Source organism: Oncorhynchus mykiss, chromosome 3 (assembly GCF_013265735.2).
Source record: "Oncorhynchus mykiss isolate Arlee chromosome 3, USDA_OmykA_1.1, whole genome shotgun sequence".
In the NCBI taxonomy this organism is placed as follows: Eukaryota; Metazoa; Chordata; class Actinopteri; order Salmoniformes; family Salmonidae; genus Oncorhynchus; species Oncorhynchus mykiss.
The window spans coordinates 17,834,395-17,955,094 of NC_048567.1; the positions used below are offsets into that span (position 1 = coordinate 17,834,395).

At 44.2% G+C, this 120,700-nt stretch overlaps 2 protein-coding genes across 2 annotated transcripts; one reads left to right on the top strand and one right to left on the bottom strand.

The window, feature by feature from the left end:
• The first annotated feature begins 23,881 nt into the window (after positions 1-23,881).
• LOC110511937 (E3 ubiquitin-protein ligase znrf2) lies at positions 23,882-103,036 on the top strand. Its single transcript, XM_021592615.2, has 5 exons — positions 23,882-24,917; positions 67,457-67,552; positions 90,742-90,847; positions 100,046-100,128; positions 100,450-103,036. Exons 1-4 carry the CDS (start codon positions 24,506-24,508, stop codon positions 100,101-100,103), a joined length of 672 nt encoding a protein of 223 aa, XP_021448290.2. The 5' UTR covers positions 23,882-24,505; the 3' UTR covers positions 100,104-100,128; positions 100,450-103,036.
• Positions 103,037-106,123: 3,087 nt separating this feature from the next.
• On the bottom strand, positions 106,124-113,042 carry LOC110511923 (nucleotide-binding oligomerization domain-containing protein 1). The gene is made up of 12 exons (XM_021592611.2): positions 112,620-113,042; positions 112,260-112,487; positions 111,692-111,866; positions 109,676-111,497; positions 109,425-109,508; positions 109,231-109,314; positions 109,060-109,143; positions 108,900-108,983; positions 108,495-108,578; positions 108,297-108,380; positions 108,089-108,172; positions 106,124-107,886 (listed from the first exon to the last, which is right to left on the bottom strand). The coding sequence occupies exons 2-12, from the start codon at positions 112,464-112,466 to the stop codon at positions 107,814-107,816; spliced, it is 2,865 nt and encodes a 954-aa protein (XP_021448286.2). The 5' UTR covers positions 112,467-112,487; positions 112,620-113,042; the 3' UTR covers positions 106,124-107,813.
• Between the last annotated feature and the right edge of the window lie 7,658 nt (positions 113,043-120,700).

Genomic DNA, 120,700 nt, shown 5'->3' on the forward strand with positions numbered 1-120,700 from the left:
ATGGTCACCTGTGATCTGTACTCACAGCTTACCTCTGTAGGCTATAGCTTAACTACAGTATACACACTGTACGTATCAGTTCTGGATCATTATGATACTTCTGATACAGTACTGTATATAGAGCACTACAGGGATCACTTTCTGCCTCAGAATGTAGCAGGGAAACATAGGACACCGCACACACACACAGATTCATTATGCTAGCTTGCTCATGAGACAGGACTTGAACCAGGCTCATGTTTCCGCATTAATAAGGTTGTCAGGGGTCATCAGTGTTTTAATTGAACTTTAGTCCCCTCTTACATTTCACACACACTCACACGCACACTCACACGTGCGCACACACACACACAAACACACACACACACACACACACACACACACACACACACACACACACACACGCACACACACACACACACACACACACACATCCAACCTCACATACCTGAGCAGAGTGTAATGCTGTCAGTCCATCATCACAGCTGGTTCCTTAAATGGGAAAGGACTTAGTTATCAGCTGACCCCTAAAGACGCATCCATCCACACCCTAATGTAAAGGTCACAGTAACAGGGGCAGGTGTGTGTGGGAAATAGGAGAGAGGATTCAAATAAAGCACTCCAAACATCGTTTATATGATGATGAGAACAACTTCTGGAGTGTTCAGCTGGCAGCTCAGTAAATAGAGTTATAGATAGTTATAAATAGAGTTATGTTGTTGGGTTTTGTTTATGAAGTTTTGGATGAGTTGCTGCAGGTGTTTTGGAGCGTTTGGGGCAGACAGCAGACGCAGGTCAGAGACAAACAGAGGGTTGGCATCAGAGCCTGCAGGCTGCAGCACACTAAGAGTGTAGTAGGGCTGACTGCTCTCTGTTCATCTTCTCTTCTCTTCTCTCCTCTCCTATCTTACTTTTCAGCTCTACCCCACATAGCACACAAACCTCTGCCAAACATAGGCACGATGGATCCCGGGAAGATGCAGTTTAGACATTGTTTTCTAATTGGCAAGAAGTCTTGTAGATGTATTTAGAACGTCAACAGCGCTACATCGTTTATATTGTACGTTGGCTTTTGGCACAGACCAAACTAACCAGAAGCATCGAATGAGAGTATAGAATGGATATGTAGAACCAACAAAGAGAGGATAGACACAGTGGAGACAATGTAAACAAAGAGAGATTCTGTGAACACTCGCCTGAATCCAGTGGAGGCTCCTCAGAGGAGGAAGGGGAGGACCATCCTCCTCAGTGAATTTCATAAAAATAAAAATAGTGAAACATTAAAATCCTTTTTAGATTAAACTATACTAAATATATTCACGTCACCAAATAATTGATTAAAACATACTGTTTCGCTATGAAGGTCTACAGTAGCCTCAGCAGCACTCTGTAGTGCACCATGTGTAGCCGGAGGACAGCTAGCTTCCGTCCTCCTCTGGGTACATTGACTTCAATACAAGCACTAGGAGGCTCATGGTTTTCACTCCCTTCCATAGACTTAAACAGTAATTGTGACAACTTTTGGAGGACGTCTTCTAACCTATCAGAGCTCTTGCTGCATGTACTGACATAAAATTTGGTGAGTAGTTGATTCAAATAGATAGAAAGACAATAGTTGAACAGTTTTGATCAAATTAATTTCTTCCAAAATTAAGGGGAAGCAAGAGCGAGAGAGAGAGCCAGCTATAAAGTATTTAGTCAGCCACCAATTGTGCAAGTTCTCCCACTTAAAAAGATGAGAGAGGCCTGTAATTTTCATCATAGGTACACTTCAACTATGACAGACAAAATTAGAAAATAAATCCAGAAAATCACATTGTAGGATTTTTTATGAATTTATTTGCAAATTATGGTGGAAAATAAGTATTTGGTCAATATCAAAAGTGTATCTCTATACTTTGTTATATACCCTTTGTTGGCAATGACAGAGGTCAATTGTTTTCTGTAAGTCTTCACAAGGTTTTCACACACTGTTGCTGGTATTTTGGCCCATTCCTCCATGCAGATCTCCTCTAGAGCAGTGATGTTTTGGGGCTGTTGCTGGGCAACACGGACTTTCAACTCCCTCCAAAGATTTTCTATGGGGTTGAGATCTGGAGGCTGGCTAGGCCACTCTAGGACCTTGAAATGCTTCTTACGAAGCCACTCCTTCGTTGCCCGGGCAGTGTGTTTGGGATCATTGTCATGCTGAAAGACCCAGCCACGTTTCATCTTCAATGCCCTTGCTGATGGAAGGAGGTTTTCACTCAAAATCTCACGATACATGGCCCCATTCATTCTTTCCTTTACACGGATCAGTCGTCCTGGTCCCTTTGCAGAAAAACAGCCCCAAAGCATGATGTTTCCACCCCCATGCTTCACAGCAGGTATGGTGTTCTTTGGATGCAACTCAGCACTCTTTGTTCTCCAAACACGACGAGTTGAGTTTTTACCAAAAAGTTATATTTTGGTTTCATCTGACCATATGACATTCTCCCAATCTTCTTCTGGATCATCCAAATGCTCTCTAGCAAACTTCAGACGGGCCTGGACATGTACTGGCTTAAGCAGGGGGACACGTCTGGCACTGCAGGATTTGTGTCCCTGGTGGCGTAGTATGTTACCGATGGTGAGCTTTGTTACTTTGGTCCCAGCTCTCTGCAGGTCATTCACTAGGTCCCCCCGTGTGGTTCTGGGATTTTGCTCACCGTTCTTGTGATCATTTTGACCCCACGGGTGAGACCTTGCGTGGAGCCCTAAGTCGAGGAAGATTATCAGTGGTCTTGTATGTCTTCCATTTCCTAATAATTGCTCCCACAGTTGATTTCTTCAAACCAAGCTGCTTACCTATTGCAGATTGTCTTCCCAGCCTGGTGCAGGTCTACAATTTTGTTTCTGGTGTCCTTTGACAGCTCTTTGGTCTTGGCCATAGTGGAGTTTGGAGTGTGACTGTTTGAGGTTGTGGACAGGTGTCTTTTATACTGATAACAAGTTCAAACAGGTGCCATTAATACAGGTAATGAGTGGAGGACAGAGGAGCCTCTTAAAGAAGAAGTTACAGGTCTGTGAGAGCCAGAAATCTTGCTTGTTTGTAGGTGACCAAATACTTATTTTCCATCATAATTTGCAAATAAATTCATTAAAAATCCTACAATGTGATTTTCTGGATTTTTTTTCTCATTTTGTCTGTCATAGTTTAAGTGTACCTATGATGAAAATTACAGGCCTCTCTCATCTTTTTAAGTGGGAGAACTTGCACAATTGGTGGCTGACTAAATACTTTTTTGCCCCACTGTACTACCTCAATTGGGCTGACCAACCAGTGGTCCCGCACATTGGCTAACCGGGCTGTCTGCATTGTGTCCTGCCACCCGCCACCTGCCAACCCCTCTTTTACGCTACTTCTACTCTCTGTTCATCATATATGCATAGTCACTTTAACCATATCTACACGTACATACTACCTCAATCAGCCTGACTAACCGGCGTCTGTATGTAGCCTCACTACTTTTATAGCCTCGCTACTGTATATAGCCTGTCTTTTTACTGTTGTTTTATTTCTTTACTTTCCTATTGTTCACCTAACACCTTTTTTGCACTATTGGTTAGAGCCTGTAAGTATTTCACTGTAAGGTCTACAGCTGTTGTATTCGGCGCACGTGACAAATAAACTTTGATTTGATTTGATTTGACTTGTGGAGGTCCACAATTTTCTTCTGATTTCTTTAGATTTTCCCATGATGTCAAGCAAAGAGGCATTGAGTTTGAAGGTAGGCCTTCAAATACATCCACAGGTACACCTCCAATTGACTCAAATGATGTCAATTAGCCTATCAGAAGCTTCTAAAGCCATGACATCATTTTCTGGAATGTTCCAAGCAGTTTAAAGGCACAGTCAATTTAGTGTATGTAAACTCTTGACCCACTGGAATTGTGATACAGTGAATTATAAGTGAAATAATCTGTCTGTAAACAATTGTTGGAAAAAGTCCTTGTGTCATGCACAAAGCAGATGTCCTAACCGACTTGCCAAAACTATAGTTTGTTAACAAGAATTTTGTGGAGTGGTTGAAAAATGAGTTTTAATGACTCCAACTTAAGTGTTTGTAAACTTCCGACTTCAACTGTATATATGTACATATTATAAAGTATGAAAATACTAATTCAGGCACATTACATTTATCATATCATATTTGCATATGTTTTATTATATTGTTATTGTGTACTAGATCAATGGGTTGAAAATAGTTTTTTTCTCAGACATAAATAAACAATTCCAGGTGAAAGCCTGGTTTTTAAACGGCACATACCGCCACTGCCTGAATCACACTACTGTGTACTCATAACCTTCTCTGACAGTCTAATGTTAATCTCATTTGTGGTAATTGCTCCAGTCATATCTCTTTATCTTCCTTCAGCAGTAGATAACAAAACAATGGCTCTAGGCTAAGTATATCATTTAGTGCGGAATATTAAAGACTGGCACCCTATTCTCTATCACCATAGGGCCCACATGGGGCTCTGGCCAAAATTAGTGCACTATAGGGTGCCAGTATATCTTGAACTTACGTGACTAGCGTGTAGAGGAAGTTTTCTCCATCTGTTGCTATGGGTACCCGTGGAGAATGATGATCCACTGTGTTGTATGGATGTGACTGGGTTACTTTCATTTATCCAGCGCCGCCATCTAGTGGACTAACTTGAGCATGGCATGCAATCGCTTTACCAACCATTGGACACTTTTGATTCCTAACCTCTTTGTGTATGGAAACACAGTAAAGAAATGACCCTAACAGAGGTTGATTTTGGAAAGACCCCTAGGCATGGTATACCAGGGTTGAGATGAATTCCAGTCATTTCAGGAAGTGTAACTGACATACCAATTCTAATTCTCTTCTATTCTTTTCAATGAGGAACATCTGGAATTAGAATTGGAATTTGGCTTACTTTCTGAATTGACTGGAATGAAAATGGAATTGAACCCAACCCTGCTGTATACTGTATGTCTTAATAGGTCATAGGAACAATGCTCTTTCTCTCAGTGAGTCCTAGGTGTAAGCTATACCTGAACCTCATAGGGGCCTTTATGTGTTATTAATGTGATATTCTCTGCTCCTGAGGGGATTTGTTTATTCATTAACTGCCTTTGCTGGAAGGGAGGGGGAGGGGGGGGGGGGATGTAACTGAAGCCCTGAAACAGATCTCCCCGGCCCCCACCCCAATCCTGCTCCTCACTGTATTACAATTCTAGTTGTTTCAGCTAATTATTATTAAGTAACTTGTTCCACAGCCTTTTTTAGTTTACTCAACTTTTTGGTTCAAGTTGGCCCAAACTTCTGTTAACATAAAATGATGTATTTGCTCAACTTGTTTCATATGTTCCTTCAACTATTATTTGGGCATCTTAACTGAAAAAGGCTGTACAACTGGTTACATTCACACTGCTTTTAACATACAATGTTTTCAACCTGGATTTTTTTACACAGGTTGATATACATGATTACAGTAATTGTTATTCAACATGTCCTCACCTGAGATTTGAACTCACAACCTATTGGTTCATGGCATTCCGATCTTCCTGCTACACCACCATTACTGTGTCAATTATCAGTTAATCTGACTCTTCTCTCATCATTGGTTTGATGTACTTAGTTGTTTTGTCATTTTAGGGTTTTCTGTGAAGTTGTCTGATGTTGGAGGGGAATATTCATCTGTTTTAATGTAACTCCTTAATCACCATGATAAATAGGATATATTTACTTGAGTGTACTTTCAACAGAGCTGGTATTTACTTTGAAGTGCAAAGTGTAGCAATCTACTGTAGGTGAAACCAATCATTACATTTTAGTGGGCACTCTTATCTAGAGCGATTGTAGTGAGTACACACCTTTCTGTACTGGTCCCCTGTGGGAATCAAACCCATAACCCTGGCATTGCATGCGTCATGCTCTACCAACCTTACAAGGCTCAGTTGACACAGACATGGGGGCATAGCAGGAAAATCAGTATGCTGTGAACCAAGAGATTGTGAGTTTAAATCCCAGGTGAGGTTAGTTCAAATCTCAGGTGAGGAAATGTTCAATAATAATGACTTTATAAATGAACATGCATGTGTGTCAAAAAGGTAAATTGAAAACATTGTATGTTAAAAGCAGATTAACTAGTATGTAACTAGTTCCACAACAGTTTATTTTTGTGAAGATGCCCAAATAATAATATTTACTTGAATGAACATATGAGACAAGTTGATCAAACATATCATTTTAAGTTGACTGAAGTTTTCTCAAGTTTGGGCCAACTAAATATGTTAAGTTTAGGTAACACTGATCGAAAAGTTCAGTAAACTAAAAAAAGGCTGTGGAACCACTTATTAGTTGAAACAACTGAATTTTGTTACAGTGCTTCTGTGTCTCCAGGTAGGCTCACCTCAGAGAGTCTGGACCTCCAACCTCTACACACTGTTTGATCTGATTGTTAGATACACACACACACATATGCATCCGTGCACACACACTCACACAGACACACACGCACACACTGATGGTGATCGTGGCTGATAGTTCTGCTGAAAATGTACAATATATTCCTGCTCCCTTTGTAAACATGAAGACTCAATATAAAGAAGGTGATGATAGCTATTTATTACCTGTTTTCATTTTTTTTCACACACATTCAGCTTATGATCTGTTTTACATACATGTTTTGAAGAAGTGAACATTTTCCTTTCCCTAGATTCATCCCCCATCTCCTCCTCCCACTTCCCCAATGTCCCCCTCCTCCCCCACTTCTTCTGCCATATTCTCCTTTTTAAATGTGTACACATTGCCCTCTGGCTGTGCAGGAGTGACAGATTTGGGCGACGACATCAGAAAAAACTTTCCCCACATCCTTAAGAGTACCAGACACTTCTTCCTCAGTACTAACGGGACAACGATATAATATCCTCTACTTTGACCTCTATCAAATCAATACTGTTTCCTCTGTCTGGTTAGATATGATTTTACTCTGTGTGCTGGGTTGTTGCAGATGCCCCATGCAGTGGCAACCCGTCATTCAGGGCTTTTTGGGGGGGGGCTTGCCGGTTTTGCATGTTATTTTGGCATTAATACGTGTCACATATCAGTGGGCAAACAATGTAAAAAATAATTTATATCATTGAATTAATAAAGCCACATACAAACATTCTCTTTTTTTGTTTTCTTGAGTAAGGCAGCTCCAAAATGCAGGTGTTTCAGCCTTGTTCAGTGCTTTCTGTGGTGGTGGGGCGAGCCAGCAGAAAATACAGAGCGTTGCGCCGTGATTGGCTCAGTGTTCTGTCACTCATGGGGACACTATGTCACCGCAAAGTCTAAGAGGAGACCTCGGAAATTCAAGCCTTTTGGGTGCTGCCATAGAGTTACATTAGAAGTGGCCATCCAAGAAGGCTCAAGGTCATTGGTCACAGATAAAATGACGTCAAATAACATTATATGTACAGAAGCTTTGATTGGACTGATCATGTCAACATCATACTTTCAAAATCTTAGCTAGCAAGCTAGATAAGCAGTCTTCATCATTAATCAAGTCGACAATCTACTGGCAAATACTTTTTAATCCTTGTCATATGAAATTCAACAACTGGTTTGGAAGGAATCAGTGACAGTGTCTGTGTCGGTGTGGTCTCAAATCTGGGATTAAGGGTCTCTTGTCAAGTTTAAAATGATAAACATTCAACATTGGCCATGCTGTCAATGAAGCATGATTTGTGCTGCGCTCAAAACAACTGTCAACTCGGAACTGCAAAAACGTTACTTCAGTGAGATCAAAACAACTGGTGAATCAGGAATAAACAAGCTCCAACTGGGAAAATACGTTTTGAGCGGTCATCCAACTCTGAATTGTAAATCCGTCCTTCTGGTGTTTTGAAAGCACCATACATCCAGAGAATGCCAGACTTTGATGACAAAATTTGCCCACGAAGGCCCGAAGCTCCACCTTCCTGTTCAAGTAAATTATGTAATATACCAGGGTGTCACGACTTCCGCTGAAGTTGGTCCCTCTCCTTGAAGTTGATCCCTCGTCACCCGTTTTCTAGCTACCACCGATCCACTTTTCATTTTCCATTTGTTTTGTCTTCATTGTACACACCTGGTTTCCATTCCCATAATTATTGTTCCTTATTTAACCCTCTGTTTCCCCCATGGTTTTGTGCGTGTTTGTTCTTTGTAAGATAGTCTCATTTGTGAGCTTGTTTATTTTCCTTCTTGGAATATTTGTTGTTATGAGTAAAGTTACGTTTATTACTCATCTCTGTGTCCTGCGCCTGACTTCACCTTACCTGCTACACCTAGACGCCTTACACAGGAAGACATGTATACTGTAGCTGAGAAAGTAATACTAAGTGTATGTTGTGTAGTAAGATGTTAGTAGCCCATGTGCCTCACCCAAATAATTTGGTCTATTTATCCCTCTTAATTTCACCTACTGTTCTGGCTGAATGGTGTACATGTAGCCTTCGACCTGTTTTAGAGAAATGTAATCATCGAAAATTGTAAGAGCTTTCATTGTCTGCTTATATGCCCCCTTTATTTATCCTAAGATTCAGACTTGGTGTACAGGGAGAAGACTGTAAGAACGGCCCATGTTCTGAATTCTATAACTGTACAGTACCAGTCAAAAGTTTGGACACACTTACTTATTCAAGGGGTTTTCTTTATTTGTACTATTTTCTACATTGTAGAAAATTTGCGAAGACATCAGAACTATGGATTAACACATATGGTATCATGTAGTAACCAAAAAAGTGTTAAACAAATCTAAATATATTTTATATTTCATATTATTTACAGTAGCCACCCTTTGCCTTGATGACAGCTTTGCACACTCTTGGCATTCTCTTAACCAGCTTAATGAGGAATGCTTTTCTAAAACTCTTGAAGGAGTTCCCACATATGCTGAGCACTCATTGGCTGCTTTTCCTTCACTGTGCGGTCCAACTCATCCCACACCATCTCAATTTGGTTGAGGTCAGGTGATTGTGGAGGCCAAGTCATCTGATGCAGAACTCCATCACTCTCCTTCTTGGTCAAATAGCCCTTACACAGCCTGGAGGTGTGTTGGTGCTTTGTCCTGTTGAAAAACAAATGATAGTCCCACTAAGCGCAAACCATATGGGATGGCATATCGCTGCAGAATGCTGTGGTGGCCACACTGGTTAAGTGTGGCTTGAATTCTAAATAAATCACAGACAGTGTCACCAGCAAAGCAGCCCTACACCATCATACCTCCTCCTCCATGCTTCACGGTGGGACCACACATGCAGAGACCATCCGTGGGGTCTCTTGATCTTGGGCTTGATCTTTTACCAAATCCTTTGTATACCACCCCTACCTTGTCACAACACAACTGATTAGCTCAAACGCATTAAGAAGGAAAGAAGTTCCACAAATGAACTTTTAAGAAGGCACACCTGTTAATTTAAATGTATTACAGGTGACTTACTCATGAAGCTTGTTGAGAGAATGCCAAGAGTGTGCAAAGCTGTCATCAAGGCAAAGGGTGGCTACTGTAAATAATATGAAATATAAAATATATTTAGATTTGTTTAACACTTCTTTGGTTACTACATGATTCCATATGTGATATTTTATAGTTTTGATATATTCACTATTATTATACAATATTGAAAATAGTAAAAATAAAGAAAAACCTTTGAATGAGTAGGTGTGTCCAAACTATTGACTGGTACTGTACATTTCAAAGTGCTTAACAAATAGTTATATTGACTAACTGACTTCCCTAGTTAAATAAAAAAATAAAAACATCTGTCCAAGCTCACTCATGAATGTCTTAATTGAAATTACGGATTGCCTCTTATCCGCATGTCGTCCCCTTGTGCTCTAGTTTGTACATCTCAAATGTCATTAGAAACCACATTTGTTAAGCAAGTCAGCCATATCAGCTATGTTTTATTAAAGGCAGTACATGAGGCTGAATGAACTGTTTCACTGCCAGACTGCCAGCTCCGCTGATAGCCAGTGGTAAGATGTTGGGACTGCTGTTGGGACAGCTTTATGTAGGCCCTAACAGTTTGTGGGCACCGTTTGTCACGTTTTATAGTGCAATTACTGTATTGTGTTGTGTTGTGTAGTGGCTTTGCTGGCATGCATCCCACTTGTTTATGTTTTGCCCCACCAAGATGTACATGCTAAAATCTCCACTGGCTCCATGTACTAACTAATTACATTCAGATAGATCAGGTCATGGTGTTGCCTAGTTGTAGTTCTTACACTGGCCAGCAGGGGAAGGTAGCGTGGTAGATTTATCTAAGAACTGTTACAAGTTGTCATTGGATTCCTCTGCTTCCCATGCAGCATATGATCTCCATATGTTCCCCTGATTGTCCCCATTACTCCCACCAATTACTTTATTGTAATAGACTCACAGCACAGTGGAAATATGTCAAGACTGACTTAAACAATCTGGTGCGTAACTGGATCTGCTAGATATAACTACAGTACAACAAGGGCTTTTCATGAAGTCATATATGAGCTTTAATCAATTTCAGAAATAAAGGCAGCAGCCAGGAGAAATTTGACCCATGCTTGACATGCCAAACAGATCCAGCCCTCAGTCCACAATACCCTCTCTATTATGCAAGATTTGACCTATGGGTTAACAGAGATGACCTCTCATTAAAACCATAATAAACAGTGGATGAACAGATCCAGGTCTATTTCTGATTTACGTCTTTATCTTTGAAGACAGCCAGGGCCATTCGGATAGAGAGTGGAGGGTGGGGTGAGGAGAGCAGAACAGCCAGGACTGTTCTAACGAAGGCAGGGGCGAGGAGGGCGAGGGAAGGCCGAGGAGGGAAGAACAGCCAGGGCCGTTCTGACAGAGGGAGGGTGGGGGTGGATCTACACAGTTCTGATCAAACTTCCGTATACGGTGTGTCTCTAAATATATATATATGGTTCTGATGTGTCTCTGAATAGATTTATATGGTTCTGATGTGTCTCTAAATAGATACAGTGCCTTGCGAAAGTATTCGGCCCCCTTGAACTTTGCGACCTTTTGCCACATTTCAGGCTTCAAACATAAAGATATAAAACTGTATTTTTTTGTGAAGAATCAACAACAAGTGGGACACAATCATGAAGTGGAACGACATTTATTGGATATTTCAAACTTTTTTAACAAATCAAAAACTGAAAAATTGGGCGTGCAAAATTATTCAGCCCCTTTACTTTCAGTGCAGCAAACTCTCTCCAGAAGTTCAGTGAGGATCTCTGAATGATCCAATGTTGACCTAAATGACTAATGGTGATAAATACAATCCACCTGTGTGTAATCAAGTCTCCGTATAAATGCACCTGCACTGTGATAGTCTCAGAGGTCCGTTAAAAGCGCAGAGAGCATCATTAAGAACAAGGAACACACCAGGCAGGTCCGAGATAATGTTGTGAAGAAGTTTAAAGCCGGATTTGGATACAAAAAGATTTCCCAAGCTTTAAACATCCCAATGAGCACTGTGCAAGCGATAATATTGAAATGGAAGGAGTATCAGACCACTGCAAATCTACCAAGACCTGGCCGTCCCTCTAAACTTTCAGCTCATACAAGGAGAAGACTGATCAGAGATGCAGCCAAGAGGCCCATGATCACTCTGGATGAACTGCAGAGATCTACAGCTGAGGTGGGAGACTCTGTCCATAGGACAACAATCAGTCGTATATTGCACAAATCTGGCCTTTATGGAAGAGTGGCAAGAAGAAAGCCATTTCTTAAAGATATCCATAAGAAGTGTTGTTTAAAGTTTGCCACAAGCCACCTGGGAGACACACCAAACATGTGGAAGAAGGTGCTCTGGTCAGATGAAACCAAAATTGAACTTTTTGGCAACAATGCAAAACGTTATGTTTGGCGTAAAAGCAACACAGCTGAACACACCATCCCCACTGTCAAACATGGTGGTGGCAGCATCATGGTTTGGGCCTGCTTTTCTTCAGCAGGGACAGGGAAGATGGTTAAAATTGATGGGAAGATGGATGGAGCCAAATACAGGACCATTCTGGAAGAAAACCTGATGGAGTCTGCAAAAGACCTGAGACTGGGACGGAGATTTGTCTTCCAACAAGACAATGATCCAAAACATAAAGCAAAATCTACAATTTAATGGTTCAAAAATAAACATATCCAGGTGTTAGAATGGTCAAGTCAAAGTCCAGACCTGAATCCAATCGAGAATCTGTGGAAAGAACTGAAAACTGCTCTTCACAAATGCTCTCCATCCAACCTCACTGAGCTCGAGCTGTTTTGCAAGGAGGAATGGGAAAACATTTCAGCCTCTCGATGTGCAAAACTGATAGAGACATACCCCAAGCGACTTACAGCTGTAATCGCAGCAAAAGGTGGCGCTACAAAGTATTAACTTAAGGGGGCTGAATAATTTTGCACGCCCAATTTTTCAGTTTTTGATTTGTTAAAAAAGTTTGAAATATCCAATAAATGTCGTTCCACTTCATGATTGTGTCCCACTTGTTGTTGATTCTTCACAAAGAAATACAGTTTTATATCTTTATGTTTGAAGCCTGAAATGTGGCAAAAGGTTCCAAAGTTCAAGGGGGCCGAATACTTTCGCAAGGCACTGTACAACAACACATAGTTACACATGGAATAAACAAAACATAGTCAATAATACAGTAGAACAAAAGAAAACAAAAAGTCTATACATAGTGAGTGCTAATGAGGTAAGATAAGGGAGTTAAGGCAATAAATGGTCCCTGGTGGAGAAGTAATTACTATATAGTAATTATACACTGGAATGGTAGATGTGCAGAAGATGAATGTGCAAGTAGAGATACTGGGGTGCAAAGGAGCAAGATAAATAAATAAATACTGTATGGGGATGAGGTAGGTAGAGATGGGCTATGTACAGGTGCAGTGATCTGTGAGCTGCTCTGACAGCTGGTGCTTAAAGCTAATGAGGGAGATATGAGTCTCCAGCTTCAGAGATTTTTGCAGTTCGTTCCAGTCATTGGCAGCAGAGAACTGGAAGGAAAGACGACCAAAGGAGGCTTTGGGGGTGACCAGAGAGATATACCTGCTGGAGCGTGTGCTACAGGTGGGTGCTGCTATGGTGACCAGTGAGCTGAGATAAGGTGGGGCTTTACCTAGCAGAGACTTGTAGATAACCTGTAGCCAGTGGGTTTGGCGACGAGTATGAAGCGAGGGCCAACCAACGAGGCGTACAGGTCGCAATGGTGGGTAGTGTATGGGGCTTTGGTGACAAAACGGATGGCACTGTGATAGACTGCATCCAGTTTGTTGAGTAGGGTGTTGGAGGCTATTTTATAGATGACATCCCCGAAGTCGAGGATCGGTAGGATGGTCAGTGTTGAGGGTATGTTAAGCAGCATGAGTGAAGGATGCTTTGTTGAGATATAGGAAGCCAATTCTAGATTTAATTTTGGATTGGAGATGCTTAATGTGAGTCTGGAAGGAGAGTTTACAGTCTAACCAGACACCTAGGTATTTGTAGTTGTCCACGTATTCTAAGTCAGAGCCGTCCAGAGCAGTGATGCTGGACGGGCGAGCAGGTGCAGGCAGTGATCGGTGGAAAAGCATGCATCTAGTTTTACTTGCGTTTAAGAGCAGTTGGAGGCCATGGAAGGAGAGTTGTATGGCATTGAAGCTCGTCTGGAGGTTAGTTAACACAGTGTCCAAAGAGTGTCCAAACACAGGGCCAGAAGTATACAGAATGGTGTCGTCTGCATAGAGGTGTACCAGAGAATCAGCAGCAGCAAGAGCAACATCATTGATGTATACAGAGAAGAGAGTCTGCCCGAGGATTGAACCCTGTGGCACCCCCATAGAGATTGCCAGAGGTCCGGACAACAGGCCCTCCGATTTGACACACTTAACTCTATCAGAGAAGTAGTTGGTAAACCAGGCTAGGCAATCATTTGAGAAACCAAGGCTGTCGAGTCTGCCAATAAGAATGCGGTGATTGTCAGAGTCGAAAGCCTTGGCCAGGTCGATGAATACGGCTGCACAGTAATGTCTCTAATCGATGGTGGTTATATCGTTTAGGACCTTGAGCGTGGCTGAGGTGCACCCATGACCAGCTCTGAAACCAGATTGCATAGCGGAGAAGGTATGGTGGGATTCGAAATAGTTGGTAATCTGTTTGTTAACTTGGCTTTCGAAGACTTTAGAAAGACAGGGTAGGATAGATATAGGTCTGTAGCAGTTTGGGTCTAGAGTGTCACCCCCTTTGAAGGGTGGGATGACCGCGGCAGCTTTCCAATCTTTGGGAATCTCAGACGATACAAAAGAGAGGTTGAACAGGCTAGTAATAGGGGTTGCAACAATTTCGGCAGATCATTTTAGAAAGAGAGGGTCCAGATTGTCTAGCCCGACTGATTGGTAGGGGTCCAGATTTTGCCGCTCTTTCAGAACATCAGCTATCTGGATTTGGGTAAAGGAGAAATGGTGGGGGCTTTGGCGGGTTGCTGTGGAGGGTGCCGGGCAGTTGACCGGGGTAGGGATAGCCAGGTGGAAAGCATGGCCAGCCGTAGAGAAATGCTTGTTGAAATTCTCAATTATAGTGGATTTATTGGTGGTGACAGTGTTTCCTAGCCTCAGAGCAGTGGGCAGCTGGGAGGAGGTGCTCTTATTCTCCATGGACTTTACAGTGTCCCAGAACGTTTTTGAGTTAGTACTACAGGATGCAAATTTCTGTTTGAAAAAGCTAGCCTTAGCTTTCCTAAGTGCCTGTGTATATTTGTTCCTAACTTCCCTGAAAAGTTGCATATCACGGGGGCTATTCGATGCTAATACAGAACGCCACAGGATGTTTTTGTGCTGGACACAGGGCAGACAGGTCTGGAATGAACCAAGGACTATATCTATTCCTAGTTCTACATTTCTTTGAATGCTTATTTAAGATGGTGAGGAAGGCACTTCTAAAGAATAGCCAGGCATCATCTGCTGACGGGATGAGGTCAATAAGGGTTCTGATGTGTCTCAGAATGAATCTGTAGGGTTATTTTGTGTCTCAGAATGGATCTGTATGCTCTGATGTATGTCTCAGAATGGTTCTATATGGCTGTGATGTATGTCTCAGAATGGATCTATATGGCTCTGATGTATGTCTCATAATGGTTCTATATAGCTGTGATGTATGTCTCAGAATGGTTCTATATGGCTGTGATGTACTGTATGTCTCAGAATGGATCTATATGGCTCTGATGTATGTCTCATAATGGTTCTATTTGGCTCTGATGTATGTCTCAGAATGGATCTATATGCTCTGATGTATGTTTCAGAATGGTTCTATATGGCTCTGATGTATGTCTCAGAATGGTTCTATATGGCTCTGATGTATGTCTCAGAATGGTTCCATATGCTCTGATGTATGTCTCAGAATGGATCTATATGGCTCTGATGTATGTCTCAGAATGGTTCTATATGGCTCTAATGTATGTCTCAGAATGGTTCTATATGGCTCTGATCTATGTCTCAGAATGGTTCTATATGGCTCTGATGTATGTCTCAGAATGGTTCTATATGGCTCTAATGTATGTCTCAGAATGGTTCTATATGGCTCTGATGTATGTCTCAGAATGGTTCCATATGCTCTGATGTATGTCTCAGAATGGATCTATATGGCTCTGATGTATGTCTCAGAATGGTTCTATATGGCTCTGATGTATGTCTCAGTATGGTTCTATATGGCTCTGATGTATGTCTCAGAATGGTTCTATATGGCTCTGATGTATGTCTCAGAATGGTTCTATATGGCTCTGATGTATGTCTCAGAATGGTTCTATATGGCTCTGATGCAACTTCTGCTGCATGTCTCTCAGACAAAACAGCCTTATGGAGGTTTTCTTGTGAAACTAGATTGTCTGTCATGCATTCTGTATGCCCATGAACTTTATCCATGCATACACGTACATGAGTATACACTATATTCATAAAGTAACAATATTTGAAGTGATACTGATTTGGATCTCACTATTCAAAACCCAGTAAGAGTTGTTGACTTTGCTACTTTGAGATTCTGAATATCAATGAGCTGATTGTCTGGGTAACTGAACTCTGAGTGACCTCCCTCCCTCTCGCTCTGATCACAACATCACATTGAACATAATGACAGAGGGTTGCTGTGGAAATCCTGCAGCATGACCATCGATTGATTGACAGGTAAACAGGGCTATTCTGGGAGGGGAAGAGGCGGTATAAAAATGAGCATTTCCGTTAGCTAGCCAACTGCTCACCTTCCACTCTGTGTGTTAACCTCTATCTCACCATGCTGTACTTAGGTCAGAACATCATTTCTATTGGTTTTTATAAAGTCAGAGACTTTGCGGAATGAGATCTCTCTCTCTCTCTCTCTCTCTCTCTCTCTCTCTCTCTCTCTCTCTCTCTCTCTCTCTCTCTCTCTGCAATTCAAGGGGCTTCATTGGCATGGGAAACATATGTTACAGTTTTTCTCAATTGCTAAAACACAATTTCTGAAACCTTGCTCCATTTCCTGAAAACATTAAACACAAAACCTAATCTTCAAGCAGTATTTACATAACCTCTGACTCCTCTCGCAAAATGAAAATCAACCACTGCTCTCAAATCATAAACAAAGTGATCAAAATGATATGCACTCTCAAGCAGTCAGTTAACAATACACCGAAAAATAGAAAACACATTGTTCAAAACATAGAATTCTGAGGGAGAAGTACATTTTGAATCTAAAAAAATATTCATATTTTTCCGTCATTGTCTTTTGAAGGGAAACATGTTCTATCATAATAGCTCAAAATTGATCAGATATTACTACTCTGCTTTGTTCTCTGCAATTTTGTTTTTTGTTCTTCCTCCTCCTTGTACCCCTATTTTTACAGTACTGTACCCTGCATCTCACAAACTTGTCCTTTGTCTCTGTGATACTGTAATTCTTGTTCTTTGTTGATATGAACCTGCCACCAGTCAAAATCTATTGAGCAGTCAGAACTGTTAATAAATGGAAAGCACAATGTTCAGGGCCATACAATTCATCCATTGTACAGTATACAGCCTACAATGCACTGTCCCTTAGTATACAATACTAAAAGGGACAAAAATCAAAGGAGTAAACGTGATCAATGTGCTTCTTCTTGTCTTTGGGCTCGGTCAGGACAGAGCACTTCGTCGACATCACAAGTAATATTGTCCCTCCTGAGGCAACGGGGGAAGAAGCCTTTTGTGTCCTGTATACAGCCCTGACATGATTCCTCACCTATATCACCACAGGCTAAATCCATGGCTTGCAGCAGATTTACTCTGGTGTAGGGTTGTCTATCATACACTTTCTATCTCCAAGAGGAGAAAAACTCCTCAATCGGATTCAGGAAAGGCGAGTTTGGAGGGAGGTACAACTTCATAAACTGCCCATTGATGTTAAACCATTCCCTTACCTGAGCAGCTCGGTGGAAACTGACACCGTCCCACACTATCACATAGGTGGGAATGGGATTCTCATTTAGCTCTTGACCCTGCTGCTCTTGAACCTGCTGCTCAAATAAAATATCTCTTAGATTGGCAATAAATCTTAGAAGGTGCTGGGTGTTATATGGCCCAAGTGTAACATGGTGATGTAGAACACCATGGTTGCTGATAGCAGCACAGATTGTGACATTGCCACCTCGTTGACCAGGGACTTCAACAATGGTCCGCTGTCCAATCATGTTTCGGCCTCTCCTTCTCCTCTTTGTTAGATTGAAGCTTGCTTCATCGACAAAGATGAACACATGGGGTCTGTCCAAGGATTCCAAGTCAAATATTGTCTGTGTAGAAATACAATATACTGTATGTAGGATTTTGTAAGTCGTACAGAGATAGTGCTATACTGTAGAGTACAATTAGGCTTCTGATTCACATACATTGTATGTACTGAAGAGTAAAGTCATTCACATAGTATGTGTTAGTACTGTAGACAATCTGGATTACAGTAAATGTTTCTTAATGTACACTTACTTGCACATACTGAGCTCGCAGTTCTTTCACCCTTGGTGAGTTGCTCTCAAAAGGTACTCTGTATACGTGTTTCATTCGCATCCTGTTACGATGGAGGACACGGTCAATTGTGGAAATGCTCACACTGTCGATTCCCTGGAAGTGTGTGTTGTCTTGTATCACTCGTTCCTGGATTTCTCTGAGTCGTATTACATTATCTTGAAGGACCATGCCAACTATAACGGCCTCTTGCTCCTGAGTGAATATAGCTGTCCTTCCACCTGCATATGGCAGCCTTGCAAATCTACAAAAAGTAGTTGTGCAGTTACAAAACATATTCATGCAGTACAATACATACAGTAATTAACTTTACAAATGTCAATTGAAACAGCTGCATCTAGTGTAGTACAGTAAATTTGCCATTACAAAAATACAGTGGTATACTGTACCTGTTCTCTTCTCTGAATGTCCTTAATATGGTGGACACAGAAAATTGGCTCAAATTGGGTTGCACTCTAAGTCCTGCTTCCCTCATTGTCAGTCCATGGACAAGAACATTGTCTATAACTGTTGCTCAAATTTAATCAGATATTTCCACTCTTTGTCTTCCTCTTCCTCTTCATCCTCCTCTTCCTCTTTCTTGCCATCCTCCTCCTCTTCCTCCTCGTCGCCCACCTCGCATACGCACTCGTGCTCTCACATTGTTTCTTCTATCCATTCCCAGACTTTCTCCTTCCCACCTTCAACAATCTGTTTGCTCTCTGAACTGGCGTATATTGGTTGTGTCGCATCATTTGAAACAGGTTAAATCAATTTTGAATGTTTGTGTTCAATCAATGACATATGTTCTCTATTTGTATTTGATTGTTGCCACTTGTGTTTACCAGTATGGATGACATGTGCATTAGAGTGCAGAATGTGTTTTGAGAATGAGAATGTGTTTAGAGTTTTGCTGAAAAGTCTAAGTGAGATCTGCAAATTGTGTTTTACCATGTGAAATGGTTTAAGGTACTGACAACAGACTGCATAATTAGCTAAATGAGTCCAGTCAACTGAGAACTTTGTTCAGCCAATGGGTTTTAGTGTTTTAGCAATTGAGAGAAACTGTAACATTGCCAAAGCAAGTGAAGTAGATAATATGCAAAAGGGGAAATAAACAATAAATATGAACAGTAAACATTACACTCACAGAAGCTCCCAAAGAATAGACATTACAAATGTCATATTATGTATATATACAGTGTTGTAATGATGTACAAATGATTAAAGTACATGAGGGAAAATAAATAAGCATAAATATGGGCTGTATTTACAATGCTGTTTGTTCTTCACTAGTCTCTGTCTCTCTCTCTCTCTCTCTCTCTCTCTAAGGCAGGCAGAATATTCTCCTGTGAAGACGTTTGATTGCTGAATGATGGAATGCAACTGCTGCAATTCAAGGAATTTCCTCCACAACAGCTAAGAGGAATGCGCCTTCAGCTCGGAGAGAGGGAGAAGGAGACAATCAGCCTGTCTTAGATACGGAAATGTGAGGACTTACAGTAAAGTTAGTTCATGGTTGAGTGCCAATGCTGAGGAGAGGTTCTACTTCAATGTATGTAATGTTTGTGTCCCAAATGGCATTCTATTCCCTACATAGTGCACTAGGGCCCTGGTAAAAAGTAGTGTACTATATAGGGTGCCATTCGGGATGCAGATATTCCTTTGCAAAAATGTCCACTTATAATCTACATTAAATCTGTGTCAGTCAATATCTAACTATACATCAAACTCATCAGTAACTGTTACCGTGACTGCAGCGGTACAGTGCATTCGGAAAGTATTCAGACCCCTTGACTTTTTCCACATTTTGTTACATTTCAGCCTTATTGTAAAATTGATTCAATTGTTATTTTCTATCATAAATCTACACACAATACCCCATAATGACAAAACTAAAACAGGTTTTGTGACATTTTTGCAAATGTATGAAAAAAAAAAAAAAAAGCTGAAATATTACATTTACATAAGTATTCAGACCCTTTACTCAGTACTTTGTTGAAGCACCTTTGGCAGCGATTACAGCACCAAGTCTTCTTGGGTATGACACTACAAGCTTGGCACACCTGTATTTGTGGAGTTTCTCCCATTCTTCTCCGCAGATTCTCTCAAGCTCTGTCAGGTTGGATGGAGAGCATCACTGCACAGATATTTTCATGTCAGGTTTTCATCAAGGATCTCTCTGTACTTTGCTTTGTTCATCTGTCCCTCGATCCTGACTAGTCTCCCTGTCCCTGCTGCTGAAAAACATCCCCACAGCATGATGCTGCCAATACCATGCTTCATCGTAGGGATGGTGCCAGGCTTCCTCCAGATGTGATGCTTGGCATTCAGGCCAAAGAGTTCAAACTTGGTTTTATCAGACTAGATAATCTTGCTTCTCATGGTCTCAGAGTCCTTTAGGTGCCTTTTAGCAAACTCCAAGCGGGCTGTCATGTGCCTTTTACTGAGGAGTGGCTTCCGTCTGGCCACTCTACCATAAAGGCCCGATTGGTGGAGTGCTGCAGAGATGGTTGTCCTTCTGGAAAGTTCTCCGATCTCCACAGAGGAACTCTGGTGCTCAGTCAGAGTGACCATCGGGTTCTTGGTCACCTCCCTGACCAAGGCCCTTCTCCCCCGATTGCCCAATTTGGCTGGGCGGCCAGCTCTAAGAAGAGTCTTGGTGGTTTCAAACTTCTTCCATTTAAGAATGATGGAGGCCACTGTGTTCTTGGGGACCTTCAATGCTGCAGATTTTTTGTAGTACTTTTCCTCAAATCTGTACCTCGACACAATCCTGTCTCGGAGCTCTATGGACAATTCTCTCGACCTAATGGCTTTGTTTTTCTCTGACATGCACTGTCAACTGTGGGACCTTATATAGACATGTGTGTGCCTTTACAAATCATGTCCAATCAATTTAGTTTACCACAGGTGGACTCCATCAAGTTGTAGAAAAATCTAATGGAAAATCTCAGGATGCACCTGAGCTTAATTTTGAGTCTCATAGCAAAGGGTCTGAATACTTATGTAAATAAAGTATTTGTTTATGTAATGTATTTGCAAAAATGTCTAAAAACCTGTTTTCAATTTGTCATTATGGGGTATTGTGTAGATTGATGAAAATGTTGTATTTATTTAATCCATTTTATAATAAGACTGTAACATAACAAAATGTGTAAAAAGTCAAGGGGTCTGAATAATTTCCAAATGCACTGTATGTGTCTAGCCGTACATGTAGTCAGTCGGCTCAACCAAGGCATACAGCCACTGTAGCCTACATGTACAATACCCTTACTAGCTCCAAATTTGCTGATAGCTACTTTGAGGAAAAATGTTCTTACTATGACTGTAAGTCGATCTTGATAAGAGTTTCTGCTAAATATCTCAAATGTAAATGTCTTATTACCATCATACATCGGTGTTGTTGGTCGCCATAATGGCATCAGACTGGGGATCAGGGTTGAGCAGGCTTCCAACCCAACCAGGCCCAGAGTCAGAGGCCAGCAGACCAGCAAGCCAGCAGGCCAGCAGGTCATACAGCTGGGTTAAGCAGAGGGAGAAAATGTGGTCGAAGACTAACCACACTGTAATGTACTTCAATGCACAAACTCAAACATGCTTGCACACACAAACAAAAAGGCACACATGCATGCATTCAAGCACACGCACAAACGAAAGCACACTAACTGTTACGATGATCGAAGGGGGGGGGGGGGGGGACACAAGAGCGGACTCAGAAGAGGAAGCAGGGATAATGCACAAAAAGGTTTATTGATCACAGAGAAATGGGGAGTGCAGAACCGGGGTAGCTCAGATGAGTTGCAAAAACCAGGAGTGTAGAGTGAGGTTGGAGTTGGCTGAGTAGAACAGGGGAACAGGTCCTGAGGGGAATCCAAGGTAATGGTGGTGAGTGATATCCAGAGCAAGGTGGTTGGTGGTGAGATGTGGAACAGGAGACAGGAGCCAGAGGCAGAGCGGTAACTGCAAGGAGAGGACAAAAATGGTGTAAGGCAGGAAAACGAGCGCAGCACAGCAGAGCAACAGGATCTTGAGAATAGACAAAAGGCTAGAATGATAACTGACTGAGCAGAGATTACGATCTGGCAGAGTGGAGGTGGCAGGAATGAGTATATGTAGAGGTCTTGATTTATGGGATGATTTGTAGCTGGTAGGGATCTGCTCTGACTCCAGCACACCTGTCTCCAACCACACAATCACACCGAGAGAGAGAGAGAGTGTGTATACAGGGGGAGAGCTGCAGGTTAGGACAACACCAGATGAACACCAGAGGGCGTAGTGGGCGCAGATGTGACACTCACAAACACATACATGCTCCGTCTGTGAGCGAGAGATAGGCTGAGGCTGTCTTAATCCCCAGCCATCGATGTCTGAAGATGTCTGAAGATTATGTGGAAACTGGCCACTAGAGGCAACAGTGAGGGATGTTACCTTCAAGTAGATTCGGTTTTGCCAGGGCGTTGTGGACAGGGATGGTCAATGGGCGTAAGAAAGCCATAGAAAGTGGTTTTTGAGATTTGTTTTAAGCCTATCCTTAACCTTAAGCCTTACCTTAACCCTTCGATGTTAAAAAATGTAAATTAAGATTTCAGAGTAAATGGCTGAACTTAACCTTAAACACTTTGAAATTTGACATTTGCAACAACTTCGAAATTTGACGTTTGAGAAACATGGAGGAATGTCTAATTCTGACTGTGAGAGCTAGTTTCAGCATCCATGGCATGTTCCATAGGTATAAGCTCTCCATTCAAATGTGATTGATTGAATGATGAGCACAAGAGTATGTTCAATACCCTGTCTCTAGCATAAGATCATGTAGTCCAATTTCAAACAATTTGAGAAAGAAAAGTACGATGTTTCTATGTCGAGAATGTCACAAATAATGTCTCATAATATTTATTTTATCAAATCGAAAGGTAATTTCATAGTTTTGATATCTTCACTATTATTCTACAATGTATAAAATAGTCAAAATAAAGAAAAGCCCTTGACTGGTAATGTACATGGGCCAAAACAATTATTTACGTTTTAGTAGACGCTCTCATCCAGCAAATAGGGTTAAGCACATCGACAAATTTTTCACATAGTCGGCTTGGGGATTCGAACCAGCAAAACATATCAGTGTGCTCTCTCTCTCTCTGTCAGTATTCTCTCCATATTACCAGCAATAGCAGCATTCAGTTAGCAATACAGTCAGTGATACATTTGAATAAAGCAGAGACAATTAGCATATTGCACCATTCTCTATGCATGTAGACAATGGGATTTTAGTTTTCAAAATATGTGCATGCAATAATGTTGATTATGTGTAATGTTTTGTTTTAAATGGCTGCGAGTGTACTTAATTGAATAGACCCAAATATGAATCAACAAGAAATATGTGACATCATCAACAAATTGAAACATTGTGTAATGTTTTACATGTTCCAGACAATGATATGCAAAATGTTGGGTAATAGGTTATTTTGATCTTGGATTAACCCTTTGTAGTTTAAATGAGAGTCGTGTCTTAACTGGGTTACATCTGACCTACTATTCTAGGTGAGTATGGCTGTAGGCCTATGCAATAAATGTCACCAAAAATTATTTAACGTCCTGCATGTGAATGGATTCTTGAAACTGTATTTTATCATTTTATTCCTAGAGGCTATGGTTTATTATGCTCTGTAAGAGGGGCTAGAACCATAACTGAGTTTCCCTTCGTTGTATTTGTCGCTCGTTTCCAGCAACAAATGCATATCATTTAACAGGTACTGAAAGTGGCCTCAGTCCTTTCCCACCGTCCTTGATCCTATTGCCCAGACTTGCCACTACTGAGTGAGGTTTGCTCTTGTTATTGATGTCGCTTGGCTTGTGCACTGCTGGTGCTGACGTAACCTGACGCACAAAGACAGAAGATCCGCCTCCAAACTCGACTCACTCCGCAACCAAGTCAGTGCTCAGTGCTGTGCGCACGTAGCCCCGTCCCGGCTATTGTCGTTTCTGCTCTGCTGTTTCTGTCATCCCCTTCCCTCTATCACTTCCTCCTACATTATAATACTTTCACTGTGACTGCCTGCGGTCGGCTAACAAGGAAGCGTGGGGAGCGTGGCTCTTCACTTTCGTAGAGAGGGCGTATGGCGGACAGTCATTATTCAGACATCAACAGCCAAAGCATATTAATCCAAAAAAAAAAAAACGGGACGAGGAAAGATTCGAACTGCAAAATGGCAACAACTACTTATTCTGGATTATGGTCGTGACATGTTGTGAACTCTTCGCAAAGTTTTAATGTCATGCGTATTTACTTTGTTTTTAGCGCACCATAAAGACAGCTTTCCAACCCTCCGTTTTGTATCGCTGTCAGTTACTTTTATTTATTGAAATTGTAATCACTGTCCTGGACTGGGTGGTCGTGTACGTGTCGCTTTGCGTTTTAAATGTGGTACACTCACTGACCGCCGCCGTGCTGCACGAGCCCTTTAATAATTCAGGGTAAATCTGTGGACGTGTGTTGGCACCAGCGACCGACATGGGGGCTAAACAGAGCAGCCCAGCCGCTAACGGACGGACCAGGGCTTACTCGGGCTCGGATCTACCTTCTAGCACCTCTACTACCAGCAATGGGAACGGTAGGACTGCAGCCATGGCAATGAGCTATCACTCGTACGGCCAGTCGGCTCACGGGGCCTCGGGAACCACAGCGACCTCCAGTCAACATATTGGCCCCAGGACGAGGTCCGTGGGAGGCAGTTCTGCAGGGTCAGGGCCAAGACCCCAGTCAGGCATCAACATCCCCAACAGCAGTGGAGCCTACAGCTCACAGGAGTCTGGCAGCAGCACCCCGGAGGAGGCAGAGAGGGACAGGTCCAGCTGGGGGCAAGGGGGTCCCCGGTTGTTGATTGGATCATTACCAGCACACCTTTCGCCTCACCTTTTTGGAGGTAAGAGACTGGCTGACAATAAGGTAGCAACATGCAGCTAGCAACTTGTGCCTGTGTAGTGTTGAATCTCAGTTTTATTCACGGAAATGTCACCTTCTCTGTCAATGTGTTTTACACCTGTTACTCACCAGTGTGGACCAAATGTGTTCTAACCTCAGTTTTACAGCTACTTGCACCTTGATGACATGTTTGTAGTTTTAACTGTGTAACAATAGTGTTGTAACATTTTAGATGATCATAGTTTACAGTCAGAATGGATAGGCTACGATTCAATAACCCCCGCCTCATCCTCTTCCTCCTCCTCCTCATCACCATCATTTACTTTTACAGTGCACACCATAGTAAGGAGTGTTCATTATCAGCAGTGAATGTGATACCAAACAGCCTTTTTTGGAACGATGGAGAGCATTCATCTGATCTCTGCAACCACAACCCACATCATGTCCACTTCAGTACGATACATCCCCGTCAATGATCATCCCACATGACATATAGTTGTCGGGGAGACAGACTAGACTAACTCTCACCAGCATGTAGCTAACAGAGTGACATTGACATCTGCTTGAAGAAGCAAAGGTATAATAGTTGGTTAAAAATCAGTTACAGCCTACTACTGTAGTTGTTGAGCAAGCTAGTCAGTGATATGAGAATCCCGCCTCCTAAAGGAGGCTACTGTCTGTGTCCAGTCTAAGGTGAGACCGCCTTGTCCAGATCAGACTGTCAACTCAGTATCCGCAGGTCTTGTTTGCCTTTCTCTTCCCGACATGCTGTTGGAGGATTAGCTCGGTCTAGGAATTTTACAGATTAGGTCCAGAAAACCACACAAAAGATTGTGGTTACTTTGCAGTGAGCTGCTAAATATGCAGACATGCTGGATAGAGAGAGACAGAGAGATTACTTTAGAGAGAAGTCATTTCACTCTGCTTTCTCCATATCTCTGAGGGGAATTATCATAAAACAGAGAGAAAGAGAGGGAGAAATTACATGGATTATCTGGGTCTGGGGAATATTTGCTCAGCAATTCTCATGGCTCTGAATGTTCACTTGCCACTGACACTAAATCCATTAGCTGGATTCTCCTTCTTTAACTTTCAGAAAGGGAAGCTTCGACATGCCTCGTCTAACATGCCTCAAGTAATGAATCAAATCCAACACGGGATGTATCTCGATAGCCACCCTATTCCCTATATAGTGCACTACTTTTGACAATAGGAATAGGTTGCCAGTTGGGACGTACCATGATGTTTGTAAGGTTACATGGCCATCTTTGGAACGTGTAATTGACCAGTGATGGACCATGCAGGTCAAAGAGGCATGTATTCTCCCATTAGAATGTAGACCTAAACAATCGAGCACCGACTGATTGAGCCATTCAATCATCAACTCAACCCATTGAATTTCTCTCCACATTCTGCAGCCCTGCTCGTTCAGACGCTGCTTCTCTCTCCCTTGTGCCTTCTTTGATGCACTCATCCTGATCTCAAGCTGCAATTAAATTAAAACTAATTGGATTTGTCCTCCACTCACCTCAGCTGCACTGTTCACTCTCACATAATATACACAGCCTGCAGAACCCCTGCTATCGTTTCATAGGAAAAAACCAGGTTCAGACTTCACAGAAGTATTCACCTCAGCTGCACTGTTCACTCTCACAATAGAATAGACAACCCAGCCTCCAGAGTCCCTGATGTCACTTAATAAGCTTAATGCACCACAGGCCAGCTATTCACTCTCACACAATATAGCCTACAGACAGTATATGCCTTGCGTATTATGGTCTGGTGTAAGTTATTAGCTGGAGCACCTGTGGTGAAAACAGAGCAGCCGTGTCGTTGAGTCGTTGGTTGCTCAGATGGAATTTCCCCGGCAGCTCTTGGGTTCTGTGTTGAGAGGCCAGCCTGTTCTCTGCTCTCGACCGTCTTCCTGCACCCGGGTCGTGGCGTGTCATGTCAGGGTGAGCCTCAACCACATCAGATCCACTCAGATGTAAACACAGTTAGAATTTAGACTCCTGTGTATCTGAGAGCAGAGGGGGAATATGGTTTTACACACAGACACATACACACATACACATGCACACACACACATACATACACACACACACACATAGACATTATTTTGACTGGCTGGGATCTACTTCTGCTTTTTGAGATTCAACAACAGTGCATTTTATTTATTCATGTCAATGTGTATTTCATGTTTTATGAGTTGAAGACACAGTTTTGTAAACCATGTTTATTTCAGGCATCGTTCCATGAATGCTATGAGTGTTTATATTTGGTTCTATTGCCCTTTTGACTGGTGGTAGTGAGTGAGAGAATGTTGTTGTCCTTGGAAGGGATAAATAGGCACAGTGTACCAAGCTTTCTGTCTACTGTGTTGGACTCTTTCTCTATGGCTGTTTGAGCACGTCTCTCTCTCTCTCACTCGCTCGCTCTCGCTCATTCTCTTGCTTTCTCTCTCACACCTCCCCTCTCTCTCCCTCTCTCCCGTCATCTCGCTCTCTCTAATGATAATGAAATAATAGTTTAGTGGCTGAGTCAGGGTCATGTTAATACAGTATTATCATGAAAGAATAACCTGACCCTGTTCATTCCCCGCATCTTGCAGCCAGGTGAGGTGTGTCTTGGGTACAGGTGTTCTGTAACTTCTTTTGTTATTTATACAGTTAGTAGGCGCTTTTCCCACTGAAAGCTGCTTGGCAACTCTTCTGTTTAACCTTACCACACATTTTAACTTACCCAGGGGAGCAGTGCTGCTGGTCATTTCTTTGAATGGGCTCTTCTACACCACAGATACACCTACTTTACCTATGACATGGCTGCCTAGAGCAATAATAGATGTGCTTCCACCTCTTTTCAGAAATCAAATAAACACAACTTACCTTGTGAGACTATGCTTGGGGGCAGTTTTGACCACTGAGTAAGAGGGAAGCTTAAAAAGGCACATTAGGCGGAAATAAGACCAGTACACACAAGTGTGTCCACAACACTCTCCCTTTCAGCCACCTGTTTGTGTCTGAAACAATCGCTCAATTACTGTACATGTGTTTGTCTGAAAGCAGGATGATCCTAATTCTGGAACAGAGAAAGAACAGGAAATATACCATTTTGTCTTTTTTGTGAATTAAAAAAAAATACTAGCTAGTTGTAGTATTGTGTTTATGTTGTCAGGGACAACCTGTAGTACAAAGTGTGTCAGGTGGTGTCATGTATCACATCATTTTATCAGTCACACCTTTCCTGCCCCCACTAAGACATTGAGGGGCCTGGAGCAGATGAACAGGTCCACACACCTGCTGTAATAAAGGGGTCAACCGTCCGACCTGATCCAACGTCTAGCCCAGACACCCAGAAACAAAACGTCTGCTTTGAAATATCTCCTTCCCATTTCATCAGATTGAAATCCCAATGTATATATTTGTTCTCTACCCCTTAAAACACAGTGACGTCTGAGTAAATAACATGAATGGTGGGAGGGAACACAAGCTTCAGAAGACTCAGTAGGCTGTAATTTTAGTGTCCTGCCAATGAAACTCGACTCAGGGGAATCCTCATGGCGCTACCTACAGTCTTCCTTTGTGTGGTGAATGACTGACTGCTGGGAGACAGACAGTGGTTATAGACAGCTAATAGTAAATAACTTGAAATAGATGTTTCATGGAGTAGCAGTTTCATGGAGAAGTTTTGTTTGAAAGCTGGAGCCGAGCTGGCTTGATTTACAGGCTGAAACGAAGGAAGAATGTCTCCCTGTGAGTATTCATTAAGATTGCACTACTGAAGGTATAGTGCTATACCACCGCTATTGGCTGGCTGCTGCCAATGGCCCCCAGCTATAAGCCCAGTCAGATGGAAGGACAGGAGAGCATTAGAGAGAGTTGTCTCCTGGGTGAAATATTAAACTGTAGGTTCCTGTTCCTTCCTCAGTGATGGAATATCCCCAAGGCAAGACAAAAGTGTCAGGGAATCCATATTTTCTTGGTGATAGAAGTAGAAAGAATTATAAAATATTTTCCATCTACAATAAGATGTATTTTTCTGAGTCCAAAATGGCACACTTTTCGCTATGTAGTGCACTACTTTTGACAAGAGCCTTATGGGGTGGCAGGCTAGCCTAGTGCTTAGAGTGTTGGACTAGCAACTGAAAGGTTGAGAGTTCAAATGCCCGAGCTGACAAGGTACAAATCTGTCATTCTGCCCCTGAACAGGCAGTTAACCCACTGTTCCTAGGCCATCATTGAAAGTAAGATTTTGTTCTTAACTGACTTGCCTAGTTAAATAAAGGTAAAATATAACAATAAATGGTAACAGGGAGCCATTTGGGATGTTGATTTGTCATTTCGTCTCATAACTGATTTCTGATGGTGTCTAGGCTGGTTGTGTTATGTAAATCCCTGAACTGCATTGAACGCTGGAGGCCATAATGAACCAGAGGAGGGGTGGTCAGCAAGGGTTTAGGGCTGTCTTGGTCTAAAGTGCTAGTAGCTTTGTGGTCTGTGTCTTGCTTTGGTCAGTAGTGGTGGTCCAGAAAGCTAGTTTTGACAGCTTCTCATTTTGAAGTTTAGCTCATTTGACGGAGCACACAACTACAGGCTGTAGAAGTTAGGCTACATATTTGTTGACTCAGTGAACAACTGGAGCGTCTCAATCCATGATCCCGCTCCTCTCAGTTTGGAGCTCCTGGTAATGATCAGTAGTTAACGGCCTACTAAAGTTCAGCTTCTGTCCTCTCTTCTGGCCGTGGTGGCGTGACATACAGTGCATTCGAAAATGATTCAGACCCCTCGACTTTTTCCACATTTTACGGCAGGGTAGCCTAGTGGTTAGAGCGTTGGACCAGTAACCGGAAGGTTGCGAGTTCAAACCCCCGAGCTGACAAGGTACAAATCTGTCGTTCTGCCCCTGAACAGGCAGTTAACCCACTGTTCCCAGGCCGTCATTGAAAATAAGAATTTGTTCTTAACTGACTTGCCTGGTTAAATAAAGGTAAAATAAATAAAATAAAATTATGTTACAGCCTTATTCTAAATTTGATTTAAAAAGTAATTCCCTCATCAATCTACACACAATACCCCATAATGACAAAGCATGAACAGGTTTTTAGAAATATGACATTTACATAAGTATTATGACCATTTACTCAGTACTTTGTTGAAGCACATTTGGCAGCGAGAACAGCCTCGAGTCTTCTTGGGTATGACGCTACAAACTTGGCACACCTGTATTTGGGAAGTTTCTCCCATTCTTCTCTGCAGATCCTCTCAAGCTCTGTCTGGATGGATGTGGAGCGTCGCTGCACAGCTATTTTCAGGTCTCTCTAGAGATGTTTGATCGGTTCAAGCCCGGGCTTTGGCTGGGCCACTCAAGGACATTCAGAGACTTGTCCTGAAGCCACTCCTGCATTGGCTTGTCTGTGTGCTTAGGGTTGTTGTCCTGTTGGAAGGTGAACCTTCACCCCAGGCTGAAGTTCTGAGTGCTCTGGAGCAGGTTTTCATCAAGGATCTCTCTGTACTTTGCTCCGTTCATCTTTCCCTCGATCCTGACTAGTGTCCCAGTCCCTGCCGCTGAAAAACATCCCCACAGCATGATGCTGCCACCACCATGCTTCACCGTAGAGATGGTGCCAGGTTTCCTCAAGACGTGACACTTGGCAATCAGGCTAAAGACTTCAATCTTGGTTCTATCAGACCAGAGAATCTTGTTTCTCATGGTCAGAGTCATTTAGGTGCCTTTTGAAAAACTCCAAGCGGGATGTAATGTGCCTTTTACTGAGCAGTGGCTTCCGTCTGGCCACTCTACCATAGAGGCCCGATTGGTGGAGTGCTGCAGCGATGGTTGTCCTTCTGGAAGGTTCTCCGATCTCCACAGAGGAACTCTGGTGCTCAGTCAGCGTGACCATCAGGTTCTTGGTCACCTCCCTGACCAAGGCCCTTCTCCCCCGATTGCTCAGTTTGGCCGGGCGGCCAGCTCTAAGAAGAGTCTTGGTGGTTCCAAACTTCTTCTATTTAAGACTGATGGAGGCCACTGTGTTCTTGGGGACCTTCAATGCTGCAGTAATTTGTTGGTACCCCTCAACCGATCTGTGCCTCGACACAATCATGTGTTGGCGCTTTACAGGCAATTCCTTCGACCTCTTGGCTTGGTGTTTGCTCTGACATGCACTGTCAACTGTGGGACCTTATATAGACAGGTGGTTGTCTTTCCAAATCATGTCAAATCAATTGAATTTACCACAGGTGGACTCCAATTAAGTTGTAGAACATCTCAAGGATGATCAATGGAAACAGAATGCACCTGAGCTCAATTTCTCATATCAAAAGGTCTGAATAGATATGTAAATAAAGTATTTATGTTTATTATTCATTCATTCTGACTGGAAAATTCTAGCAGTGCAATTAATACAGTTCATATATGCTATAGCAAAAATAATAATTTAGTTTTGTTTATGAAGGCCTTGGGTAACTTTAGAATAACATTTTTATTTGATTTCAAATAACACAATACCATGTGCATTAGTTTGTTACTACAGGCTACTTAAAAAACAACATTTTTTTCAAGTGTTCAAATCAATTTTTTTTGTGGATTGAGATTGTTACAACTATGAAACAGAATGCATCTTTGTTGGGATCACGGTAACAGTTTATTTTTATTACCACAAAACAAATACCAATACCCCAAACACCAAGACGTGCGGTCAAATGAAGAAAACATCAGTAGCCTAAATAGTGAAACGCAGCACAGACGCAATAATGCCATTATAATGAATAGTGTCGGTATGACAGCAGTCAAACATAGTCAGCTCGGGCTTGTGTGCGTCTTCACGCAATGGCATCAGTTGGATTTCATTTAGCTGTTATCCACTTGTCCTAACATTACTCAATATTCATACCTTTCACTTGCTTGACACACTTTGACATGCTTTGTTTGGTTGTAGTGCGTAATAGTCTCCGGTTTCCTCTTGTTGTGTCTTGTCGTTGTGGAGTACAACGGCTGTACTTATTTTGCACAAAGAGAGGGAGCTCCCATCTCACTTTGTTCATGGTGCCGGCCGAATGTTTTTTTTGCAAGCAACTTGTTCGCCAATGACAGTGAGGTGAAGAAAATGTCCATGGTGACATTTCCCCCCTTGCCAACGCAAGGTTCCACAAGCCTCATCACCACATTCTTCGACACTGCTGCGGATGTGGATATTTTCCCAGATATTGAAAGCCGCTCAGCACGTACAATTACGCACACTCTCACTGTGTAGCCTGCTCCAAGTAGGTCAGAGTAGACTGATAAGACGGCTTTGGTTCGGTGGACTGATATAGGGTACATACCATCTGAAGATTATATTTAGAATGGATCAATACAGTAGAATGACCTGCCCTGATCTTCGTTCACAATTGGTGATTACATAATTATGATCGTTCGCTTTCCCTCGCTCATCAACTCACTCACTCTCCCTCTTTCTCCCCATCATACTTTAATTAAATAATTTAATTTGTTGTTATATGTGTGAAATTAGTTTCGGTATAGTTTAGGTTCAAGGCAATTATCCGCGTGATTATCAGCTGGACAATGCGCTTTCAAACTGTCGGTCAGGAGACAGTCGGTCAGTTATATAGGCTTATTTAGGAAAAGTCAAGGACTGAGTGGAGCAGGCCCAACTGTCAGGGGACAGTGTGTTATATAGACTTATTTAGGAAATGTCAAGGACAGAGGGGGGCATGACTTAAAAAACAGCAAAGTAATAAAATTAATAAATTCCATGAGCGGTCAAAATGAGAAGAATAAGGGTGATCAAGGGTGAAAGAAAGAAGTGTGAGAGAGAGAGAGAGAGAGAGAGAGGAGGAGAGGAGTACATCTGACGATATGGCAGCAGTGCAGAACTAATGGTAAACAGATTGAAAAATCAATTGCGGTTGAGCTGCCGATGGGAGTGAACATATTAATTATGGACTGAATATATCAGCATTTGTCTCCTATAACCGGCATGGTTGGATTACAGAGGAAGGCTTGGTCAAGAGAGAGTGTGTGTGCGTGTGTGCTTATGTTTGTGTGTATGTGTGTATGTGAAACTACAGTGGTATAATAAGGGCTTTTATGTCAAATCAGCAGTGAAAATACTGCTTCCCAGATTGACTCAGGCTGACCCTGAACAACAAATCACTTCTTCTGGAATTATTTTTGTCATGTAATCTCTCATGTGACAGGGATCAAAGTATGGCAGCATGGGTAATGCCTTTCTCACCACTCACTTGTCATGTGACACACACACACACACACACACACACACACACACACACACACACACACACACAGTGTCACTGTCTTGTTTTGCCTGATGACTGTCCTGTGTTATTCCCATGTTGGACTACCGTATGCTATACTAGCATAAAAAAAATGCTTGAGAGGCCTCTCTCTCCGTTAACTCCTCCTCTCACCCCTCGTCTCTCCTCTCCAGCACAGCGTGCGCTTGATATTTCATGCCCGTCTCTGTGCCTGCCTGACTGACGCCCAGTGCATTTGGCTGCATACATTAATTAATTTGTGATGGCTCTCCTTCATTCTCTTCAGACTGGCACATTCTTCTGCTCTCAACTTGTAGAGGCAAGAGCTCAAAGTGAAAGTCGGGAGAGGGGGGAGAGACAGAGAGGGGGAGAGAAAGATAGAGGGAGGGAGGGAGGGGAAGAGAGAGAGAGGAAGAGACAGAGAGGGGGAGAGAGAGAGGGAGAGACAGAGAGAGAGAGAGAGAGAGGAAGAGACAGAGAGGGGGGGAGAGAGAGAGGGAGAGAGAGAGGGGAGAGAGAGAGGGGAGAGAGAGGAAGAGACAGAGGGGGAGAGAGAGGGAGAGATAGAGAGATAAATAGATGGTAGAAAGGCGATTCCTTCAACTTGATAGATAGACTGATGAAAGAAGTGATCAGGAGAGGATAGAGTAAAAGACTAACAGGATGCCCCAGAATTCACTATGGGCTGTTGGGTATGGAGTACAGAATGGGTGATATGGGGGAGTGATAGATGACATGATGATGGGACATAGGGAACTACCTTGCCCTTCTTTTCTCAGTTAGAGCAAGGTGGGTCTCGCTCAATCATTGACCACCGTGACAGCTAATCTATACCGAGCCCTGCCTCACCTTAGTCACCTGTAGACAACCCAACCCACTCTGTCATTAAAATGGAAATTCCCCACCACACACACACATACACACACACACACACACACACACACTGACACTCCATTATGCCATATCGCTGGTTAGTGTATCCCAACAACAGATTGTAAATGTGTGGATGTGACTATGCATAAGGCTCTGCCTAATTATTAACCTGCCTCTTTAAGTTTCCTCTCTGTGATGAACGCAGGCTGTTGTTCTGTTTAGACACTGGTTGTTTGTGTCTGTCTGCATTTGTCTTGTCTGTCTGCCTATCCATCCACCTGTCTGTCTGTCTGTTTGTCTGTTAGCCAACAGCTGGTCTCCCCTCTCCGCCCCAGGCCTGACAGTCATCTGAGCCGTGTCATCTATTGATAGGGCTGTGTGTTAATGTGGCAACATGTCTCGTTTGTCCTGTCATTAACTCACATGGTCCTGGCTGCACCTGTAAAACTGTCATTCCACTTTTTAAGATCTGTCATTCCACCTTTAAAGATCTGTCATTCCACCTTTAAAGATCTGGCATTCCACCTTTTAAGATCTGTCATTCCACCTTTAAAGATGCCGTTTTGTCTTTACAAGTGACACACTTAATGACAGGAACGTCTGGTGGTCTCTGGGGAACTAGATGTGGAGGCTCATCTTGCTCCGATGGCATGGGACTAGAGGAGGAGGGCTGGAGGTAGAGTCAGTCACACATAGAGTCAGTTAACTGTCAACGTCAGCACCTGCTGCTCACTCAACTGGCTGTGAGTCAACACACATGGAAATGCACTCACACATGCCCAGATAAACACACACACTTGTGAACAGAGGGAGCAGGACAAGAGTGTCAGGCAGGAGGAAGTGTGTGTGTGTTGTCTCCAGTTTGCTGTCAGCAGGTATTGTGCTGGTGCACCAACCAGAACACCCCGCCCTCCTCCGGGTGAATGATTGTGTGTACACTCACCACTAGACATACAGTATTAGGGTAGTCCACCAGCTAGTGGGTTTGTTTTGCAGGAGGAGCAGTCTGGAGTGGGAGGGATAGGAGGAGACGAATGGTACTGTGGTGTATTAGAGGAGAGGAGGAAAGGGAGGAGAAAGGGTGGGGAGAGGGAGGTACTGTGGTGTATTTGAAGAAAGGAGAGGAGGAGAAAGGGTGGGGAGAGGGAGGTACTGTGGTGTATGTGGTTTGTATGCTGGTGCTAAATCTGACTTCTGTGAAGCATGGTGTTGGGAGCATCATTATTGGCATATAGGCCTACTGTAGCTCTGATTGGCTATGGTGCATGGGTCTGTGTTGAGTCCGGTCCTGGACAAGACGGACACGTTTTTATTAGGTTTTATTTACTCCATGTCTATTAATTGCCTTACTATACGTAATTCCCAAACATTCTATGAAAGTGTGAAAAGTGCTTGGTGGGAGTGTATATGAACAGATTTGAATAAGATTTCATGTTGTAAAACGCTTTCAGTTCCACTTTAAGGGGTCAGGTGGCCAGGGTAGAGGATGGAGGATAGAGGACAGAGCAAGGGATCAGGGAGCAGAGATTAGGGCAGGAGGGATGGAAGGTGCCACTGTCAAGCTCAGGTTATGAGGCAGGCAGGGAACACATGAGAACAGATTAGGATGGGGCAGGGACGGGTTAGTGGCTTGGATGGATGGCTGTTTGGCAGTCTGGTTGTAAGGCTTATGTCTGAAGCAGTTACACATTCGTAACGTATCATGCAAATTGCAAACAAAAATGTACGTCCCGTTTTGCAGGATGTGACATATCATACAAAATGGATGACGTTAGACACAATTGTGCTCAATTTTCAGGGACCCGTTTTGGCTTGTGAGCTCTACTTTCAAAACTACTCGCTGAAATGATTTGTAAAAAATTATAACGCATCTTTAATGGACAGACACTCTACACTACACTGTTATACAGCATAGTCAGAGCTGACCAGCTTCCATTGCTTCTGCTCCGATACTTTCCGATGCACACATTCATGCATGTGTACATAGTCTACATACACACACATAGAATCGCAGACACCAATTGCAAACATGGACAGAATCAAACGACAGTGGCTGAGACGAGACGTGCAATGGTCTGATGGTACTCTCTGATAGTGAGGAAATGTTTGTGTGTGTGTGTGTAGGCGAGTGAATGTGTGTCACCACGTGTTCACTGCTCTCGCTGCATTTAGTTATCACCTTCTCACTTAACTTCCTGCTCCTTTCCAGTAATCGGCAGCAGTAAAAAAGGATTTGACCTGAAGATGATTATGACAAACCATGCTGAAATATCTTATCTTAGCCACATTCCAGTAGAGAAAGCCACACGCTCTCTCGGTTAGATATCTATTGTTGGAGTATTATTCTCATACTAAGCAGTTTCCTCCCATTCGTAAACCGCACAAACTGTTGCGGTCAGTCTTCATTTTGTCAAAAATTACCATCAAGGATTAAATCTAAGTGCTTTCGACAAGTCACCGTGGCGAAACGCCCACAACTTGCAGCAACGTGAACCATATTCTAATGGTTCCACACATTTGCATTCAAATGGCCTGTCTGTGCTCTACTCGGTTAGTGAATATTTACTGAGTGACTATCTAATAGCTCAAGCAGGATTTTATTTCTTCATCACATAAAATTCCCTGAAATATAAGACCCAGCATTTAGCTGATGATCAGTTTGACTTTCACTGCGAAAGGGGGTGGATCTTAATCTGGGTCTCCAGTTCTTGACCTGATTATTACTAGACTGCCCTGCACTCTCCTGAGGGTACTGGTGTTAAAGGCCTACTGCCTACAGTATGCTGTTCAGATCCATCTGTTTCCTGACTTTTGTCTGTCATGGGGTAGACTGAGTTTGTTTGTAACATTTAGGATATGATCTGTCCTCCTGCCCAATAACAGACACAGTTACACTGAAGAGGAAGTGGGACCTTTGACATTTATGTTGGGAAATAGTGGTGGTTGACCAAAAAGCAGAAAACATAGTTCTCCTCTGCTCTGCTGTTACAGGAGAATTACATCTGTATTTTCCCTGTTGTTTCTCTTCTATCTTGTACTTCTTCCCATGTGAGAGTAAGACAGTTCCTCCTCCTCTTCCCCTGTGAGAGTAAGACAGTTCCTCCTCCTCTTCCCCTGTGAGAGTAAGACAGTTCCTCCTCCTCTTCCCCTGTGAGAGTAAGACAGTTCCTCCTCCTCTTCCCCTGTGAGAGTAAGACAGTTCCTCCTCCTCTTCCCCTGTGAGAGTAAGACAATTCATCTAATCAAAGTCTTTTGTCATGTGCGCCGAATACAACAGGTAGAAATTACAGTGAAATGCTTACTTACAGGCCCTAACCAACAGTGCACTTTTTAAGTAAAAAATAGGTATTAGGTGATTAGATAAGTAAAGAAATAAAACAACAGTAAAAAGACAGTGAAAAGCGCCCAGGCTGTGTCGCAACCGGGGCGACGCACAATTGGCCTAGCGTCGTCCTGGTTAGGGAGGGCTTGGCCGGTAGGGATATCCTTGTCTCATCGCGCACCAGCGACTCCTGTGGCGGGCCGGGCGCAGTGCACACTAACCAAGGTTGCCAGGTGCACGGTGTTTCCTCCGACACATTGGTGCGGTTGGCTTCCGGGTTGGATGCGCACTGTGTTAAGAAGCAGTGCGGCTTGGTTGGGTTGTGTATCGGAGGACGCATGAATTTCAACCTTCGTCTCTCCCGAGCCCGTACGGGAGTTGTAGCGATGAGACAAGATAGTAGCTACTAAACAATTGGATACCATGAAATTGGAGAAAAAGGGGTAAAAATTCAAAAATAAATAAATAAAAAAAGACAGTGAAAAATAACAGCTGCGAGGCTATATATAGTAGCAAGTAGAGGTCGACCGATTATGATTTTTCAATGCCGATACCGATTATTGGAGAACAAAAAAAAAAAAAGCTGATACCGATTAATCTGCTGATTTTTATGTATATATTTGTAATCATGACAATTACAACAATACTGAATGAACAATGAACACTTATATGTACATATAGGTAAGGTTAAAGTGACTATGCATATATGATAAACAGAGAGTAGCAGCAGTGTGAAAGAGGGGTTGGCGGGTGGTGGGTGGCGGGACACAATGCAGATAGTTTGGGTAGACAATGTGTGGGGGCACCGGTTAGTCGGGCTAATTGAGGTAGTATGTGCATGGATGTATAGTTAAAGTGACTATGCATATATTGATAAACAGAGAGTAGTAGCAGCATAAAATAGTGTTTGGGGGGAGCAAGACAATGCAAATAGTCCAGGTAGCCATTTGATGTTCAGGAGTTTTATGGCTTGGGGGCAAAAGCTGTTGAGGAACCTTTTGGTCCTAGACTTGGCGCTCCGGTATCGCTTGCCATGCGGTAGTAGAGAGAACAGGTAATGACTGGGGTGGCTGGGGTCTAGGACAATTTTTAGGGCCTTCGTCTGACACAGCCTGGTGTAGAGGTCCTGGATGGCAGGAGACTTAGCCCCAGTGATGTACTGGGCCGTACGCACTACCCTGTGTAGTGCTTTGCGGTCGGAGGCCGAGCAGTTTCCGTACCAGGCAGTGATGCATCCAGTCAGGATGCTCTCAATGTTGCAGCTGTAGAACCTTTTGAAGATCTGTGGACCCATGCCAAATACTTTTGGAGAATAGGCTTTGCCGTGCCCTCTTCACGACTGTCTTGGTGTGTTTGGACCATTCTAGTTTATTGGTGATGTGGACACCAATGAACTTGAAGCTCTCAACCTGCTCCAATACAGCCCCGTCAATGACAATGGGGGCGTGTTGGGTCCTCCTTTTCCTGTAGTCCACAATCATGTCCTTTGTCTTTATTATGTTGAGGGATAGGTTGTTATTCTGGCACCACCCGGCCAGGTCTCTGACCTCCTCCCTATAGGCTGTCTCATCGTTGTCAGTGATCAGACCACTGTTGTGTTGTCTGCAAACTAATGATGGTGGTGGAGTTGTGCCTGGCCACGCAGTCGTGGGTGAACAGGGAGTACAGGAGGGGACTGAGCACGCACCCCTGAGGGGCTCCAGTGTTGAGGATCAGCGTGGTGGATGTGTTGCTACCTACCCTTACCACCTGGGGGAGGCCCATCAGGAAGTCCAGGATCCAGTTGCAGAGGGAGGTGTTTAGTCCCAGGATCCTTAGCTTAGTGATGAGGTTTAAGGGTACTATGGTGTTGAACGCTGAGCTGTAGTCAATGATTAGCATTCTCACGTAGGTGTTCCTTTTGTCCAGGTGGGAAAGGGCAGTGTGTTCTGGTGTTTGTGTGTAGTGTGTTCTGGTGTTTGTGTGTAGTGTGCTATATTCAGGGCTGGATACTTGTCTTGTGTAATGATGATGTGTCTCTGTTTGTTGGTGTCTGTGTTTTTCCACTCTGGAAAAGTACAGGGACTAGGGCTGTTTAGATGGCTGCTGTGTTGTTGATAAATCTGGCCATTTATCACCATGTTGTAACACTGAGCCATCGGAGCGACCATTTCAACTTGCCCAGATGAAGGCCTATAATATGTCCATGCGGTCGTTTAGTATGTCCCTCTCACGTTCTGGCACTGTCTGTGTGCCTGCTGCTGTATGAAGTCCACGTAGACACACCAGACCATCCATCCAGGAATCAATAGTCAATCTTCCTCCTCATCGTGTGATGAACTACACCACCGCCTCGTCCGCTTGACACACACACACACACACACATACACAGGCACACACACAAACACACGCACACACATAGACAGGCATGTCTGGACGTGCAGACAGGTAAGGTAGGCTGCGATACTGAGCCCAGTCAGAGCACGACAGAGTGTAAGGTATTTATGATTCCACAACAAATGGAGTTAGTTATTAAGCTGAAGTCACATGATAGGGAAGATCCTCCAGTCTAGCACCATAGGATGGCTGATGTCACTCACGTCCCTGAGACACTGCATAGCATGTTTATGCATGTTGTCTTCACAAACGCCAACTCAAAGTAGTCTAGTAGTAGTAGACTGGCGGGAATACAGCCAACTCCGGACGACATATTCCCCATGAGAGAGACTGGGGTCAACTCAATGTACACTCAAAACTCATATTAGAGAAAGGCACAACGTGTGTTTGTATGTTTCTGAGGAAGTCGCTTATGTGGCTCTATGTAGTAATAACATTCTGCAGCATGTTGAAAGTAACTTTACTGTCTTGCTGGGCCTAAAGCCCAGACACTGTTCCCACACCAGCGAGCGCAGACGAAGCCCAGTGAGGGAAATGTGATTTACAGTCGTGACAGAGCAGAGCTTTGTCCATCCTGCTGCCGTAAATAGGCTAAGTGGCAGGAAGTGTCATTTTGTGTAATCCTCTCTCTCTCTCCTACAGGGGACAACTGTAGAGATATACTGCTGCTGACTGTCTGCTGAAACTATACCAGTTCTCTTCCTGTTTATGGTTAGAGACCGTACTCAATCTGGGCTCGTACAAGTCCCCAAACACCAGATACTGTCAAATGCAGTAGCTATAAGGTGGTCCTTAATAAGCCACATTTTCATACATACAGTTAGTATGAGAAGTGAGAGGGAGAGAGAGAATTACACAAAATAACACTTCTTGCCTCTTGGCCTATTTACGGCAGCAGGATGGACACAGCTCTGCTCTGCCACGACTGTAAATCCCATTTCCCTCACTGGTCTTCGTCAGCGCTCGCTGGTGTTAATTGGTCTTTACTTTTGTTAAAAGTAAGTGAACTACAGTATATAGGGAATTAGAGTGCCATTTGGGGTGAAGAGTTGGGGAAGAAATGGTGATCATGAGCAGACCACCCTGACATAGCACCACCACATCCCACTTCCAGTGCCTCAACATGCTCCGCTCCACTAACTCTGCTTCTCTAACCGTACGGCCAACATGCTGCACGAGTATTGAAACAATATCAAAATATTGTGTGTGGCAGGGGAAATCATTTACCCAGACAGAAGTACTAGACATAGGCCCTTGTCTCTCGTTCTCTCTCTCAGTCCCTCCCTGTTTCTCTGTCTCTGTTTCTCTCTCATTCTCTTTCTGTCCCTCCGTTTCTCTGTCTCCCTATCATTCTCTCTCTGTCCCTCCCTGTTTCTCTGTCTCTCTCTCTCTGCCCCCCTGCTATATTGGCATGACGTAACAATGTACACATTGCCAAAGCGTACTTTCTCTCTCTCTCCTTCTTATTCTCCCTCTCCCTCTACCCCGTCTTTCTCACTCACCCCAACCCTTTTTTTTGAGTGTATGATTATTTATTTTGTGTTGAGGTAGATTAATCAAAGAATTTCCACTCATCCAGTCAGCTATGTAGTGTACTGCCTCTTTACCTCGCTCCTCCCTCCTTCTTCCCTCCATCCCTCCTGGAAAAATGTATTCCCCACGGAGTCAGTGGTTTGAGAAGCCCATCTCCAGCACAAGACGCAGAGCTGTAAATCTGTACATTTCTCCACGACATGTACAGTGTTGCTGTTTTTGTCATTCACAACATGTGTTGCTTGTACAATACTAACACCGTAGCTGTTCTCAGTTAAGTTGTTTTGCCTCTTGACTGTTCTGTTTTCATATCTCCTGTAGGGCTGCATGTTAACCAAGGACACTGAATGTGACTAGAAATGACTGTTCTGTTTTCATATCTCCTGTAGGGCTGCATGTTAACCAAGGACACTGAATTTGACTAGAAATGACTGTTCTGCCATATTACCATTGTGTAATGCTGTACTGCTGCTTAACACCTAAGCTACTCTAGGCCTTAACAGAAAATTCTATAAGTGTGCTGGGTTTTCTTTTGCTCCTTACTCATGTACTGCACTTTTTGAGTTGACTGGATCTGAGTTAGATGATACATCCAGTAAGTTTTCCATCTGGGTCAAAGAAACAGTTGCTGAATGACACACATGATGCTACAATATGGTTTGGTTTACATGTGTTCCAGCTGTTCCCTTTATCCTGGTAATGCTAAGATGCCATGGCCTGGTTTACGTTATGTCCTAGTAGTTAAAAGACACCTGCTTTACGTGTGCTATTCTACACTGAGGACGCTGTCATATATCACCTTATGATCCGGTACCTGGAGCGTTTAGTAGCCTGATCCAAACAAACCCTGGCTGAAATGAATCCTGGACCTGTGTGAATATCGGTACTAGGTATTGTGACACGGCAGCAGAAGTCGCATGGAACTTTTTGGCCCTTTGTAAGCTCACTAACGTCATGTAAAATGTGTGTCTGCTAATCCTACCATGAAACTGTTATTTTCAGGTCTTGCGAAAGCAAAACGTATTTGTAGAATTCTCACAAACGCTCCAGGAAACCGAACTTCATGTAAAAAATGCTTTGCCCTTGTACTGAAGGTGACTGGCGGTCTGCAGTATATTACCACTGGAATGCCTGGGAAAACTGTGGTAATTTTTTACAAGCCATTGTAGCAGAACATGTCCTTAACTGCTGCCTGGGCTGGCAATTTATGATCCTATTAAAAAGTTACAAAGACATGATTATCTGTTATGTTAGGAATGAGGCTCTTATTACACCGGGTTATTACACTAGGTGTGGTTCGACAGTTTTCTCCTTTTGTTTATAAGCCTGAGTCTAGATTCCCTGTTTGAAGCTATCGATCCATATATTGTCTCACTCCCAGGGTAGTCAGGTCTTGTGTTTTCAGGGATTCTCTCTCTTTTGCTCTTGCTCGCTCGCTACCTCTCCCCTCTCTCTCTATACTGAATTAAGTATACAAAATCATTGGCTGCCAATTAGTCTGTATCTCTTTTAATCAGACACTATTCATTCTCTGTGTCATTATGTTTAACGTTGTTTCGACGTAAATCTTTTATGAATCTGTCAAGAGGTAGGTGGTGTAGACCAAGAGTTTTCAAACCTTTCCTCAGGGACTCCCAGCCGTTCCATGTATTTTAACTATTCCTGAGCTAGGGAATATTTTACAATATACTGGAGTTGATGCATGGACCGGTTTTGGTTTTTACTTGACGTTCTATAACGGCATTTGAATGTTTGGTTTGAAAATGTGATACGCTGTGTGTAACGTCCATTTTTATAGTTTACTCCGCTACTTGAGTCATCTGTCTCTCTCCATGCCGCTTACCACACAGACCCATCCGCGCCCCCTGTCACTCAAGGAGCGCATTTGTTCTTCCTCGACTACGAGACACTTGCGTTCAGTCTGCATGGTCAATGCAGCATAAGCAACGATGCTGTTTTCACTTTGCTTCTTAATATAAATCCACCAGCGTTCTATAATTTCACAATTTGTTTGTGTTTCTTACATCTGCAAACAGCTAGTTTGTATTTTCTTAGCAAATTGTGCCTAAATCGTATTAGCCGCGAATGCTAATCGCTAGTTCGCTGTCTAGCTAGCTAAAACATGTACTGAGTCAGAGCAAACATAATTAGTTATACAGCCTGATAATACCAGTGATGGTGTAGACCTACATCAGCATGTTGTTTGTGCAACAGTATCTTATAAATCAAAGAGGAATACTAGAAGCATGAATATGTTGAACTTTCAATTTAGCCAAAGTTTATAGGGTCCCCTAGGAAACACGTAGCAACACTCTGGTTCCTACCCTGTCACAATAACTCTTCCCTGGCATTTTCATTCATTGTCATGTCAAACAACACTGCATTCAAAGTGCCCCCTATTATATTCTAACTATATAATTAGAACAATCATTATATTTCCATGATTCCAACAGCTCTAAATCGCAATTGCAACATTTGGTTAAAAATAAGGCCTAGCTTGTATGCCCATATCTTGCAGCCCCATGTAGCAGTGTGGAAATTATCTCAAATGAGTGCAGGAAATGTAGAAATTGATGAAAATGCTGAATTTGTTGGGGGATTGAAGATGAATTGAACAGTATTAAACAATCCGAATGGAGAAAGACCCATTGAAATCACTTAGAATGTACTGTACGTGTTGCCACTCTAGGGTCACACACTACTCATAAAGCAAATGTAGAACTTTTATTATAAAAACATTAAATACAGCCAAATACTGTCAATTTTAAAATACCGTGATGGGATTGGTCAGCCCTATCCTAAACTAGCGCGCGGGGCGAGCTAGTTCAGGTGTGTAGGCTATAGCCCTGAACTGTGTCTAGCAATTTGACCAAGGCCATAGACCAGCATCAACCTAACGTAATAGGTTAGGATCTGTCGAACCAGCCTGTTTAAAATACTCTCAGATGCTTTGAGTAATAATATCATAATAATAAGTAATCTGAAATAATGTCTACATACTTGTTCCTATAGTTACTTAGGAACTACTTATAAAAGAGTAATTTGATCGCTTAAATGAGTTGTCTTTGACCTCCTGTGGGTGGTAGCAGTGAAAGATAGTTGAGGCAGAGACAGGCCAGACAGACTTTATGTCCAGCCCTGCATGATGCTGATGACTGTTTGTCTCTACATTTACAGAAGACATGTCAGGGCACACACAGATCACACTGTTTCAGCTCCCTTCATTTGCTTTCTTGCATGCTAGCATGCACAAAACACACACACACACACACACACACACACACACACACACTCTTTCTTTCTCTCTCTCTCACACACACCGCCACATGTCTCACGCTTTATTAAATGTGCTGGATACTTTTAATTACTTCACTGATCAGAATCGATCACATGCTAATGATAGTACAGAGGAGATAAAATATTTTAAAAAGCAGACTGAACATTATTAAGAGCATTGGGCCAGTAACCGGAAGGTTGCCTGTTCGAATCCCCAAGCCGGCAAGGTGGCAAAATCTGCCGTTCTTCCCTTGAGCAAGGTAGTTAACCCCCAAACAACAACTGCTCCCCGGGCGCTGATGACGTGGATTAGGACAGCCCTCCACACCTCTCTGATTCAGAGGGGTTGGGTTAAATGCGGAAGACACATTTCAGTTGAAGGCATTCAGTTGTGCAGCTGACTAGGTTTCCCCCTTTCCCCTTAAGAAGATTCCTTATCAGTGAAGACTTAAGCCAAAGCTTCTCTTTAGGTACTGTAGTCGTACCAATGTCATTATTACCATTCCATGTCACAGATGGCAATTTGAATCTCTTCCCTCATGGCTCTAGGGGTCAATTGATACTGATTCATGAACTCCAGTTGTACCATGAGCTCTTTATTCTTTGTCTGCGTCCAAATGCCACCCTTTATAGTGCACTACTTTTGACCAGAGTACATATGGCTCTGGTCAGAAGTAGGGCAGTGTAGGCTTACACTGGAATCTCACACTCTCATATGCAGATTTATTCTGTCCATTACTGTAATGATATTGCTGTGTCACTCCCATACAATGAGCTCAGTCCTCGCTCTCCTATAGGATATCCTCACGTGATAGTGTCTGAAATCCCAACTTTCAGAGTTAACACTCCATTGAGTTTCACACAATGGCTTTCTTGTCACGTTCTGACCTTTATTTCCTTTGTTTTGTCTTTATTTAGTATGGTCAGGGCGTGAGTTGGGGTGGGCAGTCTATGTGTGTTTTTATATGTTGGGGTTTTGAGTTCAGCCTAGTATGGTTCTCAATCAGAGGCAGGTGTCGTTAGTTGTCTCTGATTGAGAATCATACTGAGGTAGCCTGGGTTTCACTTTTGAGTTGTGGGTGTTTGTTTCCGTGTGAGTGTTTGTTGCCACACGGTACTGTTTTGTTTTCGTTCGTTTCACGTTTATTGTTTTGTAGTGTTCAGTTTATGTCTTAAAATAAACGTTATGGACACTTACCACGCTGTGCATTGGTCCTCCGATCCTTCTCGATACTCCTACTCAGAAGAGGAGGAAGAATGCCGTTACAGAAACACCCACCACCAGAGGACCAAGCAGCGTGGTAACAGGCAGCAGCAGCAGCAGCAGCAGCAGCAGGAGAGGCACCGATACCTGGAAAGATGGACTTGGGAGGAGCTATTAGACGGCAAAGGAGCCTGGGCACAGCCGGGTGAATATTGCTGCCCCAAGGCAGAGTTGGAGGCAACAAAAGCCGAGAGGCGACATTATGAGGAGCTAGCTTGGCAGCGCGGCTGGAAGCCCGAGAGGCAGCCCCAAAAAATGTATTGGAGGGGGGCACACGGGGAGTGTGGCGAGTTCAGGTAGGAGACATGAGCCAACTTCCCGTGCTTACCGGAGAGCGAGAGGGACCGGGCAGGCACCGTGTTATGCGGTGGAGCACACGGTGTCCCCGATGCGTGTGCATAGCCCGGTGCGGTACATTCCAACTCCTCGTATCGGCCAGGCTAGAGTGGGCATCGAGCCAGGTGCCATGAAGCCGGCTCTACGCATCTGGTCTCCAGTGCATCTCCGTGGGCCGGCGTACATGGCACCAGCCTTACGCATGGTGTCCCCGGTTCGCCAGCACAGCCCAGTGCGGGCTATTCCACCTCGCCACACTGGCCTGGCTACAAGGAGCATTCAACCAGGTAAGGTGTGGCAGGCTCGGTGCTCAAGAGCTCCAGTGCGCCTGCACGGTCCGGTCTCTCCGGTGCCACCTCCACGCACCAGCCCTCCGGTGGCAGCCCCCCGCACCAGGCTGTCTCTCCGTCTTCTCCCTACAGGTGCTGCCGCCTGTCCAGTGCTGTCAGAGCCTTCCTCCTCTCCTGAGCCGCCAGAGCCTCCCTCCTCTCCTGAGCCGCCAGAGTCTCCCGTCTGTCCTGAGCCGCCAGAGCCTCCCGTCTGTCCTGAGCCGCCAGAGCCTCCCGTCTGTCCTGAGCCGCCAGAGCCTCCCGTCTGTCCTGAGCCGCCAGAGTCTCCCGTCTGTCCTGAGCCGCCAGAGTCTCCCGTCTGTCCTGAGCCGCCAGAGTCTCCCGTCTGTCCTGAGCCGCCAGAGTCTCCCGTCTGTCCTGAGCCGCCAGAGTCTCCCGTCTGTCCTGAGCCGCCAGAGTCTCCCGTCTGTCCTGAGCCGCCAGAGTCTCCCGTCTGTCCTGAGCCGCCAGAGTCTCCCGTCTGTCCTGAGCCGCCAGAGTCTCCCGTCTGTCCTGAGCCGCCAGAGTCTCCCGTCTGTCCTGAGCCGCCAGAGTCTCCCGTCTGTCCTGAGCCGCCAGAGTCTCCCGTCTGTCCTGAGCCGCCAGAGTCTCCCGTCTGTCCTGAGCAGTCAGCCAGCCAGGAGCTTCCAGAGCCGTCCTTCACTCCGGAGCTGCCGGAGTCTCCCGCCTGTCCGGCGCTGCCGGAATCTCCCGTCCATTCAGGGTCCATTTCTAGGGTCCCCAGTCCGAGGTCGGCGGCGCGGGTCGTGTGTTTAAGAGGCCACGGAGGCGGACAATGAAGCGGAGAAAAACTGTGGTGAAGTGGGGTCCACGTCCCGCGCCAGAGCGGCCCCCGCGGACAGACGCCCACCCAGACCCTCCCCTATAGGTTCAGGTTTTGCAGCCAGAGTCCGTACCTTTGGGAGGGGGGGGGGGGGGGGTACTGTCACGTTCTGACCTGTATTTCCTTTGTTTTGTCTTTATTTAGTATGGTCAGGGCGTGAGTTGGGGTGGGCAGTCTATGTGTGTTTTTCTATGTTGGGGTTTTGAGTTCAGACTAGTATGGTTCTCAATCAGAGGCAGGTGTCGTTAGTTGTCTCTGATTAAGAATCATACTTAGGTAGCCTGGGTTTCACTTTTGAGTTGTGGGTGTTTGTTTCCGTGTGAGTGTTTGTTGCCACACGGTACTGTTTCGGTTTAGTTCGTTTCACATTTATTGTTTTGTAGTGTTCAGTTTGTCTTAAAATAAACGTTATGGACACTTGCCACGCTGCGCATTGGTCCTCCGATCCTTCTCGATACTCCTACTCAGAAGAGGAGGAAGAATGCCGTTACATTTCTGGGTAATTAAATTGGACTTTGACGAGACTGTGCTGCAGAAAAATCTAGGTTTTAATCAGCCTCACTGTTCACAGAACAGGTCTGATGGTGTCAACTCTGACTCAAAACTAGCTGCAGCTTTAAATGGTGTGAAATGGCTGTTCAACATCACTTTTAGCTGGAAGATTAAAATGTCTGTGCGTGCTCTCCTGTGTTACATTCCTTACTGCTGCTTTGTACATGGTTGTTAGTTACCACTAACCCTTTGTGCTGGTGGAGGGCCCTGTAGGGTGACCATGGTAATATGCAAGTGATTATGTGTGTGTTCCCAGTTACCATCACACAGCATTCAACAGACACATGTCACACACACACCGTGCTGTACATAGCACACTCACACAATACACGGAGAGGGCAGTATGACTTAAACATCCTGTCCTGTGATATGAGATGTGAATGAGACAGATATTTTACCAGGCAAGTCAGTGAATAACAAAACCTTATTTACAATGATGGCCTACCAGGGAACAGTGGGTTAACTGCCTTGTTCAGGGGCAGAACTACAGATTTTTACCTTGTCAGCTCAGGGATTTCGATCCAGTAACCCTTCGGTTACTGGCCGATTACTGGCCCAACGCCCTAACCACTAGGCTACTTGCCGCCCCTGATAAACTAGCATTCAACAGACACACGTCATGCACACACTGATTGCATAACGTTGCTATGACGTTGAGAGAGATAGAGGTAAAGACAGAACTTGCATTGTATTACAGGATCCTAGCAGCATTTAACTGTTTAAGTAGAGTCATTGTACTAAAAAAATCAGAAACATAGGAGACTGTTTGCGGTGGTTGTGGATTACAGTACCGGGTCAAAAACAAGTCATAAATTCTTTCAATTATTTACCTCAGATTTTGCAAAAGTGTTTGAGGTGTTTGACCCAAGTCTGTTTGGACTTCATCTCGGTTAACCTAGAACCAAAATCTTGCGTAGAGAGATTAGTTTGGCCTATAGAATAAAAACGTGAGTTGACTCCGGCCAGGCTGGTAATAATGTTGTGTAGTTTTACTGCTGCTGCTGTGTCCTCTGTATAAAGGCTTGGGGGGATTCCAAATACCCTATTCTCTTCATAGTGCACTACTTTTGATTAGAGCCCTATGGGCCCTGGTCAATAGTATGCACTATAAAGAGAAAAGTTTGCCCTATGAGACGGAGCCTTGGTGTTGTCGTAGAGGGGGGTTGCTGTGGGTTTGTTCAGACTACCTAAAGCCAGCTTTCGTGTGGGAGCCAAAGAGATCAACCAGGATAACTCCAATGTGGGCCAACAACACAGTCACACATTTTTCCACTGTGTGGAACAACACAGTCACACATGTTTCCACTGTGACTGTCATTATGCTGCATGAGGAAGGACTGTACTGCACACACTTAAACCACACAGTGCGTCCTCCAGAGACAAAGATAAGCATAGTGGTGGAAATGAGCAGAGCAAAAAATCCTTCTCAAAATAAGACGTTTAGCCTAGTCACTGAGCGGTTCAGACTACACAACACCTACAGTATGTGGAGCTAAGCTAACTGGGCTGTGGCTGTAGATATGGGGAGCTAGGCTAACTGGGCTGTGGCTGTAGAACTGTGGCTGTTGCTATGTCTCAGTCCCTTCCCTCCAGTTCAGTAGAAAGCCACCTTGATAAATGAATCCTGTGTGGATGGAGGGATGGGTTAGGGAGGGAGTGAGGGATGGATGGATAGATACGTACGTCTTGGTTCTCCTGTGTGCTCCTGCCGGCTGACCTGCTTTCCTGCCTGCCTAATCTCTCTCTCTCTGCTGCCTGCTCAGTCCTCCCATCTGGATGGAGCAGGTGTGGTGTGTGTTTGTGTGGCACAAGTGTCTCTCCTCTCTCTCTTCTCTTCTCTCTCTGCATCTCTCTCCACTGACCCCTCCACACGGAGCAAGGGTCATGGAGGCCAGAGGCTTTATTGGTTCAGTGACACAAATCCTCAGCATATCTTCAAGTTTTTTGGCTTGAGATGGAGAGGGAGCGCGAGAGGGGGAGAGAAAGGGAGGGAGAGACAGACTGAGGGAGAGAGAGGATGTGTGTCGTCTGTTTCACTAAACAGTTCATATTAATAGTTGTAAAGTTGTCAACTTGGCCTCATGCAGACCCCTGAATCTAATGTAATGAAATCCAGAGATCCAGAGAAATCCACTGTCACCTTGCCTTTTTGAGTTAACAGGGTGTGTATACTACTAGCAGTGTCTCTGTGAGCCCGGTGCAGTACAGTACAGTATAGCCTAGCAGTGTCTCTGTGAGCCCTGTGCAGTACAGTGCAGTATAGCCTAGCAGTGTCTCTGTGGGCCCTGTGCAGTACAGTGCAGTATAGCCTAGCAGTGTCTCTGTGAGCCCTGTGCAGTACAGTGCAGTATAGCCTAGCAGTGTCTCTGTGGGCCCTGTGCAGTACAGTGCAGTATAGCCTAGCAGTGTCTCTGTGAGCCCTGTGCAGTACAGTACAGTATAGCCTAGCAGTGTCTCTGTGAGCCCTGTGCAGTACAGTGCAGTATAGCCTAGCAGTGTCTCTGTGGGCCCTGTGCAGTACAGTGCAGTATAGCCTAGCAGTGTCTCTGTGAGCCCTGTGCAGTACAGTGCAGTATAGCCTAGCAGTGTCTCTGTGAGTCCTGTGCAGTACAGTGCAGTATAGCCTAGCAGTGTCTCTGTGAGCCCTGTGCAGTACAGTATAGCCTAGAAGTGTCTCTGTGAGCCCTGTACAGTACAGTGCAGTATAGCCTAGCAGTGTCTCTGTGAGCCCTTTGCAGTACAGTGCAGTATAGCCTAGCAGTGTCTCTGTGAGTCCTGTGCAGTACAGTGCAGTATAGCCTAGCAGTGTCTCTGTGAGCCCTGTGTTACTTAGTGTTACTGATAAGCTCAGGCTTGCAGGACTAATGAGCAGCGGTATGGACACCATGGATACGGTTGCCGTGCAGGGTGGAACTCACCGGGACGGTTTACTGTGAATGTGGGTCATTAGCAGCCGGGAGCAGAGCGCTAAAAACACACTTCGTATTGTGACAACACACAGAGACAGCACAGTTTGCCCACGTGCCACTCACCACGCAGCCCTCTGCTTGTCGGAGTGGGCACTCCAAACACAGTTCTTTAGTTGCAGTGCCGGCCTGCCAGGGTCTGTGGCTTTGTTTTCTGCCTTCGCTTTTTTTCGTTGCTTCGATTATTTTTCCATCTCCTTTGTTTTTTCTGTGTGTTGAGGTGGGATGGCAGACAGACAGATGATGATTAACAGAGAGAAGAAAGCCTGCTGATGAGAGATAGGCTAGCTGCCTATACAAACACTCCAGGGCCTAGGGCTGAGCCTGCCTGTCCTGAACACAACATTCCTCTTCATAGCGCTCTGCTATCTGCTCCGTGGGGCTTGCTTGTCTGTCTGTCTGTCTGTCTGTCTGTCTGTCTGTCTGTCTGTGAGGTATTGCGATGTGAGCAGACAGAGAAGAAGGACTCCCCATCTCCTCAGCTTTCCAGTATCATCATCACCTTCACGTCTCAACTCGTCAGGAAGTAGCCTACTTCTACTTTCCTCCAGTGACTGAAAGCCGGTTTATTTATACTCAACTCTTACCCACTCTCCCCTCCCTTTCCCTTCTTCTTTCTCCTTCTCTTTTTTGACCCTCAAGTTCACCTTGTGTGATGGTGCCAGGACCCCTCTTTCTCCCTCTCTCTTCCTCTCTCTCCCTCTACCTCTCTCTGTCTCTCTTTCTCTCTGGCTCAGGGTTTCACACAATAGGATGACCCCTAATCATCCCATTGATCTAGGTCTCCCTCTCCCTCTCCGTCTCACCATCCTCTCCCTGTGTGGGTCTGTGTGTGACAGCCACAGTGGAGACCCAGACATAAGCTTAGCCCGGTCCAAAAACAGAATGCTGGGGTTCAAGGACCAGGTCAGGTCCAGAGTCATAGAAACTTTATCCTAAGTGCTGTACAAAATGAGAATGTTTGAGGCTGTAGTTTCAGGTCCTTAACTCCACCCCCCATGTATTAATAAGGGTAATATGGATAATATGGTCATGTTTGAATCTTCCCAGTCCCTCACTCCCGCATGCAGGCCCTCTGTGGCCTACACTGCTCTACTGTCAATGACAGTCAATAGGGCATGTGAGCCGATGAGCGAGAACAGGGCATGTGAGCCGATGAGCGAGAACAGGGCATGTGAGCCGATGAGAGAGAACAGGGCATGGTTCAGTGGCTGCAGTGGGCGGTTTAGCTTCTATCATCTCTCTTTCTATTTCCTCTTCTTGTCATGATACTCTGTCTGTTCAGTCTGTCTGCCCCCTAGAGCTGATTGTTTCTGTCTTTCCAGATCCAAACCCAGCCAGGCCCCCCGACACAATCAAATTCCTCCCTCCTTTTAGCAAAAACAGAGGAAATTACAGTCTTTCTTTTTCTCCTCCCTCCCTCCCATACTATATTTCTGTAAATAGAGCCCGTCTGATGTGCCGTCAGTGTTGTCCTTGTTCTCTGATTTTAATTATAGTCCCTGACACGTCAGACTGTGACACATGGGGAGAGTGAGGCTGTCTGGCAGATGGGTGGCTGGTGATAGTGTCTCTCTAATATTACCCTCGCCTCTTTCCTCATCTCTCTGCTCTCAGCTCCTCTCTCCTTGTCTCCTCACCCCTCCTCTCAGAGAGCTTGCCCAAAGAGTGTCATCACTTCACCTCTCTAATAAAAATGCCCTTAAATAGGGTTGTGCCACTGTCACGATCGTTGTAGTGAGGCGACCAAAGCGCAAAGCGTGATGTGAATACATATTTTTAATGAAAGACGAAAAAACACGAAGTACACTAAACAAACAAAGTATCAAAACGAACGTGACCGCTATAAATACTGAGTGAAAACATGCAACATCACATAGACAATAACCCACAAAATACCCAAAGCAGATGGCTGCCTAAATATGGTTCCCAAACAACGATAAACAGCTGCCTCTAATTGAGATCCAATCTAGGCAACCATAAACATACATAAATACCTAGATGGTAAACAACCCCATAAACCTACAAAACCCCTAGACAGTACAAAACACATACATCACCCATGTCACACCCTAACCTAACCAAAATATATAAAGAAAACAAAGAATACTCAGGTCAGGGCGTGACAGCCACAAACAGATTATAGATTATAAACTGGGTGGTTCGAGCCCTGAATGCTGATTGGCTGACAGCCGTGGTATACCGTATACCATGGGTATGACAAAACCGTGGTCAGACCGTATACCATGGGTATGACAAAACATTTATTTTTACTGCTCTAATTACATTGGTAACCAGTTTATAATAGCAATAAGGCACCTCTGGGGTTTGTGGTATATGGCCAATATACCACGGCTAAGGGCTGTATCCAGGCACTTTGCATTGTGTAGTGCATAAGAACAGCCCATAGCTGTGGTATATTGAAAATATATATTGAAAATATACCACACCCCCTCGGGCCTTATTGCTTAATTAGACAATGGTTCACTGGACTCTTTATGGATATCACGTCTTTCTCTGTAACTAGAGTAGCTAAAACTTTGTGTGTGGTGACAGCCCAGTGCATTACTTCCTGACTGTGATGTAGCAGTCAGGCCCGCTGGCAGGGTTAACCTGGCCCCTAAATTTACACTCTACACTGACTATACAAAACATTAACAACACCTGCTCTTTCCGTGTCATAGACTGACCAGGTGAATCCAGGTGAAAGCTATGATCCCTTATTGATGTCACTTAAATCCACTTTAATCAGTGTAGATGAAGGGGAGGAGACAGGCTAAGAAGGATTTTAAAGCCATGAGACAATTGTGACATGGATTATGTATGTGTGCCATTCAGAGGGTGAAGGGGAGGACAAAAGATTGAAGTTCCTTTGAAAGGGATATGATAGTAGGTGCCAGATGCACCGGTTTGTGTCAAGAACTGCAACGCTGCTGGGTTTTTAACACTCAACAGTTTCCCGTGTGTATCAAGAATGATCCACCATGCAAAGGACATCCAGCCAACTTGAAACAACTGTGGGAAGCATTGGAGTCAACAAACGCTGGACGATATGGCCAAAATATCAAATCACAGTATGAAAAAAAAGGACGATATTTGATGGTATTGGATGTTTTTGAATAATAAAATCTCTAAACTTGCTGTATGAGTAGTGTGGCCCTAGAGTAGCAACACATACATTCTAAGTGATTTTAATGAGTCTTTCTCCATTCTGATTGTTTAACACTGTTCAATTCAACTTCAACTGATAATCATTTCAGCATTTTCATCAGCACAACATTAGGAAGGTGTTCCTAATGTTTAGTATACTCAGTGTATAATCTCTTTCTATCTATTTCTCTCTCTACTCATTCTATTTCTCTTTATTTTGCTTTCTGTTTCACTCTCTCTCTCTATCTCAGTCTATACTTTCTATACTTTTCTCTATCTCAGTCTATACTTTTAGCAGTAATCATACAACATTCATGTCTGTCTGTGTAATAATGTCCCAACCAGTCAGCCGGTCTACCCACCCACAGGAACTTTATGTACCACAGAGATTATCATGCTAAAGCTACGGTGACATTATCATCACCAGCAGCACCATGGAGGTCCCAGGGACCAGGTATGCTAGCTCTGCTCAGCCCAGATCCCCCCCCTCCATAGCCAGGCAGAGATTCTTCGGCCCCCTGCTCTCTCCTGGGGCTCCAGCCCTCAGAATCAATCATTGATGTGGCAGAGAGAGTGCAGGACAGGGGACTGGGGAGTGGAGAACAGCTCCTTGATGGAAGACTCCAGGCTGCATGGCAGCACTGGCTTTTAGAAGGCTTTTTAGGCTGCTGGTGATAAATATGGAAAAGTCCATATTTTAGGCTGCTGTCACTATGTATTTGCTGAGGTTTGAAAATAATCCACAGCGCATTGTACGATTAGGACAACATTGTCCCTGTTCACTATCATCATAAAATCCTGTCGTTTGAAGGTTTTTGTTTAAAAAAAAGAACATAACCTAGTCTCATCATGCAATAAACTGATGGTTAAATGGCTGACTGTGTGTTGCGTCATCTTTGTTGTCATAGTCAGGTTGGTTGTCTCTGCTTGACTGTCCTGTCCAGCGTGTTAGTCTGGTGAGTGATTATGGGTACTACCTACATCACAAGGATGGAGACATTTTGACAAGATTGTTTTGGTGCTCATGACTAGCTGTTGTTTACCATAGGCAATTCTATTTCTGCATTTTATTTTAAGACTGTAACAGCCCATGAGAAAGGGGGTTCTCCTTTGCCTGAGATGTGTGTTACAACAAATGTCATACCATTTAGGAGCTAGATGTAGTGATTGTCCCTTCACACCATAGTCAACAGACAAGGATGGGAAAGCCGGACTGGGGCCCTGGAGGACTGGAGCTCTTCTCCACTCCTGTGTGTGTGTGTGTGTGTGTGTGTGTGTGTGTGTGTGTGTGGCCCTGCTGACATACAAGTCAAATTGAATCAAATGTTATTTGTCACACTTCGTAAACAACAGGTGTAGACTAACAATGAAATGCTTACTTATGGTTCCTTTTCCAACAATGCAGAGTAAAGAGAAAAAAAGATCAAATAAATAAATAATTGAAATAGTGACAATAGCGCTGTACGGCTGTGAGAGAGGAAGGAAGTTCTCAGGCAAGGCCCCACGCACCATCCCATTTAGAGCTAGCCTGCCGATCCATAAAATGATAATGTAATACATACATGGGATTTAATAAGATCGAGTCTGGGGGCTAGATGGGATAGATGCTGACGCAGGCCTTTGGTTTGGCTTATAGGATATCCTGAGTTAAGGAAGGTGTTCCTAATTTGAACAGAGCATGATGTACCTAATGCTATTTGTTGCTGCTCCTCCTCTCATCTCCTCCTCTACTCCCCATATCTCCTCCTCTACTCCCCATCTCCTCCTCTACCCCCATCTCCTCTACTCCTCTCATCTCCTCCTCTACTCCCATCTCCTCCTCTACTCCCCATCTCCTACTCTCATCTCCTCCTCTCATCTCCTCCTCTACTTCCCATCTCCTCCTCATCTCCATCTCCTCCTCTACTCCCATCTCCTCCTCTACTCCCCATCTCCTACTCTCATCTCCTCCTCTCATCTCCTCTACCCCATCTCCTCTACTCCTCTCATCTCCTCCTCTACTCCCCATTTCCTACTCTACTCCCCATCTCCTACTCTCATCTCCTCCTCTCATCTCCTCCTCTACTCCCCATCTCCTCCTCTACCCCATCTTCTCTACTCCTCTCAGCTCCTCCTCTACTCCCATCTCATCCTCTACTCCCCATCTCCTACTCTCATCTCCTCCTCTACTTCCCATCTCCTCCTCTCATCTCCATCTCCTCCTCTACTCCCATCTCCTCCTCTCATCTCCATCTCCTCCTCTACTCCCATCTCCTACTCTCATCTCCTCCTCTCATCTCCTCCTCTACCCCATCTCCTCTACTCCTCTCATCTCCTCCTCTACTCCCCATTTCCTCCTCTACTCCCCATCTCCTACTCTCATCTCCTCCTCTACTTCCCATCTCCTCCTCTCATCTCCATCTCCTCCTCTCATCTCCTCCTCTACCTCCATCTCCTCTCCTCCTCTCATCTCCTCCTCTACTCCCCATCTCCTCCTCTACTTCTCATCTCCTCCTCTACTCCCCATCTCCTCCTCTCATCTCCTCCTCATCTCCTCCTCTAACCCCATCTCCTCCTCTACTTCTCATCTCCTCCTCTACTCCCCATCTCCTTTACTCCTCTCCTCCTCTACTCCCCATCTCCCCCTCTACTCCCCATCTCCTCTACTCTCCATCTCCTCTCATCTCCCCCTCTATCCCCCCATCTCCTCCTCTCCTCACCAACTCCTTCTCTCCTTATCTGATTGTTGCTAATGGTGCTGGCCTCTCTCCTCTTCCCGTGGGACTGACTGACTGGGAGAACATTGGCTTGAGGATATTTTTTACTTTCCACTCTTTGTTTTCTGTTCTGTTCCTTTACTTGTATTTTCCCAAATATGATATTGAGATCAATGTTTTAGTAACCTCGACTAAGCATGTGTGTAAAAGAGGGGACAGGGGGATCTTCCTCATTACCGTTCTGTATGGGCTCTATCAGACTGGCGTGTGAATGTCATCAACGTTAAGGCCATGCATACCAACTCTGTCTTTTATAGCCTGCCATGATTTCATGACTTTATTATCATGTTGATTATCTTGACTATGTACCGTGACTTTGGGTGTCTTGAAAACCCACTGACTGTCAAACTGTCACCTCATGTTATTGCTCTGATGATGTCACTAACTCTAGTCTGTTTATCAAGATAAAGGTTCCACTTCAGCTCTCCTCCATCCCTCCATAGTCATTCCTTCAATTAAATGTCCCTCTCTCTCAACATTCACTTATAATTAAATGTAATTCCAGACAATTAAACAACACCGTGATCAGACAATGTATGTTTTCTATATGCAGCATGACACAAGATCAGAGCCCTGAAATTGAATAACCCAGAGAAAAGATGTAGACTAGCTGCCAAGGCTATGTTATGTTGTGCAACCTTTCTCTGCAGGAGAGGAGAGAATTCTACCAACAGTCTGCTCTCTCTCCCTCTCACCCTCTCTCGTTCTCTCTCACCGTCTCTCTCTCACTCTCTCTCACACACACACACACACACACACACACACACACACACACACACACACACACACACACACACACACACACACACAGAAACAGATGTTGAAACAAGATGAACATGATTACCAGTACAATTGAGCGCATTATTTCCCTTCCCAGACAGCAGGCTTTCTGACAGTTACTGTCTACTGCGTGGTAGCTGGCTTGTAGGTCTATACAGTTCATGCCAGTGGATTATCTTCAGATCTGTACATCTAGCTGTACCCCCTGCAGAGTTGAATTAGGCTTGATGTAGGTTGTTGCCTGTAGGAGTACTGGGCTCTGTTTGTGTTGGTGTAAGACGTTTGAGTTGCTGTTCTCTGGCAGTTGGTCCTGGATCTAGCCCTGGCCTGCTCTGTGTTGATGTGGTCATTGGTTAATATGCAGCTGCTCCCCTCCTGTGGCCATGGTTTACAGTAAATAACCCAGAGACACAGAGAGGACACACATACACACACACACCCACGCTGGCACACACACAAATACACACAGACACCCATGCTGGCACACACACACACATTTACACACACACACACACACACACACACACGGTGGCACACACACACCCACACAGGCACACACACGCACACACACAAAGGACAGTCATTAGATAGGAGTGTTACCTTTAACACCAAGCAAGCAGCCGTGTTGGGTTTGTATTACACTGCATGTGGTCAGACAGATACAGTGCCTTGCGAAAGTATTCGGCCCCCTTGAACTTTGCGACCTTTTGCCACATTTCAGGCTTCAAACATAAAGATATAAAACTGTATTTTTTTGTGAAGAATCAACAACAAGTGGGACACAATCATGAAGTGGAACGACATTTATTGGATATTTCAAACTTTTTTAACAAATCAAAAACTGAAAAATTGGGCGTGCAAAATTATTCAGCCCCCTTAAGTTAATACTTTGTAGCGCCACCTTTTGCTGCGATTACAGCTGTAAGTCGCTTGGGGTATGTCTCTATCAGTTTTGCACATCGAGAGACTGAATTTTTTTCCCATTCCTCCTTGCAAAACAGCTCGAGCTCAGTGAGGTTGGATGGAGAGCATTTGTGAACAGCAGTTTTCAGTTCTTTCCACAGATTCTCGATTGGATTCAGGTCTGGACTTTGACTTGGCCATTCTAACACCTGGATATGTTTATTTTTTAACCATTCCATTGTAGATTTTGCTTTATGTTTTGGATCATTGTCTTGTTGGAAGACAAATCTCCGTCCCAGTCTCAGGTCTTTTGCAGACTCCATCAGGTTTTCTTCCAGAATGGTCCTGTATTTGGCTCCATCCATCTTCCCATCAATTTTAACCATCTTCCCTGTCCCTGCTGAAGAAAAGCAGGCCCAAACCATGATGCTGCCACCACTATGTTTGACAGTGGGGATGGTGTGTTCAGCTGTGTTGCTTTTACGCCAAACATAACGTTTTGCATTGTTGCCAAAAAGTTCAATTTTGGTTTCATCTGACCAGAGCACCTTCTTCCACATGTTTGGTGTGTCTCCCAGGTGGCTTGTGGCAAACTTTAAACAACACTTTTTATGGATATCTTTAAGAAATGGCTTTCTTCTTGCCACTCTTCCATAAAGGCCAGATTTGTGCAATATACGACTGATTGTTGTCCTATGGACAGAGTCTCCCACCTCAGCTGTAGATCTCTGCAGTTCATCCAGAGTGATCATGGGCCTCTTGGCTGCATCTCTGATCAGTCTTCTCCTTGTATGAGCTGAAAGTTTAGAGGGACGGCCAGGTCTTGGTAGATTTGCAGTGGTCTGATACTCCTTCCATTTCAATATTATCGCTTGCACAGTGCTCCTTGGGATGTTTAAAGCTTGGGAAATCTTTTTGTATCCAAATCCGGCTTTAAACTTCTTCACAACAGTATCTCGGACCTGCCTGGTGTGTTCCTTGTTCGTCATGATGCTCTCTGCGCTTTTAACGGACCTCTGAGACTATCACAGTGCAGGTGCATTTATACGGAGACTTGATTACACACAGGTGGATTGTATTTATCATCATTAGTCATTTAGGTCAACATTGGATCATTCAGAGATCCTCACTGAACTTCTGGAGAGAGTTTGCTGCACTGAAAGTAAAGGGGCTGAATAATTTTGCACGCCCAATGTTTCAGTTTTTGATTTGTTAAAAAAGTTTGAAATATCCAATAAATGTCATTCCACTTCATGATTGTGTCCCACTTGTTGTTGATTCTTCACAAAAAAATACAGTTTTATATCTTTATGTTTGAAGCCTGAAATGTGGCAAAAGGTCGCAAAGTTCAAGGGGGCCGAATACTTTCGCAAGGCACTGTAGATAGCTTCTCTTGTGAAGGCTGGAGATGTCAGGTGAACAGTCATACAAACTAAACACGTAGTATGTGACGGTCGGCATCACCTTTAGATGATCTGTATTGACTCAGTACACCCAGAGTCCAGACTGGCTGGACCTACAGCTGGCCAGACAGGCCATACTGTGCCACTGTGCTCCATTCTGTCCTATAGGCCTAGTTGGCAGACATACCATGCTAGCACACCTCCCTACTCTGTGTGCCCTATAGTGAGCACTGGGCAGACACAGAGACGGTCACAGCTGTCCTTCTCCCCATCATAGTCTGCCCCGTCTGCCCCGTCTGCTAGTCTGCTTTGCCAGAGCCAGAGCAGAGGGTGTCAGCTTGGTGTCTAAATGGAGGGAGGGAAGAGGAGGTGAGCGAAGGAGAGATGGTTAACCCCCTCAGTTAGTCAGCTTATGCTGAGGGAGTTGTGTAGTAGTTCAGCTTTGAATTTCCCACCTTATCTCCTCTTATCTCTTCTAGTCCCTGCTGGAAGTGGGACACTCCTCTCCTCCTCTCCAATATCCTCTCCACAGAAAGGGATTAGCATTTAGTACAGCCAATATCTACACACACACACACACACACACACACGTGTCTGTTTGTATGCAAGCACACCAGGATGAGGCATATATTCTGTGGAGGCATTTTCCAGGAAATGATTCTGAAAATACCCGGACGCACACACAAACACACATTGGTGTCTGAAGTGGGATGGCGCCCGTGAAGAGGAGTGTACATGTGATGTGAGAGACTTGATAAAGAGAAGTGTGGGGACACGCTCTCCCGAAGGAAAGGGGGTAATGTAGCAAGCTTAACCCAACACCTTGCAACCTTGTCAAGAGGTTCGGACCGAGTCCCAGACGGGGCTACCCCCTGAAATTGTCTACAGTATTGTCTTCAGATCTGTAGACGTAACTGTACCCCCTGCAGAGTTGAGTTGGGCTAGAGATTGATTGTTGCCTGTAGGAGTGCAGGGCCTACAGGGGTGTGTGTTGTGACGGAGTATTTCCAGATTCATTTCCTGGAAAGTGCATCCTGATAATACATCAGTCATCCTGGTGTGTGTCCATAGCTGGGGTTCCATCCAATTGGAGACGGATTTTCATGTGAATATTCTAAAATCTGCATTAAAAACAATATGTGCATGTTCCCGCCACTTTTTGTGGACAAAAGGCTGCGTGATGACGAAGCAGTTAAGTTCCCATGTACCAATTAAAAGCTGTGGGTTTCAATCACAACTACAGATGGTTTTGTCACACAAACATGCACAATCTAGTTTTGCTTCAGGCTCTCTGTCTAGACAAGACTTGGCTGATAAAGTGGGCGGGGGGGTTATATGATTAGATATGGATAAGAGCGAGATCATTTGATGAAATAATTGGCAGCCAAGCACTGATCATTATGTCAACAGCATTCAAATAATAGCCTATTGGAAATGTGCATGATCACCATGCACTTAACCACCATGTGAAGTTCATCGTAACTTATTTCATCTGCTTATGAACTTGAAATGCTTTTTCACGTTGTGACGGTGGGCGCATATCTTGCCGCGATTCCGAGTTTATAGTCTATGTGATGATTAATATATCAATGTTTGCACATAAAGGCCTCTCCAATGCCATTTCTCGCATAATTCATTTTACCGACACAAGATCCCACCTTGTGGAACAAACAAATGGTCTGTCCGACTGTATCAAATTGTACCGACATTACTGTCGTTTTTATGCGTCAGGTAATTATTCTGCATGCGATGGTAAGATGGAAACCTGGTTAATGTGCCTGTGGGTCTGTTTGCATGCACACATCAGGATGACTCATATATTATATGGATGTATTTTACAGGAAATAATCTGTAAATACACATGCATACACACACACTGTGTACACTATAGTGAGCTGCAGGATATAATGGGTGTGATAAGCAGAGGGGAACGGGCCTTGAGGTGAGAACCTGTTGGCCACTGGCTGAATAATCTCTTAATCCCAGGAGCCTTGTAGACCAGGGTGACAGACTCGATCAGTCCGGACACACACACACACACACACACATACTGTACTAGAGGTCGACCGATTATGATTTTTCAACGCCAATACCGATTACGTTTATTGGAGGACCAAAAAAAGCTTTTTAAAATAAGATTTTTAAAATTCTTTATTTGTAATAATGACAATTACAACAATACTGAATGAACACTTATTTTAACTTAATATAATACATCAATAAAATCAATTTAGCCTCAAATAAATAATGAAACATGTTCAATTTGGTTTAAATAATGCAAAAACAAAGTGTTGGAGAAGAAAGTAAAAGTGCAATATGTGCCAGGTAAAAAAGCTAACGTTTAAGTTCCTTGCTCAGAACATGAGAACATATGAAAGCTGGTGGTTCCTTTTATCATGAGACTTCAATATTCCAAGGTAAGAAGTTTTAGGTTGTATAGTAGTATTTATATAGTATAGTATTTATAAGACTATTTCTCTCTATACCATTTGTATTTCATATACCTTTGACTATTGGATGTTCTTATAGGCACTTTCGTATTGCCAGTGTAACAGTGTAGCTTCCGTCCCTCTCCTCGCCCCTACCAGGGCTCGAACCAGGAACACATTGACAACAGCCACCCTCGAAGCATCGTTAACCATCGCTCCACAAAAGCTGCGGCCCTTGCAGAGCAAGGGGAACAACTACTCCAAGTCTCAGAGCGAGTGACGTTTGAAACGCTATTAGCGCGCACCCCACTAACTAGCTAGCCATTTCACATCAGTTACACCAGCCTAATCTCGGGAGTTGATAGGCTTGAAGTCATAAACTGCGCAAGAGCTGCTGGCAAAACGCACGAAAGTGCTGTTTGAATGAATGCTTACGAGCCTGCTGCTGTCTACCACCACTCAGTCAGACTGCTCTATCAAATATCAAATCATAGACTTAATTATAAATCTAAATATTGCTGTTACATTGTACAACCTTCAATGTTATGTCATAATTACATAAAATTCTGGCAAATTAGTTCGCAACAAGCCAGGCGGCCCAAACTGTTGCATATACCCTGACTCTGCGTGCAATGAACGCAAGAGAAGTGACACAATTTCACCTGGTGGAATGTTATTAATAGTTATCATTTCATCATTAATGAAGATCATTTCTAAAAACCAGACGGAAATCCGGTGTTTCTATGTCAAATATGTTATTTTTCAGTCTTCTGTGATGTACAGTATATAAAGTGTAATATTGGGATGCAAATTCACAAGTTAATACACTTCAACTCTATATCTGACATGGTACAGCTGTCTTATTCTTTACCATAACCATGTGTGTGAGGTGTATACTTTTGTTTCAAAGTAGAATTGTTTAAGACTACCAAGAAACACTCTGTGTTACCCTGATTTAGCACACTGAAGTAAAAGGCTCATGCAACTTTGTGTGTTTGTACAGTATGTGTGTGTGTGTGTTTGTAGTATGTGTGTGTGTTTGTGTGTGTGTGTGTGTGTGTAGTATGTGTTTGTGTGTTTTGTAGTATGTGTGTGTGTTTGTAGTATGTGTGTGTGTATGTAGTGTGTGTGTGTCTGTGTGTGTGTGTGTGTGTGTGTGTGCTAGAGGTCGACCGATTAATCGGAATGGCCTATTAATTTGGGCCGATTTTAATAACAATCAGAAATCGGTATTTTTGGACACCGATTTGGCCGTTTTTTGTTTGTTTTTGTTTTTTTACACCTTTATTTTACCTTTATTTAACTAGGCAAGTCAATTAAGTACAAATTCTTATTTTCAATGACGGCCTAGGAACAGTGGGTTAACTGCCTCGTTCAGGGGTAGTCCAAAATCAAATCAAATTTTATTTGTCACATACACATGGTTAGCAGATGTTAATGCGAGTGTAGCGAAATGCTTGTGCTTCAAGTTCCGACAATGCAGTAATAACCAACAAGTAATCTAACTAACAATTCCAAAACTACTGTCTTGTACACAGTGTAAGGGGATAAAGAATATGTACATAAGGATATATGAATGAGTGATGGTACAGAGCAGCATAGGCAAGATACAGTAGATGGTATCGAGTACAGTATATACATATGAGATGAGTATGTAAACAAAGTGGCATAGTTAAAGTGGCTAGTGATACATGTATTACATAAGGATACAGTCGATGATATAGAGTACAGTATATACGTATGCATATGAGATGAATAATGTAGGGTAAGTAACATTATATAAGGTAGCATTGTTTAAAGTGGCTAGTGATATATTTACATCATTTCCCATCAATTCCCATTATTAAAGTGGCTGGAGTTGAGTCAGTGTCAGTGTGTTGGCAGCAGCCGCTCAATGTTAGTGGTGGCTGTTTAACAGTCTGATGGCCTTGAGATAGAAGCTGTTTTTCAGTCTCTCGGTCCCAGCTTTGATGCACCTGTACTGACCTCGCCTTCTGGATGATAGCGGGGTGAACAGGCAGTGGCTCGGGTGGTTGATGTCCTTGATGATCTTTATGGCCTTCCTGTGACATCGGGTGGTGTAGGTGTCCTGGAGGGCAGGTAGTTTGCCCCCGGTGATGCGTTGTGCAGACCTCACTACCCTCTGGAGAGCCTTACGGTTGAGGGCGGAGCAGTTGCCGTACCAGGCGGTGATACAGCCCGCCAGGATGCTCTCGATTGTGCATCTGTAGAAGTTTGTGAGTGCTTTTGGTGACAAGCCGAATTTCTTCAGCCTCCTGAGGTTGAAAAGGCGCTGCTGCGCCTTCTTCACAATGCTGTCTGTGTGAGTGGACCAATTCAGTTTGTCTCTGATGTGTATGCCGAGGAACTTAAAACTTGCTACCCTCTCCACTACTGTTCCATCGATGTGGATAGGGGGGTGTTCTCTCTGCTGTTTCCTGAAGTCCACAATCATCTCCTTAGTTTTGTTGACGTTGAGTGTGAGGTTATTTTCCTGACACCACACTCTGAGGGCCCTCACCTCCTCCCTGTAGGCCGTCTCGTCGTTGTTGGTAATCAAGCCTACCACTGTTGTGTCGTCCGCAAACTTGATGATTGAGTTGGAGGCGTGCGTGGCCACGCAGTCGTGGGTGAACAGGGAGTACAGGAGAGGGCTCAGAACGCACCCTTGTGGGGCCCCAGTGTTGAGGATCAGCGGGGAGGAGATGTTGTTGCCTACCCTCACCACCTGGGGGCGGCCCGTCAGGAAGTCCAGTACCCAGTTGCACAGGGCGGGGTCGAGACCCAGGGTCTCGAGCTTGATGACGAGCTTGGAGGGTACTATGGTGTTGAATGCCGAGCTGTAGTCAATGAACAGCATTCTCACATAGGTATTCCTCTTGTCCAGATGGGTCCAACGCTCTAACCACCTGCCACTCATTGCACTCCACGAGGAGACTGCCTGAGCTTTTGGTCATTGGCAGCAGGAAAGGGCTGTTATCAGTTCGGACTAGCTGGACTCGAGGGATGGATGGTGAGCAGGTGTTAATATTGATGCAATAATGTCACACACTCACATACATACATACACACACACTCACACACTCACACATACACACACTCACGCATACACATACACACTCACTCACATACATACATACACATACACACACACACACACACACACTCACACATACACATTCTCACGCATATATACACACATACACACATACATACATACAGTGAGGGAAAAAGTATTTGATCCCCTGCTGATTTTGTACGTTTGCCCACTGACAAAGAAATGATCAGTCTATAATTTTAAGGTAGGTTTATTTGAATAGTGAGAGACAGAATGAATAACAACAAAAAAATCCAGAAAAACGCATGTCAAAAATGTTATAAATTGATTTGCATTTAAATTTTAAGTATTTGACCCCTCTGCAAAACATGACTTAGTACTTGGTGGCAAAACCCTCGTTGGCAATCACAGAGGTCAGACGTTTCTTGTAGTTGTCCTGTCCCCTTTGCAGAAAAACACCCCCAAAAGCATAATGTTTCCACCTCCATGTTTGACGGTGGGGATTGTGTTCTTGGGGTCATAGGCAGCATTCCTCCTCCTTCAAACACAGCGAGTTGAGTTGAAGCCAAAGAGCTCCATTTTGGTCTCATCTGACCACAACACTTTCACCCAGTTGTCCTCTGAATCATTCAGATGTTCATTGGCAAACTTCAGAAGGGCATGTATATGCACTATCTTGAGCAGGGGGACCTTGCGGGCGCTGCAGGATTTCAGTCCTTCACGGCGTAGTGTGTTACCAATTGTTTTCTTGGTGACTATGGTCCCAGCTGCCTTGAGATCATTGACATGATCCTCCCGTGTAGTTCTGGGCTGATTCCTCACCGTTCTCATGATCATTGCAACTCCACGAGGTGAGATCTTGCATGGAGCCCTAGGCCGAGGGAGATTGACAGTTCTTTTGTGTTTCTTCCATTTGCTAATAATCGCACCAACTGTTGTCACCTTCTCACCAAGCTGCTTGGCGATGGTCTTGTAGCTCATTCCAGCCTTGTGTAGGTCTACAATCTTGTCCCTGACATCCTTGGAGAGCTCTTTGGTCTTGGCCATGGTGGAGAGTTTAGAATCTGATGGATTGATTGCTTCTGTGGACAGGTGTCTTTTATACAGGTAACAAACTGAGATTAGGAGCACTCCCTTTAAGAGTGTGCTCCTAATCTCAGTTCGTTACCTGTATAAAATACACCTGGGAGCCAGAAATCTTTCTGATTGAGAGGGGGTCAAATACTTATTTCCCTCATTAAAATGCGAATCAATTTATAACATTTTTGACATGTGTTTTTATGGATTTTTTTGTTGTTATTCTGTCTCTCACTGTTCAAATAAAACTACCATTAAAATTATAGACTGATCATTTCTTTGTCAGTGGGCAAACGTACAAAATCAGCAGGGGATCAAATACTTTTTTCCCTCACTGTACATACATACACACACTCACACACACTCACTCACATACATACACACACACTCACACACACACTCACACAGACATACACTCACTCACTCACTCACATACATACATACATACATACACACACATACACACACACACTCCCTCCCTCTGTGCCCACCCGAGGTGGTTGCCATAAACCCAGCTGCTAGTCCAGTCAAATGATAGATACCTCCTATACTACCCCTATCAGTCCTACACTAACCACATGTTATCATACCACATCATCATTAACAATATTAAACCCTGTCTGTCAGTCTGTTTGGCTGTCTAGTTGTGTTAACTGTTTAGTGCAGAGTTACCAAACACGATCATTAATAATCTCAGTTTAAAGGGCGTCTCTGCAATCTGCTGCATCATAGTGATAATGTCAAGACAAGCTTTGCAATCAGTGTTAAATATCACCTCATTTTATCATCTTTGCTGTTAATATCACAGGGAGATTATTGAGTGTGACTCATAGTGTAATTACAGGAGAATGTAATAGGGAGAATTCAGTTTGTAATGTCAGAGAGAGAATGTCGTGATGGCTGGGCGGAGGGGTTCGGGTGTGTGATGCTGTGTTATGGTAACAATATACGTAGGTACTTAATGATTTCCCTTTACAGAATTAGATTTCTCATATTTACCACTTGGTCTTCCTTTCCTCCTCCCTTCTCCCTCCATGCAGGCTTCATGTGCCCTGTCTGCTCCAAGTTTGTCTCCACGGATGAGATGGATCTACACATCGTCATGTGCTTGACCAAACCCAGAGTGACTTATAACGGTAAGACTGCTTACTTTACTCCCCTACCCCTAGACTGTTCTCCTTTGCTGAACGGGTGCTTGTGAAGGGGAAGGGCTTAGTGTGTGTGGCCAGACGAGACGTTGCCGTGGCTGTCTGTGAGTTAATTGACAAGCTAATTTATTGCAACATGGTTGCTGTCAGACAGTGTCTGAATGAGCTGCCTGATGTTTGGCAGTTACAATACCACTCCTCCTCCCCTTCAGTGACTAATGTGACTAGTGTCACGGCAGGTGTTAGCTCTGTGTCTGTGTAATCATAATGGCAAGACAAAGTGTTTTATGGCAGATCTGTTACAGAGGGGACTGTCACTGTCACCTGACTCCCTGGTCTGTCCAATACTGTCTGCCTAAATTGATAAAAATAACTCTCCTCTCTCTGCAGTTCAATTCAAACACAAACTCTCTATCTTTATCTTTCATTTGTCTCCCATTGTGTTGCCGCTTTAATGCCTTAATCAGCCTTTGCACGTTTTCAGTCATTGTCAGTCTATATAAACACCCAGTGGAATTACTATGGTGCCAACACACAGCCAAGTACATCATAACAGGCTGGGTAGGGGCTCAGTGGAAGAACAAGTCCTATTACTATGGTTATGAGTGATCTAGTCCATAAATAATTGTAATCTAAGGTTCCTAATCAATTGCATCTCCCCCTGGTTTCTTAATCTCTTTCTGATGACTGGTACAATAGATTTATGGGCCTTCTCTTCATAAACAAACTGAACAGGTCGCAAGTCTTAAGTGGACAGTGTTTATGTGAATGACAGTGAAAACATGTAATGTATTTGATACTGTAATCTCTGCAGGGGAGATGTAAACTAGGATACAGCAGTGAGAGGGGAAAGTTGGAGCCCCCTAGCTTACTTTTAGCCCTGTTTACATTCCTGGTTGAGAAGAAGCAGAGTTCCCCACACACACACACACACACATGTAATTTTTTTACAAAAAAAATATTTTACCTTTATTTTGCTAGGCATGTCAGTGAAGAACAAATTCTTATTTTCAATGACGGCCTAGGAACAGTGGGTTAACTGCCTGTTCAGGGGCAGAACGACAGATTTGTACCTTGTCAGCTCGGGGATTTGAACTTGCAGCCTTCCGGTTACTAGTCCAACGCTCTAACCACTAGGCTACATACATACATACATACACACATACACACTCAGAGCTCAGCCCTCTATCTTATTTTAAGAAAGGTCCAGTGGTGTTTGATTTATTAAGAACTATCGCATCAGTCTTAAAGGGATGGCTAATTTCCTCTTGCTTCATCAAGGGGATATGACCTCATGCTCACTGTGTGTTTCTGGAGCACAGAGTAGCACAGACCACACACACACACACACATTTCTGCCTCCCACACCTCCCACACTCTCTTTTCCATTCCAACTCTACATTTAAATACTTCCTACGATCGTCCCAGGCTCTGGAAGTCATTGCCTAATAGCTCTAAAAAGGAGTTTGTAGTGGCCCCTTCTAAGCACTAAGTCAGCATGTAGGAAGGACTCAGTTAGTCAGAAAACAAATGACTGCATGTTGTCTGCATCCCAAATGGCACCTCATTCACTATACAGTGCACTAATTTTGACTAAAGCCCTATGTGACCTGGGCAAAAGTTATGCACTATGTAGGGAATAGAGGGCCATTTGGGTGAGGTTTTACTGATAAGATTAATAATAATCACACAAATGTATTGTTAGCTCTTGTATACTCCATGACTTCCTCAACATCAACAACATAGCCCAGTGTGCATTCAACACTGAGACATAGCGACCTCTGATGCAATAATATGTGTCTGTTTCTCTTCTCTGAGCAGTCCTCTCACATGTCTGGCAGCTCATGTAGCCAATATTATTTTTTTCAGCAGAGGTCAAATTCTGGACACTTCTATGACTGTTATATTATTGGATCATGGAGGAGCTTCAGTCCACAGTGACTTGCTGTATAAGCCTAGTCAAACAGGAATTCATCTTGGCTCAGGAGTGGGTAAGGGTGGCAGCAGCAGTTTCTCTGTGTCTGCTTGTTTTTAGTGTGACCGTTTAGTGTGACCGTGATGGAAGAGCATTATTCATCATTCTCATACACCAACAAGACTGAGGGAAAGGCATCCATCATCAAACACGGTGGAGGGATGAATTAAGGGTTGGTAGTGTGTGTGTGTGTGTGTGTGTGTGTGTGTGTGTGTGTGTGTGTGTGTGTGTGTGTGTGTGTGCGCGTGCGCGCGCGCGCTTCACTCCTGATATTGTGGTTGTCTGTGTTTATGTGCTATCTGTGACACAATCTCACCCCTGCCTGCCTGCATCAGAGGAGACCAAGTATATGGTCAAGCCCCAGACGGATGTATCAGTCATGTGGACTTTAAACCTCTTGTTTCGTCTCCCTCAGCCTGAAGAAGGGTTTTTTAAACACACCCAGTTGACAGAGAGGACAAGTGCTGCTGTTTAAAGATAATCCCCAGGTTTTAAACAGCCCAACAGCGTTTAAACAAAACCTGCTGGTCATCAGAGATGTGTCACATTCTCCAGTAATGGAGGCCATTTTACTGGGTTAATAGACCTTAGAGAAGACTGGCTGGGGTATGAGTGGTGAGTCATGACTTTCACTCTCTTTACTCCCCCCTCCCATCCTTCTCTGAATAGGTTTATCCCCCTGTCCTGGCCTGCCCTGGTACCCCTGTAGACAGACTCTTTTCAGCCAGTCATTATCTTCCTGAGCACTGTGTCCTATGCTGTCCTCCAGGCTTTCTGCATTCTCCACTCCTCTCTAGCTAATCTCTGTGTCCGGAGAGAGAGGGAGAGTATGAGAGATACAGGGATAGAGGGGGAGTGGAGGGGGGAGAGAAAAGGAAAATAGAGAGGGAGAGACAGAAGGAGGGTGAGAGAGAGCGATACACCTTACTCTACTTTATGTGTCTGAATATGGAGAGAGAGATGATTGTTAGTGTTCCCTTGTGCAGGTCTGGTCTGGCTCATCAGTCATGTGAAGAGGAGTGTAATGGAGGTGGACAGGAGAGATTATCACTGATCCCTCTCCTCCCTCTTCTCCTCTCCTCCCTACTCTCCTCTCTCAGCACCACTCTGACAGCCTGCTCTGTGTTTCTACCTCTCCTCCTCTCCTCCTCTCCTTCTCTCCTCTCTCAGCACCACTCTGACAGCCTGCTCTGTGTTTCTACCTCTCCTCCTCTCTTCTCTCCTCTCTCAGCACCACTCTGACAACCAGCTTTGTGTTTCTACCTCTCCTCCTCTCTTCTCTCCTCTCAGCACCACTCTGACAGCCTGCTCTGTGTTTCTACCTCTCCTCCTCTCTTCTCTCCTCTCTCAGCACCACTCTGACAGCCTGCTCTGTGTTTCTACCTCTCCTCCTCTCTTCTCTCCTCTCTCAGAACCACTCTGACAACCAGCTCTGTGTTTCTACCTCTCCTCCTCTCTTCTCTCCTCTCAGCACCACTCTGACAGCCTGCTCTGTGTTTCTACCTCTCCTCCTCTCTTCTCTCCTCTCTCAGCACCACTCTGACAGCCAGCTCTGTGTTTCTACCTCTCCTCCTCTCTCCCCTCCTCTCTCAGCACCACTCTGACAGCCTGCTCTGTGTTTCTACCTCTCCTCTCCTCCTCTCTCCTCTCCCCTCTCAGCACCACTCTGACAGCCTGCTCTGTGTTTCTACCTCTCATCCTCTCCTCCTCTCTCCCCTCCTCTCTCAGCACCACTCTGACAGCCTGCTCTGTGTTTCTACCTCTCATCCTCTCCTCCTCTCTCCCCTCCTCTCTCAGCACCACTCTGACAGCCAGCTCTGTGTTTCTACCTGTTCTATTGCTCTGCAGTACGGGACACGAGAGAGAAAGAGAGGATGAGAATGGAAGCTTCTTTTTCACACAACTGGCCCTACTCCCCAAGCAAATCCCATTACCTCTCTCACTTACCCTCTCTCTCGCTGTCTCCCTCTCTCTCCCTCTTTCTCTATCTCTCTTTCTCTCTCTCTCTCTCTGTACTCTCTCTCTGCATATAATTGTCAGATTAGGATAGAAAACACTCTAAAGTTTCCAAAACTGTCAAAATATTGTCTGTGAGTATAACAGAACTGATTTTGCAGGTGAAAACCTGAGGAAAATCCAACCCGGAAGTGCTGCTTTTCCTGAAAGCTCTCTGTTCCATTGCCTGCCTTTGCTCCATTTAAAGGGATATCAACCATATTCCCTTTCCTATGGCTTCCCCATGGTGTGAACAGTCTTTAGACATAGTTTCAGGCTTTTATTTTGAAAAATGAGCGAGAAAGATCACATTGCGTCATTGTATGGCTGGGTGCCAGCAGCGTTTTGCATGCGCAACAGCTTGGAGCAGACATTTTCTCTCTCCTATTGAAGAAGCTACAGTCCCGGTTGAAATATTATTGATTATATATTGTAAAAACAACCTGAGGATTGATTATAAAAAAACGTTTGACATGTTTCTAAGAACTTTACGGATACTATTTGGAATTTTCGTCTGCCTGGTCGTGACCGCTCGAGCCTGTGGATTTCTGAACATAACGCGCCAACCAAGTTATTGGTTGAATATAACTTATTTTGGATATAAAGAATAATCTTTATGGAACAAAAGGAACATTTTGGGAGTCGGGGAGTCTCGTGAGTGCAAACATCCGAAGATCATCAAACCTAAGCGATTCGTTTTATTGCTTTTCTGACTTTCGTGACCAATCTACTTGGCTGCTTGCTGTTTAATGTATTGTCTGCTGAGTGAGATGTCCTTACATAAACGCTTGGTATGCTTTTGCCGAAAAGCTTTTTTGAAATCTGACACACCAGGTGTATTAACAACAAGCTAAACTGTGTTTTGCTATATTGCACTTGTGATTTTATGAAAATGAAATATTTTTAGTAATTGAATTTGAATTTGGCGCTCTGCAATTCAGCGGATGTTGACGAAAATGATCCCGGTAACGGGATGGGTGCATCAAGAAGTTTTAAAGTGAAGACTTATTTTATCAAATCAATTCTCTGTAATTATAATTACGTGTTTAAACTAATCATGCAAATGTAATTAACTAGGAAGTTGTGGCACCAAGGAAAATCTTCAGATTACAAAGTTATAATTTTCTTAATATAACTCTTCAGATATTTTAATATCTGATCAATTAGTCTTCTAATTAATGAATTATTCTTTACCTCACGTTAGTCTCATTCCAAATGTCGTAAATTGTTGGTTATCTGCATGAACCCAGCCTTTACTATGAATCATCCATACAATTGTCTTCATCATTTATTTACTACCTAACTAAATCATCACAGAAATGCATAAACAAACAAACAGTAGAGATGGTTACAAGGAAATGATAGGGGAGGTTCCCTAACCATTTCCCGCCGTGTAGCCAATGCTCCACGTGGTATGGTTAGGAATTCAACAACCATTACAACCTTAGCTTAAACTGAGGTTTTTGTGGTCTCTACTCAAACCTTTGCCCCTCAGCTAACTGGGGTATGCATGGTCTGAAGAAGATTTCCCAAGGTGGGCCAATGACTTAGTTAAACTTGAAAGGGAATGCTCTCACATTAACATCATTACATCATTTCACAAATAGTTTCATCTTTACTCATTCATTTTATACCATAATTAGACGCAAACCTCATAATGGAGGCACCTGTATGAACAGAGTTATGGTAATGTGGCTGTATTGTCTTTCATGAGGTCACAAACATGAAACAAAACGGACCGGGTCGTAGCTGGCTACTCCACTGACCGTTTACACATTCTCCAAAACATGGATATTGTTCAGTTCTCAAGTTCTGTGATGTAGAAGAAATTCCTTTGTTCTCTCTATGTGTCTCTTTCTGCATGGCCAGGAGGAGAGAGTCTCTGAGATAACAGAACCTGGGTGTAGGAGAGGAGAGAGAGGGGGAAGGCACGCGCTATACCCATAGAGGGCCACGTCATGACGCTACACTGTCTTGTTCCTGAGACACTCTGATTGGACCAGGAAACAGGAAGTAGCAGTAGGCCCTGAGCAACCAATGATAGTGAGAGAGGGGACTCTCCCTCCACAGTCCAGGCACTCAAACCGGACACTCCAGATACGGCATTTACTGCCTAGCCCCCTTACTATCTGTGTGTTACTGTATCATAGTCCTGTGTTGTGTGACACTGTCCTAATGACTCGGGAGAAGACAGCACAAACCACACTCACACATAGACACAATACAGTAGCCTGTCAGATGTACTACTACAGAGAGGTGTTGGTGTTGAACTCTGAGAACACTGCAGTACTGCTGTTAGTGCTGGAGACTGGTGTTGTCTGTCTGTCTGTCTGTCTGTCTGAGGAGAATGTCTGGGCTTGAGGGGGCAGGGGGACATGTCGTGTGTGTGTCTACCTAAGAGGGAAAGGCAGGGGTAGCCTAGCTAGTATAATACATTCCCTGCATCCTTTCTCTGCCCAGCTCATACACAGAGAGCACTAAACCATGGCTAAAGATGAATTTAGACAATACCACAGGATCAATGTTGAGCCTCCTCTCATTCTAAACAGTGAACACAACACACCACTGAGCCCTGAGTCTGATTCAACAGCACAGATCCTGGGTAACTCTAAAGCCACAAGGACTCCTTTTAGACCTGGAGGGCCACGCATACACACACACACACCGAAGTCCTCTCTGTGTGGCACGGGCTGGGCAGGAAGCCCCTATAGGCTAATTACAGTAAGGACAGGGAGATAAGGCCATGATGATGAGTCAGTGTGGACAGGTATCAATTAGTCCCTGCTTTTCAGGCTCTTCTTTTTTTGCTGAAAAGGAAGTTGGCAGTAAGTTGGAATGTGGAGAGTCCCAGCAGAGAACCCTGCTCTGACACTGAGCCAAGAGGAGCAGCTTTAACATGCAGGGCAGCAGGCAGGCAGGCATACCCAGAGAGGGAAAATAGAGGAGAGAGAGAAAGAGACGGGGAGTGGAGAGAGAGAGAGAGAGCCAGACTGCCCATTTAATCAACCAGGCCAAAGCCAGCTGCACTTTCCCCCTCCACAACCCTGTCAATGCCTGCAAAGAACCACAGGGCTGGAGTGTGGAGTGTGGAGGCTGGAGACAGCCCTCTCTTGGCGGTGATCAGAGAGTCTATTGGTCTGACAGATAGAGAGAGATAGGCCACATTTTCTATGGTTTGTTCCATGTTAGAATAGGGTTTCACCGTTTGATTTATGGTAATATTGTACCATGATTGACACCTCCCACCGCTCCTGTTTCTCTCTGTTATTCTTGGCTGGGACATGGTGGAAAAACAAAGTTACAGAAAGGCTTGAGAATCTGTGTTTTGATCTTCTTTGCTGATGGAAAACACACCTTTACTTGTGTGTGTGCATTTCCATGACGATAGAAATCCCCTGCTGAGAAGCCGTCTAGCAGTTCTGTGCTCACTAGTTTCCCTGTCCTAGCACTGTCTCCCTCTACAGTACTACAGTACACTTACACTCTATTCCCTAAAATACTAATACTAAATATGATTCGTTATCTATCCTAATACAGTCACGTTGGTGTAAATAATGTGTTTTTGAGAGAAGTAGAATACGTTCTGAACACTATTGATGATGATTTTTATCTTGGTGGTGTTCATCTGTCGGCTACATTAGAGTGCATTCAGGTTAATAATACACTGTATTAATATGCCATTCCTTCTCTTGGTCAGCGCTCATGATTTAAATTAGGGCTAGTCCCAAATGGGCCCTGGTCAAAAGTAAGGGAATAGGCTGCCATTTGGGGCGAACACTTAGTGTCACGTTTTCTTCCTCCCGTTTCTAGCTAGAGAGACAGTTTTTCCAGAGATTGTTTTGCTAATCATCCGTTCTGTGTCTGTCTGGTATATAGACGACCCATGACACACGCTAACGTCACCGACCCCATTACCACAGTAACATGGTCCTCCATCACGACACAGGCCTCTGACCTGTCGTTAGACTCAAAGATGGTGAATCAGCTGCGCATGTTAACGAGGGTTAGTGTGAGTGTGTGAGTGTGTGAGTGTGTGAGTGTGTGAGTGTGTGAGTGTGTGAGTGTGTGAGTGTGTGAGAGTGTGTGAGTGTGCGTGCAACTGCTTGCATGTGTCGTGAAGTGATTGAAATTAATGGCCAGTGGTCTGTGTAGAGGGAGATGCTAACAATGTCTTTATGAGGCCTGTGTAGTCTAATGTTGATCGAGACTTTTCCCTGGTTCCCTAACTGTCCCTGTCTGTGTGTCCTGAGACTATTACTAGCTGAGCTCAGTCCAGACAACACACACTAACAGAGTTTAGAAGCTGTAATCTTTGACTTTTAGCACACACTCACACATGCAAACACAGATGTGTGTACACACGCTTTCTATCTCTCTCTCTCTCTCACACACACACACACACACACACACACACACACACACACACACACCAAACACACTCACTCACAAATACACACACACGCCATACATCCTGAAGGTGTTTAATCAGCATGTTCATGTGCTTCTGAGCTGTTTGCTTTGTGCACCTCAAAGACAGTATCTAATAGCCCCCGCGCTTCCTCGTCCCTCCCCCATCCTCTCCCCCCCCCCCCCCCATCATCCTCCTCGTCCTTCCCACCTTCTCCTTCCCCCATCATCCTTCTCCTCCCTCCCCCTCCCCCAACCTCTACCTCGTCCCTCCTCCTCCCCATCCTCTCATACCATCCCCATAGCCATCAGTACTATTGGAATTGAAACACATGGCATTGCCACAATGTCTCCTCTTTGTTTAAGCAAACAAGTATAGACTGCCTGCATGTCTTGTCTTGTCTTGTCCAGGTATCCTACTGCCATCAACAGGCACAATAAAACAAGCATGACCCACACACAGGCTTTTCTAGGGCACACACAGCCATCTGATACAGATAGATAATCCTGTGAAGAAACCCTGGTGTGTCATTTAAAGGGAATATGAGAGGAGTTTCTCAATGTGTTTCTATGATTAGCTCTACATGAAAAGCTTTCACCCTCCCCATACAGGCCCACCCTCCCTATACAGGCCCACCCTCCCCATACAGGCCCTCCCTCCATACAGACCCCTCCCTCCCCATACAGACCCCACCCTCCCCATACAGGCCCACCTTCCCCATACAGGCCCCACCCTCCCCATACAGACCCCTCCCTCCCCATACAGACCCCTCCATCCCCATACAGACCCCACCCTCCCCATACAGACCCCACCCTCCCCATACAGGCCCACCCTCCCCATACAGGCCCCACCCTCCCCATACAGGCCCCACCCTCCCCATACAGGCCCCACCCTCCCCATACAGACCCCTCCCCATACAGGCCCCAACCTCCCCATACAGACCCCACCCTCCTCATACAGGCCCACCCTCCCCATACAGGCCCCACCCTCCCCATACAGGCCCCACCCTCCCCATACAGACCCCTCCCCATACAGGCCCCAACCTCCCCATACAGACCCCACCCTCCTCATACAGGCCCACCCTCCCCATACAGGCCCCACCCTCCCCATACAGGCCCCACCCTCCCCATACAGACCCCACCCTCCCCATACAGACCCCTCCCCTTACAGACCCCACCCTCCCCATACAGGCCCCTCCCTCCCCATACAGGCCCCTCCCTCTCCATACAGGCCCCTCCCTCCCCATACAGGCCCACCCTCCCCATACAGGCCCCACCCTCCCCATACAGGCCCCACCCTCCCCATACAGGCCCCACCCTCCCCATACAGGCCCCACCCTCCCCATACAGATCCCACCCTCCCCATACAGACCCCTCCCCATACAGGCCCCACCCTCCCCATACAGACCCCACCCTCCCCATACAGACCCCTCCCCATACAGGCCCCAACCTCCCCATACAGACCCCACCCTCCTCATACAGGCCCACCCTCCCCATACAGGCCCCACCCTCCCCATACAGGCCCCACCCTCCCCATACAGACCCCACCCTCCCCATACAGACCCCTCCACTTACAGACCCCACCCTCCTCATACAGGCCCACCCTCCCCATACAGGCCCCACCCTCCCCATACAGGCCCCACCCTCCCCATACAGACCCCACCCTCCCCATACAGACCCCTCCACTTACAGACCCCACCCTCCCCATACAGGCCCCTCCCTCCCCATACAGGCCCCTCCCTCCCCATACAGGCCCACCCTCCCCATACAGGCCCCACCCTCCCCATACAGGCCCCACCCTCCCCATACAGGCCCCACCCTCCCCATACAGACCCCTCGCTCCCCATACAGACCCCTCGCTCCCCATACAGACCCCTCGCTCCCCATACAGGCCCCACCCTCCCCATACAGGCCCCACCCACCCCATACAGGCCCCACCCTCCCCATACAGGCCCCACCCTCCCCATACAGATTAAACAGCATGATCATTACACAGGCGCACCTTGTGCTGGGGATAATAAAAGGCCACTCTAAAATGTGCAGTTTAGTCACACAACACAATGCCACAGATGTCTCAAGTTTTGACGGAATGTGCAATTGGCATGCTGACTGCAGGAATGTCCACCAGAGCTGTTGCCAGAAAATTGAATGTGAGAGAATTTGGCAGTATGTCCAACGACCTCACAACCACAGACCATGTATAACCACGCCAGCCCAGGACCTTCACATCCGGCTTCTTCACCTGCGGGATCATCTGAGACCAGCCACCCGGACAGCTGATGACACTGAGGAGTATTTATGTCTGTAATAAAGCCCTTTTGTGGGGAAAAACTCATTCTGATTGGCTGGGGCTGGCTCTCCCATGGCTGCGCCCCTGCCCAGTGTGAAATCTTTATATTAGGGCATAATGAATTAATTTAAATTGACTGATTTCCTCATATGAACTCTAACTCAGTAAAATAATTCAAATTCTTGCATGTTGCGTTTATATTTTTGTTCAGTATAAATGGGGGCTGGGCTGTAGCCTGGGCAGAGGAGAGAGAGAGAAAAGCACTATGTTATCATAAAAGGGAGGAGGACAGGTGGAGGAGGAAACAGGTGGAGGAAAGAAGGCTTACCCTGCACACTCCCCCCTCCCACCCGGGTGCTGAGGTCCCCTACTGAGGGAACCAGAGCAGGAAGGGAGCAGAGGAAGTCTTGACCTGGGTTGGGTCTGAAAGTGTCAGAGGTCATGTTGAGATATTGTCTGATACCCTGCTTGTGCTTTGGTCTGATCACTCCAAGGTCCTGCATTGGCTAGTCCGTTTCAAATAACATTTTATTTGTCACATGCTTTGTAAACAACAGGTGTAGACTAACAGTGAAATGCTTAGTTACGGGCCCTTCCCTTCAAAGCAGAGAGAAAAAAAAATGATAGAAAAATAATAACACACATAATATATATATTATGAATATTATTATGAATAAATAAATATATTATGAATAAATACACAGTGAGTAGCGATAACTTGGCTGTATACACGGGGTACCAGTACCAACAAGCTCTCACAGTCTCACGTCAGAGTTAAGACATTCATCCATGTTTCTCAGATGTCAAATTTGTAAGTGTTTGGTTACTTCTCTGTATCGTTCCAAGGTTAAGTTTAGGCATTAACTCTGAATGGTTAAGGTTAGACATTAACTCTGAATGGTTAAGGTGAGGGTTAACTTTTGGAACCATAAGCAGATGTTCACACCTATCCGACAAACCCGTCCACAACGCCCTAGCAAAACTGAAACCTACTCCTCTCTAGGTTTCTTCCTAGGTTTTGGCCTTTCTAGGGAGTTTTTCCTAGCCACCGTGCTTCTACACCTGCATTGCTTGCTGTTTGGGGTTTTAGGCTGGGTTTCTGTACAGCACTTTGAGATATCAGCTGATGTACGAAGGGCTATATAAATACATTTGATTTGATTTGATGCTTGAAGGTAACAGCGAACATTGTTGCCCCTAGTAGCCAGTTTCCATGTCATCTCTCAACGTCCTCAGACATGGATGTACGTCGAATACTGACTTGAATCACGGGTGACCTGCCTGACCAGTACCGAGTGGATGTGCAGGAGTGAAAGGTAAATGAGGTAGATGTGTACATACAGTGCCTTGCGAAAGTATTCGGCCCCCTTGAACTTTGTGACCTTTTGCCACATTTCAGGATTCAAACATAAAGATATAAAACTGTATTTTTTTGTGAAGAATCAACAACAAGTGGGACACAATCATGAAGTGGAACGACGTTTATTGGATATTTCAAACTTTTTTAACAAATCGAAAACGGAAAAATTGGGCGTGCAAAATTATTCAGCCCCTTTACTTTCAGTGCAGCAAACTCTCTCCAGAAGTTCAGTGAGGATCTCTGAATGATCCAATGTTGACCTAAATGACGAATGGTGATAAATACAATCCACCTGTGTGTAATCAAGTCTCCGTATAAATGCACCTGCACTGTGATAGTCTCAGAGGTCAGTTAAAAGCGCAAAGAGCATCATGAAGAACAAGGAACACACCAGGCAGGTCCGAGATACTGTTGTGAAGAAGTTTAAAGCCGGATTTGGATACAAAAAGATTTCCCAAGCTTTAAACATCCCAAGGAGCACTGTGCAAGCGATAATATTGAAATGGAAGGAGTATCAGACCACTGCAAATCTACCAAGACCTGGCCGTCCCTCTAAACTTTCAGCTCATACAAGGAGAAGACTGATCAGAGATGCAGCCAAGAGGCCCATGATCACTCTGGATGAACTGCAGAGATCTACAGCTGAGGTGGGAGACTCTGTCCATAGGACAACAATCAGTCGTATATTGCACAAATCTGGCCTTTATGGAAGAGTGGCAAGAAGAAAGCCATTTCTTAAAGATATCCATAAAAAGTGTTGTTTAAAGTTTGCCACAAGCCACCTGGGAGACACACCAAACATGTGGAAGAAGGTGCTCTGGTCAGATGAAACCAAAATTGAACTTTTTGGCAACAATGCAAAACGTTATGTTTGGCGTAAAAGCAACACAGCTGAACACACCATCCCCAATGTCAAACATGGTGGTGGCAGCATCATGGTTTGGGCCTGCTTTTCTTCAGCAGGGACAGTGAAGATGGTTAAAATTGATGGGAAGATAGATGGAGCCAAATACAGGACCATTCTGGAAGAAAACCTGATGGAGTCTGCAAAAGACCTGAGACTGGGACTGAGATTTGTCTTCCAACAAGACAATGATCCAAAACATAAAGCAAAATCTACAATGGAATGGTTAAAAAATAAACATATCCAGGTGTTAGAATGGCCAAGTCAAAGTCCAGACCTGAATCCAATCGAGAATCTGTGGAAAGAACTGAAAACTGCTGTTCACAAATGCTCTCCATCCAACCTCACTGAGCTCGAGCTGTTTTGCAAGGAGGAATGGGGAAAAAATTCAGTCTCTCGATGTGCAAAACTGATAGAGACATACCCCAAGGGACTTACAGCTGTAATCGCAGCAAAAGGTGGCGCTACAAAGTATTAACTTAAGTGGGCTGAATAATTTTGCACGCCCAATTTTTCCGTTTTTGATTTGTTAAAAAAGTTTGAAATATCCAATAAATGTCGTTCCACTTCATGATTGTGTCCCACTTGTTGTTGATTCTTCACAAAAAAATACAGTTTTATATCTTTCTGTTTGAAGCCTGAAATGTGGCAAAAGGTCGCAAAGTTCAAGGGGGCCGAATACTTTCGCAAGGCACTGTATAGGTAGGGATAAAGTGACTAGGCAACAGGATAGATAATACACAGTAGCAGCACCGCGTATGTGATGAGTCAAAAGAGTTATTGCAAAAAGTGTCAATCAGATAGTCCGGGTAGCTATTGGTTAACTATTTAGCAGTCTTATGGCTTGGGGATATAAGCTGTTCAGGGTCCTGCTGGTTCCAGACTTGGTGCATCGGTACTGCTTGCCGTGCGGTAGCAGAGAGAACAGTCTATGACTTGGGTGGCTGGAGTCTTTGACAGTTTTTAGGGCCTTTCTCTTACACCGCCTGGTATAGTGGTCCTGGAAGGCAGGGAGCTCGAACACACTCTGCCTTGCGGTCAGATGCCAAGCAGTTACCATACCAAGTGGTGATGTAGCCAGTCAATATGCTCTCAATGGTGCAGCTGTAGAACTTTTTGAGGATCTCATAGGGCTTTGTACTGTTCACGCTACTACAGTGGATACAATATAAACAAAAGTTATGCGTTATCACGTGATGCTGCCTTTGAATCCCCTCTCAAATAAGATTCCTTTTCAGTTACCTTCTGACAAAAATGCTACCAACAAAGGTAGGTGCCTTTGTAAGCCAATAGGCTGCAGGCAGCTGCCTTTGGATTGGGACACAACAATGCTGAAACGGCATTCAGAGGTGGAAGAAGCATCGGACCAAAGCGTAGCGTGGTAAGTGTTCATGATGAACACCCACCCAGACCCCCCCCCCCCAAAGGTGCCGAGTCCGGCCGCAAAACCTGAACCTATAGGGGAAGGTCTGGGTGGGCGTCTGTCCGCGGTGGCGGCCCTTGCGCGGGATGTGGACCCCACTTCACCACAGTTTTTCTCCGCCTCATTGTCCGCCTCCGTGGCCTCTTAAACACCTCACCGCCGACCTCGGACTGGGGACCCTAAAAATGGGTCCCGAATGGACGGGAGACTCCGGCAGCGCCGGACAGGCGGGAGATTCCGGCAGCGCCGGACAGGCGGGAGACTCCGGCAGCGCCGGACAGGCGGGAGTCACCGGCAGCGCCGGACAGGCGGCAGACTCCGGAAGCTCCGGAGTGAAGGGCGATTCTGGCAGCTCCTTGCTGACAGCTCTGGCAGCTCCTGGCTGGCTGACGGCTCTGGCGGCTCCAGGCTGGCTGACGGCTCTGGTGGCTCCTGGCTGGCTGGTGGCTCTGGCGGCTCCTGGCTGGCTGGCGGCTCCTGGCTGGCTGACGGCTCTGGCGGCTCCTGGCTGGCGGCTTCTGGCTGGCTGGCGGCTCCTGGCTGGCTGCTCCTGGCTGACTGGCTGCTCAGGACAGACTGGTGGCTCAGGACAGACTGGCAGCTCAGGACAGACTGGCGGCTCTGGCGGCTCAGGACAGACTGGCGGCTCTGGCGGCTCAGGACAGACTGGCGGCTCTGGCGGCTCAGGACAGACTGACGGCTCTGGCGGCTCAGGACAGACTGGCGGCTCTGGCTGCTCAGGACAGACTGGCGGCTCAGGACAGATGGGAGACTCTGGCGGCTCAGGACAGACAGGAGACTCTGGCGGCTCAGGATAGACGGGAGACTCTGGCGGCTCAGGGCAGACGGGAGACTCTGGCGGCTCAGGGCAGACGGGAGACTCTGGCAGCTCAGGGCAGACGGGAGACTCTGGCGGCTCAGGACAGACGGAAGACTCTGACAGCGCTGGGCAGGAGGAAGGCTCTGGCAGCTGGACAGGCGGGAGCACCTGTAGGGAGAAGACGGAGAGATAGCCTGGTGCAGGGGGCTGCCACCGGAGGCCTTGTGCGTGGAGGTGGCACTGGATAGACCGGACCGTGCAGGCGTACTGGAGCTCCTGAGCACCGAGCCTGCCCAACCTTACCTGGTTGAATGCTCCCTGTAGCCAGGCCAGTGCGGCGAGGTGGAATAGCCCGCACTGGGCTGTGCTGGCGATCCGGGGACACCATGCGTAAGGCTGGTGCCATGTACGCCGGCCCAAGGAGACGCACTGGAGACCAGATGCGTAGAGCCGGCTTCATGGCACCTGGCTCGATGCCCACTCTAGCCCGGCTGATACTAGGAGCTGGAATGTACCGCACCGGGCTATGACCATGCACCGGGGACACCGTGCGCTCCACCGCATAACACGGTGCCTGCCCGGTCCCTCCTGCTCTCCGGTAACCACGGGGAGTTGGCTCAGGTCTCCTACCTGACTTAGCCACACTCCCCGTGTGCCACCTACAATACATTTTTGGGGCTGCCTCTCGGGCTTCCTTGCCAGCCGTGTTCCCTCGTATCGCTGGCTCCTCTCTCCGGCTGCCTCTGCTCTCCTAGCTGCCTCCACCTGTTCCCATGGGAGGCGATCCCTTCCAGCCAGGATCTCCTCCCATGTGTAGCAACCCTTGCCGTCCAAAACGTCCTCCCATGTCCAGTAGTCCTGACATCGCTGCTGCTGCTGCTGCCCATTACCACGCTGCTTGGTCCTTTTGTGGTGGGTGTTTCTGTAACGGCATTCAGAGGTGGAAGAAGGATCGGACCAAAGCGCAGCGTGGTAAGTGTTCATGATGATTTATTCAAAACAAACTGAACACTGAAATACAAAACAATAAACAATGTGAACAAAACGAAAACCGAAACAGTACCGTGTGGACCAAACACTCACACGGAAAACAAACACCCACCATTCAAAAGTGAAACCCAGGCTACCTAAGTATGATTCTCAATCAGGGACAACAATTGACAGCTGCCTCTGATTGAGAACCATACTAGGCCGAACTCAAAACCCCAACATATAAAAACACACATAGACTGCCCACCCCAACTCACGCCCTGACCATACTAAATAAAGACAAAACAAAGGAAATAAAGGTCAGAACGTGACAAATGCTGTATGCTGTTGCTGCATATATGATATACAAGTAACTGCCAAAATAATGACCTGCCCAGCATTTCATACATGACCCTAATCAGAATCCACACCTGTGTGGAAGCACCTGCTTTCAATATACTTTGTATCCCTCATTTACTCACGTGTTTCCATTATTTTGGCAGTTAACTGTACACACAATGTGTATGTGCGGTTATGTGTGTGTGGTGCTGTGCATAGTGTGTGTTCGCCCTCCCTCTATCTCTCAAGGTCACTGAGAGGATGTCATAAATCCAGTCTAAAGCACTGACCATCCCAGTCTCAGCTCTGAGCAGCCTGCTTCCTGCAGCCCAACACATACCCACCGCTCCAATGTCATGTACACCAGAAACACTGCTGATTAGCTCTGTTTACCATGCACGTACACATACACACACACACACACACACACACACACACACACACACACACACACACACACACACACACACACATATATAAACACATAGTGCCAAATCTTTCTCTCTCTCACACACACACACACACACACACACACACACACACACACACACACACACACACACACACACACGCCACTCTCACACACACACACACACACACACACACACACACACGCCTCTCTCACACACACACACACACACGCCTCTCTCACACACACATACACACACACCTCTCTCACACACACACACACACACACACACACACACACACACACACACGCCTTTCTCACATGCACACACACAGTCAATACACCCAACGTCATAAACTATGTTATTCAGAAATGTTCAACGCAAGGTAGAGACACACACACACAGCTGGTCTCCGGAGCTATGCAGCCCAGGTCTATTCCTGTAGCAGTGGAAACAGAGTCCAGGCTCTGAAGCTGAACACATACACACCACAGCAGCTGCCCTGTCACTGGTCTCCAATTGGATGGAGTCTAGAACCCAACTGTTAGCAGCTCCAGCAGGCTTAAAGGTTACATCACACTCAGCTCTTGTCATGCCTGATGGCACCGATAAAGCACACACACACTGACAGTCAATAACGGTCAGCTATGGATTTAGGTTCAACTCCATTTAAGAACCAATGCCACCTCACATGCTCTCATATCAATGTCCCTGTAACTCTAACTAAAGTGAAATGAAAACAATTTGATCAGAGAGAACATCGTATTGTAAAATAATTTACATTTTATTGGTCACGTACATGTGTTTACCAGATGTTATTGCAGGTGTAGTGAAATGCCTGTGCTTCTAGCTCCGACAGTGCAGTAATATCTAACAAGTACTATCTAACAGTTTCACAACAAATACCCAATACATACAAATCTAAGTAAAGGCATGAAATTAAGAATCTGTAAATAGATGGACGGGCAATGTCAGAGCGGCATAGACTAAGATCATGAAGAACTATAGCTTCTGGTTACATCACACCCTATTCAGATCATGAAGTACTGTAGCTTCTGGTTACATCACACCCTATTCAGATCATGAAGTACTGTAGCTTCTGGTTACATCACACCCTATTCAGATCATGAAGTACTGTAGCTTCTGGTTACATCACACCCTATTCAGATCATGAAGTACTGTAGCTTCTGGTTACATCACACCCTATTCAGACCATGAAGTACTGTAGCTTCTGGTTACATCACACCCTATTCAGATCATGAAGTACTGTAGCTTCTGGTTACATCACACCCTATTCAGATCATGAAGTACTGTAGCTTCTGGGTACATCACACCCTATTCCCTCTATAATGCACTACTTTTGACGAGAGCCCCTATACTGTAGAGCGAGCACTATATAGGGAATATACTGTACATACTGCACTGCACATACTCTTGCTTGCACATATACTCTCTTTCACTCACGTACTCTCTTTCTTTCTTTTTCTTTCTTTCTCGCTCTCTCTTTCTCTCTCACTCACTCTTTCTCTCTTTCTTTCTCTCTCTTTCTCTCTCCTTGTATCTCTCTGTGTGTCTCTCTCATATACACACACACAACCACACACTGTCTATCAGGTACCTACCGTTCCCCTGGTACTGCTTATACATTAATTGTCTCTAGGAGATAATAAATATGAAGTGCTGATGTCATCATGCCTCGTTCTATCGCTCTCTCTTGCTCCCTCGCTCCGCCATGCTGTTTGTCATCATAATTTTTCTACCCTCCTAATATGTGATGTTTGTCGTGTCTCCTATGTCCTGTACTCTGTCTTTCCAAATATCCTGCTCTTCTCTCGCTCACTCCCCTTCTCCCTCCCTCTCTCTTTCGCTCTCTCTCTCTCGCTCTCTTTCACTTCCCTTCTCCCTCTCCCCCTCTCGCTCTCTCTCTCCCCTTCTCCCTCTCCCTTTCTCTTTCTCATATTATCTCAGTTTTGATGGTACTCCACTCAAATCAAATCAAATTGTATTTGTCACATGCACCGGATACAACAGGTGAACTTACAGTGAAATGCTTACTTATAAGCCCTTAACCAACAATGGAGTTTTAAGAAAAATACCCCCCCAAAATAAATAAATAATTCAAGAGCAGCAGGAAAATAGCAATAGTGAGGCTACAGTATATACAAGGGGTACTGGTACAGAGTCAATGTGTTAGTCGAGGAAGTTGAGGTAGTTGAGGTAAAATGTACATGTTGGTAGAGGTAATATGTACACCGGTTAGTCAAGGTAATTGAGGTAATATGTACATGTACGTAGAATTATTAAGGTGACTATGCATGGATAATAACAATGCAAATAGACTGGGGGTAGATCTTCAGGAGTCTTATGACCTGGGGGTAGAAGCTGTTTAGAAGCCTCTTGGACCTAGACTTGGCGCTCCGGTACCGCTTGCTGTTCGGTGGCAGAGAGAACAGTCCATGACAGTTTTTAGGGCCTGGTATAGAGGTCCTGGATGGCAGGAAGCTTGGCCCGGTGATGTACTGTACCCTCTGTAGTGCCTTGCGGTCTGAGGCCGAGCAGTTTCCATACTAGGCAGTGATGCAACCAGTCATATGCTCTCGATAGTGCAGCTGTATAAACTTTTTAAGATCTGAGGACCCATGCCAAATATTTTCCGTCTCCTGGGGGGGAATGGGTTTTGTCCTGCCCTCTTCACGACTGTCTTGGTGTGCTTGGACCATGTTAGTTTGTTGGTGATGTGGACACCAAGGTACTTGAAGTTCTCAACCTGCTCCACTACAGCCCCCTTGATGAGAATGGGGGCGTGCTTAGTCCTCCTTTTCCTATAGTCCACAATCATCTCCTTTGTCACTTTGAGGGAGAGGTTGTTGTCCTTGCACCACACGGTCAGGTCTGTGACCTCCTCCCTATAGGCTGTCTCATCATTGTCGGTGATCAGGCCTACCACTGTTGTGTCATCGACAAACTTAAAGATGGTGTTGGAGTTGTGCCTGGCCGTACAGTCATTAGTGAACAGGGAGTACAGGAGGGCACTGATCACGCACCCCTGAAAGGCCCCCGTTTTAAGGATAAGCATGGCGGATGTGTTGTTACCTACCCTTACCACATGGGAGAAGCCCGTCAGAAAGTCAAGGATCCACTTGCAGAGGGAGGTGTTTAGTCCCTGGGTCCTTAGCTTAGAGATGAGCTTTGAGGGCACTATGGTGTTGAACGCTGAGCTGTAGTAAATGAATAGCATTCTCACATTGGTGTTCCTTTTGTCCAGGGCAAAAGGAACACCAATGTGAGATTGCATCATCGGTGGATCTGTTGGGGCGGTATGCACATTGAAGTGGGTCTAGGGTTTCTGGGATAATGGTGATAATGGTAAGCCATGACCAACCTTTCAAAGCACTTCATGGCTACAGACGGCTATGGTGGTCTGCTTGAAACATGTTGGTATTACAGACTCAACCAGGGACACGTTGAAAATGTCAGTGAAGACACTTGCCAGTTGGTCAGCGCATGCTCGGAGTACATGTCCTGGTAATCCTTCTGGCCCTGCGGCCTTGTGAATGTTGACCTGTTTAAAGGTCTTACTCAAGCCCTGCCACATCCGACGAACGTTGAAGCCGGTGTAGTACGATTCGAACTTAGTCCTGTATTGATGTTTTGCCTGTTTGATGGTTCGTCGGAGGGCATATTGGGATTTTTTACAAACTTCCAGGTTAGTCCTGCTCTTTGAAAGCGGCAGCTCTAGCCTTTAGCTCAGTGCGGATGTTGCCTGTGATCCATGGCCTCTGTTTGGGGTATGTACGTACCGTCACTGTGGGGACGACGTCATTGATGCACATATTGATGAAGCCAGTGACTGATGTAGTGTACTCCTCAATGCCATCGGAAGAATCCCAGGAACATATTCCAGTCTGTAATAACAAAACAGTCCTGTAGCTTAGCATCTGCTTCATCTGACCACTTTTTTATATCCCGAGACACTGGTGCTTCCTGCTTTAATTTTTGCTTGTAAACAGGAATCAGGAGGATAGGATTATGGTCAGATTTGCCAAATGGAGGGCGAGGGAGAGCTTTATACGCGTCTCTGTGTGTGAAGACTCTCTTGTTCTTCTCTAATCGTCTGGAGTTAAGGAAGAATTGACAATTTAACAAGGAAACTAACACTGTGGGATAGAAGGGGTCAAATATCTCCAATACATAATTCTTAAAGATTTTGGATTGGACTCTAATTAATAAATACTAAAATAACAATTTTCTCGAAATTGCATCATATTCCAGCCCAAGACACCTCCTGAAGTGTGTGGGTTTGGGTGTGGGTGTGTGTACGTGTGTATTTGTGTACGTGCAAGGTCACCAACATCAAAACCCACTTGGTAGTAGATTATTTATAGAGGAATGCTCTCTCTCTCACCCGCTCTCTCTCCATCTCTCTCTCTTTCGCTCCCTCTCTCGCTCCCTCATTTCAATTCAAAGGGCTTTATTGGCATAGGAAACATATGTTTACATTGCCAAACAAGTTAAATAGATAATAAACAAAGGTAACATGAACAATCAAAATGTACAGTAAACATTATACTCACAAAAGAGGAATTAGAGACATTTCAAATGTCATATTATGGCTATGTACAGTGTTACAACAATATACATACCTCTCTCTCTCCCTCTCTCCCTCTCTCCCTCTTTCCCTCTCTCCCTCTCTCTCCCTCCCTGCCTGCTGTCCTGCCTGCTGTCCTGCTCTCTGTTTAACACACACTGAGTGTGTTGGTCAGTTTTTACAGGAACAGTAGCCTGGTGTTTTAATGAGGCCACAACCCTCCGGTGTGTGTGTGCATTTACATGTGTGCGTGTCCTTTTTCTGAGTCCCTTGCCCCCCATCTGTGTTTTCTGTAGCTGTCAGCTGAGCCAGTAACATGTGTTTCTTTAACACATCAGATAAAAATAACCAACAATTGAGAGAGAGTTCTCCTTTGCCTGGACCCACACATACCCCTGTCCTGCGCAGTCCTGGGTTAACCTTCATAGTGGAAGCAAGTTTGTGCGTGTTGTTGTGTATGCGTATGTGTCTTTGTGTGTATTTAAGTAGGTGTGTGCATGTACACACACTGCACACAATGAACTCTGCATGAGAGCAGTTTTCATTCTCACTTGCTTCCAGTATGAGTAAATAATCAATTATTGAAGCAGGATTTGGTCTGAGGGCTGCAGATAACATGACATACACAACCACAGAACCAACTGTTGAAATAAAGATAGTGCCTCTGTTTATGGGGAGATTGTTTGAGTTATGCAAATTATTAACCCAGGCAGACACAATGGCACAAGTATGCAAGCACTTGTGTGAGTCTGACATGGCACCCTATTCCCTATATAGTACACTACTTTTGACCAGGTCTCCTTTCTAATAGGGAATATGGTGGCATTTTGGACTCACCCTTGTGTTGTGTGAAGGCAGAATTAAATAAATTATTTTAGGCGACAGTTATTGGGAGTTATTGGGAATATCCCCTTTGCTCATTCTGAAACAGTCATCAACCACTAAACATTAACCTTGACTGACAATCCATTGATTTGGTTGTACTAGACAGTGTAGTCTGACTGGGTGAATTATTCCCTGAGTAGAGTCAATAGATGAATATAGAGAATAGATGGTTGTAGTGCCGTTCTGTGACCTCAGAAGGGATCCTATGACAGAGAAGTGCTGTGTTGTCAGTCTGGAGTCATAATAGACACTGTAGTAGTGGGATTCCTCCTATCAATTCCACACTGTGCAGAGCTTGATGCAGAACAGCACTTGCTTTAAACTATGTGTGTTGTTGTTTGTAAGGAAGGAAGACCAAATGCACCTCTCCATCTCCTCTCAGCATCACGTGTCCCACTGCATTAGAGCCTGCTCCCAATGCCAATTTGGTCCATATAGACTACTCGGGTTTAACCATGGATATAGAGCTCCCCCTTCAGGAAATGTAGTGTAAACGCAATCATTCTTAGCCAATCATGGCGGTATCATGTTGATGTGTGTTTTGATCCTCATAGGTGTTCTCTCTATCTTTCTCTCTCTTTCCAGCCTCCACGCAGAAGCCCTGTGGTTCTTTGCAGGCTGTGACTAGGGCTATTTGCAGGCTTTGACAAGGCTGTGGTGGTGGAGAGTGCAGCTGGCTTTGGCCTGGTTGATTAAATGGGCAGTCTAGCTCTATTTTCTGTCACTCACTCACTCTCACTCACTCACTCACTCACTCACTCACTCACTCACTCACTCACTCACTCACTCACTCACTCTCTCTCTCCCTTCAGAGGACGTCCTGAGTAAGGATGCAGGGGAATGTGCAATCTGTCTTGAGGAGCTGGTACAGGGGGACACCATTGCTCGCCTGCCCTGTCTCTGCATATACCACAAAGGGTAAGTCCCCATCTCTCTCTCCCCTTCTTTCTATATACCTCTTTCCTTCCCTTCTCTTCCTTCTTCTTCTCCTTTTCCTTCTATATACCTCTCTCTATCACAAAATGTTTCTGTACAACCTAAGACAAGATGGATCTCTCCTGTTTTCCTCAACCGGTACGTGTATGCATAATCTTTCCTGCTCTCTCTCTCTCTCTGTGTGTCTCCCTCCCCTTCCCCTCTTTTGTTCTGTATACAGTGTATTTACAAAGTATTCAGATACCTTGACTTTTCCACATTTTGTTCCGTTACAGCCTTATTCTAGAATGGATTCAATAGTTTTTTTCACCCTCATCAATCTACAAACAATACCCGTTAATGACAAACCATAAACAAACAGGTTTTTGTTCATTGTTGCTTAAATATCACATTTACATAAGTATTCAGACCCTTTACTCAGTTCTTTGTTGAAGCACCTTTGGCAGCGATTACAGTCTTGAGACTTCTTGGATATGATGCTACAAGCTTGGCACACCTATATTATTTGGGGAGTTTCTCCTATTCCTCTCTACAGATCCTCTCAAGCTCTGTCAGGTTGGATGGGGTGTGTCGCTGCACAGCTATTTTCAGGTCTCTCCATAAATGTTTGATCGGGTTCAAGTCCGGGCTCTGGCTGGGCCACTCAAGGACATTCAAAGACTTGTCCAGAAGCCAATCCTGCGTTGTCTTGGCTGTGTTCTTAGGCTCGTTGTCCTGTTGGAAGTTGAACCTTCGCCCCCAGTCTAAGTTCCTGAGTGCTCTGGAGCAGGTTTTCATCCAGGAATTCTCTGTACTTTGCTTCTCTCATCTTTCCCTCAATTCTGACTAGTCTCCCAGTCCCTGCACCTGAAAAACATCCCCATGGCATGTTGCTGCCATCACTATGCTTCACCGTAGGGATGCTGCCAGGTTTCCTCCAGATGTGACGCTTGGCATTCAGGCCAAAGAGTTCAATCTTGGTTACATCAGACCAGAGAGTCTTGTTTCCCATGTGCCTTTTACTGAGGAGTGGTTTCCGTTTGGCCATTCTACCATAATCACCTGATTGGTGGAGTGCAGCACAGATGGTTGTCCTTCTGGAAGTTTCTTCCATCTCCACAGAGGAACTCTGGAGCTCTGTCAGAGTGACCATCGGGTTCTTGGTTACCTCCCTGACCAAGGCCTTTCTCCCCCAATTGCTCAGTTTGGCCGGGCGGTCAGCTCTAAAAAGGAAGAGTCTTGGTGTTTCCAAACTTCTTTCATTTTATGATTGATAGAGGCCACTGTGTTCTTGGGGACCTTCAATGCTGAAGAAATGTTTTGCTACCCTTCCCCAGATCTGTGCCTCGACACAATCCTGTCTCAGAGTTCTACGGACAATTATTTCGACCTCAAGGCTTGGTTTTTGCTCTGACATGAACTGTCAACTGTGGGACCTTTCCAAATCATGTAAAATCAATTGAATTTACCACAGGTGGACTCCAATCAAGTTGTAGGAACATCTCAAGGATGATCAATGGAAACAGGATGCACCTGAGCACAATTTTGAGTCTCATAGCAAAAGGTCTGAATACTTATGTAAATTGTATTTTTGTTAAAACCTCTCTGTGATAGGGTCTAGTTTCCTGAATTTCCGCCTGACTGACGTGCCCAAAGTACTGCCTGTTACTCAGGCCCAGAAGCCAGGATATGCATATAATTGGTTGCATTGGATAGAAAACATGTTGATGTTTCTAAAATTGTTCAAATAATGTCTGAGACTATAACAGAATTGATATGGCAGGGAAAAAATTAGAAGAAAAACCTAGATTTTTTTTTTTTTTTCGGTCCCAGGTTACAATAGAAAGCTATGGGTCCTATGTAATTCTGGCTCCCAGATTGCAATTCCTATGGCTTCCACTAGATGTCAACAGTCTTTATTCAAGGTTTCAGGCTTGTTTCTTGAAAAACGAGCAGGAATTTGGAGTTTTGGTGAAGAGGGCACCGGAATATCGGCGCACGCGGAAGAAGGTGTGCGCTTACTAATTTTACTTTCCTTTTGAACACACTACTTTCTGTATGAAAAATTATAGTTTACATTTTAGAGCACCTGAGGATTTAAATAGAAACATTGTAACTTTTTGGACTCCTTTGTCTGCATGTTGAACGAGTGGATTACTGAAATCGATGGTGCCAACTAAACAGACTTTTTGTAACAGTATTTTTGATTGGAATTTCACAATTTTCACCTATATTAAGAGATGCAACAACAGAGACAAAGCAACAAAAACAGCACTCACTTACACATACCTGCGTATAAATATATACAGTGCCTTGCGAAAGTATTCGGCCCCCTTGAACTTTGCGACCTTTTGCCACATTTCAGGCTTCAAACATAAAGATATAAAACTGTATTATTTGTGAAGAATCAACAACAAGTGGGACATAATCATGAAGTGGAACGACATTTATTGGATATTTCAAACAATTCAAAAACTGAAAAATTGGGCGTGCAAAATTATTCAGCCCCTTTACTTTCAGTGCAGCAAACTCTCTCCAGAAGTTCAGTGAGGATCTCTGAATGATCCAATGTTGACCTAAATGACTAATGATGATAAATACAATCCACCTGTGTGTAATCAAGTCTCCGTATAAATGCACCTGCACTGTGATAGTCTCAGAGGTCCGTTAAAAGTGCAGAGAGCATCATGAAGAACAAGGAACACACCAGGCAGGTCCGAGATACTGTTGTGAAGAAGTTTAAAGCCGGATTTGGATACCAAAAGATTTCCCAAGCTTTGAACATCCCAAGGAGCACTGTGCAAGCGATAATATTGAAATGGAAGGAGTATCAGACCACTGCAAATCTACCAAGACCTGGCCGTCCCTCTAAACTTTCAGCTCATACAAGGAGAAGACTGATCAGAGATGCAGCCAAGAGGCCCATGATAACTCTGGATGAACTGCAGAGATCTACAGCTGAGGTGGGAGACTCTGTCCATAGGACAACAATCAGTCGTATATTGCACAAATCTGGCCTTTATGGAAGAGTGGCAAGAAGAAAGTCATTTCTTAAAGATATCCATAAAAAGTGTCGTTTAAAGTTTGCCACAAGCCACCTGGGAGACACACCAAACATGTGGAAGAAGGTGCTCTGGTCAGATGAAACCAAAATTGAACTTTTTGGCAACAATGCAAAACGTTATGTTTGGCGTAAAAGCAACACAGCTCATCACCATGAACACACCATCCCCACTGTCAAACATGGTGGTGGCAGCATCATGGTTTGGGCCTGCTTTTCTTCAGCAGGGACAGGGAAGATGGTTAAAATTGATGGGAAGATGGATGGAGCCAAATACAGGACCATTCTGGAAGAAAACCTGATGGAGTCTGCAAAAGACCTGAGACTGGGACGGAGATTTGTCTTCCAACAAGACAATGATCCAAAACATAAAGCAAAATCTACAATGGAATGGTTCAAAAATAAACATATCCAGGTGTTAGAATGGCCAAGTCAAAGTCCAGACCTGAATCCAATCGAGAATCTGTGGAAAGAACTGAAAACTGCTGTTCACAAATGCTCTCCATCCAACCTCACTGAGCTCGAGCTGTTTTGCAAGGAGGAATGGGAAAAAATGTCAGTCTCTCGATGTGCAAAACTGATAGAGACATACCCCAAGCGACTTACAGCTGTAATCGCAGCAAAAGGTGGCGCTACAAAGTATTAACTTAAGGGGGCTGAATAATTTTGCACGCCCAATTTTTCAGTTTTTGATTTGTTAAAAAAGTTTGAAATATCCAATAAATGTCGTTCCACTTCATGATTGTGTCCCACTTGTTGTTGATTCTTCACAAAAAAATACAGTTTTATATCTTTATGTTTGAAGCCTGAAATGTGGCAAAAGGTCGCAAAGTTCAAGGGGGCCGGATACTTTCGCAAGGCACTGTATACATACATACACATATACACACACACACACACACACACACACACACACACACACACACACATACATACATACATACATACATACATACATACAGGTACATACCACACACACACACACACACACACACACATACATACATACATACTTACTAGAGGTCGGCCGATTATTATTTTTCAACGCCGATACCGATTATTGGAGGACCAAAAAAGCCGATACCGATTAATCTGTCTATTTCTTTAATTTAATTTATTTGTAATAATGACAATTACAACAATACTGAATTAACACTTATTTTAACTTGATATAATACATCGATAAAATCAATTTAGCCTCAAATAAATAATGAAACATGTTCAATTTGGTTTAAATAATTTAAAAACAAAGTGTTGGAGAAAAAAGTAATATGTGCCAATATGCAGTATGTGCCATGTAAAAATGTGTGCCATGTAAAAAAGCTAACGTTTAAGTTCCTTGCTCAGAACATGAGAACATATGAAAGTTGGTGTTTCCTTTTAACATGAGACTTCAAAATTCCAAGGTAAGAGGTTTTAGGTTGTAGTTAATATAGTGTTTATAAGACTATTTCTCTCTATACCATTTGTATTTCATATACCTTTGACTATTGGATGTTCTTGTAGGCACTATAGTATTGCCAGTGTAACAGTATAGCTTCCGTCCCCCTCCTCGCCCCTACCTGGGCTCGAACCAGGAACACATCGACAACAGCCACACTCGAAGCATCGTTACCCATCGCTCCACAAAAGCCGCGGCCCTTGCAGCGCAAGGGGAATAACTACTCCAAATCTAAAAGCGAGTGACGTATGAAACGGTATTAGCGCACACCCAGCTAACTAGCTAGCCATTTCACATTGGTTACACCAGCCATTAGGCTGATAGGCTTGAAGTCATAAACAGCGCTGTTTTTGCAAAGAGCTGCTGGCAAAATGCATGAAAGTGCTGTTTGAATGAATGATTACGGGCCTGCTGCTGCTCAGTCAGACTGCTCTATCAAATCAGACTTAATTATAACATAATAACACGCAGAAATATGAGCCTTTGGTCATTAATATGGTCGAATCCGGAAACAATCATTTCGAAAACTAAACGTTTGTTATTTCAGTGAAATACGGAACCGTTCGGTATTTTATCTAACGGGTGGCATCCCTAAGTCTAAATATTCTTGTTACATTGCACAACCTTCAATGTTATGTCATAATTACGTAACATTCTGGCAAATTAGTTCGCAATGAGCCAGGCAGCCCAAACTGTTGCATATACCCTGACTCTGCGTGCAATGAACGCAAGAGAAATTACACAATTTCACCTGGTTAATATTGCCTGGTAAACTGGATTAGTAGTTATAAAAAGTGATTAGGATTGATTGTTTTTTATAAGAGAAGTTTAATGCTAGCTAGCAATTTACCTTGGCTTTTACTGCATTCGCGTAACAGGCAGGCTACTCGTGGAGTGCAATGGTTAGAGCGTTGGACTAGTTAACTGTACGGTTGCCAGATTGGATCCCCTGAGCTGACAAGGTGAAAATCTGTCATTCTGCCCCTGAACAAGGCAGTTAACCCACCGGTCCTAGGCCGTCACTGAAAGTAAGAATGTGTTCTTTAACTGACTTGCCTAGTTAAATCACTTGAGTGGGTTGAGTCACTGATGTGATCTTCCTGTCTGGGTTGGTTCCCCCCCTTGGGTTGTGCCGTGGCGGAGATCTTTGTGGGCTATACTCGGCCTTGTCTCAGGATGGTAAGTTGGTGGTTGAAGATATCCCTCTAGTGGTGTGGGGGCTGTGCTTTGGCAAAGTGGGTGGGGTTATATCCTTCCTGTTTGGCCCTGTCCGGGGGTGTCCTCGGATGGGGCCACAGTGTCTCCTGACCCCTCCTGTCTCAGCCTCCAGTATTTATGCTGCAGTAGTTTATGTGTCGGGGGGGGCTAGGGTCAGTTTGTTATATCTGGAGTACTTCTCCTGTCCTATTCGGTGTCCTGTGTGAATTTAAGTGTGCTCTCTCTAATTCTCTCTTTCTTTCTCTCTCTCGGAGGACCTGAGCCCTAGGGACATGCCTCAGGACTACCTGACATGATGACTCCTTGCTGTCCCCAGTCCACCTGGCCGTGCTGCTGCTCCAGTTTCAACTGTTCTGCCTTATTATTATTTGACCATGCTGGTCATTTATGAACATTTTATCATCTTGGCCATGTTCTGTTATAATCTCCACCCGGCAAAGCCAGAAGAGGACTGGCCACCCCACATAGCCTGGTTCCTCTCTAGGTTTCTTCCTAGGTTTTGGCCTTTCTAGGGAGTTTTTCCTAGCCACCGTGCTTCTACACCTGCATTGCTTGCTGTTTGGGGTTTTAGGCTGGGTTTCTGTACAGCACTTTGAGATATCAGCTGATGTACGAAGGGCTATATAAATAAATGTGATTTGATTTGATTTGAAATAAAAGTATAAAAATAATAATAATAAAAAAACGGAAATCGGCGCCCAAAAATACTGATTTCCGATTGAGTCCCGCATAGCCTCTGATTTAGTTAAGTTAATCTTGTAGCCTGAGAATTCGCTGAATAATTAAATAATATTAATAAAATATGTAATTGAAGTCTCGGGACTAGAGATGAATATCAGGACATCATCAGCATACAAGCTTATTTTATGGTGAACATCACCAATGAGCAGCCCCTGTATAGCAGGCGGCCCTGGTGGCCTCGGCCAGTGGTTCCATAACGAGTGCAAATAGGAGAGGGGACAAAGGACAGCCCTGTCTGGTACCTCTGTGTATATAGAAGCTATTTGGCCTTAGCCCATTAGTAAGGACAGCAGCCTGAGGATCATCATATAAACCTTTCACCCATTTTATAAAGTTGTCCCCTAGACCAAATTTATTTAGAGCAAAGAATGGGTAAGACCACTCCACACGATCAAATGCTTTCTCAGCATCTAGGGAGAGCACAAGACCATCCAAAGCACTTTGTTGGTAGGCTTGAATTACATTAAGAAGCCGCCTGACATTGTTGCAATTACGGCCCTTAATGAAGCCAGTTTGGTCTCCTTTCACAATTAGTGGCAGTGAGTCCTCTAGTCTTGTGGCTAGAATTTTAGAAAGCAATTTTCTATTCTAGAAGGGAAATTGGTCTGTATGAGGAACAAGACTCTGGACATTTTCCCTTTTTGAGAGTAAGTGATATGTTGGCTTCTCTCAGCATTTGAGGGAGCTGGTCATTTGAAAATGAGTGGTTAAACATATCATGCAATGGCTCAAGGAACAGGCCATGGAACTCTTTATAGAACTCACTACAAAACCCGTCTGGTCCTGGGGCCTTACCATTTTGCAGATTCTTAATTGCGAACATTATCTCTTCCTCGGTAATAGGGACATTAAGGAGAGACCTCTGTTCTTTGGAGATAGTAGGGAGCTCAATCTTAGAAAATAAGTTCTCCATTAATTTGGGTGCATCCTTTGGCAGTTCTGAGGCATAAAGGTTTGCATAAAATGACTTAAATTAGTCATTTATCTATTTATTTTCATATAAATGATTGTCATAGCTAAAAAGAGAGCTGTAGTCCTTCTCTTTAGTTCCTAATTCACCCTCTAACGTGTTTTGCTTTTCACGCTCTTTCCGTCTCTTAGTGGCTGTGTATGACATAATCAGACCCCTGGCGTACGCTTTACAGGTTTCCCAAAGGAGCGAGGGGTTATCTGTTGATTGAGAGTTAATAGAGAAAACGCTTTAAACTCTGTAATAAAATATGATGTGAATGTATGGTCTTTAAGAATGGTTGTATTCAACCTCCAATGTCTTGACCGATTGAATGCCCCGTTGAGTTTTATGTCCAGGATCACCTCTGCATGATCAGATATGACTATGCTTCCTATCCTAGCGGATAAAACAGACTGCAAAGATGTCCTGGGCATAAAGAAGTAATCTATTCTAGTCTGACATTCTTGAGGTCCAGAGATTAAAGTGAACTCTCTGTTGGAGGGATGAAAAGTTCTCCAAACATCAGCATACCCCAGATCATCACAAATAGCTTTAAGTGACTTAGCTTGAGGAGAGAGTGAAGCTATACCGCATTCCTCAACAAAAATGTACTGAACGTGTCCCTTCAGAATTTTCCGGGAGTCCCAAAACACGAATATTGCATCTGCGTCCTCGATTATCCAAGTCGTCAATGTGCTCCGCCATTTCGCGCACCTGTTTCTCAAGTGCTTTTATTTTAGTGTCCATAGATGTAGTTGAAGTTTCCACTCTAGCAATTCTTCCTTCTGCCTCATCAACACGTTTGACAACCCTCTGTAGTTCAGCTTAATGGCCTGCTATTGCTTCCAAGACCGTTCTTATCTTAACATCGATCACTTTAGTAATGTTATCAGTCATCTTTTGAATCACCAGGTCCATTGTGCCTGGATCCGCAATTGTGCTAGCTTCGCTAACGTTAGCTAGCTCCTCCTGCACATCTACAGGGATGGTGGTTTTGGTTGAGTTCTTAGTAGTTCTGTTGGGCATGTTGTCGGAGATTTTTCATAAATAGCCGTCAAGATTCATTGTAGGATAACTTATTTAGCCAATTCTACCACTTTTTCAAGCTAGGAGATTAATGTAAAAATATAAATTAACGAATGCCACGGGAGCTCGCTGAAACACAGTGTTCTCTCTACGGCGTCATTTTGTCCCCCTAAACAGACTTTTGGGATATAAACAAGGATTTGATCTAACACAATGACCATTCATGTTGTAGCTGGGACCCTTGGGATTGCAAACAGAGGAAGATCTTCAAAAGAAAGTGATTTATTTAATCGCTATTTGTGATTTTAAGAAGCCTGTGCTGTTTGGAAAATATGTTGATGTGGGGCGTCGTCCTCAGACAATTGCAAGGTATGCTTTCGCTGTAAAGCCTATTGTAAGTCGGACAACACAGTTAGATTAACAAGAATTTAAGCTTTTAAATTATATAAGATACTTGTATGTTCATGAATGTTTAATATTAGGATTATTTATTTGAATTGTGCGCACTCCAATTTCACCAGATGTTGTCGACTGGTGTCCCGCTAGCGGGATGCCTATCCCTAAAAACCTGTTTCCACTTTGTCATTATGGGTTATTGTGTGTAGATTGATGAAGAAAAACATTTTTTAATCCATTTTAGAATAAGGCTGTAACGTGGAATCGTTTTGGGGGGAAAAGGGGGTCTGAATACTTTCCCGAATGCACTGTATGTAGTATGTGCTATGTTCTCCCTGACTGTGTCTCCTGTTCTCTCTCTGTCAGCTGTATTGACGAGTGGTTTGAGGTGAACAGATCGTGTCCAGAACATCCCTCAGACTAAAGGGCCTCGCTACTTTTCTCCACAGGTAAATTATATATTAATATGTATTTTCTTCACAGGTAAATTCTATATTAATATGTATTTTCTCCGCAGGTAAATTCCACATTTCCTGGGTGTTGTTGATGTTGATGCATTATTGTGATAAGTCACTTTAATATTCTGTGGGAAACTTAAAGGTTTCTGCCGTAGAATTCCCCAAACGGAAATGCAGTACTGTATTGACACAAAACAGGAAAAATCTGATACAGTATTATACCCTTTAGTTCAGTCGAGTTCTTTCTTTCTATTGTTCTGTTTCAGCATCACATCAGTTTATTCAGATTTCTGTTGTTTTCCCTCGCTGCAGGTTTCTTACTTCCTCGATAAGAAGAGTGATCTGTTCCAATAACAACAGTCCTCAATGTGAATCCCATCCCCTTCCCTGTGACTCTGTGGCCAGTACAGAACTGACCCCTGACCCTACCCCTCTACCCCCACCACCTCCAGTATGTCTCAACAGCCCTCAACACCTCCACTCAAACCAGTCAAGTACCGCAGTGTGCCAAATCTCATTAAAAGCAATTTTCAGGGAAACTACATTTAATGCTGATCTATCTCTTTATCTTCACACACACAGTTTGCTCCAAGACAAGACCAGACAGACACAAACTCACAAATGCACACTCACAAATACAACCAACCTCTGCTTTGTCCTCAAAGACAGACAGACAGACAGACAGACAGACAGACAGACAGACAGCATGCTTATCCGACAGCCTGATGTTGAGGGAAGACACCACCTCTTTTGCACAACTATCCAATCAGGAAAATCTGTTGCTCTCAACACGCCCTCTCACTCTCTGCTGCATCAATGGAACGGCTGTATATGCCACCCACAGACATTTTGCATTCCATCCCATTGGCCGTGCCTCAGTGATTGTGCTGCTGTGATTGGCTGAGCTCCAGGGCTACTGTGACTTGGAATTCCCTCCTCCTGTGTTATTGGGCAGCAGATTCAGGTCTCCTCCCATCTGTTTGGTCTGAGTGATTGTACACCTGGACATTTCGGGGAGCAAGCTGAGGGGAGAGGGGGAAGTCAGTTCTCATCCCCCTCTCCCACTCTTTCCCCATCCTCACCAACTCTGTCTACCAGTGCCTTCACCTTCGGATCCTGGCCTACCAAGGCAGAGTCAGGACAACAGAACAGTGTGAATGGTAGGTGGGGGACAGAGGGCAGGAGGTCAGGTATCTGTCTATATTAAATCCTCCCTCCCTAGCCCTTCTCCCTGTGTGTTGTTGACTGGATGACGACAGACGGAGAGAGACCCAGCAGAGAGCCAGACTCAGCTGAATGTGAAACTCTGCTTAACTCTAACCTTTACTCCACTGGGACATGCTGCTAGCTGCTAGCCACACTGAAATTAGAAGTGCCCTGCTATATGCTGTCCCACCCTCTGTTTCTCACGCTCTCCTTTCCCCTGACTAGCTATCTAACTCACAACCCTTCAATGCCTCTGTGGTAGCAACAAGACGTGAACTGGACTGTGCTACCAGAAGCGTGTGGCTCGGCTAGTGGCAACTACAACTCCCAGCAGGCACTTCTCTGGAGTGAGAACGTTAATCTTAGTTTTTGTAGCAGCAATAGCTGTCTGACTGGGACATGAGGCCCTCTGTGCTTAGCCTGATTCCCAACTGAATTACTGTGTTTCACTGTGTTTTACTGTACATCTTCAGTTTGGCAATTGTAAAGAGGAGCATTTCAGTTGGGATCCAGGCTACAATGTGCTGACCCCAGATCAGATATCCCCCTCCCCCAGGGGCCCGTTGACATTATGTGGTGTATATACTCTAGCCTTCTACAGGGTTCACACACCCATCCTCTTCTCTCACTCACTCACTTTGACTTTTAATCTTTATTTATCATCATGAGACTTAGCAGTTATTATTATGCAAATGATTTTATTTTAAGTGTGCAGGTTTTGACATAATGGTGTAATTGCATATCTGTGTATGTATGTGTGAGTTGTAGTGAAACTAAGTCGGGCCTTAATGCAAAGAGAATGACATGAATAACTATGTCTTCTATTCATGTTTGTCCATTTCAGTGCTGTTTCAAATAGCTGCCTGAGCTAGCACACTTTTTACCCAATCATAATCATCTACCATTCAATCTATCACAGTAGAGGTGAGAGGGCGGGGCAGGAAGTAGACGATTGGTGGAGCTCCATTTCAAAGCCAATCAGAATAAGGGGAAGACTGATGTCTTCAAAAAAGTTATCATTAGAATGTTGGATCCCCTGAAACTTTGTCAACGTGTTTGAAGGTTTTGCACATTTCCTATCTAATACATTTCAGCTTCCAGCAACCCTGTGTTGTAATATTTAAACAAGGCCTTGCTGTTGTTCTCTTTAATGTTTTGAGAGCTTTCCCAGGATGTGCTGCTAACGAGTACACAAGTATAGTAGACCTCCATCTTCACCATTGGGTTGCGAATAAGGGCAGAGTAAGAAACTGATAGACAAAAGGCTTTATTGGCTATGCTTTTCACAATCATTGTGGAAGTTTTTCATCTCCACAGTTTAGGGATTTTAGATTATAGTATATTATTATGACATATCAAGGAATAAGATCAATAGTATTTATATTGGTTGCCCAATTCAAACCAGTCAGACAAATTAACAAAGAGCATTAATAGGGGATCTGGGTGTTATGGTATGGATATACTAAAGATAGTGTTACCATGGCTACTGGGTCAGTTACACCATATTAACTGTGGTTTCTCCAAAAGTGCCATCATCATGCCTTTATAACATGCTGCTAACAATTTATTTTTCAAGAACTACAGTGAGGCATAAAGCACTTTGGAATTGGGACAATAAAAATCCCCCACCCAAATGGACTGTTTCCCCATTTGTCATCATGTACTATAGCTAATAAAGTTTAATCTAAATCCAGATGGGAGTTTATCCTCATTGCACATCAGTGAGGGAGAAACTAGAATATCTGGTCTGAAACTAGAATATCTGGTCTGAAACTAGAATATCTGGTCTGAAACTAGAATGTCTGGTCTAACCGCATGGTTTGTCCCATGGCTACTGTACTGTAAGTGTATTGAAATGCTGTCGAATGGCTCACGATTGTTGAAGCATACTACTGTATGTGTACAATATGCCCTTATTGTCATGGGTATGTGTGTAGCACGAGGATCCTCCCTAGCTAGCCTACCAGAACAGCCTTATATGATCTACTGTAGCTAGAATCAGTTTTAAATCACATTTGACCCCCATTTCAGTTTTGTTAGTCTTTTATTTTGGATGTTTGAGTTTCTTTGGGGGGCGAGTGGGGAGGCAGCCTAGCACCTAAACTGATTTCGTTATGTTTTTACTGTAGAGAATTCAGTTTGGATGTCAGGCCAGTGGTAAAGGAGGGGGGTTATATGGTCATTTTGTGTAAATGTTTTGGTTTTGCTGCTTATGCTACAGTTGCCAATTTGAGCCCATATCAATCCAATCGGATCGATGTCTATCCAAATCTACGTGTTGAAAAGCACCATATGGATGGACTTGTGAAGAAGCAGTGTTTAAAACAGTCAACATATATGAATGTGAGATGTTAGAGAACACACATATGTCATCAGGTTGATGTTCCGTTCATGATACTATAATATACCATGACAGCGAACATACTGTAGATGATTATTAGTTGGGGATGAGCTTGCTTGAATGAAGGTGGAGGTGTAGTAGGGCATTCATGTAATAGTTGAGAGGTGAAGGAAACTATTTTTATTTGGGTTATACCTCCCAAGGTACTTCAGAGACAGGCCGACAGTACATACCTAGAAATGTTATTTTAGAAACTTTTTAGACATACAGTATGTTATAACATTCCATTTATGTAAAAATATGTACAGAATTTGAAATTAAATGAGCAAAATTTTTGGAGCACATTCTTTTAATTGTACAAGTGTGACTTACTGGTGGATGAGTGTTTCACTTTCAATGCATTATGGCAGAAGCTTTCTCAACAGTCATTGAAAAGTTACATTACCGGTCCAAAATTTTAGAACACCTACTCATTCAAGGCTTTTTCTTTATTTGTACTATTTTCTACATTGTAGAATAATAGTGAAGACATCAAAAATATGAAATAACACATATCATGTAGTAACCAAAAAAGTTTTAAACAAATCAAACAACATTTTATATTTGTGATTCTTCAAATAGCCACCTTTTGCCTTGATGACAGCTTTGCACACTCTTGGCATTCTCTCAACCAGCTTCACCTGGAATGCTTTTCCAACAGTTTTGAAGGAGATCCCACATAAGATGAGCACTTGTTGGCTGCTTTTCCTTCCCTCTGCGGTCCGACTCATCCCAAACCATCTCAATTTGGGTTGAGGTAGGGGGATTGTGGAAGCCAGGTCATCTGATGCAGCACCCCATCACTCTCCTTCTTGGTAAAATAGCCCTTACACTGCCTGTTGGGTCATTGTCCTGTTGAAAGGACAATTCTTGTGGCAGTCCTCATGAGAGCCAGTTTCATCATAGCGCTTGATGGTTTTTGCGACTGCACTTGATGAAACTTTAAAAGTTCTTTACATTTTACGTATTGACTGACCTTCATGTCTTAAAGTAATGATGGACTGTCGTTTCTCTTTGCTTATTTGAGCTGTTCTTGCCATAATATAGACTTGGTCTTTTACCAAATAGGGATATGTTCTGTATACCTCCCTAACTTGTCACAACACAACTGATTGGCTCAAATGCATTAAGAAGGATAGAAATTCCACAAATTTACTTTTAAGAAGGCACACCTGTTAATTGAAATGTATTCTAGGTGACTACCTCATGAAGCTGGTTGAAAGAATGTCAAGCGTGTGCAAAGCTGTCATCGAAGGAAAAGGGTGGCTACTTTGAAGAATCTCAAATAAAAAATATATTTTGATTTGTTTAACACTTTTTGTTACTACATGATTCTATAGTTTTGATGTCTTCACTATTATTATACAATATGGAAAATAATGTAAAAATAAAGAAAAACCCTTGAATGAGTAGGTGTCCAAACTTTTGACTGGTACTGTGTGTATAAATATATATATATATCTCTTTGGGGGTGGGGGGGGTTGCAGTAAAATCTCATACACCCAGTTACTTCTCTGCAGCTGCTACCACAACATCTATCCTCTGTGATTTAGGTTCCATTTCTGCGGTACAATTGACAAAACCCTTGAATGAGTAGGTGTTCTAAAACGTTTGACCGGTAGTGTATATGGAAGTTGTGTAATGTCCTGTCTTCCTCTATTTGTTTGTTCCTTGTCATCGCCTGCTAACCTATATTCATTAGTCACCATATACCACAAACTGACCATAACATGAATGTCTGTATGTGTCATACAGATACAGTGCTGGCCAAAATACAAGAATAAGGGAATGAGGCAGAGAGTTGATAAGGGAGGTTTGAGAGCAGTGGCCTAATCTCCAGTTAATTGCAGGCACCGCATAAAATTCAGCTTATTTACACTGGGCTCTGTTGTGGTGCAGGAGAAATTCAATACTGCAATTCAGCACCAGTAAAGTATTTCCTTTAGTCGACAAAAGCAGTTTCAAATCAAATCAAACTGTATTTGTCACATGACCCGAATACAACAAGTGTAGACCTTACTGTGAAATGCTTACTTACAAGCCCTTAACCAACAATGCAGTTCAAGAAGAGTTAAGAAAATATTTGCCAACTAAAGTAAAAAATAAAAAAAATAAAGTAACACAAGAGGCTTTATACAAGGGGTACCGATACCAAGTCAGTGTGCGGGGGTACACGTTAGAGGTCATTTGTAAATGTAGGTAGGGGTGAAGTAGCTGTGCATAGATCAGGGATGCAAACTGGTGAGGGCCGAAAAAGATGACTCAATTTTTTGCACTGAAACATGCAACTAATTAAACAACAAATAATATGATTTACATTATCAGTCTCTGTGTGTAAAATATAAAGTGGTTAATGTGAACCTAACTCACGGCTACAAAATTTAAAGAAAGCAATTCAATGTAATTTATTGCCTAGACTTTACTGCAAACAACAAGTCTTGGGAAAAAACAATACAATATTGCAGTTAGCCATGACAGCCTTTATAATAGAACACTTGTGACCTCACACACACAGCTAAATAATGCACTTTAAAAAATAAAAAAAACATCTTCACGTAGAAATAGAATGAAACAAACAGGCATTCTATTTTCACTCTATTATAGTGGCCACTATAGTAGACATTGATCAAGTGCACAAGGTTACACACTTGCAAAAATAATGTTCACTGAGTAAAAATGTTAATAATCCCCCCTCACTCACACACAAGTGTTACTGTCAAATTCAACACAACATAAGCTAAATCTTTGGGCTACACTGCACATTATTACAAGTGTACACTTTAAGCCTGTGGACATCTGTTCTACAATGTGCCAGCAGAGCATGATACCCTTTGTTGGCATAATTGATCTCTTTCAGGCAGAGAGTACACCTGGCACACCCCTTTTTATCCACTGTATTGAAAAAGTGAGAAATAGGGAAAGTGTGTGGTGTTCCTTTCACCTCTATAGTGGCATCCAGTTTAAGCCAGACCCAGGTACACTTGATCGCTGAATGCACTTGTTTAACAAGCAACACCTCATTTTCACCTAATTCTCTCATTCTGAAAATGAACCACATGCTGTAGAGGGAAAACCTTAGTTCACAGATAGTAGTTTGTTCGTTAGCTAGTCAACATTTCACACAGATTGCCAGGGTCCAGTAAGCAACAAACGCGTTATAACTTGAACGGCAAGGAGTCGTATACGAGTTAGTATTATAGCGAATTGGTTAGGTGAACGTTACTAACGTTAGCTCATCTGATGTTGTCTGACTTTAGTAGCCAGCTAATTTTCACACCATAAACACAATTATTTGATCAGTTAAGTTGGCAAATGTTGCTCAACATTTCTCTGGCTAGCTAACGGGAGAATTCGATCCAGATAGTAAGATACTTAACAATGCCAATACTTGTTCCATCACACTTTCTCCCTCACCTCAAACTTCCCAAATAACAGCTGTTTTTCTGTTACAGCTCATGAAGTACGCTTCATCACCTTATCACCCCCATCTCCGTGGTCAGGCTTCTCACCTAACGTTGCCTCTTCTTTATCGTCCAGGGGATGCGCTGCTGTAACTAACAAACTGCCTTTCTACTCTCCGCGGTCTTTCCGGGGCGTGCGTGCTGATGCTGTCACTAGCAGGTTGGTTGTCTCTTCTCTCTTCAGTCGCGTGCTGATGCTGTCATAGCAGATTGGTTGTCTCTTCTCTCTTCAGTCGCGTGCTGATGCTGTCACTAGCAGGTTGGTTGTCTCTTCAGTCGCGTGCTGATGCTGTCATTAGCAGGTTGGTTGTCTCTTCTCTCTTCAGTCGTGTGCTGATGCTGTCACTAGCAGGTTGGTTGTCTCTCCTCTCTTCAGTCGCGTGCTGCATTCTGTTGTTTTGTGAACGATTGGCTGATCCTTGTATACAGCCAGTATTGTTCCAAACTCGCATCACTCATTCGCCTACAGCCAGTAGTCAAGGCTTTTACCCATATGCCAGAATCACCTAGCTAATACAGTATGTTCAAATATTTACAAAATGCAGTATGCAAGAAAACACACCAAGAACTTCTAAGTTTCGGTAACAGACGTGACCAATCTACACACTCTCCAGCTCAGTTCTGTCTCCTCAGTGGAAGCGTAGCCTTCCCTCAGCCTCAAACAGCTTCTCTTCCTCTTCAGAAAGACGGTTTCCTTTCAAACTGTGGGTAAGTGATGACAGAGCACATCATAATCAGCAATACAATAAAAGACCCACAAGCATTACAAAGTGGAAATGGTGAAAGATGTTTTGAAATACAAATGGGTCTAAGGAATATATCAAATACTATTATTAACCTGATACAAAAAAATGAGTAATGTGCCTTTAAATGAGCGACATTGCGTTACATTGCGTACACTCACCAGATCTCTTTGAGTGATGTGTTGTGGGAGATAGCCTCTGACAGCTGTCTGATTCCATCCACTGTCAGCTGATTATTGATTAACCTGCGCAGAATGGACCAGAGGGATCGCTAGGTTAACAAGCTAACCTTTATTCACTTTCTGGTTAATTCTGAGGCTAAACTTCGTTATTGGTTGTAGGGAGTGTGTTGAGACGGGCCTGCCTTACCAGAGGTGAGAGAGACCCGTGTTGGATCTGATCAGCTCTGCCAGGTCTGGTGCTACATCATCTGACAACTCGTTTTGCACCAACCTAGAACACCACAACACACATTTAAACTGTGTTAACTCCAAAGCACAAATACACATTAAATATCAGAGACAAATACTGTCACAGGAATTTGATGTATGAATAAGATTGTCCTACCAGAAGATTCTGAGCATAGTGTTGCATTTTAGTGCTTCGGCCAAGTGCCTCCCACCTTCTGAAGTGATGCCATTGGCTGAGAGGCTAAGGGAGAGAAGAGCATATAAATATAATTACTTTTAGTAGTACATAAGTATACTGTATTACTTTAGGTAATGATATTACTATGAGGCAGAGTGATATACTGTAAAATAGATACTGTAGTTTCAGTGTTTGTGAGTTAGGGAGTTCAGTAACCCATACTGTAGCTGAATGTGCGTTAGGAAAATGATACACCAATGGGTTATACTTCCTTATTTCTGACCTCAATCGCAGTTGTGGGAGAACTGAAATACATGGCACAATCAGTGCCACATACTTATTAAGAGAAGTGATAACGATGACATATCTTGCCATCCATCTCACCTGAGGTTGGTAAGACTTGGGTGATTCCTCAGGGCCACTGCGAATGCTCTTGCTCCTTCATCACCAATACTGTTCCCCCACATTCTGAAAAACAGGAACAATCCATCCCATGCACTCTGTTAAATAAATAAATAAATAAATATTGTAATAGTACACTTACCCCACGTCAAAGATAGATGTGCTCTTCTGAATGGCACTGGCCAGATACCTGCCACCCACACTGGTGAACTTGTTGCTGCCAACCCTTTGAACAAATCAAAGTGCCAAAAATAAACATTTTAATTCATACACAAGTAATTATATAATTGATTGGACATACTAATTTACATACTTGACGACTCTTAACTTAGGACATTCCTCAATGATATGAGCAATTAGCTTGGCTCCGATGTCCGTGATGAGATTATTGTAAAGTCTGCAAAATCAAGACAACAGAAATACAGTCACATCATATGAATTTGTCATACAGCATAATAGATTACTAATGTTCGACAGGCAAGTTGACCCTGATAGACACTGACTCACCCCAAAACCTCCACCACTCTGTGTTTGATAAGCTCCTCAGCCAATACTTCAACGCTGCTGTCTGATATCTGATTGACACACAACCTGAAATGGAAAAACTAATTTAGATGAAAAGTTAGTTTTACTAGTATTTTTTTTTATAGCAGTAAGAAATTATTTGTCTATGTTATTTGTAAACAAGTGCACCTTTCATGTAAACAGTGGCATAAAATACATACTGTTTCCATCTGCATGTATTGCTAATTCCTCACCTCACCACGGTCATTTTACTGAATGAAGGCCTGAGCTGCTTGACCCCATAGTCACTGATGTTGTTGTTGTCCATGTCCACCCCTAGCCTCTTCCGCCGGTGCTGCAGGACAAAGTTGAGGGCACTGCAGTCGCCAGAGAACACATTACAGTAGCCCAGCTTGATGTAGTCAGCTGTGATGCCCTTCGCAGTCAGCTGGGCCACCTCTTTACTTCCTGTCTCGAAGATGCAGCGCAGCATCCACAGGAAGTTGGGCAGGACATGCACCTTGCTGCCCTCCTGCTCTGTGCTGTGGAGTGGCAAGCCGCGGAGGTGGGACCTCACGCTGGTGGACAGGTAGGACTTGAGGACCGCCCGCTTCCTCTTCAGTGGCGCTGGAGGAACCATGTGCTCCAGCAGGCCGGCATTGGCCTTAGACAGCAGTCCACACAGGAAGAGGTTGGCGTACTGGAGATGCTCGTTGGTCTTGAACGGGTCCTTTCCCCTGGGTTTGGAGGAGCCACCGATGCAGGGGAAGACACACGATAAACAAGATGTGTTGTCCCTCCTGCTGCACTCGGTGAAGAACTTGAGGATGTTCCCTTCGCTGGCCTGTTCGTCCAGAACCAGGGAGAATGCAGCCAAGAAGGACTGTAGGGTGAGATGAAAGAACTCAAAGGTAGAAGGGTTTCCACAGGCATCGTAGAGGCTGACCGGTCGGAGGAAACCCACCTGAAGGTCGTCCTCAGTCAGGCCACAGGAGGTCACCTCCTCCTGGTCGAACACAAATACTCCTCTCTCCATGCCCAGCAGAGCCAGCTTGGAGAAGGCTGTCAGTGGCCTCAACCCTGCCCTGAAGGTATCAGCGGGGCACCTGGTGTTTCTCGTCAGGAGGCCCGGTGGGGAAGCGGCCCCCCGGCTGAAGAAGACTTCAGAAAGCAGAAGGAATATGCTAGTGAGGGTCACGCAAGCTTCTGGCAACTCAAAGTCGTCATAGACTGAGCTCAGGTGTTTAAAGCTCTTGAAGACGATCCAGCAGAAGAGGGGGATGGAGCAGAGGCCACAGAGGTGGGGGTTGGCATTCAGCTGGACTGAGACCAGGTCCCTGTGCTCCTGCTCTTTGAAGTGTAGGTTGGTGTAGGTCTGAAGGTGGGCCGGAGAGAACCCACGCAGCGCCACCCTCTTCCGGATCACCCTGCTCTGGACCTCAGTGCCTGTCCGAGCAGTAAGGACTTTCCGGGAACCATTGAGCAGCTTCCCACAGAGCAGGTTAATGAGCACCAGAAGGGGGTGAGTCCTCTCCTCTGGAGAAACCACCTCAGGCATGTTCTCCAGGTCCAGATCAGCCTGGATCTCATCATAGCCGTCAAACGTAAAGAGAACCTTTTCGGGGAAGCGGAGGATGTAGCTGAACACCTCATTGTCCGCATCTTGGTCGGGGTAGCAGTTGTATTTGAAAAGCAGGTCCCTGAGTGAGATCTCGTCTGTCTCCTTGAATGTGCTGAACATCCTACAGCGGAACTTGAAGAAGAACATGGCGTCTGTCTGTTCCAGCTCCCTATTGGACCACAGCCTCTGGAGCTTCTGGAGGAGGATGGACTTGCCCACCCCAGCGTCCCCCGTGATGAGCACCGTCTCTGCCTGTGGGTTAAAGACACCCTGCTCTCCCAGGAGCTGCTCCAGACCCTCCAGGTGGCCCAGGCTCTCATTGCGGTCATTCAGGAGCTCCATCAGGGTGTCTGTATAGAGCTCCTCCAGCAGGGTTTCCTCTCGCTTGGTGTAGGATGCAATGAAGCGTGTGTCTCGGCCCAGCTCGTGCCTCAGCTTCTCACAGTACCTACTAACTGAGAGGAGGGGGGTAGGGAGAATACACTGGAGTCTCATTCTCAACCACAGATATTCAGCCAAAATATACAGTAGTTTCCCCCGTGATTCTCTAATAGCTTACATTTTCAATGCACTGTATTTTTTTATTGTTAAGTAAAATTCCAATAACACATATGAAGTGCAGCACCATACAGTTTACTGACATACTTACTAGGGTCCGTGTTCTTCACTGGTATGTCCCGTATGAAGTCTGGTGGCTGGTAGTTGATCTCTTTAAGCCATGGTTGGAGGTCTATGTATGCATCATAAACTTTGTAGAGAATATATAGGAAGTATTCACATGCCTGCTCCCCTTTGCTTTGGACCAATTCCAGGATTTTACGCACCTGCGCCATGTCAATCATAAGTAAATCATATTTACTTTACAGTGATTCAATAATAATTTGACAGCTAACAGTAACTTTTACACACCTGCACAATGCCAATCATATGTACTTCCCAGTGATTCATATTTAATTAATATTACTTCCCACATTTTGATTAATGTGGCCAAACAGGATTTTTCACAGATAAGATACTGGCAACATACCAAATGCATTGCAAAATCAAGTCTTGTCTTTATACTTTCTCATCTTAAAATCAATTAGTCAATTTTAGTTTGGGCCTAGTAAGCTATTTGTGAATAAAAGAGCATGTCTTTGTGATGGGTACTTTGTCATTTAATGTGTGTTGTCCAAATTGACATGTATCCTCTCTGAAACACTCCTATGGTAAATTACCTGGTCTGTCTTGGTGGCTGAGCGCTGGATGATTTCTGTATCCTCAATACACAGAAAGCCACTTTGTAGGAGGTTATCCAGAATGCACTGCGTGCTCTTCACTTGGGAAACTAGTAGCTCACGGTGCAAGGTGAGCATTTGGACAGTGGACACATGGCCCGTTAGTCCAGCACGGGCTTCTTCTGCACTGGAGCCCATAATATGCATGGCTTCAGCAGCCTCTATTTACTGGAAAATGTAAGAAGTAATTCTAGTCAGATAATCAGTTAGGAGAAAATGATCCAACAGTACGGATAAAATACATTATAGTAGTCTATGGCTATCGCGTACGGTATACGCATACGGGCTGCCTATACATACCGTCAGAACCTTTGATAACATTGTTCTTATCCGCGCTGTCGTAGTCCGCGGCCGAAAAACTCGGAAACTACCTCTCTCTTCAAAAACAAACTCCAGTCTTGGTTATTAAACCATTAAATAGCGTGCGACAGGATAATAACAAAACGTTTCTCTATGACCGTTAGAATAGGAATCTAGTATTGTCTCAAACAATGTCAGGAGGGAAAAAAAACACTGAACACAGTACTGGTTCTTTGAGGAAGTGAAACCAAAAACAGCCTCGGATGCGCGTAATTTCGCCTCGAATTGCGTCCGCGCTTTTGGCATGCTGATGTCTGCTTCTTTTTATGCAGGGTTTTCGCCACTTGTAAGTGCTCCACGGTAAATCAGGATTTCCCAAACATGTCCTAATAATTCGAAATATTGCTTAGAAAACCAGGTGTTTTAATCAGCATATGCTTACTTCGATGTCACCTTTCGCCGATTAAAATAATAAAATAAGGTGTTTACATGACCGTTGCATAATATTGTCACAATCAGTTTCATATCAAATTATTACTGTGCATGTAAACTTACTCACTCGTAACCAAAGAAAAAATACGATTTAGCTACCAGTGTGATGTGACACAAACCCATCGTAGCAAATGTATGTCAACTTGCTACTGAGACTAAATGTGTTTTATTTATAATCCGTTTTTTTCCTCAAGCCTCCGATCTATCGTGTTGCATTACTGTTGCCAATTTAACATGAATAGCCCATAGCCTACAGATGACTGTCTTGTCCACTGATTTAATGAAATAGAACCAATACAAATGTTTGTCAGTGTTGGTGTATTCATTTTATAGTTCAATGCACTTGGTAGAAATAAGTACAGCTTCAGAAATTCCCAGTTTAAACTTTACTCTCATTTAGATCCGTCATTGTAAAATAAGAATTTGTTCCTAACTGACTTGCCTAGTTAAATAAAATAAAGGTGAAATAAAATAGAAGATCAGCCTGGGGTTCTTCTTCATGGGCCCCTGAAGGACAGAATCTTCTGATCTGAGGGGTGGAGCCTTTGCTTACTTCACCACAGGTTGTGCAATTATTCCTTGTTTATTTGCTGAGAATCATTTTAGAATACAGAGAGAACATCAGGTCAATGACATGTAGGAGGACTGCAGAGATTGTTAGTGTTGATGGTGGGTGAAGAGAGACTTGCACCAAAATGTTTGCAAGTCAAAGACACAATTTCCTTCACCCAAAGTACCCATTCATGTGCATTTTACATGTCGGCCTATATATTTTATAGGAAGTCAGCTATAGTCATCACTGTCATGACACAGGTATAATGGAAGACCCATTAACTATAATATATAAGAATCATAATGTTAAAACACCATAATCCAATTGATAGCATATTACATGTTACAATTACATTACTGATCCTTGACTTTGGCGATGTCATTTACAAAATAGCCTCCAACACTCTACTCAGCAAATTGGATGCAGTCTATCACAGTGCCATCCATTTCGTCATCAAAGCCCAATATACTACCCACCACTGCGACCTGTATGCTCTCGTTGGCTGGCCCTCGCTTCATATTCGTCGCCAAACCCACTGGCTCCAGGTCATCTACACATTTCTGCTAGGTAAAGCCCTGCCTTATCTCAGCTCACTGGTCACCATAGCAGCACCCACTCGTAGCACACGCTCCAGCAGGTATATTTCACTGGTCACCCCCTAAGCCAATTCGTCCTTTGGCCACCTTTCCTTCCAGTGATCTGGGTCAACAGCATCAATGTAACAGTATAGCTTCTGTCCCTCTCCTCGCCCCAATCTGGGCTTGAACCAGGGACCCTCTGCACACATCAACAACTGACACCCACGAAGCATCGTTACCCATCACTCCACAAAAGCTGCGGCCCTTGCAGAGGGGAACCACTACTTCCATGTCTCAAAGCGAGTGACGTCACCGATTGAAATGCTATTAGCGCGCACCACCGCTAACTAGCTAGCCATTCCACAGCGGTTACACTGTAACGTGTCTGTCTCCCTCCAGCAGGTGGCGTTTTTTGGTTCTCAATCAGGGACAGCTGTCTATCATTGTCTCTGATTGGAATCATACTTAGGTAGCCCTTTTTCCTCCTTTCAGTGTGGGTAGTTGACTTTTGTTAGTGGCACTATAGCCCTGTAAGCTTCACGGTTGTTTCTTCGTTTGTTGTTTTGTTGGCGACATTTTCGAACAAAAAGGAAAATGTACGCTCACCACGCTGCACTTTGGTCCACTTCTTTCGACGGCCGTGACAGTCATCACAGGCATCCTCCATTGCCTGAAGAAGGGCCATACGTTCATGGGGTTTGCAATCATACACCTTCCCCCGCCATGCAGAAAACAACTTCTCAACTGGGTTGAGAAATGGGTAATATGGTGGGAGATAGAGAATTGTAAACCTGGGATGGTCATGGAACCAGTTGCGGACCTGAGCAGACCTATGGAAGCTCACGTTGTCCCAAATTAGAATATGGCCCTCAACTGGCCCTCTCTGCTCTGGCTGAAAAAGATTGTCATGTAAGGTGTTCAGGAAATTAAGGAGATGGCAGTGTTGGGCAGTGTTGTATGGTCCAAGGGTGGCATGGCAGTGGAGGGCTCCATTGTGGCCCATAGCTGTGACAATTTCCCCAATGTGTCCAGGTACCTCAATGAAGGTGCGTTGACCAATGATGTTCCTTCCTCTCCTCCTTGTCTTCGCTAAATTGAATCCAGCCTACTGTGAATATGAGTTCCTGGGGGATGGTACTCCACAAGTCTCTGAAATGACAATAAATACTGTAATTGCTGTATAGTAAAGTGCACTGGCAACATCAATGAGTCTATAATGTTTTAAGAGTGTAATACTTACTTGCACATATTTGTACCGTTTATCCTTCACTCTTTGGGGAATTCCTTTCAAATGGGACTCTGTAGATTTGCTTCATCCGGAAATTGATGATTGATAATTTCACTAGGATGTTATGGAAGATGGCAGGGTTTTCAATAATCTGTTGTTGGATTTCCCGTTGTTTTAAGGAAGATGGCAGGGTTTTCAATAATCTGTTGTTGGATTTCCCGTTGTCTTAAGGAAGATGGCAGGGTTTTCAATAATCTGTTGTTGGATTTCCCGTTGTCTTATGGCATTATTTTCAACGACTATTTGCACAATGGCAGCATCCTTTTTGTCTGCAAATTGACGTGTTCTACCACCACGTGGTGGTTGTCTTTCAGTTCTACAAAAACAAAATAGCATACAGTACAGTAAACACTACAGTAATACAGTTGTCATGACGTTGGCCTGGGGGATAGGTTTATGACAGTCATAAATACCTCTTCCACCCCTTTTACCTCTCTACCCTACTGAGGTTACATTAAAAAAAAATATTGGTTAACATAGAGATTCTGGGAACATCAGTATGTGGGGGGAAAATGAACTATATTCAACCCAGCCCTTTTCCTTTGTGTAACAAGCTGTCATATCTGTTCCACCCGCTAGGGATGTTTTCCTTTATGACGTAAAGAATTATCCAGGTATAATTCATTCTTTGTATATGTAGTTCTGTGTGATTAATTATTTATTTACTAAATACCTAACCAAACACAATTTTGTATTGCTGATTCAAATTGTTAGCCAGGGTTCTTGCAGATAACCAAGAATTTACAACTTTCAGATTATGAGACTGAAGTAAGATGACGATTGATATTGGCTGCTATTGATGTAAAATATTACTAGATCTTTAAGAGTTTATTCAGAAGATAACAGCTCTATAAATATTATTTAGTGGTGCCCGACTCTCTAGTTAATTACATTTATATGACTAGCTCAATCAGGTGATATTAATTACGGAGAAATTATTTGATAGAATAGCATGTTTTAGCTATTAATCCGGCATAGCAAAAGACACGACACAGTATAAAAGATAAACATGTTACAAAATAGTGTAGTTCCCAATTTCATATATACAGTAATACTTTGTATCCCGTTATAGTATGTATTGGAATCTACAATCTTTACTGTGCTTTATGTTGTACTATTGATTAAGGCCTTGTAAGTAAGCCTTTCAAGGTAAAGCCTGTTGTATTCGGCGCATGTGATGAATAACATTTTATTTGATTTCTTCCATCTCTACCTCTACCTCCACCTCTCCCTGCTAAGTTTACTTCCATTGGTCTCCAAACACAGGAGTACTAACCTGTAGACTTTTTATTCATACCAAATGTCTGATTTCAAAGTGAACATTTATGCAATTAGTGTTTGCACGTGTGAAGAGAGACGATGGCTTCCAAAAATATTGCAAAGGAATTAGTGCTCTTGTTCACCAGGGTAGGGGTTCCAAAGGAGATCCTTACCGACCAGGGGACCCCCTTTATGTTCCGCCTTATGGCGGACCTTTGTAAACTGTGGCAGGTGAAATAGTTGAGGACATCGGTTTACCATCCTCAGACGGACGGGCTGGTTGAGAGATTCAACCGGACCCTGAAGTCAATGCTCAGGAAGGTAATCGATAAGGATGGGAAAAACTGGGATTGCATGTTGCCGTGTCTGATGTTTGCCATTAGAGAGGTTCCTCAAGCCTCGCTGGGGTTTTCTCCCTTTGAGCTGGTATATGGAAGGCATCCCCGGGGAATCTTAGACATCGCCCGGGAAACCTGGGAGCACCAATCCACCCCGTATACTAGTGTCATAGAGCACGTCACGGCAATGCAAGACAGGATAGCCACAGTCATGCCCATCGTCAGAGAGCACATGAGACAAGCACAGGAGCACCAGCGGCACACTTATAACCAGCAGGCTACCCTGAGGGAATTTCAACCGGGAGATAAGGTGTTAGTGCTGATCCCCACGGTAGAGTGTAAACTACTAGCCACATGGAAAGGACCATATGAAGTACTGGAGAGAATAGGAGAAGTAAATTATCGGATCCGACAGCCAGGTCGACGGCCCCAGGAACAGATTTATCACATAAACCTGTTAAAAGCATGGAGAGAGAGAGAAACACTAATGGTCACATACCCCACACACACTCAGGAGACAGCCGAAGTAAATATTTCACCCACTCTGTCCCCAGCACAAGTACAGGAAGTAAAGACCCTGATCCAGAAAAACAGAGATGTGTTTTCAGAGGTACCTGGCCGAACTGAGGTTACGGCTCATGATATCGTTTCCCTACCAGGGAGAAAAGTGAGCATGAGGCCATATCGGGTACCCGAGGCTCGACAGGCCGCGATTAGAGCAGAGACAGAGAAAATGTTGACAGCTGGAGTGATTGAAGAGTCACATAGTGAGTGGTCTAGCCCAATTGTGATGGTCTCCAAGCCCAATGGGTCTTTGCGGTTCTGTAACGACTTTCGGAAGGTAAATGAAATCTCCAAGTTTGATGCCTACCCCATGCCCCGAGTAGATGAACTACTGGAGAAAATTGGTCATGCTCGGTACATTATGACCCTTGATCTGACAAAAGGGCACTGGCAAATTCCTCTGACCCCCAGGGCCAAAGAAAAGACAGCCTTTGCAACACCTTAACAAGGCCCTAGTTTTGTCGTACCTGGACTAATGTTCAGTCGTGTGGTCATCCAACGGCTGACCCTTGGATGTACACAGAGAGCTAATATTAATAATATGCATGTCAATCTCTCCTGGCTCAAAGTAGAGGAGAGATTGAATTCATCACTACGTGTATTTATGAGAGGTATTGACTTGTTGAATGCACCGAGCTGTCTGTTTGAACTACTGGCACACAGCTCGGACACCATGCATACCGCACAAGACATGCCACAAGAGGTCTCCACAGTCCCCAAGTCCAGAACAGACTATGGGAGGCGCACAGTACTACATATTCCACATCAAGTAACTGATGCAAGCAGTAAAATTAGATTTAAAAAACAGATAAATACACCTTACGGAACTGTGCGGACTGTGAAGCAAAACAAACATAGGCACAGACACATGCATACATACACACACGATAACATATGCACTATACACACACGTACACATGGATTGTACTGTAGATATGTGGAAGTGGTGGAGTAGGGGCCTGAGGGCAAACAGTGTGTTGTGAAATCTGTGAATGTATTGTAATGTTTTTAAAATTGTTTAAACTGCCTTAAATTAGCTTGACCTCGGGAAGAGTAGCTGCTGCCTTGGCCATTGCTGTGGTGAGAGAGAAGCGTGCCTGTATCTCTCACATAACTAGAATGACATTCACTTTCTCTTGCTCTCTCTGCTCTGATAGACATGAGCTTGCAACTCTTATCTCTCCAGCGTTGCACGTCATTCATTTCCTTACAGAATCATGGCCACGGGAAGGGTGCTGGAGGTACCACAGCACCCCTGATGAATTTAAATACATTTGCCAAAGTTATAGAATGACTGCTCTCTGTTTAGAGAGAAATGAAATAATTCAGAAGACTACACCAGGAGTATGCCTATAATTTAGCCACAGAGGATCAATAGATTATAAAACAAATATCCTAGCTGTGGAATGTGTGTATCCAATTCACAAGGCATGCCTACAGTTAGGAAAATGTGGCAAATCTGTCAGTGAACATGCACTGATCATATACAGACTCCCGTACTGCTGCTCATTCCGTTCACCAGCTCCGGAGGTCTACGTCACCAGCCTTCTAGGCGTCACTGAACTGGATTCATTACCACCAACCCCGGACTGTCTTGTCTCATTACACAAACCTGGTTCCCATTCCCCCTGATTAGTATGTGTGTATATATAGCATATGTGCCTTCTGTTCCCCATTGTCCATTGGTTATTGTTACCATGTCTGTTGGTCTTGTGAGCACCTGTGCTGTTGTATCGGCTTCCATGCTACGTGTTATTGTGCACTTGTTTTACGGCTCTCGTCCCGTGTATTATTTAGGTTTACACCTCGCTCTTTTGTTTGGGTGGAGAAAATAAACACCCCTATTACATATTCCTGCACTTGTTTCCTATCATTATACAGCGTGACACCTTTCGCAATATTTCAATAGCATTGTTTTACATAAGGGCATCAGCGATCACGGGTGAGTGAGCTGTGCATCATTGGGTGACTCAGTGAAAGTGGAAAGCTTTTTTACGACTATAATTTCCTCCTCATATTGTATAATATGGGTGTGTCTCCACACACCTAGGCCTAGGTTAATGATGGATTCAAGACAGGGTTGTTTTTATTGAGCTCAGATTCTCAGTTTGTCAGGGTCAAAGTAGACTGTCATTCCAATCATTTGTGAGGTATAAATAAAAAAAATCTGCTAAAGTCTTAAGTCATCTAAAATTATGTAGAATTGCATGAAATGCCATTATAAAAGGCCAACATTTTCCCGGAGCATAGGCTATAAACTTTTCCCTCCATGTTTGCAACTTTTGCAAGCGCCTCTACTCTACTGCTCTATGCCAGTAGCAAAAGCTATGATAATGCATGCAATGCTTTTTTATGTAATTGAGTAGGCCTATATATTTGTTTAATCAAATTATTTATCTAACAATAAAAATCCACATTTTGTAAGAAATGTAATGTCATTTTACAAAACAGTTCACTAAAGTAGCTGCTCATCTTTACTTTGTAGGTATTTTCACTTGGTAATGAGTACTAAGTAATTTTATAGAAATTGCTCATAGGTAACTATAAAGTTACACTTCACGTTAAATAGCTACATCCTGTGTAAGAACTAGCGGCAACCTTGTACTTACCCAGATATTACAGATATGTACTCTGTGGTGTATTAATGTGTTTATTTTCTCACTTGGATGGTGCTTTCGGAAGCTGACGATTAGATTGTCAGAATGGGTAACATACTTTGTAGGTACACAATAATTCAAAGTAAGTACACCTCACGATACACTTCATAACTAAATCCTGTGTAACAACTAGTAATTACATTGTACATATGTAGATATTACATGTACTCTGTGGTGTGCAAGTGTTCTTTTCTCACTTGGATGGTGCTTTCGGAAGCCTTAAAATGAGGGCCCGATTGTCAGGATGGATAATGTACTATATAGGTACACATTAATTACAAGTAAGTACTTCTCATGACACACTTAATTTTAAGTAGCTAGATATTGTGTAACCCCGAGTAGTTACATTTT

What these genes read in the sequence shown, in the direction of transcription:
- LOC110511923 (XM_021592611.2), bottom strand. Translation starts at nt 112,466, where the DNA reads ATGCATATTATGGGCTCCAGTGCAGAAGAAGCCCGTGCTGGACTAACG. An exon ending in AGTAAAATGACCGTGGTGAG is followed by an intron (nt 109,509 to 109,675) that starts GTGAGGAATTAG and finishes TTTCCATTTCAG; the next exon opens with GTTGTGTGTCAATCAGATAT. An exon ending in ACATCACTCAAAGAGATCTG is followed by an intron (nt 107,887 to 108,088) that starts GTGAGTGTACGC and finishes ACTTACCCACAG; the next exon opens with TTTGAAAGGAAACCGTCTTT.
- LOC110511937 (XM_021592615.2), top strand. Translation starts at nt 24,506, where the DNA reads ATGGGGGCTAAACAGAGCAGCCCAGCCGCTAACGGACGGACCAGGGCT. An exon ending in ACCCAGAGTGACTTATAACG is followed by an intron (nt 67,553 to 90,741) that starts GTAAGACTGCTT and finishes CTCTCCCTTCAG; the next exon opens with AGGACGTCCTGAGTAAGGAT. An exon ending in CTCTGCATATACCACAAAGG is followed by an intron (nt 90,848 to 100,045) that starts GTAAGTCCCCAT and finishes TCTCTCTGTCAG; the next exon opens with CTGTATTGACGAGTGGTTTG.